The 144,179-nt window shown below is 47.8% G+C and overlaps 3 protein-coding genes across 3 annotated transcripts in view; 1 reads left to right on the top strand and 2 right to left on the bottom strand.

Annotated features, from left to right (window-relative positions):
• Positions 1-6,055, bottom strand: part of SAMD4A (sterile alpha motif domain containing 4A) — a 74,767-nt gene extending 68,712 nt beyond the window's left edge. The window contains exons 1-2 of the mRNA XM_077466814.1: positions 5,927-6,055; positions 2,632-3,133 (exon numbers count right to left, since the gene is read on the bottom strand). Coding sequence (XP_077322940.1) covers positions 2,632-2,827 — 196 coding nt within the window. The 5' untranslated portion in view covers positions 2,828-3,133; positions 5,927-6,055. The remainder of the gene's footprint in view (positions 1-2,631; positions 3,134-5,926) is intronic.
• Positions 6,056-62,927: 56,872 nt separating this feature from the next.
• CGRRF1 (cell growth regulator with ring finger domain 1) lies at positions 62,928-89,725 on the bottom strand. The gene is made up of 6 exons (XM_077466659.1): positions 89,562-89,725; positions 84,865-85,004; positions 81,781-81,958; positions 76,369-76,516; positions 68,921-69,028; positions 62,928-65,201 (listed from the first exon to the last, which is right to left on the bottom strand). Exons 1-6 carry the CDS (start codon positions 89,663-89,665, stop codon positions 64,896-64,898), a joined length of 984 nt encoding a protein of 327 aa, XP_077322785.1. The 5' UTR covers positions 89,666-89,725; the 3' UTR covers positions 62,928-64,895.
• A 306-nt stretch (positions 89,726-90,031) lies between these two features.
• GMFB (glia maturation factor beta) lies at positions 90,032-137,999 on the top strand. The gene is made up of 7 exons (XM_077466660.1): positions 90,032-90,126; positions 121,954-122,050; positions 122,628-122,677; positions 129,198-129,249; positions 131,374-131,454; positions 133,595-133,668; positions 136,571-137,999. The coding sequence occupies exons 1-7, from the start codon at positions 90,124-90,126 to the stop codon at positions 136,640-136,642; spliced, it is 429 nt and encodes a 142-aa protein (XP_077322786.1). The 5' UTR covers positions 90,032-90,123; the 3' UTR covers positions 136,643-137,999.
• Positions 138,000-144,179: the final 6,180 nt, after the last annotated feature.

The raw sequence follows: 144,179 nt of genomic DNA, 5'->3' as shown, positions 1-144,179 counted from the left end.
GAATGATGAGCCAAGTCTACTCATTCAATATCAGTACCACTACCTGACCTCACAAATGGGCACATAGTCCCACAGACAGTCTCCAAAATCTTGTAGAAAGTCTTCCCAGAAGAGTGGAGTATGTTCTAGACCAGCGATTCTCAAGCAGGGTACTGTGGAACCCTAGGGTTCCTCCAGGAGGTTGCTAGGGGTTCCTTCAGCATTGGGCCATTTCTGCCTCTCGGATAAGTTCCCACTCACACCATTGTTCTTTTTAGCTCTCTGTAAGGAGGTAATTCTTCCCAAGGACCACTCTTCCCACTGACCACAAGTGCAAGGACCAGTCTTCCCACTGACCCCAAGTGTAAGGACCATTCTTCCCACTGACCCCAAGTGTAAGGACCATTCTTCCCACTGACCCCAAGTGTAAGGACCATTCTTCCCAATGGCCACAAGTGTGAGGACCATTCTTCCCAATGGCCACAAGTGTGAGGACCATTCTTCCCAATGGCCACAAGTGTGAGGACCATTCTTCCCAATGACCACAAGTGTGAGGACCATTCTTCCCAATGACCACAAGTGCAAGGACCATTCTTCCCACTGACCACAAGTGTAAGGACCATTCTTCCCACTGACCACAAGTGTAAGGACCATTCTTCCCAATGGCCACAAGTGTGAGGACCATTCTTCCCAATGGCCACAAGTGTGAGGACCATTCTTCCCAATGGCCACAAGTGTGAGGACCATTCTTCCCAATGACCACAAGTGTGAGGACCATTCTTCCCAATGACCACAAGTGTGAGGACCATTCTTCCCAATGACCTTCACGCTAATATATCATGAGTTGAAGACTTCTACATTTTTAGAAGGGGTTCCCTGAGACCGGAGAACTATTTCAAGGGTTCCCCTGTGTTGAAATTGTTGAGAAGGGCTGGCCTAGACACAAGAGGAGGTCTGATCCATACCATCCTCCATGGGTTTAGAATGGGATTGTTCAATCAGCTCAACTTGATGAAAGTTCAGTCAGGGTGTTCACAGCTACCTTTGGGGCAACTAGCAATGAGACCCAGGATAAAAATCATGAAGTACGATGGTGATAAAAAAAAAAAAAAAAAAAAATTATTACTGGAAACCAGCTGAATAAGATGTCATCACTGGGCAGAATACAGAAGAGCAGAGTCCCTGAAGGCCACACGTGGCCCCCAGGCAGGTCACCAGGGATCTAAACGATCCATCCGAGGACTAATAAATCCTCTGCGCTCTCCAATTATAAAAACACTTCACAAAAAAAGGAAACAAACATTCTCGGACTTCGATTTTAGCGCTGCCAAGAGCCGCCTCCCCCGGGGGGGGGCGCGCACGCACACAAGCTCCGCCTCCCCCGGGGGGCGCAACAAGCTCTGGCCCAAGAGCCGCCTCCCCCGGGGGGGGGGTGCAACAAGCTCCGGCCCAAAAGCCGCCTCCCGTGGGGGGGGGGGGGGGGGCGCGCGCGCAACAACAAGCTCCGGCCCTAAATACACCACCCCTGGGTGGGGCCCTCAAACCGCCACTCCCGGAGGGGGGGGGGGGGGGGACAAGCTGCGGCCCCCAAGCCGCCACTCCCGGGAGGGCGACAAGCTGCGGCCCCCAAGCCGCCACTCCCCGGAGGGCGACAAGCTGCGGCCCCCAAGCCGCCACTCCCCGGAGGGCGACAAGCTGCGGCCCCCAAGCCGCCACTCCCCGGAGGGCGACAAGCTGCGGCCCCCAAGCCGCCACTCCCCGGAGGGCGACAAGCTGCGGCCCCCAAGCCGCCACTCCCGGGAGGGCGACAAGCTGCGGCCCCCAAGCCGCCACTCCCGGGAGGGCGACAAGCTGCGGCCCCCAAGCCGCCACTCCCGGGAGGGCGACAAGCTGCGGCCCCCAAGCCGCCACTCCCGGGAGGGCGACAAGCTGCGGCCCCCAAGCCGCCACTCCCGGGAGGGCGACAAGCTGCGGCCCCCAAGCCGCCACTCCCGGGAGGGCGACAAGCTGCGGCCCCCAAGCCGCCACTCCCGGGAGGGCGACAAGCTGCGGCCCCCAAGCCGCCACTCCCGGGAGGGCGACAAGCTGCGGCCCCCAAGCCGCCACTCCCGGGAGGGCGACAAGCTGCGGCCCCCAAGCCGCCACTCCCGGGAGGGCGACAAGCTGCGGCCCCCAAGCCGCCACTCCCGGGAGGGCGACAAGCTGCGGCCCCCAAGCCGCCACTCCCGGGAGGGCGACAAGCTGCGGCCCCCAAGCCGCCACTCCCGGGAGGGCGACAAGCTGCGGCCCCCAAGCCGCCACTCCCGGGAGGGCGACAAGCTGCGGCCCCCAAGCCGCCACTCCCGGGAGGGCGACAAGCTGCGGCCCCAAGCCGCCACTCCCGGGAGGGCGACAAGCTGCGGCCCCCAAGCCGCCACTCCGGGAGGGCGACAAGCTGCGGCCCCCAAGCCGCCACTCCCGGGAGGGCGACAAGCTGCGGCCCCCAAGCCGCCACCCCCTGTTTGAGGCGCAGCACGCTGTGGCCCAAAGCCGCCTCTCCGGGCAACACGCTGCGGCCCGGTTGTCGAAGGTTCGCTCCGCATCTCTTTACCACCATTTATCACTTTTACAAAATCCAAAATGATATAAAGAAAAAAAAAAAGGTCGACTCACCGGGATTGTTGGCCTCCCCTTCAAGTATGTGAAGTTCCGTACAATCGATGAGCGAGTGCTCCAGGCAGATCTGCAGGAACCTGGCCTGCGTCCGGCTGACCCTCTTCAGGAGGGAGAGGAGAGCCACGGTCTGTTCACATTCGTTCCAGCCTTTGAACCACCCCGAGAGCATTCCCACCTGATCCCGAAACATCATGATTCTACCGGACGATCCGCCGATTCCACCGGGAAAAAAAAAAAAACTTTGCCGATTCAGGAAAGCCGAGACGAAGTTTTTCTTGTTCCCCGGAATTTTTTTTCTCTCTCTCTCTCCGCGGCTCTTCCTCCCCCTCCCCCGGGGCGGCTGAATTAAATCTGCAGTGGTGAGGATTTATATATAGATGGCCGTCGTTCGGCCCCGGAGCATAGTCTTCCTCACTGGCTCTCCTCCCGTCCAGATCCGCCGTCCCCGCGGGTTCCTCCTCGGACCCTCCACACCCGCATTCCAAGGCGATGCTCACAACTGTAAAAATAAAAAAAGAGAAGAACGGAGGTGACACCATGGACGATCGCTCAGCCCGTGACTCAACGCAGCGGGGGTGGGGGGGGGGGATGGGGGGGTTATGGTCACAATTTAGAACTGCCACTCAGGACAAAAACGGGGGACCGCGACAGCAAAGACCCCCCAAAAAAAAAATAAACAATGTGGTGCAGACATTTCTAACAGTTTATGCGCAAAAAATAGAATTGGACGCATTGTATAAAGTCGATGACACGATCGCCGCGCTCCCTCCCCTCCCCCCGCGCGTCCAGAAAACCGGAAATTGTGGAAAATAAAAAATAAAATAAAAATTTACAAATCGCAGTCCCCTCCCACAAAGGGTTAACAGGTGGATGGTCCCGGACACGGGCGAGCGTTTAATGAATGGAGCGGTGAGAATGAGCCCCCCCATGAGGGCCGGCGCTGGATTTCCTGGCCTGGGATTGGCTGCCCGGGAAAGATGACATGCAGCTGACAATCTGCGGGGGGGGGGGGGGGGTCTCTGCAGCAGCTGAGTGCTAGAGCCCCCCCCGGAGGAGAATATTAATGATGATTGGCTGGGGGAGAAACACAGTAGACTATAGACGCTGCACATTATAGATGGGGGGGGGGGGCAGTATAGAGGACTGCAGAGGCCCCCCCCAAAAAGAAGTCCCCCCCCCCAACAACTGTACAGAGGACTACAGGGGGCCCCCCAAAAATAAGTCCCACCACTGTCTGTACAGAAGACTATAGGCCCCCCCCAAAAAAATAAGTTGTCCCCCCACCAACTGTACAGAGGACTGCAGCGCCACACACGACACTGTGCAGGAGGAAGGTACACAGGACTGCAACCTCCCCCACTCTGTGCATGACAGGGGACCTACCTACTGCACCCAGTACATAGGAACCGACCCCCCCCACCTACCTGACTGCAGTCACAACATTTATTGCTGGGGTGCCTCTCCCTTCCCCTGTGTAAAAGCATTACAGTTTCCCCCCCCCCCCACCTACCTGTGCCTTCATCACACTGAACCCCCCCCCCCCCCCCATCACTGATCACCTACCTGTGGCTTTACAACAGTGACCCCCCCCCCTCACTGATCACCTACCTGCGGCTTCATCACAGTAACCCCCCCTCACTGATCACCTACCTGCGGCTTCATCACAGTAACCCCCCCTCACTGATCACCTACCTGCGGCTTCATCACAGTAACCCCCCCCTCACTGATCACCTACCTGCGGCTTCATCACAGTAACCCCCCCCCCCTCACTGATCACCTACCTGCGGCTTCATCACAGTAACCCCCCCCCCCTCACTGATCACCTACCTGCGGCTTCATCACAGTAACCCCTCCCTCACTGATCACCTACCTGCGGCTTCATCACAGTAACCCCCCCCCTCACTGATCACCTACCTGCGGCTTCATCACAGTAACCCCCCCCCTCACTGATCACCTACCTGCGGCTTCATCACAGTAACCCCCCCCTCACTGATCACCTACCTGCGGCTTCATCACAGTAACCCCCCCCTCACTGATCACCTACCTGCGGCTTCATCACAGTAACCCCCCCATCACTGATCACCTACCTGCGGCTTCATCACATTAACCCCCCCCCCCCCCCTCACTGATCACCTACCTGCGGCTTCATCACAGTAACCCCCCCCCCCCTCACTGATCACCTACCTGCGGCTTCATCACAGTAACCCCCCCCCCTCACTGATCACCTACCTGCGGCTTCATCACAGTAACCCCCCCCCCCTCACTGATCACCTACCTGCGGCTTCATCACAGTAACCCCTCCCTCACTGATCACCTACCTGCGGCTTCATCACAGTAACCCCCCCCCCCTCACTGATCACCTACCTGCGGCTTCATCACAGTAACCCCCCCCCCCTCACTGATCACCTACCTGCGGCTTCATCACAGTAACCCCTCCCTCACTGATCACCTACCTGCGGCTTCATCACAGTAACCCCCTCCCTCACTGATCACCTACCTGCGGCTTCATCACAGTAACCCCTCCCTCACTGATCACCTACCTGCGGCTTCATCACAGTAACCCCCCCCCCCTCACTGATCACCTACCTGCGGCTTCATCACAGTAACCCCCCCCCCCTCACTGATCACCTACCTGCGGCTTCATCACAGTAACCCCCCCCTCACTGATCACCTACCTGCGGCTTCATCACAGTAACCCCCCCCCTCACTGATCACCTACCTTCGGCTTCATCACAGTACCCCCCCCTCACTGATCACCTACCTGCGGCTTCATCACAGTAACCCCCCCCCCTCACTGATCACCTACCTGCGGCTTCCTCACAGTAACCCCCCCCCCTCACTGATCACCTACCTTCGGCTTCATCACAGTAACCCCCCCCTCACTGATCACCTACCTGCGGCTTCATCACAGTAACCCCCCCCCCCCCTCACTGATCACCTACCTGCGGCTTCATCACAGTAACCCCTCCCCACTGATCACCTACCTGCGGCTTCATCACAGTAACCCCCCCCCCTCACTGATCACCTACCTGCGGCTTCATCACAGTAACCCCCCCCCCCCCTCACTGATCACCTGATTAGTATATCATCTCCTCCCGAGAATCACCCGATACATTATATATATATACACACTATATAATATATACAATATTCCATCTATTCACACACAGAACTTCTATCTCTGTGTGATCACCTACCTCTACCCCCCCACCCTCTATAAATAGCTCTCCCCCCCCCATGACAGCCACTTACCTGCAGCGGTATGTCCCCCTCCCCCTGGTGTAGCACCCACCTGCAGTAGCGCAGTACAGATCACGCCATGCCGGCAATCTTCTGATCTCTCCGGCCGCCCGGAATCCTCCATATACCGCCCGACCTCCGTCCTCCTCTACCGACCGCCGCCCGACCGACTACAGAGCACAGACTAGAGCCCCCCGCCCCCCGATCTCCGCACATGCTAATCATTACCATCCAGCATTACGTCATAGGGGCGGGGCGGGGGCGGGGACATGGGCGGGGCGCATTCCTCCGACTACTGCAAACCGCAACACGGCACCGGGGGGAGGGGAGGACACCGATCAGCTTCACTCCCCCTCCCCCACCACCGATCAGCTTCACTCCCCCCTCCCCCCACCACCGATCAGCTTCACTCCCCCTCCCCCACCACCGATCAGCTTCACTCCCCCACCACCGATCAGCTTCACTCCCCCACCACCGATCAGCTTCACTCCCCCTCCCCCACCACCGATCAGCTTCACCTCCCCCACCACCGATCAGCTTCACTCCCCCTCCCCCACCACCGATCAGCTTCACTCCCCCTCCCCCACCACCGATCAGCTTCACTCCCCCCTCCCCCACCACCGATCAGCTTCACTCCCCCTCCCCCACCACCGATCAGCTTCACTCCCCCTCCCCCACCACCGATCAGCTTCACTCCCCCTCCCCCACCACCGATCAGCTTCACTCCCCCACCACCGATCAGCTTCACTCCCCCTCCCCCACCAGCTTCACTCCCCCTCCCCCACCACCGATCAGCTTCACTCCCCCACCACCGATCAGCTTCACTCCCCCTCCCCCCACCACCGATCAGCTTCACTCCCCCCTCCCCCACCACCGATCAGCTTCCACTCCCCCCTCCCCCACCACCGATCAGCTTCACTCCCCCCTCCCCCACCACCGATCAGCTTCACTCCCCCTCCCCCACCACCGATCAGCTTCACTCCCCCTCCCCCACCACCGATCAGCTTCACTCCCCCTCCCCACCACCGATCAGCTTCACTCCCCCTCCCCCACCAGCTTCACTCCCCCTCCCCCACCACCGATCAGCTTCACTCCCCCACCACCGATCAGCTTCACTCCCCCTCCCCCACCACCGATCAGCTTCACTCCCCCTCCCCCACCACCGATCAGCTTCACTCCCCCTCCCCCACCACCGATCAGCTTCACTCCCCCACCCACCGATCAGCTTCACTCCCCCTCCCCCACCACCGATCAGCTTCACTCCCCCTCCCCCACCACCGATCAGCTTCACTCCCCCACCACCGATCAGCTTCACTCCCCCCTCCCCCACCACCGATCAGCTTCACTCCCCCTCCCCCACCACCGATCAGCTTCACTCCCCCTCCCCCACCACCGATCAGCTTCACTCCCCCTCCCCCACCACCGATCAGCTTCACTCCCCCCTCCCCCACCACCGATCAGCTTCACTCCCCCTCCCCCACCACCGATCAGCTTCACTCCCCCTCCCCCACCACCGATCAGCTTCACTCCCCCTCCCCCACCACCGATCAGCTTCACTCCCCCTCCCCCACCAGCTTCACTCCCCCTCCCCCACCACCGATCAGCTTCACTCCCCCACCACCGATCAGCTTCACTCCCCCTCCCCCACCACCGATCAGCTTCACTCCCCCTCCCCCACCACCGATCAGCTTCACTCCCCCTCCCCCACCACCGATCAGCTTCACTCCCCCCTCCCCCACCACCGATCAGCTTCACTCCCCCTCCCCCACCACCGATCAGCTTCACTCCCCCACCACCGATCAGCTTCACTCCCCCCTCCCCCACCACCGATCAGCTTCACTCCCCCTCCCCCACCACCGATCAGCTTCACTCCCCCCTCCCCCACCACCGATCAGCTTCACTCCCCCTCCCCCACCACCGATCAGCTTCACTCCCCCTCCCCCACCACCGATCAGCTTCACTCCCCCTCCCCCACCACCGATCAGCTTCACTCCCCCTCCCCCCACCACCGATCAGCTTCACTCCCCCACCACCGATCAGCTTCACTCCCCCTCCCCCCACCACCGATCAGCTTCACTCCCCCTCCCCCACCACCGATCAGCTTCACTCCCCCTCCCCCACCACCGATCAGCTTCACTCCCCCACCACCGATCAGCTTCACTCCCCCTCCCCCACCACCGATCAGCTTCACTCCCCCTCCCCCACCACCGATCAGCTTCACTCCCCTCCCCCACCACCGATCAGCTTCACTCCCCACCACCGATCAGCTTCACTCCCCCTCCCCCACCACCGATCAGCTTCACTCCCCCTCCCCCACCACCGATCAGCTTCACTCCCCCTCCCCCACCACCGATCAGCTTCACTCCCCCTCCCCCACCACCGATCAGCTTCACTCCCCCACCACCGATCAGCTTCACTCCCCCTCCCCCACCACCGATCAGCTTCACTCCCCCCTCCCCCACCACCGATCAGCTTCACTCCCCCACCACCGATCAGCTTCACTCCCCCTCCCCCACCACCGATCAGCTTCACTCCCCCACCACCGATCAGCTTCACTCCCCCTCCCCCACCACCGATCAGCTTCACTCCCCCTCCCCCACCACCGATCAGCTTCACTCCCCCTCCCCCACCACCGATCAGCTTCACTCCCCCACCACCGATCAGCTTCACTCCCCCTCCCCCACCACCGATCAGCTTCACTCCCCCACCACCGATCAGCTTCACTCCCCCTCCCCCCACCACCGATCAGCTTCACTCCCCCCTCCCCCACCACCGATCAGCTTCACTCCCCCTCCCCCACCACCGATCAGCTTCACTCCCCCCTCCCCCACCACCGATCAGCTTCACTCCCCCCTCCCCCACCACCGATCAGCTTCACTCCCCCACCACCGATCAGCTTCACTCCCCCTCCCCCACCACCGATCAGCTTCACTCCCCCCTCCCCCCCACCGATCAGCTTCACTCCCCCTCCCCCACCACCGATCAGCTTCACTCCACCTCCCCCCCACCGATCAGCTTCACTCCCCCTCCCCCACCACCGATCAGCTTCACTCCACCTCCCCCCCACCGATCAGCTTCACTCCCCCCTCCCCCCACCACCGATCAGCTTCACTCCCCCTCCCCCACCACCGATCAGCTTCACTCCCCCACCACCGATCAGCTTCACTCCCCCACCACCGATCAGCTTCACTCCCCCCTCCCCCACCACCGATCAGCTTCACTCCCCCCTCCCCCACCACCGATCAGCTTCACTCCACCTCCCCCCCACCGATCAGCTTCACTCCACCTCCCCCACCAACCGATCAGCTTCACTCCCCCTCCCCCACCACCGATCAGCTTCACTCCCCCACCACCGATCAGCTTCACTCCCCCTCCCCCGATCAGCTTCACTCCCCCTCCCCCACCACCGATCAGCTTCACTCCCCCCACCACCGATCAGCTTCACTCCCCCTCCCCCACCACCGATCAGCTTCACTCCCCCACCACCGATCAGCTTCACTCCCCCTCCCCCACCACCGATCAGCTTCACTCCCCCCGCCACCGATCAGCTTCACTCCCCCCGCCACCGATCAGCTTCACTCCCCCTCCCCCGATCAGCTTCACTCCCCCTCCCCCACCACCGATCAGCTTCACTCCCCCTCCCCCGATCAGCTTCACTCCCCCTCCCCCACCACCGTTCAGCTTCACTCCCCCGACACCGATCAGCTTCACTCCCCCGATCAGCTTCACCCCCCCACCACCGATCAGCTTCACTCCACCCCGCCACTGATCAGCTTCACTCCCCCCTCCCCCACCACCGATCAGCTTCACTCCCCCTCCCCCACCACCGATCAGCTTCACTCCCCCCTCCCCCACCCCGATCAGCTTCACTCCCCCCCTCCCCCACCACCGATCAGCTTCACTCCCCCTCCCCCACCACCGATCAGCTTCACTCCCCCCCTACCCCACCACCGATCAGCTTCACTCCCCCCTCCCCCACCACTGATCAGCTTCACTCCCCCACCACGATCAGCTTCACTCCCTCCGCCACCGATCAGCTTCACTCCCCCCGTCACCAATCAGCTTCACTCCCCCTCCCCCGCCACCAATCAGCTTTACTCAACCCCCCCCCCATCACCTTCACTCTACTCCCCCCACTCAGCTTTACCCCACCCCCCCCCCACACACACTGAGCTTCACTCTACTCCCCCCCACACACTTGGCTTCACTCTGCCCGCCCCCCACACTCAGCTTCACACCAATCATCCATCAATCAGCTTCACTCCAATCACCCCCCCCCCCCCCCCACACTCAGCTTCACTCTGCCCACCCCCACACTAAGCTTCACACCAATCATCCATCAATCAGCTTCACTCCAATCACCCCCCCCCCACACTCAGCTTCTACCTGTATATGTCATAGATATGTGGGTTTGGCTACAGCAGGGGGTGCCCAACCTTTTGAAGAGTGAGGCCCACTTAAGCGCCTTGGTAACCAGTCGCGGGCCACAATGAGTGGAGCGGGCGGATGACAGGTTCGTGTCCACTCCGAATATGCAGAGCGGACACGGGCACAGCCCGCTCTACTCTATGGGCCCTCTTATCCGATCTGCCCAGGTGGAAGGGCGCGGTTGCCCTTCTGTTTTTTTTTTTTTTTTTTTTTTTAGGGGATCTGATTGGAGGTAGGTCGGTGTAAACAGACACAAGTCCATTTACCTCTGCCGCTCCATAGAGGTGAACGGAGGGTCTGATTGGATCGGACTGAGGCTTTCACAATGATGCACTAAGGTTCACCCACACTGCAGGACCAGCGCAGGGCACCTGACTTTCCTGCAGATAAGCTGCACTTTGCCATAGACTTCCATTATATCCGGCAGGTGTGATGCACTTTGCCATAGACTTCTATTACATCCGGCAGGTGTGATGCACTTTGCCATATAGACTTCTATTACATCCGGCAGGTGTGATGCACTTTAGCATAGACTTCTATTACATCCGGCAGGTGTGATGCACTTTGCCATATAGACTTCTATTACATCCGGCAGGTGTGATGCACTTTGCCATAGACTTCTATTACATCCGGCAGGTGTGATGCACTTCACCATAGACTTCTATTACATCCGGCAGGTGTGATGCACTTTGCCATAGACTTCTATTACATCCGGCAGGTGTGATGCACTTCACCATAGACTTCTATTACATCCGGCAGGTGTGATGCACTTTGCCATAGACTTCTATTACATCCGGCAGGTGTGATGCACTTTGCCATAGACTTCTATTACATCCGGCAGGTGTGATGCACTTTGCCATAGACTTCTATTACATCCGGCAGGTGTGATGCACTTTAGCATAGACTTCTATTACATCCGGCAGGTGTGATGCACTTTGCCATATAGACTTCTATTACATCCGGCAGGTGTGATGCACTTTGCCATAGACTTCTATTACATCCGGCAGGTGTGATGCACTTTGCCATATAGACTTCTATTACATCCGGCAGGTGTGATGCACTTTAGCATAGACTTCTATTACATCCGGCAGGTGTGATGCACTTTGCCATATAGACTTCTATTACATCCGGCAGGTGTGATGCACTTCGCCATAGACTTCCATTATATCCGGCAGGTGTGATGCACTTTGCCATAGACTTCTATTACATCCGGCAGGTGTGATGCACTTTGCCATAGACTTCTATTACATCCGGCAGGTGTGATGCACTTTGCCATATAGACTTCTATTACATCCGGCAGGTGTGATGCACTTTAGCATAGACTTCTATTACATCCGGCAGGTGTGATGCACTTTGCCATATAGACTTCTATTACATCCGGCAGGTGTGATGCACTTCGCCATAGACTTCTATTACATCCGGCAGGTGTGATGCACTTCGCCATAGACTTCTATACATCCTGCAGGTGTGATGCACTTTGCCATAGACTTCTATTACATCCTGCAGGTGTGATGCACTTCGCCATAGACTTCTATTATATCCGGCAGGTGTGATGCACTTCGCCATAGACTTCTATTACATCCTGCAGGTGTGATGCACTTCGCCATAGACTTCTATTACATCCTGCAGGTGTGATGCACTTCGCCATAGACTTCTATTACATCCGGCAGGTGTGATGCACTTCGCCATAGACTTCTATTACATCCTGCAGGTGTGATGCACATCGCCATAGACTTCTATTACATCCGGCAGGTGTGATGCACTTTGCCATAGACTTCTATTACATCCGGCAGGTGTGATGCACTTTAGCATAGACTTCTATTTACATCCGGCAGGTGTGATGCACTTTGCCATATAGACTTCTATTACATCCGGCAGGTGTGATGCACTTTGCCATAGACTTCTATTACATCCTGCAGGTGTGATGCACTTCGCCATAGACTTCTATTATATCCGGCAGGTGTGATGCACTTCGCCATAGACTTCTATTACATCCTGCAGGTGTGATGCACTTCGCCATAGACTTCTATTACATCCGGCAGGTGTGATGCACTTCGCCATAGACTTCTATTACATCCTGCAGGTGTGATGCACTTTGCCATAGACTTCTATTACATCCGGCAGGTGTGATGCACTTTGCCATAGACTTCTATTACATCCGGCAGGTGTGATGCACTTTGCCATAGACTTCTATTATATCCGGCAGGTGTGATGCACTTTGCCATAGACTTCTATTACATCCGGCAGGTGTGATGCACTTTACCATAGACTTCTATTACATCCGGCAGGTGTGATGCACTTTGCCATAGACTTCTATTACATCCGGCAGGTGTGATGCACTTTGCCATAGACTTCTATTACATCCGGCAGGTGTGATGCACTTTGCCATAGACTTCTATTATATCCGGCAGGTGTGATGCACTTTACCATAGACTTCTATTACATCCGGCAGGTGTGATGCACTTTGCCATAGACTTCTATTACATCCGGCAGGTGTGATGCACTTCGCCATAGACTTCTATTACATCCGGCAGGTGTGATGCACTTTTGCCATAGACTTCTATTATATCCGGCAGGTGTGATGCACTTTACCATAGACTTCTATTACATCCGGCAGGTGTGATGCACTTCGCCATATAGACTTCTATTACATCCGGCAGGTGTGATGCACTTCGCCATATAGACTTCTATTATATCCGGCAGGTGTGATGCACTTCGCCATATAGACTTCTATTACATCCGGCAGGTGTGATGCACTTCGCCATATAGACTTCTATTATATCCGGCAGGTGTGATGCACTTTGCCATAGACTTCTATTACATCCGGCAGGTGTGATGCACTTTGCCATAGACTTCTATTACATCCGGCAGGTGTGATGCACTTTGCCATAGACTTCTATTACATCCGGCAGGTGTGATGCACTTTGCCATAGACTTCTATTACATCCGGCAGGTGTGATGCACTTTGCCATAGACTTCTATTATATCCGGCAGGTGTGATGCACTTTACCATAGACTTCTATTATATCCGGCAGGTGTGATGCACTTTGCCATAGACTTCTATTACATCCGGCAGGTGTGATGCACTTTGCCATAGACTTCTATTACATCCGGCCAGGTGTGATGCACTTCGCCATATAGACTTCTATTACATCCGGCAGGTGTGATGCACTTCGCCATATAGACTTCTATTATATCCGGCAGGTGTGATGCACTTTGCCATAGACTTCTATTACATCCGGCAGGTGTGATGCACTTTGCCATAGACTTCTATTACATCCGGCAGGTGTGATGCACTTTGCCATAGACTTCTATTACATCCGGCAGGTGTGATGCACTTTGCCATAGACTTCTATTACATCCGGCAGGTGTGATGCACTTTCTGAAAGCGCACCAAACTCGCAGGTAATAACAGAAGTCTGCGACTGCGCTGGTAACAGAGCTGGATCAGGTTGAAAGCAGCCCAGTAACCATTGCAGAACAGATATTCCCATATACACAATGTGATTTGAGTAATGTACCTTCAATAACCGTCTTCCATTCAGGTATTGCCGGCTGTTGCTGTTCCAGGCAGAGCGCATTTGGTATCACTTTGCCTGTGACAAGAGGCGGCGCAATACAGGAAGCATCGGCTTATGCGACTCCGCTCTCTCCACAGCCGTGCTTCCTCTACTGCCCGGATTAATTCACATCACTGATGCGCTAGGATGGCGGGTTGGCGCGATCTAGGCTTGCCAACCCGCCATCCCAGAACAGGAGGCTTCCGCGGGCCACATCAGAGGGCTCCGCAGGCCACATGTGGCCCCCTGGCCACCGGTTAGGCACCCCTGGGCTACAGTAACAAAACAAAATGGTGAAAATTCTTCATACACAACACAGGCGCCCGATCCTAATACATAAAAAAACACAATATCAATAATCTGAAATCAATTATCAATATTGTGAGGTGAATGACGGATAATGAGGAATGCGAGATGTCAGAGCGATCGGAATTCACCAATCACAAATTATCAATATCATCAGATACAAGTGTCAAATCACCAATCACAAAGTATCAATATCATCGGATACAAGTGTCAATTCACCAATCACAGTATCAATATCATCAGATACAAGTGTCAAATCACCAATCACAGTATCAATATCATCAGATACAAGTGTCAAATCACCAATCACAAAGTATCAATATTATCAGATACAAGTGTCAATTCACCAATCAGAAAGTATCAATATTATCAGATACAAGTTTCAATTCACCAATCAGAAAGTATCAATATTATCAGATACAAGCGTCAAATCACCAATCACAGTATCAATATCATCAGATACAAGTGTCAATTCACCAATCAGAAAGTATCAATATTATCAGATACAAGTGTCAATTCACCAATCACAGAGTATCAATATTATCAGATACAAGTGTCAAATCACCAATCAGAAAGTATCAATATTATCAGATACAAGTGTCAAATCACCAATCACAGTATCAATATCATCAGATACAAGTGTCAAATCACCAATCACAAAGTATCAATATCATCAGATACAAGTGTCAAATCACCAATCACAAAGTATCAATATCATCAGATACAAGTGTCAATTCATTAATCACAAAGTATCAATATCATCGGATACAAGTGTCAAATCACCAATCACAGTATCAATATCATCAGATACAAGTGTCAAATCACCAATCACAAAGTATCAATATCATCAGATACAAGTGTCAAATCACCAATCACAAAGTATCAATATCATCAGATACAAGTGTCAAATCACCAATCACAAAGTATCAATATCATCAGATACAAGTGTCAAATCACCAATCACAAAGTATCAATATTATCAGATACAAGTGTCAAATCACCAATCACAGTATCAATATCATCAGATACAAGTGTCAAATCACCAATCACAAAGTATCAATATCATCGGATACAAGTGTCATTGTTCCATGTAGGATGTGGGCGGGGCTTCAATGTTTGTTGTCTTTGTTTCTCTTGTGTTTCCTGGTGGGAAGATTTCTAGAATTAGAAAGACCAGGCCTGGCTTATACATCTAATATCATGTGATTTCATCACCCTAATCCGGGCGATCCCCCCTCCCCCCCCTCTATATGTCCTGGAGACCACTGAGAGAAAATCTTAAGGAGGAAGAAGTGAGGGGAAATCTTCCAATGGGGACACCGGGAGGGGGACACTGCTGCATTTGGGGAGGTTTCCCTTCATTCCTGTTGTGTCTCCAAGACAGGAAGTGACAGGAAATCTCTCCATCGGGGACACAAATCACCAAATATCATTTCCAAACTTTCCCTCGCTGTATCCAAAAACTAACAGTTCCATGGTTATACATTTCATAGATTTCTTCATGATTTCACCACTTGGGGACCCCCCAACGTGCATTTATGGCGTTTACCGGAGCCATGGCTGCAGTGGTTAGAAATCTCAGCCATTCACATTACCCTAAAAGCGATCCGAGCCACTGATTAGCCCCTGGATCACTTTTAGAAGGGGGGGGGTTTAAAACGTAATCTGAATGCTTACCCCCCTAAGAATAAAATTCCCCTCCTCCCAGGACAAATCCACCCCTCTGCTGCAATTGCCCCTCCCAGCACAAATCTTTACACCCTCCCATCCCATCCCCCCAGCTCAAATCCTCTCTCTCCTCGAATCCCCCCCCCCAAAAAAAATACTCCTCCCAGCACAAATCTTTACCCCCCCCCCATCCCATCCCCCCAGCTCAAATCCTCTCTCTCCTCGACCCCCCCCCCCCCCAAAAAAAAATACTCCTAGCACAAATCGTTTACCCCTCAGATTTCCCCTCCAAGTACATATGCACCTCACCCTAAATCCCCTCTCCCAGCACAAATCCCCCTCCCAGCATGAATCCCATCACCCCCCTCCTTAACACAACCCCCCCCATAAAAATGTACCCTCATCGTACAAATCCCCTCTACCATATTACCTCTTCTAGCACAAATCTTCATCCCCCCCCGCCCAACACAAATCCCCCCTAATCACCTATCCTAGCACCCCTCCCCCAAATTTTCCCCATCTAGAACAATTCTTACTCACTGCTGCCCCCAAATTCCCCCCCTCCCTTGTCCCAACCCTGTATACAGGATTTATATATAGCGCTAACAGTTTGCGCTGCACTTTACAACATGAGAGCACACAGTACAGTTATCATACAACTCAATTCAGGAGATATATACAGTGTCTGACAAAAGTAAAGTACACCCCTTCTCTTTTCATGTGACAACACTGAAGAAATGACACTTGTCTACAATGTAAAGTAGTGAGTGTTACAGCTTGTATAACAGTGTAAATTTCCTGTCCCCTCAAAATAACTCAACACACAGCCATTAATGTCTAAACCGCTGGCAACAAAAGTCAGTACACCCCCTAAGGGGAAATCTCCAAATTGGGCCCAAAGTGTCAATATTTTGTGTGGCCGCCATTATTTTCCAGCACTGCCTTCACCCTCTTGGGCATGGAGGTCACCAGAGCTTCACAGGTTGTCACAGGTTGTCCTCTTCCCCCTCCCCCATGATGACATCACAGAGCTGGTGGATGTTGGAGACCTTCCCCTCCTCCACCTTCCCTCTGAGGATCCCCCACAGATGACCAATAGGGTTTAGGTCTGGAGACATGCTTGGCCAGTCCATCACCTTCACCCTCAGCTTCTTTAGCAAGGCAGTGGTGGTGTTGGAGGTGTGTTTGGGGTGGTTATCATGTTGGAATACTGCCCTGCGGTCCAGTCTCTGAAGGGAGGGGATCATGCTCTGCTTCAGTATGTCACAGTACATGTTGGCATTCATGGTCCCCTCAATGATCTGTAGCCCCCCAGTGCCGGCAGCACTCATGCAGCCCCAGACCATGACACTCCCACCACCATGCCTGACTGTAGACAAGACACACTTGTCTTTGTCCTCCTCCCCTGGTTGCCCCCACACACGCCTGACACCATCTGACACCAAATACCTTTATCTTGGTCTCATCAGACCACAGGACATGGTTCCAGTAATCCATCTCCTTAGTCTGCTTGTCTTCAGCAAACTGTTTGTGGTCTTTCTTGTGCATCATCTTTAGAAGAGGCTTCCTTCTGGGATGACAGCCATGCAGACCAATTTGATGCAGTGTGCGGCGTATGGTCTGAGCACTGACAGGCTGACCCCCCCACCCTACAACCTCTGCAGCAATGCTGGCAGCACTCATACGTCTATTTCCCAAAGACAACCTCTGGATATGACGCTGAGCACGTGACCTCAACTTCTTTAGTAGACCATGGCGAGGCCTGTTCTGAGGGGAGCCTGTCCTGTTATACCGCTGTATGGTCTTGGCCACCGTGCTGCAGATCAGTTTCAGGGTCTTGGCAATCTTCTTATAGCCTAGGCCATCTTTATGTAGAGCAACAATTCTTATCTTCAGATCCTCAGAGAGTTCTTTGCCATGAGGTGCCATGTTGTACTTCCAGTGACCAGTATGAGAGAGTGAGAGCGATAACGCCAAATTTAACACACCTGCTCCCCATTCACACCTGAGACCTTGTAACACTCACGAGTCCCATGACACCGGGGGAAGGGAAAATGGCTAATTGGGCCCAATGTGGAGATTTTCACTTAGGGGTGTCCTGACTTTTGTTGCCAGCGGTTTTAGACATTAATGGCTGTGTGTTGAGTTATTTTGAGGGGACAGGAAATTTACACTGTTATACAAGCTGTACACTCACTACTTTACATTGTCTCTACTAAAAATATATAATGTTTGGGGGTTCTAAGTCATTTTCTAGCAAAACATACTAATTTAAACTTGTACGCAACAAGTGTCAGAAGAAGGACGGGTCTTAAAGTGGCAGTACGTCAAGGCAGTTTTTAGATTTGGTTGGAGTGGAGAGGCACAAGACCCCCTGTCATGTTTTTATTGCCGTCTGCGTCCCCGTTATGGAGATTCACCCCCTCTATTTGTCCTGATTATCTTTGTCATCGAAAAGTGAAAGAAAAATCCCACATGTTGAGTTGTCACCGGAACAGGAATAGAGGGGAAAGCGTCCCACGGGGACACTAGTTCTGGTGCCACCCCATTTGGAGGGATTTCCTCTCACTTCCTGTTGTGTCTGTGGGGACAGATGTAAAAAAAAAAAAAAAAAACTGACAGGGTTTATAACCCTCCCTTATGCCTTGTACACTCGGTCAGACATTCCGACAACAAAATCCGTCTGATTTTTTCCGACGGATTTTGTCCTAAACTGGTGTTGCATACACACGTTCGGACAAAGCTGTCGGAAAATCCGATCGTTCAGAACGTGATGACGTTCGTTCGTTATGACGGGACTAACGTTGAGGCCAGTAGCTTCGGTCTCGTAATTTGATCTGAGCATGCGCGGCACTTTGTCCGATCGGAATTCTCTACAAACGATCGGAAAAAGTCCGATCGGATTTTTTTTTGGTCGCAAAATTTGAGATCCTGCTCTCAAATTTTTTTCCGAGGGGAAAAAGTCTGATAGAGCCCACACACAATCGGATTTTCCACAACAATATAATCCGATCGGACCTTTTGCGTCGGAATTTCCGACCGTGTGTACAGGGCATTACGAAAAAAAAAAGGGGGGGGGGGGAAACGATCTCTGTGTTTCTCATCCCTGCCTTGCAAACTTAGAGATCTATTAGTAAAAGCAACACACATAGTGAGGCACAAATTTAACCCTTTGCTCACCGCTAGATGTTAACCCCTTCCCAGCCAGTGTCATTAGAACAGTGACAGTGTATAGTATTAGCACTGATCAATGTATTAGTGTCACTGGTGATGTCAGTTAGTTAGTTCCTCCCAGTGTCAGTTAGTATCAAACTGCCCACCACACTATTGCAGTCCCATTATAAGTCGCTAATTGCTGCCATCTTGACACGACGCACAAGGGCTCAATGTACAAATGATATCATTTTATATGATTTTTATATTGTTTTGAACACTGTTATGATATTGTATTTTTCAACAAAATGAATATTTTTTCTACTTTCCTATTTGCTTCCATGCCCTAAAATTCTGACCTGTTGATATCTATTTGGTATCTTTTCCCTTAATTGCTGCCATTAGTAGCATTAAAAAATAAAAATAACCAAAAATCTAAGTATATATCCCATAGTTTGTATACCTTATACCAGTGATGGTGAACCTTGGCACTCCAGATGTTTTGGAACTACATTTCCCATGATGCTCATGCACTCTGCGGTGTAGTGGAGCATCATGGGAAATGTAGTTCCAAAACATCTGGGGTGCCAAGGTTCACCATCACTGCCTTATAACTTTCATACAAGCCAACCAATATACACTTATTGGGATTTTTTTTTTTTTTCATGCCTACGCCTTTTTTAAGACGTTTCTTGCTTACAACTTAAAATACACATAAAATAAATTTTATTGCTAGAAAATTACTTAGAACACCCAAACATTTTATATATATATATATATATATATATATATATTTTTTTTTTTTTAGCAGAGACCCCGGGGGGAAAAAATGGCGATCATCGCAATATTTTAGGTCACACGGTATTAGCGGTCTTTCAAATGCAATTTTTTTCCCCTGAAAATACATTTTTATGAATAAAAAAAACAAAACTAAAAAAAACAAACAGTTAAATTAGCCCAATTTTTTCTGTAATATGTGAAAGATGACATTACGCCGAGTAAATAGATACCTAACATGCCACGCTTTCAAATTGTGCACGCTCGTGGAACGGAGACGAGCTGCAGTACTTAAAAAAATCTCCATGGACGGCGCTTTAAAAATGGTTACCAGTTTAGAGTCGCAGAGGAGGTCTAGCGCTAGAATTATTGCTCCCGCTCTAACGATAGCTCACACGTGTGGTACGAACGCGGTTTACGTTTGCGGCCACGACTTACGTATGAGCGCAAAGCAATGGGGATATTTCATTTTATTTTATTTATTTTTATTTTATTTTTTTATACTGTCCCTTTAATTATTAATATATGCGGATTGAACAAGTCTATGACTGTAATAATCACCAAAATAATGTATGTATAACAGGAAGTATTAATAATTTTGTTAAGATATTAAAAAAAAAAAATGTAATAAAGGATTAGAAAGCGGGGACAGTAATGGGGCGCAATGGGGGGGGGGGACTGAGGACAGTAATGGGGTCACTGAGGACATTATTGGGGGTCCTGGGGACAGTAACTGAGGGTCTGAGCACAGGAATTGGGGACAATATTGGGGTGGCATGAGGACAGTAATTGGGTCACTGAGAATATTGGGTCACTGAGAATATCAATTGGGGGGGGGGGGAGGTGAAGACATTAAAGTGATTGTAAAGGCTTGTTTTTTTTTTCCCTATAAAGATATCAAACATGTTATATTTACCTGCTCTGTTGTAATGGATTTTCACAGAGCGGCCTCGATCCTCCTCTTCTCAGGTCCCTCCTTCTGTGCTCTTTCAAAATCTGCACAAACCACTCGTTTGGGATTTTTTAAGGCAATGAAAACGAATTAAATTGAATAAAAAATTTTTTTTTTTAAATTTGGATATAAATATTATATTTATATTATATAAATATTATATTATAAATATTACATTTATAATATTTATAAATGAAGCTTCATCGTGTCACAAACATAACACATAACATATTAAAAAGCGTAATGCATATTGGAAAGAATGAAAGAAAGCGATACATCTTACTACAAGATACAATCACCGCCAATACAAAGAGGTGGCGATAAGTAGCAGAATTCCAACGCGTTTCAACATACATTATTCAAGAGAGTCTTCCTCAGGGAAATTGTATCACAATCTAAGGAAAATAAAAGTAACAATGTTATAGGCTACAAACAAATATCACATTTATTGTAAATGGACAGAGTGTCTGCCAAACCACTTACATTTTTCATGTGCAGTAAATAAGCAACACCTAGTGCATGCCTAGTGTCAGTGTGAGGAGGTTCCAGTCCCCCATTAGCCCAAGCTGCCGTACATCCTCTACAAGGCGGCTGGATATAGTGAAAGATCCCAATAATGGCATCCCAAACAAAGATTCTCGATGGCTGTATAAAGCATAGATGAAAAGAGAGGGGGATAGTGAGAAAGCCCCCCCCCCCTGAAAAGTCTGGTTATTCCTAAGCCAGAGACTTAGAAGGGTGCAGAGGTTGGTCCAAGCCCGGATCAGACCTTCGGATAGAGAGTCTTCCCTCTTTGGCTGTACACCGAGGGTAGGAATGTTGCCATTTGCCATCCCTGGCGTCCTTTTAAATGCTGTGGGCGTGGAGAGAGGGGAGGCGACGCGGCACGTCCCACCATCTTGGCGAGCCAGACATGTGACGCTGATGGAGCACAGCGCAAGCACGGAGCAGAGCGATCGCGTGTCTTTCGGACGTGCGCATCCAAGGTAAGAGGGTTGCCGCCATGTTGGAAAAGGGCAGCACCCACCAGTGGAGCAGGTAGATACCCCTGACACACTGGAGGCATAATGGCGCCGCATCAAGCCACCATAGCAAAGCCGGGTCGCGACGCAGTGTCATCTCCTGTGGACTGGATGCCAACATCCGTGTAAGATGGAGCATAAGGCGGCGTGATCATATGGATGAGAACATGAGAACATCTGAGCAAACTAGGGTTTGCCACATCATCCCTTTAATCCAGAACACATATGAATTACACGGGATTCTGAGGTCGATTTAATGCAGATAAGGCACCAAGTGAGTTTAATTACCACCTTAATCAATCACAGAACCTGAGTAATCAATATGTGTCCTGGACTAAAGGGATGAAGTGGCAACCGTAGAGCAAACAGACCGACCACAATGCTGGTGTGGCGAGGCAATGCACCACATAGGGCACCAAAGTGCAGCACACACCAATTGGTCATCACCTCCATCAACTCCAGAAATTTGGAGGGAGGATCAAAAGGAGCCGATAACCACCGACACATTGAGTCCCCCGTGTGGGGTAGAGGTGAATGGGCAGAGAGGGCAAAGTTCCTACACAGAAGAAAACCAGAGGAGGAAAACAACCAACATTTCCTGACTCTAAACCAACCTTTCTCAACACAGAGGAACCCTTGAAATTGTTCTCCGGTCTCGGGAAACCCCCTGCTAAAAATGAAAAATCTACAATTCATGATACATTAGTGTGATGGTCATTGGGAAGAACGGTCCTCACACTTGTGGTCATTGGGAAGAATGGTCCTTACACTTGTGGTCATTGGGAAGAATGGTCCTTACACTTGTGGTCATTGGGAAGAATGGTCCTCACACTTGTGGTCAGTGGGAAGAATGGTCCTTACACTTGTGGTCATTGGGAAGAATGGTCCTCACACTTGTGGTCATTGGGAAGAATGGTCCTCACACTTGTGGTCATTGGGAAGAATGTTCCTTACACTTGTGGTCAGTGGGAAGAATAGTCCTTACACTTGTGGTCATTGGGAAGAATGGTCCTCACACTTGTGGTCATTGGGAAGAATGGTCCTTACACTTGTGGTCAGTGGGAAGAATGGTCCTTACACTTGTGGTCATTGGGAAGAATGGTCCTTACACTTGTGGTCAGTGGGAAGAATGGTCCTTACACTTGTGGTCATTGGGAAGAATGGTCCTTACACTTGTAGTCAGTGGGAAGAATGGTCCTTACACTTGTGGTCAGTGGGAAGAATGGTCCTTACACTTGTGGCCATTGGGAAGAATGGTCCTTACACTTGTGGTCATTGGGAAGAATGGTCCTTACACTTGTGGTCATTGGGAAGAATGGTCCTTACACTTGTGGTCATTGGGAAGAATGGTCCTTACACTTGTGGTCATTGGGAAGAATGGTCCTTACACTTGTGGTCATTGGGAAGAATGGTCCTTACACTTGTGGTCATTGGGAAGAATGGTCCTTACACTTGTGGTCAGTGGGAAGAATGGTCCTTACACTTGTGGTCAGTGGGAAGAATGGTCCTTACACTTGTGGTCATTGGGAAGAACGGTCCTCACACTTGTGGTCATTGGGAAGAACGGTCCTTACACTTGTGGTCATTGGGAAGAATGGTCCTTACACTTGTGGTCATTGGGAAGAATGGTCCTCACACTTGTGGTCATTGGGAAGAATGGTCCTTACACTTGTAGTCAGTGGGAAGAATGGTCCTTACACTTGTGGTCAGTGGGAAGAATGGTCCTTACACTTGTGGTCATTGGGAAGAATGGTCCTTACACTTGTGGTCATTGGGAAGAATGGTCCTTACACTTGTGGTCATTGGGAAGAATGGTCCTTACACTTGTAGTCAGTGGGAAGAATGGTCCTTACACTTGTGGTCAGTGGGAAGAATGGTCCTTACACTTGTGGTCATTGGGAAGAATGGTCCTTACACTTGTGGTCAGTGGGAAGAATGGTCCTTACACTTGTGGTCATTGGGAAGAATGGTCCTTACACTTGTGGTCAGTGGGAAGAATGGTCCTTACACTTGTGGTCATTGGGAAGAATGGTCCTTACACTTGTAGTCAGTGGGAAGAATGGTCCTTACACTTGTGGTCAGTGGGAAGAATGGTCCTTACACTTGTGGTCATTGGGAAGAATGGTCCTTACACTTGTGGTCATTGGGAAGAATGGTCCTTACACTTGTGGTCAGTGGGAAGAATGGTCCTTACACTTGTGGTCAGTGGGAAGAATGGTCCTTACACTTGTGGTCATTGGGAAGAACGGTCCTCACACTTGTGGTCATTGGGAAGAACGGTCCTTACACTTGTGGTCATTGGGAAGAATGGTCCTTACACTTGTGGTCAGTGGGAAGAATGGTCCTTACACTTGTGGTCAGTGGGAAGAACGGTCCTTACACTTGTGGTCATTGGGAAGAATGGTCCTTACACTTGTGGTTATTGGGAAGAACGGTCCTTACACTTGTGGTCATTGGGAAGAATGGTCCTTACACTTGTGGTCATTGGGAAGAACGGTCCTTACACTTGTGGTCATTGGGAAGAATGGTCCTTACACTTGTGGTCATTTGGAAGAATAGTCCTTACACTTGTGGTCAGTGGGAAGAATGGTCCTCACACTTGTGGTCAGTGGGAAGAATGGTCCTTACACTTGTGGTCATTGGGAAGAATGGTCCTTACACTTGTGGTCATTGGGAAGAATGGTCCTTACACTTGTGGTCAGTGGGAAGAATGGTCCTTACACTTGTGGTCATTGGGAAGAATGTTCCTCACACTTGTGGTCAGTGGGAAGAATAGTCCTTACACTTGTGGTCATTGGGAAGAATGGTCCTCACACTTGTGGTCAGTGGGAAGAATGGTCCTCACACTTGTGGTCATTGGGAAGAATGTTCCTTACACTTGTGGTCAGTGGGAAGAATAGTCCTTACACTTGTGGTCATTGGGAAGAATGGTCCTCACACTTGTGGTCATTGGGAAGAATGGTCCTTACACTTGTGGTCAGTGGGAAGAATGGTCCTTACACTTGTGGTCATTGGGAAGAATGGTCCTTACACTTGTGGTCAGTGGGAAGAATGGTCCTTACACTTGTGGTCATTGGGAAGAATGGTCCTTACACTTGTAGTCAGTGGGAAGAATGGTCCTTACACTTGTGGTCAGTGGGAAGAATGGTCCTTACACTTGTGGCCATTGGGAAGAATGGTCCTTACACTTGTGGTCATTGGGAAGAATGGTCCTTACACTTGTGGTCATTGGGAAGAATGGTCCTTACACTTGTGGTCATTGGGAAGAATGGTCCTTACACTTGTGGTCATTGGGAAGAATGGTCCTTACACTTGTGGTCATTGGGAAGAATGGTCCTTACACTTGTGGTCATTGGGAAGAATGGTCCTTACACTTGTGGTCAGTGGGAAGAATGGTCCTTACACTTGTGGTCAGTGGGAAGAATGGTCCTTACACTTGTGGTCATTGGGAAGAACGGTCCTCACACTTGTGGTCATTGGGAAGAACGGTCCTTACACTTGTGGTCATTGGGAAGAATGGTCCTTACACTTGTGGTCATTGGGAAGAATGGTCCTCACACTTGTGGTCATTGGGAAGAATGGTCCTTACACTTGTAGTCAGTGGGAAGAATGGTCCTTACACTTGTGGTCAGTGGGAAGAATGGTCCTTACACTTGTGGTCATTGGGAAGAATGGTCCTTACACTTGTGGTCATTGGGAAGAATGGTCCTTACACTTGTGGTCATTGGGAAGAATGGTCCTTACACTTGTAGTCAGTGGGAAGAATGGTCCTTACACTTGTGGTCAGTGGGAAGAATGGTCCTTACACTTGTGGTCATTGGGAAGAATGGTCCTTACACTTGTGGTCAGTGGGAAGAATGGTCCTTACACTTGTGGTCATTGGGAAGAATGGTCCTTACACTTGTGGTCAGTGGGAAGAATGGTCCTTACACTTGTGGTCATTGGGAAGAATGGTCCTTACACTTGTAGTCAGTGGGAAGAATGGTCCTTACACTTGTGGTCAGTGGGAAGAATGGTCCTTACACTTGTGGTCATTGGGAAGAATGGTCCTTACACTTGTGGTCATTGGGAAGAATGGTCCTTACACTTGTGGTCAGTGGGAAGAATGGTCCTTACACTTGTGGTCAGTGGGAAGAATGGTCCTTACACTTGTGGTCATTGGGAAGAACGGTCCTCACACTTGTGGTCATTGGGAAGAACGGTCCTTACACTTGTGGTCATTGGGAAGAATGGTCCTTACACTTGTGGTCAGTGGGAAGAATGGTCCTTACACTTGTGGTCAGTGGGAAGAACGGTCCTTACACTTGTGGTCATTGGGAAGAATGGTCCTTACACTTGTGGTTATTGGGAAGAACGGTCCTTACACTTGTGGTCATTGGGAAGAATGGTCCTTACACTTGTGGTCATTGGGAAGAACGGTCCTTACACTTGTGGTCATTGGGAAGAATGGTCCTTACACTTGTGGTCATTTGGAAGAATAGTCCTTACACTTGTGGTCAGTGGGAAGAATGGTCCTCACACTTGTGGTCAGTGGGAAGAATGGTCCTTACACTTGTGGTCATTGGGAAGAATGGTCCTCACACTTGTGGTCAGTGGGAAGAATGGTCCTTACACTTGTGGTCATTGAGAAGAATGGTCCTTACACTTGTGGTCATTGGGAAGAATGGTCCTTACACTTGTGGTCATTGGGAAGAATGGTCCTTACACTTGTGGCCATTGGGAAGAACGGTCCTCACACTTGTGGTCAATGGGAAGAATGGTCCTTACACTTGTGGCCATTGGGAAGAATGGTCCTTACACTTGTGGTCATTGGGAAGAATGGTCCTTACACTTGTGGTCATTGGGAAGAATGGTCCTCACACTTGTGGTCAATGGGAAGAATAGTCCTTACACTTGTGGTCAATGGGAAGAATGGTCCTTACACTTGTGGTCAATGGGAAGAATGGTCCTTACACTTGTGGTCAATGGGAAGAATGGTCCTTACACTTGTGGTCATTTGGAAGAATAGTCCTTACACTTGTGGTCAGTGGGAAGAATGGTCCTCACACTTGTGATCAGTGGGAAGAATGGTCCTTACACTTGTGGTCATTGGGAAGAATGGTCCTCACACTTGTGGTCAGTGGGAAGAATGGTCCTTACACTTGTGGTCATTGGGAAGAATGGTCCTTACACTTGTGGTCATTGGGAAGAATGGTCCTTACACTTGTGGTCATTGGGAAGAATTACCTCCTTACAGATAGCTAAACAGGTCAATGGTGTCAGTGGAAACTTATCTGAGAGGCAGAATTGGCTCAATGCTGAGGGAACCCCTAGCAACCTCTGGAGGAACCCTGGTTGAGAATCACTGCACTAGACACTGGAAACCCCCCAGGTTGCATATATAGTAAAAACCTAGATAAGAAGAAAAAAATGCCACAAATAATAGTAAATTATACATAATGGTGAAGGTCATTAGGCCCCACATATCCCTGGCCTAGAGTACCTAGCTACGCCCAGGGAAGGAGAATCAGAAAAAACCCACACCAACACCATAAAAGTAACCTACATATATAAATAAATAAATACATAAATATATATATATATATATATATATATATATATATATATATATATATATATATATAAACCATCCAAGAAATGCATCTCATGTTCAGTGGATCTAGGGTTGCCACCTGTCCAGGATTCACCCGGGCAGTTTGGGTTTGGAATCTTGTGTCCGGGTTTCAGTCTGCTTGAAACCCGGACTCATTATTTAGACTGGGCTGTGGCTCCCCAAGTAACTGAGATACAGTGGAACCTTGGATTACGAGCATAATCCGCTCCAGGAGAATGCTTGTATTTCAAAGCACTCCCCATAGAAGTCAATGGAAACGAAGATAATTCGTTCTACATTGACTTCTATTGCATGCAATACCGCATTGGTCAGAGGTGGGGGGGGGGGTGCTGAAAATACTTGGGGACAGCTCGACTAAACTCGGAAAGGCTCGGAAACACTCGGGAACTCAGTATTTCCCAGTGGTTCCGAGTATTTCCAAGCGGCTCCGAGCGGTTCCGAACTGTTCCAAGTGTCACTGGTGCCCCCCGCACCTCTGGCGAAATGCGGTACTGCACACCCCATTAGCTTGAATTCTCCTCGTTTTTCTGACAACGCTCGCAAACCGAGTCAGAATTAAAAAAAAAAGTAAAAAAGTTGCTCGTCTTTCAAAATGCTCGTCAACCACGTTACTCGTTAACCAAGGTTCTACTGCAGTCACCCGAAAATATGTTTCCTATTTGGGAGCTGCAGGCCGATGTCTGGGGGGGCAGGTTTGGCATCACTGGGGGGGCGGGCATGATGTCACAAAGGGCATTTTGGCCACACCCACTGTTTGCCGCAGCGTGCTGCATTACCACCACTCTCCAAAGGTGTCCGGGGTCTTTTATAATCCTATAGTGTACACTACGAAAAACGGATGTACCCTGTGCCGCTAAAGTGTTCGGGTTTGACTTGAAGAAAAGGTGGCAACCTTAGGGGTCACGGAAGACATTATTGGGGGGGGGGGCTAAGGACAGTAATAGGGGCCTGAGGACAGAAGTTTGGGGTACTGAGGACAGTAATGGGGGGCCTAAGAACAGTAATTGGGTCACTGATGACAATAATGGGGGTAGAGTCTCGCCCATGCGCTAGTCTGCTCGGTGCCCTTCTGGGGCGGGGGAGGGGGGGGGTGAGACCATGCTTTACCGCAAGGGGTGGCACCAACCCCAGTGACGCCATTGAGGATGCGGCGCCCATGGTTGCCAAAAAGAATGTCAACATTCGATTTGTCTGACCACAGAATAGTTTTCCACTTTGCAACAGACCATTTATAATGAGCTTCGGCCCAGAGAAGGTGGCGGCGGTTCTGGCTCGTGTTCGGTTATTGCTTCTTCTTTCCATGATGGAGCTTTACCTTGTATTTGTGGATGGAACGGTGAGCTGTGATCACAGACAGTAATTCCACAACTCCCAACATTCTGAGATGGGAATGAGGGACACCTACTAGCAAACGTATGTAGGCATAGGACACGCCCCCCTGCCACACCCCCTTAAAGGAGAATTAACCCCCAAAAAAGGTTAATTAAATCCACAAGTGCTTTTATTTTACCCCTACTATTCCTTTATATTGGCTTTTAAAATGTACAAATGCAGCCATTTAGAATTTGGATGAAAGATTTAGCTCCGGGAAAGACTTTTTGAAAGGTAAAAAGTGCATTTTATATACAACTTATATGGATCAGACCAAAAAGAGGGACAAATGAGGGGGAAAGAGGGACATTGTTCCAAATCCGGGACAGTCGCTCCAAATCTGGGACATTGCTCCAAATCCGGGACAGTCGCTCCAAATCTGGGACAGTCCCTCCAAATCCGGGACAGTCCCTCAAAATCTTGCGGGGTATGTAATTGATGGAATTATTTCTGAGCCCATGCTGTGGTGACATCACACAATCACGCCAGTTTATAAGACGGTGCCGCCTGAGGGCCCGAAGGTCTTGGCCATCCAATAATGGGCTTCGGTCCCTTCACACAGAGAATTCTCCAGATTCTCCGAATCTTTTGATGATATTATAGACGGCAGATGATGAGAGATTTAAAGTTTTTTGCAATTTTTACGGTGAGGAAAATTCTTGGACAATTTTCAGATGCAGATTGGTGAACCTCGGCCCATTGTTACTTCTGAGACACTCTGACTCTCTAAGATGCTCTTTTTATAGCCAATCATGTGACTGAACTGTCTCCAGTGAACCTCATTAGCTGCAGAACGTTCTTCCCCCTCTTCCTTTTTAGTACCACAAACTCTGCCAGCGTTTTGTTGCCCCCCCCCCCCCCGAATTGTAGCCGCCGTCCATTTCACAATCACCGGATTTATATCTTCAAACGGTCCATTTCTGGATATTATTATTTTTTTTTTGTATTGTGAATAAAATTTGGATTTATGAGATTTGCGAATCACTGCATTCTGTTTTTGTTCAGATTTTATGCCACGCCAAACATTTTGGGAATTTCGGGCTACATTGGAGACACAGAAAGCAAACTTTACAAGGGTTTGATCCAGCGGCGGATCCAGGGGGGGGCAACGGGGCAATTGCCCCCTCCGAGAATATGCCCAGCGGGTGCCAGCGCGGCCGGTTCCGCGGGTACAATCGCGGCCGGTTCCGCGGGTACCATCGCGGCCGGTTCAGTGGGTACCAGCACGGCCGATTCCGCGGGTACCCGCGGCCGGTTCAGTGGGTACCAGCGTGGCCGATTCCACGGGTACCCGCGGCCGGTTCCGCGGGTACCAGCGCGGCTGGTTCCGCGGGTGACTGTGCAGAGTGGACGGGTGACGGGGGGCAGCTGGGCGGCTTAGGAGGGCTGCTGGCCAATCAGGATCCAGCGGGCAGGGGAGCAGAGAGATGATATCATCTCTCACTGCCCTGCATGATCCCTCCAGTTCCGCCCTCACTGTGCAGGAAGCTGTGTGCAGCATAGAGATTACATCATCTCTCTGCTGCCTATCTTCACTCTAAACTCAACAAAAGAACACCTTAGCAGAAAAGTGACACAGTAGGTGACAATCCGCAATGTGTGGCAGGCTACGTGGCAAGTGGCAATCCACAATGTGTGGCAGGCTACGTGGCAATCCGCAATGTGTGGCAGGTGACGTGGCAAGTAGCAATGTGTGGCAGGTGACGTGGCAAGTGGCAATCCGCAATGTGTGGCAGGTTACGTGGCAATCCGCAATGTGTGGCAGGTGACATGGCAAGTGACAATCAGCAATGTGTGGCAGGCTACGTGGCAATCCGCAATGTGTGGCAGGTGACGTGGCAAGTGACAATCAGCAATGTGTGGCAGGCTACGTGACAATCCGCAATGTGTGGCAGGTGACGTGGCAAGTGGCAATCCGCAATGTGTGGCAGGCTACGTGGCAATCCGCAATGTGTGGCAGGTGACGTGGCAAGTGGCAATCCGCAATGTGTGGCAGGCGACATGGCAAGTGGCAATCCGCAATGTGTGGCAGGCTACGTGGCAATCCGCAATGTGTGGCAGGTGACGTGGCAAGTGACAATCCGCAATGTGTGGCAGACTACGTGGCAATCCGCAATGTGTGGCAGGCGATGTGGCAAGTGACAATCCGCAATGTGTGGCAGGCTATGTGGCAAGTGACAATCCGCAATGTGTGGCAGATGACGTGGCAAGTGTCAATCCGCAATGTGTGGCAGGCTATGTGGCAAGTGTCAATCCGCAATGTGTGGCAGGCTACGTGTCAATCCGCAATGTGTGGTAGGTGACGTGGCAAGTGACAATCCGCAATGTGTGGCAGGCTACGTGGCAAGTGGCAATCCGCAATGTGTGGCAGGCGACGTGGCAAGTGACAATCCGCAATGTGTGGCAGGCTACGTGGCAAGTGACAATCAGCAATGTGTGGCAGGTGACGTGGCAAGTGACAATCCGCAATGTGTGGCAGGCTACATGTCAATCCGCAATGTGTGGCAGGTGACGTGGCAAGTGACAATCCGCAATGTGTGGCAGGCTACATGTCAATCCGCAATGTGTGGTAGGTGACGTGGCAAGTGACAATCCGCAATGTGTGGCAGGCTACGTGGCAAGTGGCAATCAGCAATGTGTGGCAGGTGACATGGCAAGTGGCAATCCGCAATGTGTGGCAGGCGACGTGGCAAGTGACAATCCGCAATGTGTGGCAGGCTACGTGGCAAGTGGCAATCAGCAATGTGTGGCAGGTGACGTGGCAAGTGGCAATCCGCAATGTGTGGCAGGCGACGTGGCAAGTGACAATCCGCAATGTGTGGCAGGCTACGTGGCAAGTGACAATCAGCAATGTGTGGCAGGTGACATGGCAAGTGACAATCCGCAATGTGTGGCAGGCTACGTGTCAATCCGCAATGTGTGGCAGGTGACGTGGCAAGTGGCAATCCGCAATGTGTGGCAGGCGACGTGGCAAGTGACAATCCGCAATGTGTGGCAGGTGACGTGGCAAGTGACAATCCGCAATGTGTGGCAGGCTATGTGGCAAGTGACCATCCAGAATGTGTGGCAGGCTACGTGGCAAGTGGCAATCAGCAATGTGTGGCAGGTGACATGGCAAGTGGCAATCCGCAATGTGTGGCAGGCGACGTGGCAAGTGACAATCCGCAATGTGTGGCAGGCTACGTGGCAAGTGGCAATCAGCAATGTGTGGCAGGTGACGTGGCAAGTGGCAATCCGCAATGTGTGGCAGGCGACGTGGCAAGTGACAATCCGCAATGTGTGGCAGGCTACGTGGCAAGTGACAATCAGCAATGTGTGGCAGGTGACATGGCAAGTGACAATCCGCAATGTGTGGCAGGCTACGTGTCAATCCGCAATGTGTGGCAGGTGACGTGGCAAGTGGCAATCCGCAATGTGTGGCAGGCGACGTGGCAAGTGACAATCCGCAATGTGTGGCAGGTGACGTGGCAAGTGACAATCCGCAATGTGTGGCAGGCTATGTGGCAAGTGACCATCCAGAATGTGTGGCAGGTGACGTGGCAAGTGAAAATCCGCAATGCGTGGCAGGCGACATGGCGAAAGACACCCTCAGGGCTCCCATTGATTCTGCATTATGGTGAGTTGAACCATTTAATTTTATATTACAATGTATTAATAGAAATAATGCGCTTCAATCATCCTGACACCATAACAACCATGGTGCCGTAATGATTGAAGTGCCAATACCAGCCATTTCCCATATAAATTGCCCCCAAAAAACATATTTTATAGAAGTGCCCCTCCCGAGACTGGACTCTGGATCCTGGTTTGATCACCTCCATATTCTACCCCAGAGTTAAAAAAAATCTAAAGTGGACCTTCACCCCCCCCCCCCCAAAAAAAACAAATTATTTCTATCTAGCCCCATTCTACTCCCTTACCCACAATTAGATTTTTTCATTACTTTTTGCTATCTCCCCATCATTGGTATCAGTGGGAGGAATAGTGCCCCATCATTGGTGTCAGTGGGAGGAATGGTGCCCCATCATTGGTGTCAGTGGGAGGAATAGTGCCCCATCATTGGTATCAGTGGGTGGAATAGTGCCCCATCATTGGTGTCAGTGGGAGGAATAGTGCCCCGTCATTGGTGTCAGTGGGAGGAATAGTGCCCCATCATTGGTATCAGTGGGTGGAATAGTGCCCCATCATTGGTGTCAGTGGGGGGAATAGTGCCCCATCATTGGTGTCAGTGGGAGGAATAGTGCCCCATCATTGGTGTCAGTGGGAGGAATAGTGCCCCATCATTGGTGTCAGTGGGGGGAATAGTGCCCCATCATTGGTGTCAGTGGGAGGAATAGTGCCCCATCATTGGTGTCAGTGGGAGGAATAGTGCCCCATCATTGGTGTCAGTGGGGGGAATAGTGCCCCATCATTGGTGTCAGTGGGAGGAATAGTGCCCCATCATTGGTGTCAGTGGGGGGAATAGTGTCCCATCATTGGTATCAGTTGGGGGAATAGTGCCCCATCATTGGTGTCAGTGGGGGGAATAGTGCCCCATCATTGGTGTCAGTGGGGGGAATAGTGTCCCATCATTGGTATCAGTTGGGGGAATAGTGCCCCATCATTGGTATCAGTAGGAGGAATAGTGCCCCATCATTGGTATCAGTGGGAAAAATAGTGCCCCATTATTGGTGTCACTGGGAAGAATAGTGCCCCTATAGTGCGTGGTACGGTGTGGTATGGTGCATGGTGTGGTACGGTGCGTGGTACGGTGCGTGGTACGGTGCGTGGTGCGGTGCGTGGTACGGTGCGTGGTGCGGTACGGTGCGTGGTACGTTGTGGTACGGTGTGGTACGGCGTGGTACGGCGTGGTACGGTGCGTGGTGCGGTGCGTGGTACGGTGCATGGTGTAGTACGGTGCATGGTACGGTGTGGTACGGTGTGGTACGGTGTGGTACGGTGTGGTACGGTGCGTGGTACGGTGCGTGGTACGGTGTGGTACGGTGTGGTACGGCGTGGTACGGTGTGGTACGGTGCGCGGTACGTTGCGCAGTGTTGTGAATGGGCCCATAATGACACTTTATAGTGCTGTTTGTTGGATGGGTCACCCAAAGACCGGAAGTGTGTTACTGGCGGGATCACCGGGGAAAATAATGAAAAGCAAAACCCGGAAAAGAAGAAAAGGAATGCAGCCGATACATCTGAGGATCGAGACGTTACAATGTGTTACATTTTGGTTCTCAGGTGTAGATACACTTTAGGCCACGCCCACGCGGTATTGTATGGCATGTATTGGCAGAGTCGCCCAATGATCTCCTCCCGGGTCATTATAGAGCGAGCTCCGTACACTCCATGGAGATTGGGGGGGAGGGGGAGGGGGAGGAAGGATTTGGAGGGACCCTCTCGGCTCCAGATTTGTATTTTTTCTGTAAACATTCACATTGCTGGGCAGAAATCCGATATCGGGACGTACAGCTGAAATTCATTTGACTCTTTGTGAGTCTTTCCAAGTGGAGAGAATGGAGGGAACGCCCTGAACGCCGAGTGACCTCAGTTCAGGGCGGCGATGGGCACCCCCTCCCCTCCCCCCCCCAGGCTCCCCAGCTGCCGTGCACTAGAAGTCCCAGCTGGCCTTAAAGTGAGTCTGTCATTGTATTAACCCTTTAACGTTCTGCTCCACCGTTTGGTAGCGCACATTTTGAGTCACGCCAAAGGCAGGCTCTCTATGGTGCCTCCATATACCGGAGCCACGTCCACCAAGGAGAAGGTCTTCACCTTCCTGTGAATTCTGAGCCCCCCACCCCCATTCCCCCAATGTCCTCAAAATACACGACACTTTCCCTTTAAATAGGTCTACTATTTATAGTAACTACTATTTAAAGCCCAACTACACCCCAAACACCTGGACCATACCATAGAAACATAGAAAGGGGGGGGGGGGTAAAAAAAAGAGTGAATAGTCCACCAAGTCTGCCACCAATTTTTGTTATTATTATTTATTGATTTTTTGTTTTGTTTTTTATCGTCTGTCTATGGATTTATGTTTATCCCAAGCATGTTTGACTGTCTCACTACCTCTGCTGGAAGTCTATTCCAATCATCTACTGCCCTTTCAGTAAAATAATACTTTTTAAAATTAATTTTGAACTTTCCTCCAGGCCACACCTTTTAACTAGGGTTGCACCAATACCATTTTTCTTACTGGTGAGCAGTGGTGGCTAGTGTTGTTTTTGTTTGGGGGGTAAGATAAACCTCCCCTCCTCGAGGCACCTCCAACCCCCCATTCACCCCCCCCCCGTCTGTTGGTTGGTCCACCGGCACTTACCCCATCTAAGTGGCGGGCATTGGTGGGCATCCGAGGAGCGGCAGGGATTGGGGCACCAAGCAGCAGCAGGGTTCAGGAATACGCGGATCAGCAGGGATCGGGGCACCAAGCAGCAGGGATCAGGCATCCGAGGAGTGGCAGGGATTGGGGCACCAATCAGCGGCAGGGATCAGGCATCCGAGGAGCAGTGGGGATTGGGGCACCAAGCAGCGGCAGGGATCAGGCATCTGAGGAGCGGCGGGGATCGGGCACCAAGCAGCGGCAGGGATCAGGCATCCGAGGAGTGGCAGGGATTGGGGCACCAATCAGCGGCAGGGATCAGGCATCTGAGGAGCAGTGGGGATCGGGGCACCAAGCAGCGGCAGGGATCAGGCATCTGAGGAGCGGTGGGGATCAGGTACCAAGCAGCGGCAGGGATCAGGCATCTGAGGAGCGGCGGGGATCAGGCACCAAGCAGCGGCAGGGATCAGGCATCCGAGGAGCAGTGGGGATCGGGGCTCCAAGCAGCGGCAGGGATCAGGCATCCGAGGAGCGTCGGGGATTAGGGCATCAAGCAGCGGCAGGGATCAGGCATCCGAGGAGTGGCAGGGATCGGGGCACCAAGCAGCGGCAGGGATCAGGCATCTGAAGAGTGGCGGGGATCGAGCACCAAGCAGCGGCAGGGATCAGGCATCCGAGGAGCAGTGGGGATCGGGGCTCCAAGCAGCGGCAGGGATCACGCATCCGAGGAGCGTCGGGGATTAGGGCATCAAGCAGCGGCAGGGATCAGGCATACGAGGAGTGGCAGGGATTGGGGCACCAAGCAGAGGCAGGGATCAGGCATCTGAGGAGCGGTGGGGATCAGGTACCAAGCAGCGGCAGGGATCAGGCATCTGAGGAGCGGCGGGGATCAGGCACCAAGCAGCGGCAGGGATCAGGCATCCGAGGAGCAGTGGGGATCGGGGCTCCAAGCAGCGGCAGGGATCAGGCATCTGAGGAGCGGCGGGGATCAGGCACCAAGCAGCGGCAGGGATCAGGCATCCGAGGAGCGGCGGGGATCAGGCACCAAGCAGCGGCAGGGATCAGGCATCCGAGGAGCAGTGGGGATCGGGGCTCCAAGCAGCGGCAGGGATCAGGCATCCGAGGAGCGTCGGGGATTAGGGCATCAAGCAGCGGCAGGGATCAGGCATCCGAGGAGTGGCAGGGATCGGGGCACCAAGCAGCGGCAGGGATCAGGCATCTGAGGAGTGGCGGGGATCGAGCACCAAGCAGCGGCAGGGATCAGGCATCTGAGGAGCAGTGGGGATCGGGGCACCAAGCAGCGGCAGGGATCAGGCATCTGAGGAGCGGTGGGGATCAGGTACCAAGCAGCGGCAGGGATCAGGCATCTGAGGAGCGGCGGGGATCGGGCACCAAGCAGCGGCAGGGATCAGGCATCTGAGGAGCGGCGGGGATCAGGCACCAAGCAGCGGCAGGGATCAGGCATCCGAGGAGCAGTGGGGATCGGGGCTCCAAGCAGCGGCAGGGATCAGGCATCCGAGGAGCGTCGGGGATTAGGGCATCAAGCAGCGGCAGTGATCAGGCATCCAAGGAGTGGCAGGGATCGGGGCACCAAGCAGCGGCAGGGATCAGGCATCTGAGGAGTGGCGGGGATCGAGCACCAAGCAGCGGCAGGGATCAGGCATCTGAGGAGCAGTGGGGATCGGGGCACCAAGCAGCGGCAGGGATCAGGCATCTGAGGAGCGGTGGGGATCAGGTACCAAGCAGCGGCAGGGATCAGGCATCTGAGGAGCGGCGGGGATCGGGCACCAAGCAGCGGCAGGGATCAGGCATCTGAGGAGCGGCGGGGATCAGGCACCAAGCAGCGGCAGGGATCAGGCATCCGAGGAGCAGTGGGGATCGGGGCTACAAGCAGCGGCAGGGATCAGGCATTACAGCGAATGCAGCCTCCATTTCCTTTCAAGTTTGGCTGTTGGTGAAGGTAACAAATACGAATTTATCCGAAGTTATGAATTATCTGAAATATGGAATTCCGCATCTAAACGAATGGAACTAAACAAATTAATAATAATAAAAAACAATACTAATAATAAAAACGTTTTATTATTATCATTATTATTTATTATTAATTCATTATGTTCCATTCATTTAGATGCGGCATTCGTTATTTCAGATAATTCGTAACTTCGGATAAATTCGTATTTGTTACCTTCACCAACAGCCAAATTTAAAAGGAAATTCCGATACTTATAATTTAATAGTTATTATTATTAGTTTGTTCGTTATTCTTTTGAATTTTTGGATTTTCTTTCTTACTTTCATATTTTCAAATTTACAAATTTACGATTATACGGATTTACGAATTTCCGAATTTCCAAACTTTCAAATTGCGATCATAACGAATGACAGGAAAAAAAAAAAAAAAAAATTAAAAATAACAAAAAACAAATGAAACTAAAACTAATACATCGGGGCACCAAGGGATCGGGGCACCAAGCAGCGGCAGTGCCTCCATCCCTCCGTGCTCAGGCGCAGAAGCGAACGTGCACGTAAGCCGCACCCGCATGCGTAAACAGCAAACACACCACACATGTGAGGTATCGCCACGATCGTTAGAGCGAGACCAATCATTCTAGCCCTAGAACTCCTCTGCTACTCTAAACTGGTAATGTAGAACATTTTTTAAAGCGTCACCTATGGAGATTTTTAAGCACCGTAGTTTGTCGCCATTCCACATGCTCGTGTAATTTTAAAGCGTTGGGTATCTCTTTGCTCCGGGTAACATCATCTTTTATACTTTACCAAAAATTGGTAACTAATGGTAACTATTGAGGTTTTTTTTTTGCATTAAAATTTTTTTGCATTAAAACTCCCTAAAAAAATGTGTTTGAAAAAACGCTGCGCAAATACAGAGCGGCCAGGAAAGCAGCTGATCAGTCTGACCTTTGTGTGTGTTGGGCTGCATTGGAGCCAAGGGGAGAGATGTGGGGTCTAATAGACCCCCCAGATCTCTCCATAAAGAGGAGCTGTCACAGCCCATGCTGTCACAACAATCTTGTTCATCCCTTGTGATAGCAATAAAGTTAAAATGGAAGTAAACTCAAAGGTATAATTTCGTTTGTACCTATAGGTGAGCCTATAATAAAGGCAAATGTAATATATAGGTACTGTAAATATCTCCTAAACGTGCGCCGTTCGGGAGATATTTACATTACATGCAGCTGTTGACGTCATCGTGCATGCGCTCTGAAGGAACGGCCGACCACTCCTGCGTGCGTGCGCGGGAGTGACATCATCGTGGCTCCGGCTTGTCACACAGCCGGAGTCTGCGGACTCTGGAAGGAAGACGGGTGAACGTGGATGCTGAATTACATTGCATCGCTTTCAGGTAAGTTTTACATAAATGTGCTAGAATGCAATGCATACTAGCACATTATGCCTTTACCTTGCAGGTCCAGCAAAAAAAAAAAAAAAAAACACCCAGCGGTTTCCAACTGCTTTAAAACAAAACAAAAAAAAAATTTGAATAAAAAAAAAAAAATAAACTGTGTTTTTTTGCATTACAATTCATTTTTATTTTTATTTTTTATTTTCTTTCTGTGTTTAAACTCTTTTTTTTTTTACACATTTCTGATTATTATTTTTAACAATTTTATTTTTCTAATTATTGTTTAACATTTTTTATTATTATTATTTTTAACAATTTTATTTTTCCAATTAATTTTTCTTATTATTATTTTTAACAATTTTTTTCTAATTATTTTTTAACATTTTTATTATTATTATTTTTAACAATTTTATGTTTCTAATAATTTTTTAAAACATTTTTATGATTATTATTTTTAACAATTTTATTTTTCCAATTATTTTTTAACATTTTTATGATTACTATTTTTAACAATTTTATTTTTCCAATTATTTTTTAACATTTTTATGATTATTATTTTTAACAATTTTATTTTTCCAATTATTTTCTAACATTTTTATGATTACTATTTTTAACAATTTTATTTTTCCAATTATTTTTTAACATTTTTATGATTATTATTTTTAACAATTTTATTTTTCCAATTATTTTCTAACATTTTTATGATTATTATTTTTAACAATTTTATTTTTCTAATTATTTTTTTTTTTTTTAATTATTATTCTTTTTAACAATTTTTTTTTTTTATTCGCTTTTTTCCCCAAAAATTTTTGGAGCCCCAATAATGGGGGGCTTTGGTAAAACATCACGGGTATCCACAGCACACAAGGTGATTAGGGTGTGCCCAGGCACACCTGACACACCCTGTGCGCATGCCTATGGCAACACACATCATCATGTGTCGCAACGCACATTAACACGCTACAAACATGTCAATTTGCACCATAAATAGTACAGAGAACTAAACGGCGCACATCAACCTTAAATCCTTTTTTTTTAAAATCTGACCCAAAAGAAAATATCTATCTTTAGCCGTGTGGGCGCCTCCGTGTCACACGCGACGTCCGTATTATTGTCACGTGAGGGGGCGACATAAGTGGCTGAATCTGCGCGGTTGTAGGAGAGGATTGAAGGAACGATATGGAGCTGAGGGCCGGGATCCCGGGACTGGAGGGGGAAGAATCCAGAGACAGCTGTCCAACGGGGTGACGTCAGTGGAACAAGCTGCTGGAACACAAGCGCATTCCACATCTGACCTGCCCCACACTTCTCCCGTCATCACACGTTTCCACTGCAGGAAAAACCGGATCCATCCCATTCCAGAGGACTCCGGCCGTCCACACCTATAAAAGGACACGCCGCCCCCCAAAGGGAAACTAAATGCCCCAGGAACCGGGGTGTATCTAAAGCCAACAACAACGATCCCCAGCTACACTGGGTTTGGGTTTAGCTACATTATAACTGTGTATGGCTACATTCATTAACTTCTTTTTTTCTTTTTTCTTTTTTGTGTGGCGAGCTTTATTTTAATTTATTTTAAACTGAACTCTGTTCACAAAAACTTTTGTTGAAAGTGTAAGTTTACCCCTTTTAATAAAAAATGAAAAAGGCTCCACCCTCCACAGATAACTACAGGAAGGGGCGGAGACAAGACCAGTCCCCCTGCACAAGAAGAGAGAGCAGAGGCATGGGTGGGGACCCAGCAGGCTCCACCCACTACAGAAAACTACAGGAAGGGGGCGGAGACAAGACCAGTCCCCCTGCACAAGAAGAGAGAGCAGAGGTGTGGGAGGGGACCCAGCACGCTCCACCCACTACAGGCTTCCTGCACAAACATACAAGAGGGGGTGGAGACAAGACCAGTCCCCCCCAGACCCCACCCACTCTAGGCTTCATGCAAAAAAAATACAAGAGGGGCTGGAGAGTCGGAGACAAGACCAGTCCCCCTGCACAAGGAGAGAGAGCAGAGCTGTGGGAGGGGCCCCAGCAGGCTCCACCCACTACAGGCTGCCTGAATAAAACTACAGGAGGGGGTGGAGACAAGACCAGTCCTCCTGCATGAGGAGAGAGCAGAGCTGTGGGAGAGGCCCAGCAGACTCCACCCACTACAGGAGGGGGTGGCGGAGACCAGACCAGCCACCCTGCACAAGGAGAGAGAGCAGAGCTGTGGGAGGTGACCCAGAAGACTCCACCCACTACAGAAAACTACAGGAGGGGGAGGCGGAGAAAAGACCGGTCCCCTTGCACAAGAACAGAGAGCAGAGATGTGGGAGGAGACCCAGCAGGCTCCACCCACTACAGGCTTCCTGCACAAACATACAAGAGGGGGCAGAGACAAAACCAGTCCCACCCATTCTAGGGTTCCTGCAGAAAAATACAAGAGGGGCGGAGAATCTGAGACAAGACCAGTCCCCCTGCACAAGAAGAGAGAGCAGAGCTGTGGGAGGTGACCCAGCAGGCTCCACCCACAACAGATAACTACAGGAGGGGGCGGAGACAAGACCAGTGCCCCTGCACAAGGAGAGAGAACAGAGCTGTGGGAGGTGACCCAGAAGGCTCCACCCACTACAGAAAACTACAGGAAGGGGGGCAGAGACAAGACTATTCCCCCTGCACAAGGAGAGAGAGCAGGGCTGTGGGAGGGGCCCCAGCAGGCTGCACCAACTACAGGCTGCCTGAATTAAAAGTACAGGAGGGGGCGGAGACGAGACCAGTCCCCCGCACAAGGAGAGAGAGCAGGGCTGTGGGAGGGGCCCAAAAGACCCCACCCACTCTAGGTTTCCTGCAGAGAAAATACAAGAGGGGGTGGGATGTCGGAGACAAGACCAGTCCCCCTGCACAAGGAGAGAGAGAGAGCGGAGATGTGGGAGGGAGCCAGCAGACTCCACCCACTACATTGAACTATAGGAGGGGGCGGAGACAAGACCAGTCCCCTTGCACAAGGAGAGAACAGAGCTGTGGGAGGTGAAAAACGAATGTCATGGGCCGTTCGCCCCAGATTCGTGTGGCGCTCTCGGCCCACAATGCACTGCGCCATCGCAGTGCATTGCTGGCTCATGATTGACCAAGCATGCACTGTGACCCTGCATGCTTGGCCAATCACAGCGCCGGCAGCGAGGAGAGCCATGATTGGCCACAGGCAGGATGCCTGTGGCCAATCATAGCTCAGGCTGTGTAGTACACGCCCAACACTATTTAAGGCCGCCAGCACAGCGGCCTTGTGTAGTGTGTTGGCGTCTGTAGGAGTTAGTGGGTGTTCTCTGTGTACCTTCAACGCAGTATACACCGATCATTATCGGCCGATTTAGCGTCCTTGCTCTTCTGTAATTGAGCTTTCAGCCAGCTGCAGGAGTTTGTGGGTGTTGTCTGCGTGCCCTGACCGCAGTATACACCATTATCCACCTATATAGCTCTTCTCTAATTGAGCCATCTGCCATCTGCAGGAGTTAGTTGGTGCTGTGTGCCTCCAGCACAGCACAGTATACACCGGTATCTACCCTTTATTGCTGGTGTTCTATAATAAAGGAATCTGCAGGAGTTAGTGGGTGTTGTGTGTGCCTCCAGCACAATATACACTACCCAATTGCTGGTTTTCCCGTCTCCCTTCAGGCCATTACCATGTCTGGAAGGCCAACAAGGAGAGGCAGACAGGCGCGAGCCGATAAAAGAGGGCAAGCAGGCTCTGTGTCTAGAGACAACAGTGCTGGTCGTGGACGCGGTGCATTGTCATCAGCACGTGGCCATGGGACATGCTTGTCCTTTTTTTCGGCAGCTGGACGTGTTGAGCCGCATCATGCCGAAGACTTGGTAGAGTGGATGACCAAGCCCTCTTCATCCTCCTCATCCTCATCACCCAGGCTCAGGGTACTAGCAAAGCTGCTGCCAACGCATCGTCTTCCCTCGTCTGATTGTCATCATCAGTGACTCCTTCCCTAGACCCACCACGTCCTCCTGAGGAGTCTCCTGAACTCTTTGAGCACAGTGTTGGGTACATGCTCCAGGAGGATGCCCAGTGTTTCGTAGGCTCTGATGATGACACTCAGCTAGAGGAAGGCAGTAGTGTGAGCGCAGAGAGAGGGGATGCTCAAGAAGGACAGCAATCTGGCAGTCATGTTCCACAAGCTGCAGCATACTGCCAGGTTTGCTCCAGCGATGAATAGGGAGGGGATGATGAGGGCACTGACACCACGTGGGTGCCTGGTAGGAGAGAGGAGGAGGAGGAGGAGAAGGCACATCTCCAACGAGGCAGGATGCCCTCCGGGGGCCAAGTTAGGGGCAGCACACTGACTGAATCACACCGCAGAGCTCCGCCTGTGCAGGGCGCTGCCTCTGCGCGTTATTCTAAAAGTTCTTTGGTGTGGGCCTTTTTTGAGACGAGTGCATCAGATCGCACCGCTGCTATTTGCAACATATGTCTCAAGCGTATCTCGCGTGGCCAAAACATCAGCCGCTTGGGCACCACATGCTTGACCAGACATATGTTGACCTGCCATGCAGCTCGTTGGCAAGCGTACCTCAAAGACCCACACCAAAGAACAAAGCGGACCTCTCCGTGCTCCTCATCAGCTGGGATCTCCAACCCCACTAGACCTTCAGTCCTCTCTGAAACCTGCTCTGAGAGGAATGAAGGTGTAGAATTAGGTGTGTCACAGCCAAGTGCTTCTGGGAACTCTGCTAGCGGTACACCCACGTCCGATTATAGCAGGCAAATGTCCCTGCCCCAGCTGCTGGACCGGCGAAAGAAGTTCACTCCCAGCCATCCACATGCCCAGCAGTTGAATGCTAGCTTGGCTAAATTGCTAGCACTTCAACTGCTACCTTTTCAGTTGGTAGACTCGGCCCCCTTCTGTGAGTTTGTGCGGTTCCTCAGTGGCAGGTCCCCAAACGCCACTTTTTCTCACGGAAGGCAATTCCGGCTCTCTACCGGCATGTGGAAGGCAATGTCCTTGCCTCGCTGGACAGGGCGGTCAGCGGTAAGGTGCATATTACCGCTGACTCATGGTCCAGCAGGCATGGACAGGGACGTTACCTGTCTTTCACGGCCCATTGGGTCACTCTTCTGGCAGCTGGGAAGGATGCAGGACAAGGTACAGTAGTGTTGGAGGTTGTTCCGCCACCACGCCTCCAAAATGCTACCGTGTTTCCCCGATAGTAAGACACCCCCGATTGTAAGACGTATCGGGAGTTTCAGAGGGGTCGGCTAATATAAGCCGTACCCCGAAAGTAAGACGTATGTCTTACTTTCGGGGAAACACGGGGGTATTGCCGCCTCCAGTGACGTACGGTACTAAGAGTGGGGCGGGGGGTGCGGGCCGCACCCTGGGGGGGGGTGCCAGGCCAGCGCCCTCCCCCTCCGACTGAAGAGACAGCGCCGTTTTGATCAGTCTCGGCCGAGCAGAGTGAAGCCGCCTCCCCCTCCTCTTGTATGGCTACACAGTGCTGTGTATGGAGGAGGAGGAGGGGGAGGCGGCTTCAGTGAAGCCGCCTCCCCCTCCTTCTCCTTCATGGACAGCACTGTGTAGCCATACAAGAGGAGGGGGAGGCGGCTTCACTCTGCTCGGCTGTGAGTGACAGCCGCTGCCCGAGACTGATCAGAACGGCGCGACGCAACCACAGAGAAGCGGATTATTGTGCCAAGTCCCGGATCACTGCTGACAGGTGTCACTGGCTCTGTGCCCTCCCGGAAAAAGGTCAGTGCATACAGAGAGAGACCAAGGAGGGGGAGGGGGAGGGGGGGTGTGAAGAGATTCTCTGCAGCTCTTGTAACCGCAAGATGCAGCTGAGGAGGACTACAAGTCCCAACATACCGGGCTGTGTGTGCTTACAGTTCTCCTCTGCTGAGCATAGCAGCTTTGTATGCTTGGACTTGTAGTCCTCCATAGTGCAGCCTTGCATGCTGGGACTTGTAGGCCTCCTCTGTAATGCAGTGCAGCCTTGCTTGCTGGGACTTGTAGTCCTCTTCTGTAGTGCATAAAATGCATATACACTAAAAAACACATTTTACACAGTTTTTTTTAGCTGTCAGTGCCCCTTTAACTGTGGGATGCGGACGGTTAGAGCGGGATGAGCGGAGGGATGTGGAGGCCGCGGGAGCAGCAGTAATGTTTTCCGTGGTCCATCAGGTCCAATTCGACAATTTTTATTCCAATATAAGACATACCCCGAAAGTAAGACATAGTGGGGCTTTTGGGGATAAAAAGAAAGTAAGACACTGTCTTACTTTCGGGGAAACACGGTACTACTGGTTGTGACACACCTCTCTCCTCCACCCCCTCCTCTTCTTCTTCCTCCATGGCCTCTTCCAGTGCTCTGTCCTCAGAACCAGCGGTGCTCCGTAGGCGTTCAAGGGGCTACGCAAGTACGCAGGCAAAACGTTGCCATGCAGTGCTTGCGCTGGTTTGTTTGGGGGACAGGAGCCACACTGGGGCAGATATTTTGTCAGCTCTGCAGGGGCAGGCCGAGAGGTGGTTGACGCCACACCAGCTTAAGCCAGGATTGGTGGTTTGCGACAATGGCACCAACCTCCTCTCCGCCCTCCGACAGGGACAACTGACCCATGTGTCCTGTGGGGCTCACGTCCTTCACCTGGTGGTGGAGCGATTCTTGGGCAGGTAAACGGGCTTACAGGATGTCCTGAAGCAGGCCAGGAAAGTCTGTGTGCATTTCCGCCGATCATTTAATGCCTGTGCTCGGCTGGCTGAGCTCCAAAAGGAGTTGAACCTGCCCAAGAACCGCGCCTTATATGTGACATGCCCACCAGGTGGAACTCAACGTTGGCCATGCTGCAGCGGCTGCACACGCAGCAGAGGGCCATCAATGAGTACCTGTGCGACTACGGCACCAGGACAGGGTCAGGTTTTTTCTCACCACGCCAGTGGGGCATGATCAGGGATGCATGCACTGTCCTGTCACCGTTTGAGGAGGCCACAAGGATGGTGAGCAGTGACAGTGCATGCATCAGTGACACTGTACTTCTTGTCCACCTCTTGGAGCATACGCTGCGTGGAATAATGGACAGGGCACTACGAGGATCCTTCCGCAGGCTTTTCAGGATCAGGGAGGCCATGCAGCGTAGGTTAGGTGAGGCAGAACAGAGGCAGGAAGAGGAGGACTTCCTTGCCTCTTAAGGCCCCCTTTATCCAGACAGCGTTCCTGCTGTCTCACCCATCACACAGGACGAGGACAAGGAGGAGGATTAGGATGATTGTGTCAGCATGGAGGTGGAGGCTGGCACTTAGCATCAGCAGCCTTGTAGGGATGATTTACAGTCCCAAGAAACCCGTGGACTTGTACGTGGCTGGGAGGAGGTAGCTGTCGGATCATATTGTCCTTAGTGACCCAGAGGACTCCGGACCGAATGCCTCACCTAACCTACGCTGCATGGCCTCCCTGATCCTGAAAAGCCTGCGGAAGGATCCTCGTATTCTTCGGATAAAGGAGAGGGACCAGTACTGGCTGGCAAACCTCCTTGATCCACGGTACAAGGGTAAGGTTGCCGACCTTATCTTGTCTTCGCAGAGGGAGCAGAGGATGAGACATCTCCGGGAGGCCTTGCAGAAAGAAGAGACTGGGAGGTTACAAACTCCTGGTCCTGGACAACGTGTTGCTGAGGCATCGGTCAGAAGGAGCGGTGGCGAAGGTGGCCGCCTGACCGATGCGTTCAGACAATTTTTTAGTCCGCAGCCCCAAGGTATTATAGGTTCCAGCAGCCATCGCCAGCGTCTGATTTACATGGTGTAGGAATACCTAGGGGCAAGGTCAGACTTGGACACCTTTCCCACCAAAAATCCTCTAGCTTACAGGGTCTTGAGGATGGATCACCGGCCAGAGCTTGCACAGTATGCAATTGAGCTACTGCCCTGTCCTGCATCCAGCGTTCTTTCGGAACGCACCTTCAGTGCTGCTGGTGGCTTTGTTACCGATCACAGGGTGCACCTGTCCACCGAATCAGTTGATCGACTGACCTTCATCAAGAAGAATCAGTCTTGGAGCACCCACAGCTACCAAGCACCTGAAGTTGATGTAACCGAACAATTTTTTTTCAAGACTGCCTATGCTGATGCTGAGTGACTGACTGTCCTGTTATGTTGATTGTCTATCCTCTTCCTCTTCCGCTGATATCTTGGAAGAACATTGTTGGTTCTGGGTGATGCCACCAGCCCAATTTTTCTGCCCTTGATTAACAGGGGCGTTTAATTACAATTTTTGATGCAATGCTTTGCAGCAGGGCTCATTCCTGCACTACAACTAGAGTATATGGGAGAGGTTGCAGTGTCGTGGCACCAGCACAAGTGCCTAAGGCCCAATTTTTCAGCCCCTGTTTAACAGGGGCATGTAATTACAATTCTTGATCTAATATTTCACAGGAGGGCCCGTTCCTCTGCCCACCCAGAGTAACTGTGAGGACTTATAGTGTTGTGACACCAGCACCACAACCACCAAAGGTCAATTTTTCTACCACTGTTCAACAATGGCATGTAATTACAATTCTTGATATAATCGTTCACAGCAGGGCGCTCCAGCGCCCACCAAGAGTCACTTTGAGGGCTTACAATGTTGTGGCAACACCAACACCTTGTTCCGCCATTTCTGCAGAGCACGTCTCCTACTTGCAAAAGGAAGGAGACAACAGCAAGTGAGATGAAAAAAGATGGACGACTAAACAAATTATACAGGGGTGATAACCCTTCCCTATGTTTTCCAAAAAGCTTAAAAATAGTTTTTTTGACTGGAGCTACACTTTAAAAATGTACCAGTTGAAAATTACAAACAGATTCTACTTAACACAACAAACCTACACAGTCCCTGTCTTGTTTGCACCGCCTGTATACTGCTGTTCTGAGTATATAGGGCCTGGGGGCCACACGCATTTCCTTTTTTTAATATGGGTACGGGGTTCCTCTTAATATCCGTACAAGACCCAAAGGGGCTGGTAATGGGCAGGGGGGACTACCTATGCCATTTTTCTCAATGATTTTCATCCATATTGCAGGAACCAGATATAACATTAAAACCGCAAGCAGTTTATGCCTCCCAGCCAATAAGGAAACATTTTAGGCATTGACCCATGTCCCCTGGGGCAGGAGCCAGGTCCCCAAACCCTTTTTAGGACAGTATCTTGCATATTAGCCATTAAAATTAGCACTTTTTATTTAGAACGTTCGAGTCCCATAGACTTCAATGGGGTTCTAAAGTTCGCACAAATTTGCGGCCCGTTCGAAAGTTCTGGTGCGAACCGAACCGGGGGGTGTTCGGGTCATCCCTACCCAGTAGGCTCCACCCACTGCACTGAACTATAGGAGGGGGCAGAGACAAGACCAGCCACTCTGCACAAGAAGAGAGAACAGAGCTGTGGGAGGTGAACCAGCAGGCTCCACCCACTGCAGAAAACAACAGGAGGGGGCGGAGACAAGACCAGTCCCCCTGCACAAGGAGAGAGGGCAGCAGTGGGCGGTCTTTATTACAGGAAGCCTCACACTGGATGACGGCACAGATCTGGAAGAAATACACAAATCACACACAGGGATTATAGGAGGCGGAGCTTTTTATTTTTGGTAAAGTCCAATAGAGTCTAAATGGAAATGTTCAATGTATTTGGCTGTGCAACGCCATTTTTGTCAACAAACGCACATTGCACGCGCTTGCAGACGTTTGCGGCTCTTCCCCAGTCGCTTGAATCTGTAACATGCTGGGTAAACTGTAACGCTGGCGTTGGGCGAGCGGCAAAAACCTGGCTCCACCCCACATTTTTGCCATTCCAACCGCACGTGTAAAAGAAGCCTAATGCCGCGGACACACGAGCAGACTTTCTTTCAGAATAAACTCCGACGGTTTTTCAGATGGAGTTCCACTGAGACGGACTTGCCCACACAGGATCGCACCAAAGTCCGTTCGTTTAGAACGCGATGACGTACGACGGTACTAGAAAAGGAAGTTCAAACGCCCGTAGCCAATAGCTGCCCTTGCGTCATTTTTTTGTCCATCGGAATAGCACACAGATGAGCGGTTTTCCCGATAGGAATTGATTCCGTCGCACATTTTTCTAGGTCCGTCAGAATTTTTGAAAAAAAAAAAAAAAAGTCAGCTGAAGCCCCCCCCCACACACGATCGGAATATCGGATGAAAAGATTCCGTCTGACCTTTTCTGACGGAAAGTCCAGTCGTGTGTACGTGTCATAAGACTGCCCCCTAGGATGGGGGGGGGGTATGTCATTCTCACCTAGGCGAGAAAGAAGGAAGTGTCGCACTGCAGAACAGAAAAATAAATGAACATGGCAGCATAAGACCCCTTTCACACTGGGGCGTTTTTCAGGCGCTTTAGTGTTAAAAAAAGCGCATGTAAAACGCCTGAAAGAAGCCTCATCTGCAATCCTAATGTGAAAGACGAGTGCTTTCACACTGAGATCCCTTTCACACTGGGGCGTTTTTCAGGCGCTTTAGCGTTAAAATAAGAGCCTGAAAGAAGCTTCAACTGCAATCCTAATGTGAAAGGCGTTGCGCTGGCAGGGCGCCAAAAAAAAAGTCCTGTAAACAGCTTCTTCGCAGCTCCTAACGCGCCCCTTCCCAATGAAATTAATGGGAAGTGCCTGCAAAGCGCCTGAAAAGTTCCCGCAAATCGCAAAGCACTTTTGGCAGTGGCGCTTTTTGGGAGCACTTTTAACGCTTTATTTGGCCACTAACGGGGGTTAAAAGCACCCCACTAGCACTCGAAAAATTCTGGTAAAACGCTGCTAGTTTAAGCGGCGCTTTACGAAAGTTTTTCGGGCACTGACATTGTGTCACAATGGGGCGTTTTTCAGGCTCTTTAGCATTAAAAAAGCGCCTGTAAAGCGCTTGAAAGAAGCTACAACTGCAATCCCAATGTGAAAGTGCTTTAAGAGCCCTTACACAATGTCAGTGCCCGAAAAGACGCTCGTAAAGTGCTGCTTAAGCTAGCAGCGCTTTACCAGCGTTTTTCGAATGCTATTGGGGCGCTTTTAACCCCCGCTAGTGGCCAAATAAAGGGTTAAAATCGCCCACAAAACGCCGCTGCCAAAATCGCTTTGCAGGCGCTTCCCATTGATTTCAATGCAGGCGCTTTCCATTGATTTCAATGCAGGCGCTTTCCATTGATTTCAATGGGAAGGGGCGCATTAGGAGCCGTGTATTCACCGCTCCAAAAGCGTTGCAAAGAAGCTGCTTGCAGGACTTTTTTTGGCGCCCTGCCAGCGCAGCGCCTCAGTGTGAAAGCACTCGGGCTTTCACATTAGGATTGCAGTTGCGGCTTCTTTCAGGCGCTTTTTTTAAAGCTAAAGCGCCTGAAAAACGCCCCAGTGTGAAAAGGGATTCTCAGTGTGAAAGCACTCGGGGCTTTCACATTGGGATTGCAGATGAGGCTTCTTTCAAGTGCTTTACATGCGCTTTTTTTTAACGCTAAAGCGCCTGAAAAACGCCCCAGTGTGAAAGGGGTCTAAATGTGGCAATATCCTTCTATTGTTTGGCACCAGGAAAGGAAATTTATGGTATTTGATCCTATTTTCCGGTTGTGGGGGAGGAGGGGGGGGGGCCAGGGAAAAGGAAAGTCGTCTGATTGGGTGACTGCCCGCTTTAAGTTGCAGATTTGTATTTTGTTTCTGTGATGATTGGATAGAAATGCGTTTCCTAGAGTGAAGAATATTTGAGGTCGGAGCAGAAAGCACAAATCGCATTATTCTTCAAGCAGAGAGAAATATTTGAGGAATTTGTTACATTTGTAGCTCTTGAACTTCCTGCGCTGCAGACTGGGAATAGTTGTAAAATAAACCCTACTTGGGCATGAGGGAGATCCCGGCGCTGGCGATCGATCATGTGATGCGTTAATGACTCACCGCCAACTCATTCAAAAAAAAATAAAAAAATGCTGAATGGGTTTTGCTGTGTATGAGACAATGTAGTGCAGAGTGGGGGATGGGGGGGATTCCAGGCTGGGTCATTCTTCGTCGGATTATGGGATGTTTCAGACACTTTCTTATGTTGTGTTGCTTGGGAACAATTTCTGTATTGGAGATGTTTGGGTGCCCTTTAGGGTAGGTTCCTCCAAGTGCATTGTAGCAATGCATGCATGTTTATTGTGGGGTGCCGAATGTTTAGAATGCGATGCATCGGTGGCGGCCCGTCCATAAGGGGCGCACGGGCACCACCCCCCCCCCCCCCCCGTCCTCGTGTCTGGTCCCCTGATCTACATGCAGGGTGCCAGACGCATGGATTCCAATGGGGAGGGGGGGGGGGTTTAAGCACATGATTAGAGCCTGAGGCTCCAATAGGCTTCAAAAAAGGGTGGGCTCAAGGCACTCCAAGCCCACCCCGTTATGTGACAATAGCGAATAAATATTCCCTATTGTAACACTGATTATGCCTCCCAGCCAATAAGGAAACAGCCCCCGAGACCCATTTCCCGATTGGCCAGAGGAAGAAGCTACCCTATTGGCTAACAGAGGAGATGCATGGCGAGGACACCGGCGTGGTGCCGAGGAGGAAGCACAGGGGAAGCCGGCCGGCCGGCCACCCGTTGCCTGGAAGGAAGCGCTGCCCAGCGTAAGTGTTGTGAGTGACTGACTGACCCCAACCAGGGGGTGATGCAGGTCACCTGACAGAAGGGAGTTGCTGGCTGTGCACTGTTTGCCGCCCCGCCAAGAAAATATACCACCGGCCGCCACTGCGATGCATTAAAACAATTCTGTTGCTAAAATAAAACTGTCCTGATTGCACCGAGATCAATCCTCCCCTGCCCTCTGCACTCACCTGGGGTTCCTCCAGGGGGTGTTATTCAGGATGAGCCAACCACATCCGTTCAGCTCATCAAGTGCAAATGCTGAATCCGAACCCCATTGAAGACCAACCATCAAATCTGTTTTCACCATTTTTAGGGCTAAAAACAAAGGGACTGGTAAAAAAGTAAAAAAAAATATGGTAAGTGTTGTCGGCTATGGTGGGCAATCTTGGTGGTGAGCGTGAACCACAATTTTGGACCACCTTAGTGTTAAGCGTGGTACGCAACAGTAGATCATCTTAGTGTTAAGCATGGTCCACAATGGTGGATCATTTTGATGGCAAGCATGGTCCGCAATGGTAGATCATCCTGCTGGCAAGCGTGGTCCGCAATGGTAGATCATCCTGCTGGCAAGCGTGGTCCGCAATGGTAGATCATCCTGCTGGCAAGTGTGGTCCGCAATGGTAGATCATCCTGCTGGCAAGTGTGGTCCGCAATGGTAGATCATCCTGCTGGCAAGCGTGGTCCGCAATGGTAGATCATCCTGCTGGCAAGCGTGGTCCGCAATGGTAGATCATCCTGCTGGCAAGCGTGGTCCGCAATGGTAGATCATCCTGCTGGCAAGTGTGGTCCGCAATGGTCGATCATCCTGCTGGCAAGCGTGGTCCACAATGGTAGATCATCCTGCTGGCAAGAGTGGTCCGCAATGGTAGATCATCCTGCTGGCAAGTGTGGTCCGCAATGGTAGATAATCTTGGTGGTGAGTGGAAACTACAATGATGGATCATCTTGGTGGCAAGTGTGGTCTTCTATGATGGATCTTCTTGGTGGTGAGCAGAAATTACAGTGATGGATCATCTTGGTGGTAAGTGTGGTCCTCAATGGTGGATCATCTTGGTGGTAAATGTGGTCTGCTATGGTTAGTCAGGATTAGCCGAGCACACCTGAGTTTGGTTTACAGAGATTCAGCAGAATATATATCAAATGTTTGAAAGCTGAATCCTAACCCCATCCAAATCCGTCAAATCAGTTTTCACCGTTTTTAGGGCTAAAAACCAAGGGATTGGTAAGAAAAAAAAAAAGGTGCAGAGTTGCTCTCCTCTCCCAAGTCATGCCAGGTAACATGCCCTCAAAATGGGGGATATGTTGATGAGAAGGGCCTCTTTCCCCCAACCCTGGCTCTGTGGTTGAGGGGGGGGGAAGAGTTGAAATCTGGAAGCACCCTTTAAGATAAGGTGGACTCCAGATATACCCCCCCCCCCATATGTAAGAAGTATCCAGCATCATAAATCCAGCATCAATCTTGATGAATGTCACCCACCAATCATCGAAATCACAATGCACATGACTGCACTCCTCAGCTGTCATAGAGTTTATATACAAGAGGGTGAGGATGTGGTGACATCAATGACCAATTATGGATTTGGCCATGGCTATGTTTGGTTAATGATGTCACCAACACACGCCCGTTTGCTTACATAACTGGAGATGTGGGGTCCTCATCCAAACCTGAAGACTCAAATGAAAATTTGATGATGTTCCAAGTGGCAGCAACAGGACGTCGGTGGTGAGTGTGGAGAGCAATAGTGGATCATCTTGGTCTGTAATGATGGATTATCTTGTTGGTGAGTGTAAACTGCAATGGTAGATCATCTTGGTGGTAAACATGGTCCACAGTGGTGGAGCATCTTAGTTTTAAGTCTGGTCTACAATGATGGATCATCTTGGTGGTAAGCGTGATCCGCAATGGTGAACCATCTTCGTGGTAAGCGTGGTCCGCAATGGTGAACCATCTTGGTGGTAAGCGTGGTCCGCAATGGTGAACCATCTTGGTGGTAAGCGTGGTCCGCAATGGTGAACCATCTTGGTGGTAAGCGTGATCCGCAATGGTGGATCATCTTGGTGGTAAGCGTGATCCGCAATGGTGGATCATCTTGGTGGTAAGCGTGATCCGCAATGGTGGATCATCTTGGTGGTAAGTGTGGTCCATCTTGGAGGGGAGCGTAAACCGAAATGATTGATCATCTTATTGGTAAACATGGTCCACAATAGTGGACTATCTTAGTGTTTAGTCTGGTCCGCAATGGTGGATCATCTTGGTGGTAAGCGTGGTCCGCAATGGTGAACCATCTTGGTGGTAAGCGTGGTCCGCAATGGTGAACCATCTTGGTGGTAAGCGTGGTCCGCAATGGTGAACCATCTTGGTGGTAAGCGTGATCCGCAATGGTGGATCATCTTGGTGGTAAGCGTGATCCGCAATGGTGGATCATCTTGGTGGTAAGCGTGATCCGCAATGGTGGATCATCTTGGTGGTAAGCGTGATCCGCAATGGTGGATCATCTTGGTGGTAAGTGTGGTCCATCTTGGAGGGGAGCGTAAACCGAAATGATTGATCATCTTATTGGTAAACATGGTCCACAATAGTGGACTATCTTAGTGTTTAGTCTGGTCCGCAATGGTGGATCATCTTGGTGGTGAGCGGGAACCACAATAATAGATCACCTTGGTGGTAAGTGCAGTCTGCAATGGTGGATCAGCTTGGTGGTGAACGGGAACCACAATGATGGATCACCTTGGTGGCAAGTGTGGTCTGCAATGGTGGGTCATCTTGGTGGTGAGCGTGAACCGCAATGGTGGACCATCTTGGTGGTAAGCATGGTCCGCAATGGTGGATCATCTTGGTGGTAAGCGTGATCCGCAATGGTGGATCATCTTGGTGGTAAGTGTGGTCCATCTTGGAGGGGAGCGTAAACCGCAATGATTGATCATCTTATTGGTAAACATGGTCCACAATAGTGGACTATCTTAGTGTTTAGTCTGGTCCGCAATGGTGGATCATCTTGGTGGTTAGCGGGAACCACAATAATAGATCACCTTGGTGGTAAGTGCAGTCTGCAATGGTGGATCAGCTTGGTGGTGAACGGGAACCACAATGATGGATCACCTTGGTGGTAAGTGTGGTCTGCAATGGTGGGCCATCTTGGTGGGGAGCGTGAACCGCAATGGTGAGCAATCTTGGTGGTTAGCGTGAACCTCAATGGTGGGCCATCTTGGTGGTGAACGTAGTCTGTAATGGTGAATCATCGGCCTCCATTAGTAGATGTGCAATGGACAGCCAATGCGACAGTGGACCAAGCAGTGAATTGGTGGGGGTGGGGTAGGGTAAACCTGCCCAGAACTTGACTGCTTGCCAATGTTATTAATAGGAAAGAGATAAAGCCGGTATTTTTTTCCCAGCGATGATGCCCACCCTGGAGCTGGGTGGGAGGACTTGCGGGAGGAAATGCATTTATTATTGGAGATCATTTGGAAGTTGGGGCCACTTCAGGGCGATTTAGGTCTTTCAGTTCTCAGCCCCAAAGTCTACCAGTGCTGACATTTTGGTCCCGAGAACTGACATGCAGGCAGTGTATGGTCTACCCACATGGCAGCTGAACAAGTTGTACATACACACAGAGACCAAAGCCCCTCCAGTGTGCAGAGGCCTCGGCGGAAGGCAAAGAGTTACTGAAGGCTGAAGGAATGCTGTGTGTAATCTGAAGCTGGCTTCAGCTGGGAACTCTTCATTGTTACCTTCCCTTTCTCTGCCTGTGTGCCGGTCCATGAATAAACGCTTTATGTACTATTTACTGATTCTTCCCAACGCCCCAATCACACATTTCTACAACCGCACACAGGCGCCGCATTCGCCTCCGTCTGATCCAAACATTTTATTACTTATATGCTTCAAATCAGATCCGATGGAAGATAGAAAAGACCATCGTTTAATCTGGTTAGGTCTTCTTTAAAGGGAAAAAAAAAAAAAAAAATCCATAAATGTAGGTTTAAAATACAGCTAGTATAAGTACCCAATCCTTTATATTAGTGATCTGTAATTCCAAGAAAAGTGGGGCATCGGGCAGTGCTGTTACTGTAACGCAGCGTGATGACCTCATTGGTGTGGTGAGGCTTTTGCACTGTCCAATTAAAAGATTTACGGAAGGCCAGTGACCAAAATGTGCTGCTTTACTGCAATGGAAGAAAGTGTGGTCACTGACTGGCTGTGCTGTCTGGCAGGGGTGCCTGAAGAATAGGAGAGCATTTACAAGACTCTTGGCAAGTAAGGCAATTTATATATGTATAATTCAACACATTTCCACACTGACCATCAAGATGATCCTCCATTGCAGTCCACATTCACCACCAAAATTATCCTCCATTGCAGTCTATGCTCACCACCAAGATGATCCTCCATTGCAGTCCACGCTCACCACCAAGATGATCCTCCATTGCAATCCACGCTCACCACCAAGATGATCCTCCATTGCAATCCACGCTCACCACCAAGATGATCCTCCATTGCAATCCAGATTTACCATCAAGATAAACGTTTGTTGCAGTCCACACTCACTACCAAGATAATCCAGCAGTGCAGTCCACACTTACTACCAAGATGATCCTCCATCTCAGTCCACGGTCACCACAAAGATTTCCCTATTGCAGCCCACATTCACCACCAAGATGATCCTCTATAGCCATCCACCATCACTACCAATATGATCCTCCATCGTAGTCCACGGTCACCAAGATGATCCTCCATGGCAGTCCACAGTCACTACCAAGATTATCCTCCATCGCAGTCCACACTCACTACCAAGATAATCCAGCAGTGCACCACACTTACTACCAAGATGATCCTCCATCTCAGTCCACGGTCACCACAAAGATTTCTCTATTGCAGTCCACGTTCACCCCCAAGATGATCCTCTATCGCCGTCCACCATCACTACCAAGATGATCCTCCATCGCAGTCCACGGTCACCAAGATGATCCTCCATTGGAGTCCACGGTCACCACAAAGATTTCTCTATTGCAGCCCACATTCACCCCCAAGATGATTCTCCATTGAAGTCCACACTCACCACCAAGATGATCCTTCATTGGAGTCCACACTCACCACCAAGACGATCCTTCATTGGAGTCCACACTCACCACCAAGATGATCCTCCATGGCAGTCCACACTCACCACCAAGATGATCCTCCATCGCAGTCCATGATCACCACAAAGATTTCTCTATTGCAGTCCACGTTCACCACCAAGATGATCCTCCATTGAAGTCCACACTCACCACCAAGATGATCCTCCATTGAAGTCCACACTCACCACCAAGATGATCCTCCATGGCAGTCCACACTCACTACCAAGATGATCCTCCATTGCAGTCCACGGTCACCACAAAGATTTCTCTATTGCAGTCCACGTTCACCCCCAAGATGATCCTCCATCACCGTCCACCATCACTACCAAGATGATCCTCCATCACCGTCCACCATCACTACCAAGATGATCCTCCATGGCAGTCCACCATCACTACTAAGACAACCCTCCATTGTAGTCCACACTCACTAGCAAGGTGATCCTCCATTGCAGTCTGCGATCACCACCAAGATTCCTCAATTGCTGTCCATGCTCACCACCAAGATGATTCATCATGGCAGTCCATGCTCAACAACAAGAACGAGCACCACAGTCCACACTCACCACCAAGGTGATCATCCATTGCAATCCACACTCACCATCAAGATGATCCTCCATTGCAGTCCATACTCACCACTAACCAGTCTTGTTGTGGCCACTTGCATTATCATTGAACCCAGATCTCCAGCCATGTAATCAAAGGGGAAGGGTGGTGGTGAAATCACTGACCAAATATGCCCATGGCTATAGACCATATATGGCCACATCCACATTTAGCCAGTGATGTCACCACATCCCCTCCCCCTATAAACCTATACAAACCATGTAATTTTGTAGGAGTGCAGTTCAGCACAACTCTAGGAGGTGGGTCCATGTCAGTCTGGGCTCACAGGACCATGGTAGAATGAAGCTGGTGGTCATTTAACACAGGAGACTGCTGACACCTAGTGGCCAAATGTACTTACTGCAGAGGACAGCTCCAGAATTAAGGTATTATTTCTCTTAAAGGGTATTGGTTATCAAAATAGAAAAAAAAAATCGATATTAATTCATTGTTTTTCCAATGATTTTCAGCCCCCTCCTATGACTCGGGAAGTTTGTGAGGACCCCACACATTTCCTCCGTGGAATTCTATGACCCAGAGTCACTATGCCCTGTGAGTAGGCACTGCTGTGTCACACATTTCACAGAGCCCACCTTTTGAGGGGAGGGGTTTCAGGAAGGGGCGTCAGTACAGGAAGCAAGGTACCATGGGATATGTAGTCCTTAGAAAATGAGCATGTTGGGAATGCAGGAAGTTGTGGGGAGGGAAGGCCAGCAGACAGGCAGCGCTCACAGCATGAAAAGAGATTTTTCCAATCATCTTATATTGGATTGTCAGTAATAACCATTCTTTGTATTGTTATTACAATGCCGATATTATATGATGTGATCCTTTAAATTTTACTGATATAATAATTTTTCTTTTTCTATTTTTTTTTTTTTTATTATAATTTTTATTTTCCCGGAGCTCTGCTGGGTGACCATACTCCCGGTATCTCGCTCTCCCATCGGAGTATCTGCTGGGAGTGGGCAGTAATGGGATGAAGACAGTCTTTTGTTTTCCTATCATACAGATGTCCCATGAGTTGGGCTGGTGGTGTTTCGCTGTGCAATGACTTCCATAATTAGCATAGCAATGAATGAATACATTGAAGGTTCATCCCTCCCGGCTGCCCCCTCAGTGACAATACAGCATTTTTCACACTCCCCCTAGTGGACAAGTAGGAAACTGCAACACTGACGTAATGCAACAGCTTATAGTACTGTAGATGTCTAGCATCTCCTTTGCTAAAGCACCGCCTATCATCATATACATTTCACCAATAAAATCCTTGTTCTTACATGTGACATCTCAGGTGTTTGCTGATCTCCTGTAGCTTTTTTTTTTGCAGCCACTTCCCGTCTACATGCACTCCACCGACGACTGTATGGCATTTTTTCAGGGCGGGTCATCCGATCATCAAAACATTGGAAAGTGTCTGTAAAGGATCTTCCGATATGGGCGCTTTGGGGTATGCACCGAAAGCCCACGTGATGGGGTGACCCTACCACAGGAAGTGGTGGAACGAGGACCTTCATGGCGGGATCACCAGGGGATTATTTTATTAAAACCTGCAGATTTTCCCATCCTTTGGAACTCCCTACCCCAATCTGTCCGACTGTCCCCTAATCTATCCATCTTTCGGTGATCCCTGATTCACCCTTCTCTTCAAAAGGAGCCTACCCTGCTTCTTCTAACACAGTTTTACTTCCTCCATCAGCTCTTGTATCAATTGGCCCTTACTTTTTAGATTGTAAGCTCTAACGAGCCGGGCCCTCTGATTCCTCTTGTACCAAATTGTAATGTAGCTGTAATGTCTGCCCTCATGTTGTAAAGCGCTGAGCAAACTGTTGGCGCTATATAAAACCTGTATAATAATAATAATAATTTTAAAATGTTGCAAATGGCTTTTGAAATTACATTAAAGCGGGATTCCACCCTAAAGTGGAACCTCCGCTGATCGGAACCCTCCCCCCCCTCCGGTGTCACAATTGGCACCTTTCAGGGGGGAGGGGGGTGGAGATACCTGTCAAAGACAGGTATTTTCACCCACTTCCGGGCATAGACTCCCGTGGGAGTCTACGCCATTTCCTGTCCTGCCGCGCTGTCTGCTGGGTCACACACACGGGTCCCAGTGACAGCGCGGAGATTTCCTATTGCGCGGCGCGGCTCGCGCATGCGCAGTAGGGAACCGGGAAGTGAAGCCAATTCGCTTCACTTCCTGATTCCCTCACCTAGAATGGTGACTACAGCAGCCGAGAGCCGAGCGATCGATCGGCCTCGGCTGCCGGCATCGCTGGATCCCGGGACAGGTGAGTGTCCATTTATTAAAAGTCAGCAGCTGTAGTATTTATAGCTGCTGGCTTTTAATATTTCTTTTTTTGGTGGAATCCCTCTTTAACATGTTCAGTCAGTAAATGACAGAATTCTTTTAAAATAAAACTATAATATTTTTGGAACATGTTCTCCAGGTGCAGCTTTTTTTTTTAGACTCTACATTCTTGCTGTCCCATATTTTCAGGACTGTAGTTTTTTTCCAAAGACTGTCTCTACAGGTGCCTCTCATAAAATTAGAATATCATCAAAAAGTTAATTTATTTCAGTAATTCAATTCAAAAAGTGACACTTGTGTATTTTATATAAAATGCATTACCGTATTTTTCGGACTATAAGGCGCACGTAAAAGCCTAAATTTTCTCCCAAAAACGACCGTGCGCCTTATAGTCCGGTGCGCCTTATATATGACCTGTTGACATCGCTGGAGTTCTTTGTTAACAGTATCTGTCATCTTGACGTAAACCTTCGGACTATAAGGCGCACGTAAAAGCCTAAATTTTCTCCCAAAATCGACCGTGCGCCTTATAGTCCGATGCGCTTTATATATATGGAAATATCCATTTTATCAGCCGGTCGTTGCTAGTGCGCCTTATAATCCGGTGCGCCTTATAGTCCGAAAAATACGGTACACACAAAGTGATACATTTCAAACATTTCTTTCTTTTAATTTTGATGATTGATTTTGGCTGACAGCGAGCGACACCCCAAAATTCAGTATCTCAGAAAATTAGATTATTACATACGACCAATAAAAAATAAAATTAAAAAAAAATTAAAAAAAGATTTTTAAAGTGGATTTTCGCTTAAAAATTTTTTTTTTTAAAGTCAGCAGCTACGGATACAGCAGCTGCTGACTTTGCATAATGGGACACTTACCTGTCTCAGGGTCCAGCGAAGCGGGGGGGAACGAAGCTCCGCTCGTCTCTCCCTCCTCTCTGCAGCGCTGGCATTGTCACTGTGGGCACCCGGCTGTGACTTCACAGTCGGGCACGCACTGCGCATGCTCGAGCCGTGCTGTGACTGGCCGGGCAATCATCTGGGACCTGTGACATGTTCCAGATGATTGCTGGGGGGGGAGAGGTGAACTGACTTCCGGAACTGCGGAGCCCCGGGAGGAAGTGGGAGCTGGAAGTTTTGGGGTGTCACTTGCTGTAAGCCATAATCAAATCTAAAAGAAAGACTTGCTTAAAATATATCACTCTGTGTGTAACCCATCTATATAAAATATACGAGCTTCACTCTTTGAATTGAATTACTAAAATAAATTAAGTTTTTGATATTTTAATTTTATGAGATGCACCTGTACATGACAAGACCCTTATATAATAAATGCCTGAAGAGGATCCCCCCCCCCCATCACCCATCCTTCACCTAATGGAAAAAAAAAAGCTTTGCTAAATGCCCAGCATACTGCCTGTAGTCTGTAGAAACATGAGGTTGCCGATCTGGAGGAGTGGACGTTCCTAAACAGCCTGTATTTGAATGCAGACCGCCTATATGTGGTGCTGAGCCTCCATGATTGGAAGAACTGAAATCCAATGAATGAAATGTGCTGAGAATGGAGGAGAGGAGCCGTACAACTGTGCAAGACTCAGAAGATTTTATAGATTTTTTATTTTGCTAAAAAAAAAAAAAAGGGTCTGTAGAACGGGGTGCCGGAGGTTGCCGATCTGGAGGAGTGGACGTTCCTAAACAGCCTGTATTTGTATGCAGACCGCCTATATGTGGTGCTGAGCCTCCATGATTGGAAGAACTGAAATCCAATGAATGAAATGTGCTGAGAATGGAGGAGAGGAGCCGTACAACTGTGCAAGACTCAGAAGATTTTATAGATTTTTTATTTTGCTAAAAAAAAAAAAAAGGGTCTGTAGAACGGGGTGCCGGAGGTTGCCGATCTGGAGGAGTGGACGTTCCTAAACAGCCTGTATTTGTATGCAGACCGCCTATATGTGGTGCTGAGCCTCCATGATTGAAGAACTGAAATCCAATGAATGAAATGTGCTGAGAATGGAGGAGAGGAGCCGTACAACTGTGCAAGACTCAAAATATTTTATAGATTTTTTATTTTGCTAAAAAAAAAAAAAAAAAGGGTCTGTAGAACGGGGTGCCGGAGGGATGGGGAAAGGGGGGGGGGGTATAGTAACAGGATAACCTCTCTGTCTTGTACTGACAGGAAGGAACAGCGAAGAATAGTATATAGGAAGAGGTGCAGCGCTAAAAAAATAAAAACAGATAAAAAAGTTTGTCATAAAAAATTGGTTGAAGACGATCAAAGCCCTCTAGCTGATCGAACCTGATGAGGACAAATAGGAAAGCCACCACCAGCACCCAATACTACTGACTCTTAGCGTCAGTGTGTAGGGTACACACATTAAATGTATAGGTTAAGAAGCCAGCAATCCTCCTCCACAGAACGATCAACTCCACAGCAGATCAGAACATCTCATTCATAAGGAAAAGGAAGACCTCCAAAACCTTCTCCATAGAATGGAATTCCACTGATAAACTCCAGTATCCACATACACATAGAAAACAAGACCGCTCATTGTGCAGGCATCCAAGAAGTACAATTTAAAAGATAAATCTTTTACACTCACATGATTGAGAAACCTGTCGGGCAAGGGGAAACAACCTGTGTTTCCAACCAACAAAATGGCCGCCGGGTCCCGGTCAGCATCCTACGTCCCACGTCCTTAGCTCCTCCCAACGTTTCGTCATAAACATGCATCATCATCAGGGGCATCCTTTTTTTTTTTTTTAGTAAAGAGTAGTCATTGCGCAGCAGTCCCAGGCAGGAAGCAGAGGCTGCACATTCAAGAATCAGAAAAATCAGAGGCTGCAGGCTCAGGAAGCAGAGGCTACGCGCTCAGAAAGCAGAGGCTGCACACTCAGAAAGGGGGAAGCTGCATATTCAGGAAGCAGAGGCTGCGCGCTCAGAAAGCAGAGGCTGCGTGCTCAGAAAGGGGGAAGCTGCATATTCAGGAAGCAGAAGCTGCGCACTCAGAAAGGGGGAAGCTGCATATTCAGGAAGCAGAGGCTGCACGCTCAGAAAGCAGAGGCTGCGCGCTCAGAAAGCAGAGGCTGCGCACTCAGAAAGGGGGAAGCTGCATATTCAGGAAGCAGAAGCTGCGCACTCAGAAAGGGGGAAGCTGCATATTCAGGAAGCAGAGGCTGCGCGCTCAGAAAGCAGAGGCTGCGCACTCAGAAAGCAGAGGCTGCGCACTCAGAAAGCAGAGGCTGCGCACTCAGAAAGGGGGAAGCTGCATATTCAGGAAGCAGAGGCTGCACGCTCAGGAAGCAGAGGCTGCACACTCAGAAAGGGGGAAGCTGCATATTCAGGAAGCAGAGGCTGCACGCTCAGAAAGCAGAGGCTGCGCGCTCAGAAAGCAGAGGCTGCGCACTCAGAAAGGGGGAAGCTGCATATTCAGGAAGCAGAGGCTGCGCACTCAGAAAGGGGGAAGCTGCATATTCAGGAAGCAGAGGCTGAACGCTCAGGAAGCAGAGGCTGCGTGCTCAGAAAGCAGAGGTTGCGCGCTCAGAAAGCAGAGGCTGCGCACTCAGAAAGCAGAGGCTGCGCGCTCAGAAAGCAGAGGCTGCGCGCTCAGAAAGCAGAGGCTGCACGCTCAGGAAGCAGAGGCTGCACGCTCAGGAAGCAGAGGTTGCGTGCTCAGAAAGCAGAGGCTGCGCACTCAGAAAGCAGAGGCTGCGCGCTCAGAAAGCAGAGGCTGCGCGCTCAGAAATCAGAGGCTGCACGCTCAGGAAGCAGAGGCTGCACGCTCAGGAAGCAGAGGCTGCACGCTCAGGAAGCAGAGGCTGCACGCTCAGGAAGCAGAGGCTGCACGCTACTTATATTCCTAAATATAAAAAATAAACACACAGACAGAAGATTTTGTTCATATGTAACTTGTTGATAAAATGAATTCCATTGGACCGGATTCTATTCACATTCAAATCTTAAAACAAACAAAAAACTTGAAATAGAGAGAAGACCTTTATAAAGAATATTTTTTGATTTACTGTGATGTATAACATTGTCAGGTGGAGGTGGAGGGGGGGGGGGCATTTATAAAACGGACCCCCTAATGTCACAAACTTATATTTTTATGGCTACAAAAGACAAAACCTTCATGTTTAAAATTAAATAAAATCAAACTAAAATTTGTAGCCAAAACGGACCAATTATCACCAAGGCGACCGATCATTTCCACACCATAATGCTCCAGGCACCTTCCACGTGACCCTGCGGGGGGCCGGGTCTGGGATGGGGTGAGTGCAGCGCAAACCAGGGTTGGTCGGGGGGGAGGGGGCTTTGGTCAGGGGGGGGGGGGGTTGGGCGGGTCTTGTGAGTTTATTCACCTTTTCGGATTTTGTGAAGAAGTGAACTAACCCTTTAGGCTCCATTCACACTTATGCGGCTTTGAACACTAAAGTCGCATGACAAGTCGCCACCCCCTGTTTTTCAATGACAAACGCTCAAATATGTGCGACTTGAAGTCGCAGCGACTTTAAAAAGGTTCCTGCACTACTTTGGTCCAACTTTCATGCCACCTGAGTGCCGCAGACTGCAATGTAAGCCTTCAAAAATCCCATAAATGTCGCACCTGAATGTTATACGTCTGACAGTTGTCCATCATCATTGGTCAAAGCCAAAGTCGCATCCAGGTCGCACCTATCCAAAGTTGCGCTCCAAAGTCACACGAGATTGGGAGTTGTACAAGTGTGAATGGAGCCTTAGTGAACACTTCATTCCAAATATCAGCTTTTAAAATACCAGCCTGGTCATCAGGCTCCTTTCACAGTGAACCGGTGCGCTCCTCCTGCGACACGGGTGCAGCGCAATGTACCCGCGGTTTTTTCGTGATTGTTAGCTGCGTTTTGCCGAAGACTTCATCAATGTCCCAAGGTGCGCTTTCTGGAAGCACACCAAAACCAGGGGACATAATAGAAGACTATGGCACCGGCCCTGTGGGAGAAGGGCACCGGATTGGTGTGAAAGGGGCCTTAAGGAGGCTCGGCGGTCAGCAGTCTGCTGTGTCAGCGCCGGCATCCTGGGCTCAGTTCCCACAAGAGACAATTATGGAGCCTTTTATACTCTCATCATGTGTGTGCGGCTCCTGCAACTTCACCGTCTTCTCACATTCTTATAACATACCGGTGAATAACTACCCCCCTTTACCCTACTGGTGAATAACTACCCCCTCTTACCATACCGGTGGGAAACTGACCCCCTTACCATACCAGTGGGCAACTGACCCGACTCTTTCTATACCGGTGGGTAATTGACCCCCCCTTACCATACCAATGGGCAACTGACCCCCCCTTACTATACTGGTAGGTAACTGACCCCCCATGCCATAACGGTGGGTAACTGACCCCCCTTACCATACCGGTAGGTAACTGACCCCCTCCTTACTATACCGGTGGGTAACTGACCCTTCCTTACTATACAGGTAGGTAACTGACAACCCCCCTTACCATACCGGTAGGTAACTGACCCCCCTTGCCATAACAGTGGGTAACTGACCCCCCTTTACCATACCGGTGGGTAACTGACCCCCCTTTACCATACTGGTGGGTAATTGACCCCTTCACCATACCGGTGGGTAACTGACCCCCTTACCATACCGGTGGGAAACTAACCCCCCTTACCATACCGGTGTGTAACTGACCCCCTTACCATAACGGTGGGAAACTAACCCCCTTACCATACCGGTGTGTAATTGACACCCTTACCATATTGGTGGGTAACTGACCTCCATACCAAACCGCGGCAGTCTGATTATGAGGGTGGGCATGGTTTTAGGGACAGGTGTGATGGGACTGGGTACGGCTGGATGTTCCATGCTCGGTGGTCCTCACCCGGTTGGCGGTGTTCTGCTGCGCAGCGGGAAGGATTCTTGTACAAACTGCCGGCATATGGGGCAGTGCTGGAAGCGGGTCAGGCATCCGTCACACAGGCAGACGTGGCGGCAGGGCAGGAGCACCCAGTTCACCGTGTCATTCTGACAGACCACGCAGTCCTTGCCCCTGCCGTCCTGCGCCCCCTCCCCCTCCTCCTCCTCGGTCAGCCCCAACCTCTGCAGGAGCTCCATATCCGTGGCACAGTCCCGGCTCTCCTCGGCACACTCCGGCGTCGGCTCGCTCGTAGACATATAAAGTTGCTGGAATCGACAACAAACAGAACTTTTTATCACACAGAACGCCAACACAGTGCGAGACAACAACACGCAGAGCGCCACAAATGAATAAAATCTCCTTTACTCGACCAAAAGGATTTCTAATTCAGTTGGGCCAGCCTTGTGATCCAGGCACGCCTAATGGACAGCGCAGCCAGATCCTATACCTATCTGCTCGCTGCGCTGCACTTGGTCCAGGACCCGCCTCCGCCTCTAAATGGACAGCAGCAGACTAGTGAGGTCATCACTCTGACATCACATGTGCAATGCAGCAGCCCGATTGGCTCCTAGTGCTGACCCTCCCCCTCAGAGTGCATGCGGTTTTATAGATAATTATGTCCGAATCCTGTACGACATTTGGCGAGTTTGGGGGGGGGGGGGTTGATTTCAATAGACGTCTGTGCATGAACCTGCACAAATGTGTCTCAAATTCGCCCCCCCCCCCAAAGAAAGAACCCGAATGGTTGCCAGTCTAAGGCCCCTTTCACACTTGTGCGACTTTGTCCCGCAAATTGGGACTGCAAAGTCGCACGGCAAGTCTATACCCCCCCATGATTCCCAACTATCAGGGAAATAGGCTTCGCCAGTTGCGTGCAAGTGTTTCTCTGCGCATGCGCACAGGAATGGCGCTCTGGCGCACACATTTGCGCAATAGAACTGCGCTACGGCGCACGCGCATGCCCGGCTCCACTGTGCGGCGCACAAGCGCACGCATAACGTGACTTTTTGCCCGGCCTATAAAAAGGAGCTCCAGCATTCAGACAAAATTGCTGGTTTGTTTTCAGCTCTCCCGAGATCCTCGCTTCCTCTTCCTGTGTATTGCCTACCCGTTGTGACCCGGATTGTTTTCAAGACCACGCCGACCCTCTCCGGGACCCGACCTTTGGCTCGTTTCTCTGACTTCCTGCTCTCTCTGGTGTTTGACCCTCCTCTCCTGTGATCGACCCTCGGCCTGCCCTTGGATTGCCTTTGTCTCAGCGCTTCGGATTCTTACCTGTTCCTGGACTCCTCGACTGTGTTTGACCCCCGGCCTGCCTCTGGACTTTGCTTATCTCCTTATGGACGTGTTGCTGTTACTTCTGGACCTCTCCTGGGTCGCTACCTACCCACCCTGCACAGCTATCTCCTTGACCTTCACGCAAGTCAGGTGTCCTGCTGGTAGCTTGTGCCTCTCGGTGCCAACCACTCTCTGTGCCATCTTCAGGGGTGGTGTGCGCCGAGCCGCAAAAACAGCGAGCGCTCTCTGCATCTTGGCCTCGGTGAGTAAACCTTTTGCTGATATTAAACGAGTACCGTTCATATTTGTGCGACTTCAAAGTATTCCCTGCACTAAATTTGGTCCGACTTTGATGCGATTTGAGGTCCGCAGACCTCATGCTTACAGGCTTAACCACTTCCCGACCAGCGCACGACGATGTACGTCGACAGAATGGCACGGGCAGGCATATTGGCGTACAGGTACGTCCAATATTCAATGCCGCCCTGCCATCGGGAGCCTGCCGCTGGCGGCGTGCTCCCGCGCTGGTCGGGACCCCCGTGAGTCCGGTCGCGGGACCCGCGGACTCGATCGCTGCGGGCATCCCCGCGATCGTCTCACGGAGCGGCCGAATGGAGGAAATGCAGAGTAAACAGCATTTCTCCATTCTGCCTAGCAACTAGTGACGCTAATCTCTGCTCCATGTGATTGGAGCAGAGATCAGTGTTCACTAAATGAAAGCCCAACCCCCCCACAGTTAGTAACACACCCCTAGGAACACTTAACCCCTACACTGCCATCCACTGGTTAACCCCTTCACTGCCAGTGTCATTTACACAGGAATCACTGCATTTATATAGCACTGATTGCTGTATAAATGACAATGGTCCCAAAAATGTGTCAAAAATGTCCGATGTGTCCCCCACAATGTCGCAGTCACAATAAAAATCGCTGATCGCCGCCATTACTAGTAAAAAAAAAAAAAGAATAAAAAATTATTAATAAAAATGCTATAAAACTATCCCTATTTTGTAAACACTATAAGTTTTGCGCAAACCAATCAATAATCGCTTATTGCGATTTTTTTTTTACCAAAAATATGTAGAAGAATACGTATCGGCCTAAACTGAGGGAAAAAAACGTTTTTTTATATATTTTTGGGGGATATTTATTATAACAAAAAGTAAAAAATAATGCGTTTTTTTCAAAATTGTCGCTCTATTTTTGTTTATAGCGCAAAAAATAAAAATCGCAGAGGTGATCAAATACCACCAAAAGAAAGCTCTATTTGTGGGGGAAAAAGGACGTCAATTTTGTTTGGGAGCCACATCACACGACCGCGCAATTGTCAGTTAAAGCGACGCAGTGCCAAATCGCAAAAAGTGGTCTGGTCTTTGACCAGCAAATTGGTCCGGTCTGTAAGTGGTTAAAGTCGCATTAAATAAATGCGCCAAATCATGCGATTGTGAAAGGGTTCTTAGCAAAGTTTTCCTTACAAAACAGCCACAGATACATAAAAACAAAAAAAAGTTCAGGTAAGCCCAACACTCCATGTTGCCACAGTTGGAGTAGAAAGCCTACCCCCTGCCAGCATGAAGCAGTGGTCTCTCTCCAGAGGTCCAATATGTCCCCTTGCTGTATCCCAGCCAGAGCTCCCCCAATCATCAGGGAGGGGGCACTTTACTTATTGCAATGGGGCATCATGTCAGACCTCTGCTGAGATATCACTGCTTCCACACAGAGGACTCTTGCTCTCTGTGGGGGAAGCAGTGGTCTCCATGCAGAGGCTCTAATGTGCCCCCTTGCTGAATCCCAGTCATAGCTCCCCAAACAGCAGGGAGCATGCACTTTAAGTTATTAGAAAAGGAAATGTTAGACCTCTGCTGAGAGAAAACCGACAACTGCTTCCACACAGAATAGGACTCTTGCTCTTTGTGAGGAAGCAGTGGTTTCTCTGCAGAGGTCTGACACGTCCCCTTGCTGAGTCCCAGCCAGAGCTCCCCAATCAGTAGGGAGCATGAACTTTGCTTACTTGAGGCATAGCAGATCTCTGCTGAGAGACCACTGCTTCCACACAGAAAAGGACTCTTGCTCTCTGTGGGGAAGCAGTGGTCTTTCTGCAGAGGTCCAACATGCCTCCTTGAAGAGTCCCAAGACAGCAGGGAATGTGCACTCTGATTATTGGAAAGGGGGGATGTCAGATCTCTGCTGGGAGACCCCTGCTTCCACAAAGAAAAGGACTCTTGCTCTCTGTGGGGAAGCAGTGGTCTCTGCAGAGGTCCAACCTGCCTCCTTGATGAGTCCCAAGACAGCAGGGAATGTGCACTCTGATTATTGGAAAGGGGGGATGTCAGATCTCTGCTGGGAGACCCCTGCTTCCACAAAGAAAAGGACTCTTGCTCTCTGTGGGGAAGCAGTGGTCTCTGCAGAGGTCCAACATGCCTCCTTGATGAGTCCCAACCAGAGCTCCCCAAGACAGCAGGGAATGTGCACTTTGATTATTGGAAAGGGGGATGTCAGATCTCTGCTGAGAGACCACTGCTTCCACACAGAGTGCAAGTGTCTATTCTATTCAGGCTTGCGGCTGCTTCTAAAGAACATGACCTGGAAGACCTGGCAGTCCTTTTGGTTTTGATGCACCCGGCTCCGGCGCGGTCGGCTCGCCGTGGTACAAGTTGGAACACGGCGACACAAAAAGGATGCGGCTTTTCCCGGAAAGCATTTTTACCTTGAGGTCATAGAACTGTCCCTGCGCGGTGAGCAGATACTGGTTGAGGATCCTGCAGGGGAGGCTGTAACTTCTGTCCGGAACATGGAGGACACTCAGCATGGAGACCTGGAAGAGCAGACAGCGGGTCACATGGGGGGGAGGGGCACACAACGCATGGCTGGCTGTTTACCCACTTCCAGAATAAATAAAAAAAAAAAAAAAAAAAAAAAAAAAAAAGAAGGACTTTTAACCCTTTCACTGCCAGAGGCATTTTTGTGTTTTTTGCACAATAAAAAAAAAAAATAAAATAAAAAAAAAAAAAGGCCTGAAGATTCATGAAAACCCCCAAAACCTGACATACTTTCTGGAAGAAGAGACCCCGGAGAATAAAATAGCGGTAGATCAAATTTTTTTAAAAGGTACACGTAATAGTGCGAAAGGTTTAAAAAATTTAAAATTTCACAAAAAAAAAAAAAAAAAAAAAGAAGAAAGAAAGAAAAATACCACAAAGTTAATTTTAGGGCACACAAAACGCAACAGATTATCCATTCTATTGTATATGTGACTTCGGTATGTATTTATACGTTTGTTTTAATAAACTTTTTTCTGGATAAAAATTTTTTTGTAAAATATAAAAAGATGAGGATGTGCCGAGTAAGTAGATACCAAACATGTCAAGGATTATAATTTTGTGAGCCCACAAAAAACAGCGATAAACGTCTACACCCTATATTTTCCATAGGTGACATGCGTTTATCCTACTACATGCATTTACATGGAGTCGAGGGGGGGGGGGGCCCAAAAAAAAATGTTGGGGGGGTTAAGCGCTTGAGTAAAACTATTTTTTTTTTCACTAAAACTTTCTTTTTTTATCACATAGGGCCCCCTTTGTGATGATTTTTTGGGGTGGTAGATTCTCTTTCTTTGGAGACACATCATAACGTCTCACCTGTCCTCCAAAGCGGCTAATGGAGCACAGACCGAGCTTCATTATCTTCTTACACCCACCCTCCCCCCCCCCCCCCCCCATTCTGGCTGCCGAATGGGACACCAGGACCAAGAAGTGACGTTTTGCAGGTCATTACCATAAAAGAGATCATCACCGAGCTACGGGGTGTGCTGGACCTCTGCAGAGAGACCACTGCTTCCACACAGAGACCCGGATTCCGGTTCTCGGATTCGATTTGGATACTCGGCTTGGTGTCTGCCTCCCAGAACTGAATCTACCTCGAGGGGCTTGGGACAGCGCCCGTCACGTGACCACTTCAGGAGGAGAAGAATTTTGGCTCATCCTTTACGTTGGCAGAGATCACGTGACCCGCTGTCTAGGCTGCGGATTACACGATCGGTACTGAAGGGAGACCGGAGCAGCTGTTTCTCCAGGAAAGGTATTGCAGCCCTCCCATTGGCTCCTTTACTGTCCCAGCAATGCAGCTTTCTGTTCAGATCCATGAAATGGTTAATAATAATAATAATAATGTTGTGGGGGAGGGGAGCTCCACGGAGTTCCTGATATGTGATCCTCAGAAGATCAGTGTGGAATTTGGCGTTCTGCTGACACAAACCCTTTTTTCTGATCAGCGACAGGAAGTTAGGTAGCTCCTCAGTAAATATCACATGGAGGTCATTCCCAGTCTGCCATGTTCTGCCGACCAGAATAATCCACGTTTTCCAGTTACAAGAGAGAGACTGCGAGCCGCTGACCGTACGACTCCCACCCCTCACCCGACAGCAAATTTCCTGCCCGTCTGCTGTGGTCATGAGTAACATGTGTGAGCCAATGCAGGCGACTCACCCCGGGGCAGTTATGTCTGCTCACCTCTACAAAGCAAAAGCATCACTGAGAATACAGCCTATCCAATCACTAGAGAGCGGTGACATCACTGAGAATACAGCCTATCCAATCACTAGAGAGCGGTGACATCACTGAGAACACAGCCTATCCAATCACTAGAGAGCGATGACATCACTGAGAATGCAGCCTATCCAATCACTAGAGAGCGGTGACATCACTGAGAATACAGCCTATCCAATCACTAGAGAGCGGTGACATCACTGAGAATGCAGCCTATCCAATCACTAGAGAGCGGTGACATCACTGAGAATGCAGCCTATCCAATCACTAGAGAGCGGTGACATCATTGAGAATGCAGCCTATCCAATCACTAGAGAGTGGTGACTTTACTGAGAATGCAGCCTATCCAATCACTAGAGAGAGGTGACATCACTGAGAATGCAGCCTATCCAATCACTAGAGAGCGGTGACATCACTGAGAATGCAGCCTATCCAATCACTAGAGAGCGGTGACATCACTGAGAGTGCAGCCTATCCATTCACTAGAGAGCGGTGACATCACTGAGAATGCAGCCTATCTAATCACTAGAGAGAGGTGACATCACTGAGAATGCAGCCTATCCAATCACTAGAGAGCGGTGACATCACTGAGAGTGCAGCCTATCCAATCACTAGAGAGAGGTGACATCACTGAGAATGCAGCCTATCCAATCACTAGAGAGCGGTGACATCACTGAGAATGCAGCCTATCCAATCACTAGAGAGCGGTGACATCATTGAGAATGCAGCCTATCCAATCACTAGAGAGCGGTGACATCACTGAGAATGCAGCCTATCCAATCACTAGAGAGCGGTGACATCACTGAGAATGCAGCCTATCTAATCACTAGAGAGCGATGACATCACTGAGAATGCAGCCTATCCATTCACTAGAGAGCGGTGACATCACTGAGAATGCAGCCTATCCATTCACTAGAGAGCGGTGACATCACTGAGAATGCAGCCTATCTAATCACTAGAGAGCGATGACATCACTGAGAATGCGGCCTATCCATTCACTAGAGAGCGGTGACATCACTGAGAATGCAGCCTATCTAATCACTAGAGAGCGATGACATCACTGAGAATGCGGCCTATCCAATCACTAGAGAGCGATGACATCACTGAGAATGCAGCCTATCCAATCACTAGAGAGCGGTGACATCACTGAGAATGCAGCCTATCCAATCACTAGAGAGCGGTGACATCACTGAGAATGCAGCCTATCCAATCACTAGAGAGCGGTGACATCACTGAGAGTGCAGCCTATCCATTCACTAGAGAGCGGTGACATCACTGAGAATGCAGCCTATCCAATCACTAGAGAGCGGTGACATCACTGAGAATGCAGCCTATCCAATCACTAGAGAGCGGTGACATCACTGAGAATGCAGCCTATCCAATCACTAGAGAGCGATGACATCACTGAGAATGCAGCCTATCCAATCACTAGAGAGCGGTGACATCACTGAGAATGCAGCCTATCCAATCACTAGAGAGCGGTGACATCACTGGGAATGCAGCCTATCCAATCACTAGAGAGCGATGACATCACTGAGAATGCAGCCTATCCAATCACTAGAGAGTGGTGACTTTACTGAGAATGCAGCCTATCCAATCACTAGAGAGAGGTGACATCACTGAGAATGCAGCCTATCCAATCACTAGAGAGCGGTGACATCACTGAGAATGCAGCCTATCCAATCACTAGAGAGCGGTGACATCACTGAGAGTGCAGCCTATCCATTCACTAGAGAGCGGTGACATCACTGAGAATGCAGCCTATCTAATCACTAGAGAGAGGTGACATCACTGAGAATGCAGCCTATCCAATCACTAGAGAGCGGTGACATCACTGAGAGTGCAGCCTATCCAATCACTAGAGAGATGTGACATCACTGAGAATGCAGCCTATCCAATCACTAGAGAGCGGTGACATCACTGAGAGTGCAGCCTATCCAATCACTAGAGAGATGTGACATCACTGAGAATGCAGCCTATCCAATCACTAGAGAGCGGTGACATCACTGAGAATGCAGCCTATCCAATCACTAGAGAGCGGTGACATCATTGAGAATGCAGCCTATCTAATCACTAGAGAGTGGTGACTTTACTGAGAATGCAGCCTATCCAATCACTAGAGAGCGGTGACATCACTGAGAATGCAGCCTATCCAATCACTAGAGAGCGGTGACATCACTGAGAATGCAGCCTATCCAATCACTAGAGAGCGGTGACATCACTGAGAGTGCAGCCTATCCATTCACTAGAGAGCGGTGACATCACTGAGAATGCAGCCTATCCAATCACTAGAGAGTGGTGACATCACTGAGAATGCAGCCTATCCAATCACTAGAGAGCGATGACATCACTGAGAATGCAGCCTATCCAATCACTAGAGAGCGATGACATCACTGAGAATGCAGCCTATCCAATCACTAGAGAGCGGTGACATCACTGAGAATGCAGCCTATCCAATCACTAGAGAGCGGTGACATCACTGAGAATGCAGCCTATCCAATCACTAGAGAGCGGTGACATCACTGAGAATGCAGCCTATCCAATCACTAGAGAGCGGTGACATCACTGAGAATGCAGCCTATCCAATCACTAGAGAGCGATGACATCACTGAGAATGCAGGCTATCCAATCGCTAGAGAGCGGTGACATCACTGAGAATGCAGCCTATCCAATCACTAGAGAGCGATGACATCACTGAGAATGCAGCCTATCCAATCGCTAGAGAGCGGTGACATCACTGAGAATGCAGCCTATCCAATCACTAAAGAGCGATGACATCACTGAGAATGCAGCCTATCCAATCACTAAAGAGCGATGACATCACTGAGAATGCAGCCTATCCAATCACTAAAGAGCGGGGTATCCATGTGGTTTCTGGCTCTGTGTTCAGTGGTGTTCTATATTATACACATATATATGTGTATATATAGTTGGCCCGGCTCGCCCTCCCTTCTTGGTCGCGGTGACAGGTGCGCTCTAAAAACAAAGCTGTCGGAATGCGTAGGAAAGGCCGGGACTTTCTAGAAGTGAAGAAATATGTGGAGTCCGGGGCTTCCCTTCATATCTGATCGGGAGAATCAAACCGCAGCCCACAGATCTCCATCCAGATAACGAGGAGGAGACAACAAAGTGTCCGGGGGAGGGGAAGGTCCAACCTCCCCTCCCCCCCCCCCCACAATGCAACAGCGGCACGACGAACAATATTCTCCTGACTGTGGGGGAGGGGGGGCTTCCTTGATTTCAGGCATTTAGGTCATCAGCCCTCAATTCGGAGATGGAGGTGGGGGGGGGGAGGGGTCACTTTTATATGAAGTCTTTGGACAGAAATGAGAGGTTGGTGGAGACGCCGTGACACCGCACAGCAAAGAGTTAAAGGTTAAAGCAGAACTCCGGAATAATAAATCCATCGGTCATGTGACTTCTTCTAGAATCTTCCTCCAGATCTGTGCCGTCATCCAGTCTGAGACTTTCCGTAATAAAGACCACCTACTGCTGTCCTCTCTCCTTGTGCAGGGAGACTGGTCTTGTCTCCGCCCCCTCCTGTAGTTTTCTGTAGTGGGTGGAGTCTGCTGGGCCCCTCCCACAGCTCTGTTCTCTCTCCTTGTGCAGGGAGGCTGGTTGGGTCTCATCTCCGCCCCCTCCTGTAGTGGGTGGAGTCCGCTGGGCCCCTCCCACACCAAGTCAGTGGTCTCCAAACTGCGGCCCAGGGGCCAGATCTGGCCCTTGGGGCACCATTTCATTCACTGTTACCAACAAGGTGGTCCAATTCCTCTTCCCACTGAGACCAGTGAAGGGGCACTATTCCTTCAACGGACACCAAAGATGGGGCAATGTTCTTTCCCGCTGGGGGGGGGGGGATTGGTCCGGACTTTTCTACTGCCATCGTTCCACAGTCTGGCCCCCAGTTTAGAAAGTTTGGAGACCCCTGATCTAAGTGGTCAGCAGTCACAAAAGTTAAATCCTTCCTCCCCCCTCTCCATGGCCGTTATTGAGGCAGGGCAAAAGGGGGCAGCTGCCCCAGACCCAGTCATTGTTGTGGGGCCCAAAGCAGCTGCCCCTTGAGCCCACACTGCCTGAAAATAGTTTACAAGTGGATTTGGGAGTCAAAAGTTTTGACATTCCCAAACTACCCCCCCATCCCCCCTGACCCAGAAGCAATGTGCAAAACCAGCAGGCCTTCTGTAGGGGACCGGGAAAGCAGGGGATCAGTGCAGCAGGACGGGAGGACAATTAGAGAACCATGCACTATGTCTGTGTCTCTCCCCCCAGCAGCTGAAAGCCGGCGGCAGGGAGAGGGGGAGAAACCGGCTTTCAGCTGCTAGAGGTGGGGAAACAGACATGGTACTTTGTTCTCTAATGGTGCAGCAGGACGGGAGGACAATTAGAGAATGATGAACTATGTCTGTGTCTCTCCCCCCAGCAGTTGAAAGCCGGCGGGGAGGAGAGGGGGAGAAACCGTCTTTCAGCTGCTAAAGGGGGAGAAACAGACACGGTACTTTGTTCTCTAATGGTGCAGCAGGACGGGAGGACGATTAGAGAATGATGAACTATGTCTGTGTCTCTCCCCCCAGCAGTTGAAAGCCGGTGGCGAGGAGAGGGGGAGAAACCCGCTTTCAGCTGCTAGAGGTGGGGAAACAGACACGGTACTTTGTTCTCTAATGGTGCAGCAGGACGGGAGGACAATTAGAGAATGATGAACTATGTCTGTGTCTCTCCCACCAGCAGTTGAAAGCTGGCGGCGAGGAGAGGGGGAGAAACCGTCTTTCAGCTGCTAAAGGGGGAGAAACAGACACGGTACTTTGTTCTCTAATGGTGCAGCAGGACGGGAGGACGATTAGAGAATGATGAACTATGTCTGTGTCTCTCCCACCAGCAGCTGAAAGCCGGCGGCAGGGAGAGGGGGAGAAACCGGCTTTCAGCTGCTAGAGGGGGAGCCACAGACACGGTACATTGTTCTCTAATGGTGCAGCAGGACAGGGGACTATTAGAGAACAATGTACTGTGTCCGTTTCTCTCCCCTCTAGCAGCTGAAAGCCGGTTTCTCCCTCTCTCCTTGCCGCCAGGTTTCAGCTGCTGGAGGGAGAGACACAGACACGGTACATTGTTCTCTAATGGTGCAGCAGGACAGGGGACTATTAGAGAACAATGTACTGTGTCCGTTTCTCTCCCCTCTAGCAGCTGAAAGCCGGTTTCTCCCTCTCTCCTTGCCGCCAGGTTTCAGCTGCTGGAGGGAGAGACACAGACACGGTACATTGTTCTCTAATGGTGCAGCAGGACAGGGGACTATTAGAGAACAATGTACTGTGTCCGTTTCTCTCCCCTCTAGCAGCTGAAAGCCGGTTTCTCCCTCTCTCCTTGCCGCCAGGTTTCAGCTGCTGGAGGGAGAGACACAGACACGGTACATTGTTTTCTAATTGTCCTCCCGTCCTGCTGCACCGATCCCCTGCTGCACCGATCCCCATGTGTGGTCTACAGGAGGTCTGGCGGTACCTTCATATCGGCGGTCTTGCAAAAAAATAAAAAAATAATGGCCCTGGCAGTGAAAGGGTGAATAATGGCGGGCATGCCGTTCTCTCGTACACAGAATAAAGTGCGTGGCACTCAGACGTACAATGGGGTACAGCTCCCGGTCATCCGCATGAGACAATGTCAGCAGAGCTATAAGTGGATAACGAGTGCGGGGAACGGCGCCAAAATCCTCAATCTCGCTGTCCTCTGGCAGCCGGACCAGAATTTCTTCTTTGCTTTCTTTCTGGACGCTAAATAGACGAGCTAAGGAAAGCACGACACTGGGGGGGAGAAAATGGGGGGGGGGGGGGGCATCATACAGCAGATCCTGGGGGGGGCTCCATCTGCACCCAGGTATTCCTTGAGAGACACAAGAACCACAACGGGTGAAAAGACAAAAGATGCCAAGAACCTGAATTACACCTGGTATCAACTTTTGCATCCCTGTACAGCAGAACTCAGACAGAGAGGGAGAAGCAGCACAAGAAGCCAATCGATTCATGTGCCAACAAGGAACAAGCTGATAGAAGGGGAGAGCAGAGTGACAGATATATGAGCTCACTGTGCTGCTTCTCCTTTCACTGTCCAGTCAAATTATGGGGGCTCATCCAGGACTACCTGGACTCAGAGGAAGGACTCAGGTTAAATGATGCCAAATTTGTCTTGGTAGCCGCACAGGGAGCCAATCAGTTCATGTACTGATAAGAGGCATCCTGAGAGGAGGAGAGAGCAGAGTAACAGAGAGATGAGCCAATCTTTGTACTGCTTCTCCTTGCACTGTCCAGTCAAAGTATAGAGGCTCATCCCGCAAGGTAAATATGGCAGCAAAATATCCAGTTTGACCCTCTCCCAGTCTGAGTGTTTTCTACAGGTACTTGAAATTCTAGAAACAACCCAAAAACCTTATTTAGCAGCTAACTGACTGTCACCAAAACCAGATTTGCTGGGGCAGTCTTGGCCCTCTGTCCCATCAACGCCGTGTCCCGGGATCACAGCATCAACTATAACCGAGTTCCTGTACATGTGCAACAACTCAGAAAGGCTGCATGTCTGCAGTCTCTGATCGTCTCCTGTAATGTGTCTGCAGTCTCTGATCGTCTCCTGTACCGTGTCTGCAGTCTCTGATCGTCTCCTGTACCGTGTCTGCAGTCTCTGATCGTCTCCTGTACCATGTCTGCAGTCTCTGATCGTCTCCTGTACCGTGTCTGCAGTCTCTGATCGAGCCTGTACCGTGTCTGCAGTCTCGGATCGTCTCCTGTACCATGTCTGCAGTCTCTGATCGTCTCCTGTACAGTGTCTGCATTCTCTGATCGTCTCCTGTACCATGTCTGCAGTCTCTGATCGTCTCCTGTACCGTGTCTGCAGTCTCTGATCGTCTCCTGTACCGTGTCTGCATTCTCTGATCGTCTCCTGTACCGAGTCTTCAGTCTCTGATCGTCTCCTGTACCATGTCTGCAGTCTCTGATCGTCTCCTGTACTATGTACTATGTCTGCAGTCTCTGATCGTCTCCTGTACTATGTCTTCAGTCTCTGATCGTCTCCTGTACCGTGTCTGCAGTCTCTGATCGTCTCCTGTACCATGTCTGCAGTCTCTGATCGTCTCCTGTACCATGTCTGCAGTCTCTGATCGTCTCCTGTACCATGTCTGCAGTCTCTGATCGTCTCCTGTACCATGTCTGCAGTCTCTGATCGTCTCCTGTACCGTGTCTGCAGTCTCTGATCATCTCCTGTACCGTGTCTGCAGTCTCTGATCATCTCCTGTACCGTGTCTGCAGTCTCTGATCGTCTCCTGTACCATGTCTGCAGTCTCTGATCGTCTCCTGTACCATGTCTGCAGTCTCTGATCGTCTCCTGTACCATGTCTGCAGTCTCTGATCGTCTCCTGTACCATGTCTGCAGTCTCTGATCGTCTCCTGTACCGTGTCTGCAGTCTCTGATCGTCTCCTGTACCGTGTCTGCAGTCTCTGATCATCTCCTGTACCGTGTCTGCAGTCTCTGATCGTCTCCTGTACCGTGTCTGCAGCCTCTGATCGTCTCCTGTACCGTGTCTGCAGCCTCTGATCGTCTCCTGTACCGTGTCTGCAGTCTCTGATCGTCTCCTGTACCGTGTCTGCAGTCTCTGATCGTCTCCTGTACCATGTCTTCAGTCTCTGATCGTCTCCTGTACCGTGTCTGCAGTCTCTGATCGTCTCCTGTACCATGTCTTCAGTCTCTGATCGTCTCCTGTACCATGTCTGCAGTCTCTGATCGTCTCCTGTACCGTGTCTTCAGTCTCTGATCGTCCCCTGTACCATGTCTGCAGTCTCTGATCGTCTCCTGTACCATGTCTGCAGTCTCTGATCATCTCCTGTACCATGTCTGCAGTCTCTGATCATCTCCTGTACCATGTCTGCAGTCTCTGATCATCTCCTGTACCATGTCTGCAGTCTCTGATCATCTCCTGTACCATGTCTGCAGTCTCTGATCATCTCCTGTACCATGTCTGCAGTCTCTGACCATCTCCTGTACCATGTCTTCAGTCTCTGATCGTCTCTTGTAATGTGTCTGCAGTCTCTGATCGTCTCCTGTACTATGTCTTCAGTCTCTGATCGTCTCCTGTACCATGTCTGCAGTCTCTGATCGTCTCCTGTACCGTGTCTTCAGTCTCTGATCGTCTCCTGTACCATGTCTGCAGTCTCTGATCGTCTCCTGTACCATGTCTGCAGTCTCTGACCATCTCCTGTACCATGTCTGCAGTCTCTGACCGTCTCCTGTACCATGTCTGCAGTCTCTGATCGTCTCTTGTAATGTGTCTGCAGTCTCTGATCGTCTCCTGTACTATGTCTGCAGTCTCTGACCATCTCCTGTACCATGTCTGCAGTCTCTGATCATCTCCTGTACCATGTCTGCAGTCTCTGACCATCTCCTGTACTATGTCACTATTATGTGTGGCTCTTTAGTGATTTTTTTTTTGGGGGGGGGGGGTCACATTAGAGACCCCCTATACCTAGGAAGTGGCCCCCGTAGCTCTATGTATGGACTCTGTGTTGTAAAATCCATCTTCACCATGAAAATAAACAAAATGTTTTATAGGCTAGCATACAATTACTGAACATATACTGCCCCCTGGTGGTGAGATGGTGGAATTGGTGGCAAAGTACAGGTGTTTTACTTATGGAAAGGAACCCCTTTAGATGGGGGAAAAAAATCTGAGACTGATTCTAACCATTCACAACAAGAAAATGTTTCGGGTAATGTGAGAAGTACGGGGACCCGGGGCCGTTTCGGGTAATGTGAGAAGTACGGGGACCTGGGGCAGTTTCGGGTAATGTGAGAAGTACGGGGACCTGAGGCAGTTTCGGGTAATGTGAGGAGTACGGGTACCAGGGGCAGTTTCGGGTAATTTGAGGAGTACGGACACCCGGGGAGTTTCGAGGATGTGAGGAGTACAGGGACCCGGGGCGGTTTTTATGAGGAGTACGGAGATTCTGGGCCGTTCTGGGTAGTGTAAGGAGTACTGGGAGTCGAGGCAGTTTTGGGTAATGTGAGGAGTACGGGGACCCGGGGCTGTTCTGGGTAATGTGAGGAGTACGGGGACCCGGGGCAGTCTCTGGTAATGTGAGGAGTACGGGGACCCGGGGCAGTTTTGGGTAATGTGAGGAGTACGGGGACCCGGGGCAGTTCTGGGTAATGTGAGGAGTACGGGGACCCGGGGCAGTCTCTGGTAATGTGAGGAGTACGGGGACCCGGGGCAGTCTCTGGTAATGTGAGGAGTACGGGGACCCGGGGCAGTTTTGGGTAATGTGAGGAGTACGGGGACCCGGGGCAGTTCTGGGTAATGTGAGGAGTACGGGGACCCGGGGCAGTCTCTGGTAATGTGAGGAGTACGGGGACCCGGGGCAGTCTCTGGTAATGTGAGGAGTACGGGGACCCGGGGCAGTCTCAAGTAATGTGAGGAGTACGGGGACCCGGGGCAGTTTTGGGTAATGTGAGGAGTACGGGGACCCGGGGCAGTTTTTATGAGGAGTACGGGGATTCTGGGCCGTTCTGGGTAGTGTAAGGAGTACGGGGAGCCGAGGCAGTTTCGGGTAATGTGAGGAGTACGGGACCCGGGGCAGTTTTTATGAGGAGTACGGGGATTCTGGGCCGTTCTGGGTAGTGTCAGGAGTACAGGGAGCCAAGGCAGTTTCGGGTAATGTGAGGAGTACGGGGAGCCGGGGCTGTTCTGGGTAATGTGAGGAGTACGGGGACCCGGGGCAGTTTTGGGTAATGTGAGGAGTACGGGGACCCGGGGCCGTTCTGGGTAATGTGAGGAGTACGGGGACCCGGGGCCGTTCTGGGTAATGTGAGGAGTGCGGGGAGCCGGGGCCGTTCTGGGTAATGTGAGGAGTGCGGGGAGCCGGGGCCGTTCTGGGTAATGTGAGGAGTGCGGGGAGCCGGGGCCGTTCTGGGTAATGTGAGGAGTGCGGGGAGCCGGGGCCGTTCTGGGTAATGTGAGGAGTGCGGGGAGCCGGGGCCGTTCTGGGTAATGTGAGGAGTGCGGGGAGCCGGGGCCGTTCTGGGTAATGTGAGGAGTACGGGGAGCCGGGGCCGTTCTGGGTAATGTGAGGAGTACGGGGAGCCGGGGCCGTTCTGGGTAATATGAGGAGTACGGGGAGTCGGGGCCGTTCTGGGTAATGTGAGGAGTACGGGGACCCGGGGCCGTTCTGGGTAATGTGAGGAGTTTGGGGACCTGGGGCAGTTTTGGGTAATGTGAGAAGTACGGGGAGCCGGGGCCGTTCTGGGTAAATGTGAGGAGTACGGGGACCCGGGTCAGTTTCGGGTAAATGTGAGGAGTACGGGGACCCGGGGCAGTTTCGGGTAAATGTGAGGAGTACGGGGACCCGGGGCCGTTCTGGGTAATGTGAGGAGTACAGGGAGCAGGGGCCGTTCTGGGCAATGTGAGAAGTACGGGGACCCGGGGCCGTTCTGGGTAATGTGAGGAGTACGGGGACCCGGGGCAGTTTTGGGTAATGTGAGGAGTACGGGGAGCCGGGGCCGTTCTGGGCAATGTGAGAAGTACGGGGACCCGGGGCCGTTCTGGGTAATGTGAGGAGTACGGGGACCCGGGGCAGTTTTGGGTAATGTGAGGAGTACGGGGAGCCGGGGCCGTTCTGGGTAAATGTGAGGAGTACGGGGACCCGGGGCAGTCTTGGGTAATGTGAGGAGTACGGGGAGCCGGGGCAGTTTCGGGTAAATGTGAGGAGTACGGGGACCCGGGGCCGTTCTGGGTAATGTGAGGAGTACGGGGACCCGGGGCAGTCTTGGATAATGTGAGGAGTATGGGGACCCGGGGCAGTGTTGGGTAATGTGAGGAGTACGGGGAGCCGGGGCAGTCTTGGATAATGTGAGGAGTATGGGGACCCGGGGCAGTGTTGGGTAATGTGAGGAGTGCGGGGAGCCGGGGCAGTGTTGGGTAATGTGAGGAGTACGGGGAGCCGGGGCCATTCTGGGTAATGTGAGGAGTACGGGGACCCGGGGCACAGAGGAAGGATACACATGCTGCTCCCTGTGCCGGTATTGGTTGTTGAGCGTCTCCTCCAGCGCTCCGGGGGTCATTATCAGGAAGCGGTAGGCATGTCTCTGTAGGACCTCCTGCACCTTCTGTACGCTGCAGCCCCAGTAACAGGTCAGGGTGCTCTTCTCCAGGCAATGAGGCCGCAATGTTATTCCCGCTGCAGACAAAACAAACAAATCTTTATCAGTAAGCTGCAGTGTACACCGCCATGGCCGCCCGCTCCTGCAAGCTAAGATTTTGTAGGATTATTTTTGTTTCTAAAGCTGAACTCCAGGCAATGCCGGCAGCGCGAGTACCTGAATGTGACCTGGTATTAGCCTCCTGTACAGCAGGGCTCGAGTGTGACAGGAAGAAGCAGCACAAGGAGCCAATCAGGTCATGTGCTGACAAGAAGCAGGCTGATAGGAGAAGAGAGTGGAGTGATAGAGAGAAGAGCTCTTCAACGTTCTGCTTCTCCTTTCACTGTTCACTCACAGGCTGGGGGCGGGTCCAGGATGACCTGGGCTCAGAGGAAGTGGGCGGAATAATGCTGGTAATTATTCTAATGGCAGTTATTTCCTGTTGAAGAGATTGGTCACTTCAGCTGGCTATGCATGTGTGTGTGCTGGGTAATCGTTTCTTCCCCAGGATTGCTAATCAGGATACACTACTGCAGGGAATGGCAGAGGAGGGGTGGAGGGCACTAAATAGAGACCAATAGAGGAATTGGCAGGGAGGGATGGAGGGCAGTAGAGGGATTTTGTAAAGAGCGGTGGAGGACACTGAAGAGATTGGAAGAGAGGGGTGGAGGACACCGCGCAGAGGTCAGTGGAGGACGCCGCGCAGAGGTCAGTGGAGGACGCCGAGCAGAGGTCAGTGGAGGACACCGAGCAGAGGTCAGTGGAGGACACCGCGCAGAGGTCAGTGGAGGACACCGCGCAGAGGTCAGTGGAGGACGCCGCGCAGAGGTCAGTGGAGGACGCCGCGCAGAGGTCAGTGGAGGACACCGCGCAGAGGTCAGTGGAGGACGCCGAGCAGAGGTCAGTGGAGGACACCGAGCGGAGGTCAGTGGAGGACACCGCGCAGAGGTCAGTGGAGGACACCGCGCAGAGGTCAGTGGAGGACACCGCGCAGAGGTCAGTGGAGGACACCGCGCGGAGGTCAGTGGAGGACACCGCGCGGAGGTCAGTGGAGGACACCGCGCGGAGGTCAGTGGAGGACACCGAGCGGAGGTCAGTGGAGGACACCGAGCGGAGGTCAGTGGAGGACACCGAGCGGAGGTCAGTGGAGGACACCGAGCGGAGGTCAGTGGAGGACACCGAGCGGAGGTCAGTGGAGGACACCGAGCGGAGGTCAGTGGAGGACACCGAGCGGAGGTCAGTGGAGGACACCGAGCGGAGGTCAGTGGAGGACACCGAGCGGAGGTCAGTGGAGGACACCGAGCAGAGGTCAGTGGAGGACACCGCGCAGAGGTGGTGGAGGTTGGTGGAGGTCGGAGGGCACCGAGCAGAGGTCAGTGGAGGACACCGAGCGGAGGTCAGTGGAGGACACCGAGCGGAGGTCAGTGGAGGACACCGAGCGGAGGTCAGTGGAGGACACCGAGCGGAGGTCAGTGGAGGACACCGAGCGGAGGTCAGTGGAGGACACCGAGCGGAGGTCAGTGGAGGACACCGAGCGGAGGTCAGTGGAGGACACCGAGCGGAGGTCAGTGGAGGACACCGAGCGGAGGTCAGTGGAGGACACCGAGCGGAGGTCAGTGGAGGACACCGAGCGGAGGTCAGTGGAGGACACCGAGCGGAGGTCAGTGGAGGACACCGAGCGGAGGTCAGTGGAGGACACCGAGCGGAGGTCAGTGGAGGACACCGAGCGGAGGTCAGTGGAGGACACCGAGCGGAGGTCAGTGGAGGACACCGAGCGGAGGTCAGTGGAGGACACCGAGCGGAGGTCAGTGGAGGACACCGCGCAGAGGTCAGTGGAGGACACCGCGCAGAGGTCAGTGGAGGACACCGCGCAGAGGTCAGTGGAGGACACCGCGCAGAGGTCAGTGGAGGACACCGCGCAGAGGTCAGTGGAGGACACCGCGCAGAGGTCAGTGGAGGACACCGCGCAGAGGTCAGTGGAGGACACCGCGCAGAGGTCAGTGGAGGACACCGCGCAGAGGTCAGTGGAGGACACCGCGCAGAGGTCAGTGGAGGACACCGCGCAGAGGTGGTGGAGGTTGGTGGAGGTCGGAGGGCACCGAGCAGAGGTCGGTGAAGGGATTGGAAGAGAGGGGTGGAGGGCACAGAGCAGAGGACGGTGAAGAGATTGGAAGAGAGGGGTGGAGGGCACCGAGCAGAGGACGGTGGAGGGCACCGAGCAGAGGACGGTGGAGGGCACCGAGCAGAGGACGGTGGAGAGATTGGAAGAGAGGGGTGGAGGGCACCGAGCAGAGGTCGGTGAAGGGATTGGAAGAGAGGGGTGGAGGGCACAGAGCAGAGGTCGGTGGAGGGATTGGAAGAGAGGGATGGAGGGCACAGAGCAGAGGACGGTGGAGGGCACCGAGCAGAGGACGGTGGAGGGCACCGAGCAGAGGACGGTGGAGGGCACCGAGCAGAGGACGGTGGAGAGATTGGAAGAGAGGGGTGGAGGGCACAGAGCAGAGGACGGTGAAGAGATTGGAAGAGAGGGGTGGAGGGCACAGAGCAGAGGACGGTGAAGAGATTGGAAGAGAGGGGTGGAGGGCACAGAGCAGAGGACGGTGGAGGGCACCGAGCAGAGGTCAGTGAAGGGATTGGATGAGAGGGGTGGAGGGCACCGAGCAGAGGACGGTGGAGAGATTGGAAGAGAGGGGTGGAGGGCACAGAGCAGAGGACGGTGGAGAGATTGGAAGAGAGGGGTGGAGGGCACAGAGCAGAGGACGGTGGAGGGCACCGAGCAGAGGTGGTGGAGGTTGGTGGAGGTCGGAGGGCACCGAGCAGAGGTCGGTGAAGGGATTGGAAGAGAGGGGTGGAGGGCACAGAGCAGAGGACGGTGGAGGGCACCGAGCAGAGGACGGTGGAGGGCACCAAATGGAATAATTGGAGTCCAACATTAATCACTCACTTGTTATGTTGGCAGTATCGGGGTTCACAATCTCCAGTCCAAAGGGGTTCTTTACTTGTACCATCCGCTTCCTGGAGAGGAAAGTATTGGAGGCGGAGTCATCGGAATTCCTCAGGATGACGGGAACATCTACACCGAACCTGGGCATGGTAACAAGTAAAGAACACTCAGACATTCAGGCAAATGTTGCCGAAATGAAGGAAAAATTATTTTATCAAGTTTATTTTAATATAACGTCATGTGATCAGAATTGAAGAGGTCTATTTATAAAATCTTTGGCTCCGCTATCACCTACAATCCCTGTATCGTTTACTAATATATTTACTATGATCACCAGCTCCATCTAGTGGCTATAATGCTGTACTTTCCTGTTTGTGGTATTTCTGCATTACAGCCACTAGATGGAGCTGATTTACATAATGAGGTAAAATTCAAAACGATGAGCGACAGCTGAGCGAAGGCTGAGGACATTCCCACCGCGATTCTTTCCTCCGTGTATCTAAAACCAAAAGATCTATTTTTAGCTTGAGAGGAGTCGAAAAAAAAAAAACACAGAAATCCTTTGTCAGTTTTCTGGTGTCCCATTGGAGGGATTTGCACTCACTTCCTGTCCTGAGGTGAGATCTCTCCAATGTGAGGGAAATCCCCGGATGAAGGAGAAGACTCCACCAAGTGGTGTCGGTGACAATGCCGGGTGCTGGACTTTCCATGTCCCGGGGGTCACGTGTCCCTGGCACTCTGCACAGCCCCTCCCCCAATAACCAATCCGAGCACACAGAACCTTCTCACTGCAGGGCCCGAGCTACGGCAACCAGCAGGCTGTGATTTGCCCCCTAGGGGCTGTAGTTTTTGGGGGGGGGGGGGTGGTCTAACCCTACCCTGCTCCATCCAAAACCAGGGGAACAGAACAGCTCCACACAGAATGGACAGAAGTGTCGGGTCTCCTAATATTTATAAGATCACCCCACCAAATAGGGGCTATAGAGACTATGAAGCACCAATGGGCCCTACCTTATCACCCCTCCGTTTTGAGGGTACACACGAGGAATAACTCCACACCACCACCCCCCCCCCCTTTCCCTCCCTACCCCCTTCTCCCGCCATTCCTTACCAACAGCAAGGGAAGGAAGGAAAGAAAAAAGGAAGTAAGGAAGAAAAGAATGAAGAAAGTAATGAAGAAGGGAAGGAAGGAAAGGAAGAAGGGGGGGAAGGAGGGAGGAAGAGCAGGAAGGAAGGAAGGAAGGAAGGAATGAATAAGGGAAGGAAGGGGGGGGAATAATGGAAGGAAGAAGAGCAGGAAGAAAGGAAGAAGGGAAGGAAGGAAATGAAAGAATGAAAGGAAAGGATGTAGGGAAGGAATGAAGGAAGAAAGGAAGGAAGTAGGGACGGAATGAAAGGAAAGAATGTATGGAGGAAAGGGAAGAAGGGAAGGAAGGAAATGAAAGGAAAGAATGTAGGGAGGGAAGGAATGAAGGAAGAAAGGAAGGAAGTAGGGACGGAATGAAAGGAAAGAATGTATGGAGGAAAGGGAAGAAGGGAAAGGGGAAGTAAGGAATGTAGGGATTGAAGAGAGGGAAGAATTGAAGGAAGACCTCCGGGTTGGATGAATAGGACAGTTGTCGCTCACTCGCCCTCTATATAAGGTATGGGATGGTTGTCGGACACTAGCTCCATACATATTGGACATAATTGGCATTGGCAGAGGATGTTCTCAGGTCTCAGATGACACCAGGCTGACGCCGTGCGAGAAGAAGCAGATGGAAGCGGTACTCAAAGCCCGAAAGAAAGAAAGTTCACAAATGAATAAAAAAAAAAAAAAAAGGAAGAATGGAAAGAAGGGATGGAAGGAAGGAAGGAAGGAAGAAGGAAGGAATGTAGGGACTGAAGAAAGGGAAGAATGGAAGGAAGTCCTCCGGGTGGGACGGTTGTCGCTCACTAGCCCTCTATATACGGTATGGGACGGTAGAGAGATGCTAGCGCTATACACATTGTATATAATTGGCAGAGGAGGATGTTCTCAGGTCTCAGATGACACCAGGCTGACACTGTGAGAGAAGCAGCAGATGGAAGCAGCACTCACCAACCCAGCAGAAAGAAAGAAAGGGAATAAGAGAAGGAAGGAATGACGAAGAGTAGGAAGGAAGGATAGAAGGAATAAGGGAAGGAAGGAAGAAAGGTAAGGAAGGAAGAGGAGCAGGAAGAAGGGAAGGAAGGAATGAAGAAGGGAAGGAAGGAAGAAGGGAAGGAAGAAGGGAAGGAAAGAAAGTAAAGAATGGAAGGAAGGAAGAAAGAACGGAAAAGAAGGAAGGAAGAAAGGAATGTAGGGAAGGAAGGAAAGGAATGTAGGGAAGGAAGGAAAGAAAAAAAAGGAAGAAGAGCAGGAAGAAAGGAAGAAGAGCAGGAATGTAAAGAAGGAATAAGGGAAACAAGAAGGGAAAGATGGGAAGGAAGGAAGGAAGGAAGGAAGGAAGGAAGGAAGGAAGGAAGGAAGGAAGGAAGAAGGGAAAAAAGGGAAGGAAGGAAGGGAATAAGGGAACGAAGGAAGAAGGGAAGCAATGCACGAAAGGAAGGAATGTAGGGAAGGAAGTAATAATGGGAAAGAAGGGATGTAAGGAAATAAGGGAGGGAGTAAGGGAGGGAAGGAAGAAGAGCAGGAAGAAAAGAAGAATGGAAGGAATGTAGGAAAGAAAGGAAGGAATAAGCCAAGGAAAGAAGGGAGGGACTAAGGGAAGGAAGAAGAGCAGGAAGAAAGGAAGAAGGGAAGGAATAATGGAAGAAGGGAAAAAATTAAAGGAAAGAATGTAGGGAAGGAAGGGCAGGAAGGAAGTTAGGAAGAAGGGAAAGGGGAAGTAAGGAAAGTAGGGATTGAAGAAAGGGATAAGGGAAGGAAGAAGAGTAGGGAGAATGGAAGGAATGGAAGGAAGGGAAGAAGGGCAGAAAGGAAGGAAAGAACAAGGGAAGGAAAGAAGGAAGGAAAGAATGGAAGGAACACCTCCGGATGGGATGAAAGGGATGGTTGTCGCTCACTCGCCCTCTATATACAGTACGGGACGGTTGTCGCTCGCCCTCTATATACAGTACGGGACGGTTGTCGCTCGCCCTCTATATACAGTATGGGGTGGTTGTCGCTTGCACTCTATATACAGTATGGGACAGTTGTTGCTCACCCTCTATATGGCCCTCTATATATGGTATATATGGTATAGGGTGGTTGTCGCTCACTCGCCCTCTATATACAGTATGGGACGGTTGTCGCTCACTCGCCCTCTATATAGGGTATGGAATGATTGTCGCTTGCCCTCTATATATGGTATGGGGAGGTTGTCGCTCACTCTCTATATACGGTATGGGGCGGTTGTCGCTCGCTCTCTATATACGGTATGGGGCGGTTGTCGCTCGCCCTCTATATACGGTATGGGACGATTGTCGCTCACTCGCCCTCTATATAGGGTATGGGACGGTTGTCGCTCACTCGCCCTCTATATACAGTATGGGACGGTTGTCGCTCACTCGCCCTCTATATACGGTATGGGACGGTTGTCGCTCACTCGCCCTCTATATACAGTATGGGACGGTTGTCGCTCGCTCTCTATATATGATATGGGACGGTTGTTGCTCGCTCTCTATATATGATATGGGACGGTTGTTGCTCGCTCTCTAGATATGGTATGGTAAGGTTGTCGCTCGCTCTATATACGTATGGGACGGTTGTCACTCGCTCGCCCTCTATATACGGTATTGGACGGTTATCGCTCGCTCCCCCTCTATATACGGTATTGGACGGTTGTCGCTCGCTCTCTATGTATGGTATGGGGTGGTTGTCGCTCGCTCTCTATATATGCTATGGGGCGGTTGTCGCTCGCTCTCTATATACAGTAGGGAACGGTTGTCGCTTGCCCTCTATATACGGTATGGGACGGTTGTCGCTCGCTTGCCCTCTATATATGGTATGGGGTGGTTTTCGCTCGCTCGCCCTCTATATACGGTATGGGACGGTTGTCGCTCGCTCTCTATATACTGTATGGGACGGTTGTCGCTCGCCCTCTATATACGGTATGGGGTGGTTGTCGCTCACTCTCTATATACGGTATGGGACAGTTGTTGCTCACTCGCCCTCTATATACGGTATGGGACGGTTGTCGCTCGCCCTCTATATACGGTATGTGAACGGTTGTCGCTCGCTCTCTGTATACGGTATGGGACGGTTGACACTCGCCCTCTATATACGGTATGTGACGGTTGTCGCTCTCTATATACGGTATGGGACGGTTGTCGCTCGCCCTCCATATACGGTATGGGGAGGTTGTCGCTCGCCCTCTATATACGGTATGGGGCGGTTGTCGCTCGCTCTCTATATACGGTATGGGGCGGTTGTCGCTCGCTCTCTATATACGGTATGTGACGGTTGTCGCTCTCTATATACGGTATGGGGCGGTTGTCGCTCGCCCTCCATATACGGTATGGGGCGGTTGTCGCTCGCCCTCCATATACGGTATGGGGCGGTTGTCGCTCGCCCTCTATATACGGTATGGGGCGGTTGTCGCTCGCTCTCTATATACGGTATGGGGCGGTTGTCGCTCGCTCTCTATATACGGCATGGGGCAGTTGTCGCTCGCTCTGGCTCCATACATGTTGTATATAACTGTCAGACTCGGAGGATGTCCTCAGGTCTCAGATGACACCAGGCGGACACTCACCAGCCCAGCACCAGGCCGCAGGTAACCAGGAAGCAGATGAAGACCACCGCGATGTAGAAATGAGGGGAATATCCGTACAATGTACTGAGGACCGTGGCCGGCATCGCCGCTCCCCCTCACACCGGATCTCCCTCCCGTAGCTGTCACCTCCATGGCGGCGCTGATTGGTCAGCTCAGCGGTCACATGACTAAGTGTCACTGAGCACTCCGCCGCCATTTTTGTTCCTGGAAACAGAACCCGGACTGACTGTAATGAATAACGATAAACTCCAAATAAAATATTCCATTTCTTTATTAGAAGACACGTGACCCGAAATCAATCTTCACGTTTTGTAGCCGCAGCAGAGTCGGGAGTCGCCCTTTTCAAAGATGGCGTCAGCGATGCCAAAGAAGGAAGCTCCGCCTTCCTCTAATAAGAGCGGCGCGGCTCCGCCCACTGCTGCGGGCTCTGCTCTCTGATTGGCCGAGGTGTGAGTCACATGATACCCCCCTCTCCCTCCCTCCTCACCGGGTGTTGGCTGAGCAGTCAGGCGGCGGGCAGACCGGAGAATCGTCAGCGGAGATGGTGAGTGTGGGGGAGGGGTGACCGGAGAGGCGTCCCCGCCCCCCTGAGGGCTGAAAACTTCCCTGACATCATCCCCGCCCCCCCACCGGGGAGATTCTCCCCCATCTACCGGGTGTAATACCCCATCCCGGCCTGCAGGGGGCAGCACCGCCACTCCTCTCCACCCCATCAATGTCTACCCCTCCCCCATCATCAATAATTATCAGTACAACCCTCCCAGTTATATTATATATATTACACGCTGTGATGTCATCACCAGGCCTCTGTGCTTCTCTATGCAACACAGGCAGAGCATGGCTGGTGGGAGGAGCCAACAGAGACTGCAGACATAGTACAGGAGACGATCAGAGACTGCAGACATGGTACAGGAGACGATCAGAGACTGCAGACATGGTACAGGAGACGATCAGAGACTGCAGACATGGTACAGGAGACGATCAGAGACTGCAGACATGGTACAGGAGATGATCAGAGACTGCAGACATGGTACAGGAGATGATCAGAGACTGCAGACATAGTACAGGAGATGATCAGAGACTGCAGACATAGTACAGGAGATGATCAGAGACTGCAGACACAGTACAGGAGACGATCAGAGACTGCAGACACAGTACAGGAGATGATCAGAGACTGCAGACACAGTACAGGAGACGATCAGAGACTGCAGACACAGTACAGGAGACGATCAGAGACTGCAGACATAATACAGGAGATGATCAGAGACTGCAGACATAGTACAGGAGATGATCAGAGACTGCAGAAATAGTACAGGAGATGATCAGAGACTGCAGACATAGTACAGGAGACGATCAGAGACTGCAGACATAGTACAGGAGATGATCAGAGACTGCAGACATAGTACAGGAGACGATCAGAGACTGCAGACATGGTACAGGAGATGATCAGAGACTGCAGACATAGTACAGGAGACGATCAGAGACTGCAGACACAGTACAGGAGATGATCAGAGACTGCAGACATAATACAGGAGATGATCAGAGACTACAGACACAGTACAGGAGATGATCAGAGACTGCAGACATAATACAGGAGATGATCAGAGACTGCAGACATAGTACAGGAGATGATCAGAGACTGCAGACATGGTACAGGAGATGATCAGAGACTGCAGACATGGTACAGGAGATGATCAGAGACTGCAGACATGGTACAGGAGACGATCAGAGACTGCAGACATGGTACAGGAGACGATCAGAGACTGCAGACATGGTACAGGAGATGATCAGAGACTGCAGACATAGTACAGGAGATGATCAGAGACTGCAGACACAGTACAGGAGACGATCAGAGACTGCAGACATGGTACAGGAGATGATCAGAGACTGCAGACATAATACAGGAGACGATCAGAGACTGCAGACATAATACAGGAGATGATCAGAGACTACAGACATAGTACAGGAGATGATCAGAGACTGCAGACATAGTACAGGAGACGATCAGAGACTGCAGACACAGTACAGGAGATGATCAGAGACTGCAGACATAATACAGGAGATGATCAGAGACTACAGACACAGTACAGGAGATGATCAGAGACTGCAGACATAGTACAGGAGATGATCAGAGACTGCAGACATAATACAGGAGACGATCAGAGACTGCAGACACGGTACAGGAGATGATCAGAGACTGCAGACATAGTACAGGAGACGATCAGAGACTGCAGACATAGTACAGGAGATGATCAGAGACTGCAGACATAGTACAGGAGATGATCAGAGACTGCAGACATGGTACAGGAGATGATCAGAGACTGCAGATGGTACAGGAGACGATCAGAGACTGCAGACATGGTACAGGAGATGATCAGAGACTGCAGACATGGTACAGGAGATGATCAGAGACTGCAGACATGGTACAGGAGACGATCAGAGACTGCAGACATAATACAGGAGATGATCAGAGACTGCAGACATGGTACAGGAGATGATCAGAGACTGCAGACATAGTACAGGAGATGATCAGAGACTGCAGACATAGTACAGGAGATGATCAGAGACTGCAGACATAGTACAGGAGATGATCAGAGACTGCAGACATAATACAGGAGATGATCAGAGACTGCAGACATAGTACAGGAGACGATCAGAGACTGCAGACATAGTACAGGAGATGATCAGAGACTGCAGACATAGTACAGGAGATGATCAGAGACTGCAGACATAGTACAGGAGATGATCAGAGACTGCAGACATAGTACAGGAGATGATCAGAGACTGCAGACATGGTACAGGAGATGATCAGAGACTGCAGACATAGTACAGGAGATGATCAGAGACTGCAGACATGGTACAGGAGACGATCAGAGACTGCTTCAAAGCAAATACCCCTCCCCCCGTGTGTTGAAAGGCTCTGCCCAGCCCCTGGGGAACAACTGAGATCATTCTCCGTGGGGGGGGGGAGGGGTTTTGCTTTGAAGCACAGACAAAAAATTCTTATTAAAAAGAAAAAATATATAAATACATGTCACCCGGTGTAGGATGAAGGTGCGCTTTCAGTCTAGGGCTGCAACTAACGATCATTTTCATAATCGATTAGTTGGCTGATTATTGTTTAGATTAATCGGTTAATAACCTTAAAAAAAAAAAAAGCGTATTGTATAATTTTGTTAATATGTAAAGTTTTTTTTTTTTTTTTTTAAAAGGCAATTTATTCTTAAATATCTCTATGCAGGGGTAAATATAAACCAACTATATGGTTAGGGAGCAAAATATCGAATCCATTCTGAGAATAACAGACAGAAGATATATACTGTATATACTATTAGAGGAGATATATACTGTATATACTATTAGAGAGGATATACTGTATATACTATTAGAGGAGATATATACTGTATATACTATTAGAGGAGATATATACTATTAGAGGAGATATATACTGTATATACTATTAGAGGAGATATATACTGGATATACTATTAGAGGAGAGATACAATGTATATACTATTAGAGGAGATATACTGGATATACTATTAGAGGAGATATACTGGATATACTATTAGAGGAGATATACTGGATATACTATTAGAGGAGATATACTATTAGAGGAGATATACTGTATATACTATTAGAGGAGATATACTGGATATACTATTAGAGGAGATATACTGGATATACTATTAGAGGAGATAGTATATACAGTATATCTCCTCTAATAGTATATCCAGTATATCTCCTCTAATAATATATACAGTATATCTCCTCTAATAATATATACAGTATATCTCCTCTAATAGTATATCCAGTATATCTCCTCTAATAGTATATACAGTATATCTCTCCTCTAATAGTATATCCAGTATATCTCCTCTAATAGTATATACAGTATATCTCTCCTCTAATAGTATATACAGTATATCTCCTCTAATAGTATATACAGTATATTAGAGGAGATATACTGTATATACTATTAGAGGAGAGATATACTGTATATACTATTAGAGGAGATATACTGGATATACTATTAGAGGAGATATACTGTATATATTATTAGAGGAGATATACTGTATATATTATTAGAGGAGATATACTGGATATACTATTAGAGGAGATATACTGTATATACTATTAGAGGAGATATACTGTATATACTATTAGAGGAGATATACTGTATATACTATTAGAGGAGAGATATACTGTATATACTATTAGAGGAGAGATATACTGTATATACTATTAGAGGAGAGATATACTGTATATACTATTAGAGGAGATATACTATTAGAGGAGATATACTGGATATACTATTAGAGGAGATATATACTGTATATACTATTAGAGGAGATATACTGTATATACTATTAGAGGAGATATATACTGTATATACTATTAGAGGAGATATACTATTAGAGGAGATATACTGCATATACTATTAGAGGAGATATACTATTAGAGGAGATATACTGGATATACTATTAGAGGAGATATACTGTATATACTATTAGAGGAGATATACTGCATATACTATTAGAGGAGATATACTGGATATATTATTAGAGGAGATATACTGGATATATTATTAGAGGAGATATACTGGATATATTATTAGAGGAGATATACTGGATATACTATTAGAGGAGATATACTGCATATACTATTAGAGGAGATATACTGTATACACTATTAGAGGAGATATACTGGATATACTATTAGAGGAGATATACTGGATATATTATTAGAGGAGATATACTGTATATACTATTAGAGGAGAGATATACTGTATATACTATTAGAGGAGATATACTGGATATACTATTAGAGGAGATATACTGGATATACTATTAGAGGAGATATGCTGGATATACTATTAGAGGAGATATACTGGATATACTATTAGAGGAGATATACTGGATATACTATTAGAGGAGATATACTGGATATACTATTAGAGGAGAGATATACTGTATATACTATTAGAGGAGATATACTGTATATACTATTAGAGGAGAGATATACTGGATATATTATTAGAGGAGATATACTGGATATACTATTAGAGGAGATATACTGGATATACTATTAGAGGAGATATACTGCATATACTATTAGAGGAGATATACTGGATATACTATTAGAGGAGATATACTGGATATATTATTAGAGGAGAGATATACTGTATATACTATTAGAGGAGAGATATACTGTATATACTATTAGAGGAGATATACTGGATATACTATTAGAGGAGATATACTGGATATACTATTAGAGGAGATATGCTGGATATACTATTAGAGGAGATATACTATTAGAGGAGATATACTGGATATACTATTAGAGGAGATATACTGGATATATTATTAGAGGAGAGATATACCGGATATACTATTAGAGGAGATATATACTGTATATACTATTAGAGGAGATATACTGGATATACTATTAGAGGAGATATATACTGTATATACTATTAGAGGAGAGATATACTGGATATACTATTAGAGGAGATATACTGGATATATTATTAGAGGAGAGATATACTGGATATATTATTAGAGGAGAGATATACTGGATATATTATTAGAGGAGAGATATACTGGATATACTATTAGAGGAGATATACTGGATATACTATTAGAGGAGATATACTGGATATATTATTAGAGGAGAGATATACTGGATATATTATTAGAGGAGAGATATACTGGATATACTATTAGAGGAGATATACTGGATATACTATTAGAGGAGATATATACTGTATATACTATTAGAGGAGATATACTGGATATACTATTAGAGGAGATATATACTGGATATACTATTAGAGGAGATATATACTGTATATACTATTAGAGGAGATATATACTGGATATACTATTAGAGGAGATATATACTGGATATACTATTAGAGGAGATATATACTGGATATACTATTAGAGGAGAGATATACTGTATATACTATTAGAGGAGATATACTGTATATACTATTAGAGGAGATATATACTGGATATACTATCAGAGGAGATATATACTGGATATACTATTAGAGGAGATATACTGTATATACTATTAGAGGAGATGTACTGTATATACTATTAGAGGAGATATACTGTATATACTATTAGAGGAGATATATACTGTATATACTATTAGAGGAGATATACTGGATATACTATTAGAGGAGATATGCTGGATATACTATTAGAGGAGATATGCTGGATATACTATTAGAGGAGATATGCTGGATATACTATTAGAGGAGATATACTGGATATACTATTAGAGGAGATATACTGGATATACTATTAGAGGAGATATACTGGATATACTATTAGAGGAGATATACTGGATATATTATTAGAGGAGAGATATACTGGATATACTATTAGAGGAGATATATACTGGATATACTATTAGAGGAGATATATACTGTATATACTATTAGAGGAGATATATACTGTATATACTATTAGAGGAGATATATACTGGATATACTATTAGAGGAGATATATACTGGATATACTATTAGAGGAGATATATACTGGATATACTATTAGAGGAGATATACTGTATATACTATTAGAGGAGATATATACTGGATATACTATTAGAGGAGATATATACTGGATATACTATTAGAGGAGATATACTATTAGAGGAGATATACTGGATATACTATTAGAGGAGATATACTGGATATATTATTAGAGGAGAGATATACTGGATATACTATTAGAGGAGATATATATACTGGATATACTATTAGAGGAGATATATACTGTATATACTATTAGAGGAGATATATACTGTATATACTATTAGAGGAGATATACTGGATATACTATTAGAGGAGATATATACTGGATATACTATTAGAGGAGATATATACTGTATATACTATTAGAGGAGATATACTGGATATACTATTAGAGGAGATATATACTGGATATACTATTAGAGGAGATATATACTGGATATACTATTAGAGGAGATATACTATTAGAGGAGATATACTGGATATACTATTAGAGGAGATATATACTGTATATACTATTAGAGGAGATATATACTGGATATACTATTAGAGGAGATATATACTGTATATACTATTAGAGGAGATATACTGTATATACTATTAGAGGAGATATACTGGATATACTATTAGAGGAGATATATACTGTATATACTATTAGAGGAGATATATACTGGATATACTATTAGAGGAGATATATACTGTATATACTATTAGAGGAGATATATACTGGATATACTATTAGAGGAGAGATACAATGTATATACTATTAGAGGAGATATACTGTATATACTATTAGAGGAGATATACTGGATATACTATTAGAGGAGATATACTGGATATACTATTAGAGGAGATATACTATTAGAGGAGATATACTGTATATACTATTAGAGGAGATATACTGGATATACTATTAGAGGAGATATACTGGATATACTATTAGAGGAGATAGTATATACAGTATATCTCCTCTAATAGTATATCCAGTATATCTCCTCTAATAATATATACAGTATATCTCCTCTAATAATATATACAGTATATCTCCTCTAATAGTATATCCAGTATATCTCCTCTAATAGTATATACAGTATATCTCTCCTCTAATAGTATATACAGTATATCTCCTCTAATAGTATATACAGTATATTAGAGGAGATATACTGTATATACTATTAGAGGAGAGATATACTGTATATACTATTAGAGGAGATATACTGGATATACTATTAGAGGAGATATACTGTATATATTATTAGAGGAGATATACTGTATATATTATTAGAGGAGATATACTGGATATACTATTAGAGGAGATATACTGTATATACTATTAGAGGAGATATACTGTATATACTATTAGAGGAGAGATATACTGTATATACTATTAGAGGAGAGATATACTGTATATACTATTAGAGGAGAGATATACTGTATATACTATTAGAGGAGATATACTATTAGAGGAGATATACTGGATATACTATTAGAGGAGATATATACTGTATATACTATTAGAGGAGATATACTGTATATACTATTAGAGGAGATATATACTGTATATACTATTAGAGGAGATATACTATTAGAGGAGATATACTGCATATACTATTAGAGGAGATATACTATTAGAGGAGATATACTGGATATACTATTAGAGGAGATATACTGGATATACTATTAGAGGAGATATACTGGATATACTATTAGAGGAGATAGTATATACAGTATATCTCCTCTAATAGTATATCCAGTATATCTCCTCTAATAATATATACAGTATATCTCCTCTAATAATATATACAGTATATCTCCTCTAATAGTATATCCAGTATATCTCCTCTAATAGTATATACAGTATATCTCTCCTCTAATAGTATATACAGTATATCTCCTCTAATAGTATATACAGTATATTAGAGGAGATATACTGTATATACTATTAGAGGAGAGATATACTGTATATACTATTAGAGGAGATATACTGGATATACTATTAGAGGAGATATACTGTATATATTATTAGAGGAGATATACTGTATATATTATTAGAGGAGATATACTGGATATACTATTAGAGGAGATATACTGTATATACTATTAGAGGAGATATACTGTATATACTATTAGAGGAGATATACTGTATATACTATTAGAGGAGAGATATACTGTATATACTATTAGAGGAGAGATCTACTGTATATACTATTAGAGGAGAGATATACTGTATATACTATTAGAGGAGATATACTATTAGAGGAGATATACTGGATATACTATTAGAGGAGATATATACTGTATATACTATTAGAGGAGATATACTGTATATACTATTAGAGGAGATATATACTGTATATACTATTAGAGGAGATATACTATTAGAGGAGATATACTGCATATACTATTAGAGGAGATATACTATTAGAGGAGATATACTGGATATACTATTAGAGGAGATATACTGTATATACTATTAGAGGAGATATACTGCATATACTATTAGAGGAGATATACTGGATATATTATTAGAGGAGATATACTGGATATATTATTAGAGGAGATATACTGGATATACTATTAGAGGAGATATACTGGATATACTATTAGAGGAGATATGCTGGATATACTATTAGAGGAGATATACTGGATATACTATTAGAGGAGATATACTGGATATACTATTAGAGGAGATATACTGGATATACTATTAGAGGAGAGATATACTGTATATACTATTAGAGGAGATATACTGTATATACTATTAGAGGAGAGATATACTGTATATACTATTAGAGGAGATATACTGGATATACTATTAGAGGAGATATACTGGATATACTATTAGAGGAGATATACTGCATATACTATTAGAGGAGATATACTGGATATACTATTAGAGGAGATATACTGGATAGTGATGGCCGAACGGTTCGCCCGGCGGTCGTTTCGCGGCGAATTTCCGACTTTCGCCGTCCGCGGGTTCGAACGCCTTTTTCCGTCGTTCGCCCCGGCGGACTTACGTGTTTAATGTATACAAGAACTTTAACCTTTCGTGACACGTTTATCATGTGTTACAGGACAACCAATTGAGACATGACAGCTCATGGACACTTGGACATTCCCCCTAACCTATAAATACACCCGATCCGGTGGCCATTTTACATTCTTTCTTCTGTCACTGTAGGGAAAGGATCCTGTGTGGAGTAGGGACAGAGAAAACGCTAGCTATTTGGTACACAAAAGTTCTTTTCAGGACTGGTATAGGTGTTAGGTCAGCAGCCTGAGTTTCTTTTGTCAGTTTAGATAAAGGGACAGAGCGCTGTATGCTGCTATTTTAGGGACAGCTCAGCCAGATTAGTCTTTCTTCATCATCATCATCATCATCATCATTAGCTGTTACTATCAGGTCCACAAAAGAGCTGTTCCAGCTAATCGTTCCAGCCTACTCTTTTTTGCCAATTTGTATAGGGACAGGCAGGAAGCAGTGTGTCAGGCAGTGAGGATAATTTTAAAGACTTGCTGTTACTATTAGTTCCACAAAGGTTCTTTTCAGGACTGGTATCAGTGGTACGGTAATAGGCTTGTACACGTATAATATTCTTTCTTCCAAATATAGAAAGAATATTATACTTGACTGCTGCCCTTCTGCTGCAGTCTGCTAATCATTCACAACTCACTTGTTCCACAAAGCTCTTTATCAGGACTGGTAACTTGGTCTGTCTAGGGTGCTACGGTACATAGGCTTGGGTGCGGTACAGTCTGCTGTTCTGTAAGGACCGCTATCGGTCCACAATACATAGGGTTGCCGTGCACTACTGCTGACCGCTGCCCTATACTGCAGCAGTCCTTCATTGGTATAGGGACTGACGTACAGTCTGCTAATCACTAACACACAACCTGCTTGGTCCACAAAAGTTCTTATAAGGACTGGTAACTTGGTATAGGGTGCTACGGTACATAGGCCTGAGTGCGTTACAGTCTGCTGTTCTGTAAGGACCGCTATCGGTCCACAATACATAGGGTTGCCGTGCACTACTGCTGACCGCTGCCCTATACTGCAGCAGTCCTTCAGCGGTATAGGGACTGACGCACAGTCTGCTAAACACTAACACACAACCTGCTTGGTCCACAAAAGTTTTTATAAGGACTGGTAACTTGGTATAGGGTGCTACGGTACATAGGCCTGAGTGCAGTACAGTCTGCTGTTCTGTAAGGACCGCTATCGGTCCACAATACATAGGGTTGCCGTGCACTACTGCTGACCGCTGCCCTATACTGCAGCAGTCCTTCATTGGTATAGGGACTGACGTACAGTCTGCTAATCACTAACACACAACCTGCTTGGTCCACAAAAGTTCTTATAAGGACTGGTAACTTGGTATAGGGTGCTACGGTACATAGGCCTGAGTGCAGTACAGTCTGCTGTTCTGTAAGGACCGCTATCGGTCCACAATACATAGGGTTGCCGTGCACTACTGCTGACCGCTGCCCTATACTGCAGCAGTCCTTCATTGGTATAGGGACTGACGTACAGTCTGCTAATCACTAACACACAACCTGCTTGTTCCACAAAAGTTCTTATAAGGACTGGTAACTTGGTATAGGGTGCTACGGTACATAGGCTTGAGTGCGGTACAGTCTGCTGTTCTGTAAGGACCGCTATCGGTCCACAATAGATAGGGTTGACGTGCACCACTGCTGACCGCTGCCCTATACTGCAGCAGTCCTTCAGCGGTATAGGGACTGACGTACAGTCTGCTAAACACTAATACACAACCTGCTTGGTCCACAAAAGTTCTTATAAGGACTGGTAACTTGGTATAGGGTGCTACGGTACATAGGCTTGAGTGCGGTACAGTCTGCTGTTCTGTAAGGACCGCTATCGGTCCACAATAGATAGGGTTGACGTGCACCACTGCTGACCGCTGCCCTATACTGCAGCAGTCCTTCAGCGGTATAGGGACTGACGCACAGTCTGCTAAACACTAACACACAACCTGCTTGGTCCACAAAAGTTTTTATAAGGACTGGTAACTTGGTATAGGGTGCTACGGTACATAGGCCTGAGTGCGTTACAGTCTGCTGTTCTGTAAGGACCGCTATCGGTCCACAATACATAGGGTTGCCGTGCACTACTGCTGACCGCTGCCCTATACTGCAGCAGTCCTTCATTGGTATAGGGACTGACGTACAGTCTGCTAATCACTAACACACAACCTGCTTGGTCCACAAAAGTTCTTATAAGGACTGGTAACTTGGTATAGGGTGCTACGGTACATAGGCCTGAGTGCGTTACAGTCTGCTGTTCTGTAAGGACCGCTATCGGTCCACAATACATAGGGTTGCCGTGCACTACTGCTGACCGCTGCCCTATACTGCAGCAGTCCTTCAGCGGTATAGGGACTGACGCACAGTCTGCTAAACACTAACACACAACCTGCTTGGTCCACAAAAGTTCTTATAAGGACTGGTAACTTGGTATAGGGTGCTACGGTACATAGGCCTGAGTGCAGTACAGTCTGCTGTTCTGTAAGGACCGCTATCGGTCCACAATACATAGGGTTGCCGTGCACTACTGCTGACCGCTGCCCTATACTGCAGCAGTCCTTCATTGGTATAGGGACTGACGTACAGTCTGCTAATCACTAACACACAACCTGCTTGTTCCACAAAAGTTCTTATAAGGACTGGTAACTTGGTATAGGGTGCTACGGTACATAGGCTTGAGTGCGGTACAGTCTGCTGTTCTGTAAGGACCGCTATCGGTCCACAATAGATAGGGTTGACGTGCACCACTGCTGACCGCTGCCCTATACTGCAGCAGTCCTTCAGCGGTATAGGGACTGACGTACAGTCTGCTAAACACTAATACACAACCTGCTTGGTCCACAAAAGTTCTTATAAGGACTGGTAACTTGGTATAGGGTGCTACGGTACATAGGCTTGAGTGCGGTACAGTCTGCTGTTCTGTAAGGACCGCTATCGGTCCACAATAGATAGGGTTGACGTGCACCACTGCTGACCGCTGCCCTATACTGCAGCAGTCCTTCAGCGGTATAGGGACTGACGCACAGTCTGCTAAACACTAACACACAACCTGCTTGGTCCACAAAAGTTTTTATAAGGACTGGTAACTTGGTATAGGGTGCTACGGTACATAGGCCTGAGTGCGTTACAGTCTGCTGTTCTGTAAGGACCGCTATCGGTCCACAATACATAGGGTTGCCGTGCACTACTGCTGACCGCTGCCCTATACTGCAGCAGTCCTTCATTGGTATAGGGACTGACGTACAGTCTGCTAATCACTAACACACAACCTGCTTGGTCCACAAAAGTTCTTATAAGGACTGGTAACTTGGTATAGGGTGCTACGGTACATAGGCCTGAGTGCGTTACAGTCTGCTGTTCTGTAAGGACCGCTATCGGTCCACAATACATAGGGTTGCCGTGCACTACTGCTGACCGCTGCCCTATACTGCAGCAGTCCTTCAGCGGTATAGGGACTGACGCACAGTCTGCTAAACACTAACACACAACCTGCTTGGTCCACAAAAGTTCTTATAAGGACTGGTAACTTGGTATAGGGTGCTACGGTACATAGGCTTGAGTGCGGTACAGTCTGCTGTTCTGTAAGGACCGCTATCGGTCCACAATAGATAGGGTTGACGTGCACCACTGCTGACCGCTGCCCTATACTGCAGCAGTCCTTCAGCGGTATAGGGACTGACGTACAGTCTGCTAAACACTAATACACAACCTGCTTGGTCCACAAAAGTTCTTATAAGGACTGGTAACTTGGTATAGGGTGCTACGGTACATAGGCTTGAGTGCGGTACAGTCTGCTGTTCTGTAAGGACCGCTATCGGTCCACAATAGATAGGGTTGACGTGCACCACTGCTGACCGCTGCCCTATACTGCAGCAGTCCTTCAGCGGTATAGGGACTGACGCACAGTCTGCTAAACACTAACACACAACCTGCTTGGTCCACAAAAGTTTTTATAAGGACTGGTAACTTGGTATAGGGTGCTACGGTACATAGGCCTGAGTGCGTTACAGTCTGCTGTTCTGTAAGGACCGCTATCGGTCCACAATACATAGGGTTGCCGTGCACTACTGCTGACCGCTGCCCTATACTGCAGCAGTCCTTCATTGGTATAGGGACTGACGTACAGTCTGCTAATCACTAACACACAACCTGCTTGGTCCACAAAAGTTCTTATAAGGACTGGTAACTTGGTATAGGGTGCTACGGTACATAGGCCTGAGTGCGTTACAGTCTGCTGTTCTGTAAGGACCGCTATCGGTCCACAATACATAGGGTTGCCGTGCACTACTGCTGACCGCTGCCCTATACTGCAGCAGTCCTTCAGCGGTATAGGGACTGACGCACAGTCTGCTAAACACTAATACACAACCTGCTTGGTCCACAAAAGTTCTTATAAGGACTGGTAACTTGGTATAGGGTGCTACGGTACATAGGCTTGAGTGCGGTACAGTCTGCTGTTCTGTAAGGACCGCTATCGGTCCACAATAGATAGGGTTGACGTGCACCACTGCTGACCGCTGCCCTATACTGCAGCAGTCCTTCAGCGGTATAGGGACTGACGCACAGTCTGCTAAACACTAACACACAACCTGCTTGGTCCACAAAAGTTTTTATAAGGACTGGTAACTTGGTATAGGGTGCTACGGTACATAGGCCTGAGTGCGTTACAGTCTGCTGTTCTGTAAGGACCGCTATCGGTCCACAATACATAGGGTTGCCGTGCACTACTGCTGACCGCTGCCCTATACTGCAGCAGTCCTTCATTGGTATAGGGACTGACGTACAGTCTGCTAATCACTAACACACAACCTGCTTGGTCCACAAAAGTTCTTATAAGGACTGGTAACTTGGTATAGGGTGCTACGGTACATAGGCCTGAGTGCGTTACAGTCTGCTGTTCTGTAAGGACCGCTATCGGTCCACAATACATAGGGTTGCCGTGCACTACTGCTGACCGCTGCCCTATACTGCAGCAGTCCTTCAGCGGTATAGGGACTGACGCACAGTCTGCTAAACACTAACACACAACCTGCTTGGTCCACAAAAGTTCTTATAAGGACTGGTAACTTGGTATAGGGTGCTACGGTACATAGGCTTGAGTGCGGTACAGTCTGCTGTTCTGTAAGGACCGCTATCGGTCCACAATAGATAGGGTTGACGTGCACCACTGCTGACCGCTGCCCTATACTGCAGCAGTCCTTCAGCGGTATAGGGACTGACGTACAGTCTGCTAAACACTAATACACAACCTGCTTGGTCCACAAAAGTTCTTATAAGGACTGGTAACTTGGTATAGGGTGCTACGGTACATAGGCTTGAGTGCGGTACAGTCTGCTGTTCTGTAAGGACCGCTATAGGTCCACAATAGATAGGGTTGACGTGCACCACTGCTGACCGCTCACCTATACTGCAGCAGTCCTTCAGCGGTATAGGGACTAAGAGTTTTGTCACAGGGTCATTTAAAAAATGACATGCAGAGGAAGAGGCAGGCCCTTCCGCAGGGGTGGTAGGGGTAGGGCAGGAGCAACAGGCTTGAGCCAAAGTGGGAAGTTGCAGAAGGTGCGTTCAATTACTTTAAAGGATGCACCAGACTTGGTTGAGTGGCTCGCTCAGCCTTACTCTTCTGCACCCTCCTCATCCTCTCGATCTGCACCCTCTTCTTCACTCTCTGCTATGTGCACCCCCAAAGACACTACCACCAACAACACGACCACCACCACCACCACCACATACCTTCCGCTTGAGTCACTGGAATTATTTTCCGATCCATATCAAGAGGACATTTCTGATGCGCAGCCACTCTTGGTATTGGATCAGGAAGAGGAGGTAGCAACAAGCGCTACTCAGCAGTCTGACGCCAGTACCCAGATCAGCCCAAGGAGGAGGTTGGTCCCCGGTGTTGCTGCCTACTCTACTTATAGCGGTGGGGAAGGTGACGTTGATGATGACGTGTCTAGTGATGTCACGTGGGTGCCCACAAGAGAGGAAGAGGAGGGGAGTTCAGAGGGAGATATGGACCAGCAGATAGGGAGGAGAAGCAGCAATGACTTACATTGCACAGCAGGGACAAAGCAGACTGCAAATGTATCAGGAGCGAGTCATCGACCATGTACGGTCACATCTGGCGCTCCCAGGACACCGGCACATGGCTCCGCAGTGTGGGCTTTTTTTAACGTGTCCGCTGCTGACAATAGCGTTGCCATCTGCAATCTTTGCAGTCAACGCGTTAGTCGCGGTAAGCCCAATACTCACCTAGGGACGACCGCCTTAAGAAGGCACATGAGCAGCCATCACCGAGCCCAGTGGGAGCAACGGAACACACAAAGCCACACTGCAGGCTCTCACCGTCCAGCCTCGTCTTCTACTTCTCCTTCTCCTCTCTCCTCACAATTGTCCTCCACTCCACCTTCCATCACGCCAAGCTCACATTTTTCTGCAAAAAGGCAGGCTTCCGTGGGCCTAATGTTTGAGCGTAAAAAAATGATGACGCCGGATAACCCTCTTGCCCAACGGTTGGCGGCTGGCTTGTCAGAACTCATAGCCCGCCAACTACTGCCATATAAACTGGTGGACTCGGAGGCCTTTCGCAAATTTGTGGCCATTGGAACACCACAATGGAAGGTCCCAGGAAGGAAGTATTTCTCAGAGAAGGGCATCCCAGAGCTATATGGCCATGTTCAGCGGCAAGTGAATGTATCTCTGGCACACAGTGTCGGTGCCAAGATACATCTGACCACAGACACGTGGTCTAGCAAACACGGGCAGGGAAGGTATATCAGTTTTACTGCCCACTGGGTGAACCTTCTGACGGCCGTCAAGCATGTAACCCGTGGCACCCGTGTAGATTTGGTTTTACCGCCACGGATTGCATGCAGGCCTGACTCTTCTTCTCCTCCTCCTACTCCATCCTCCTCCCTCTCCTCCTCAGCTGCCTCCTCCTTTTCCGCTGCTAGCGTCTCTTCCACTGCACCGCCCAAGCTCCCCAGAACCTATTCCACATGCCAGGTGAGACGTTGCCATGCCGTGCTGCGTCTGTTGTGCCTGGAAGCAAAGAGCCACACTGGCCCGGCACTCCTTTCAGCTTTGCGTTCACAGGCAGATGAGTGGCTAACACCGCTCAATTTGACAGTTGGTAAAGTGGTGTGTGACAACGGTGCCAATCTGCTTAGCGCATTGAAACAGGGCAAAATCACGCACGTGCCGTGCATGGCACACGTCTTAAACTTGGTCGTGCAGCGATTCCTTGTCAAATACCCTGGGGTCCAGGACATCTTGCGGCAGGCAAGGAAAATCTCGGCCCATTTCAGAAGATCTTACACGGCCATGGCTCGCCTTGCTGACATTCAGCGGCGACACCATCTGCCGGTCAGACGTCTTATTTGCGATTGCCCGACGCGATGGAACTCAACCTTCTATATGCTTGATAGGCTGCTCCAGCAGAAACGTGCAGTTAACGTCTACCTGTATGAACTCTGCGAAAGAAACGGTTCTGGGGAGCTGGGGTTTTTTTTCACCGCGCCAGTGGCTGCTCATGCGCGACACATGCAGACTTCTGCGGCCATTTGAGGAGATCACCAAACTGGTCAGTCGCAGCCATGGCGCCATCAGTGACATGGTACCTTATGCCTTCTTTCTGGAGCGTGCATTGCGTCGTGTCATTGATCAGGCTGTGGAGGAGCAGGAGCGGGAAGATGAGGAAGTCGCAATGCTGGATGAATTCCCAGGGGGGGCTACTCTATCTGAGACAAGTCAACAACAGGAGTCTGATGAGGAGTCAGAGGAGGATGGTGCCGGGGCGGATGAGCAGGAGCAAGAAGAGCATGCTTTAAACCTTTCTGGGATCCCTGTTGTGCGAGGATGGGGAGAGGAGAATGAAGAGGACGACATTATCCTGGATGATGAGCAGGAGCCAGGCCACCACACCGCTTCCACTTTAGTGCAAATGGGGGCCTTCATGCTCCAGTGTTTTAATAGGGACCCCCGTATAAAAAGCATGAGGGTCAAGGACCAGTACTGGGTGGCAACGTACTTAGACCCCCGGTACAAACACAAAATGGCGGAAATGTTACCGCCGTCGCAGAGGGCTGTCAGAATGCAGCACTTCCAGGCCTTGCTTCGAGAAATGCTGCATTCTGCTTTTGCGTGCGCTGGCAGAGGAGCAATTCCCACTCCCAGAGAAGGATTTGCGGGTACCAATCCAACAGCGCCTGCAAGAAGAGGCCGGTTTGAAGATGTGTTGGTGACTTCGGATATGAGGTCATTCTTTCAGCCGACCCATCGACAGGTGTCATCCGGATCCAGCATCAGGGAACGCCTAGACCGTCAGGTGTCCGACTACATTGGGTTAACGGCCGATGTGGACGCTCTGAGGAGTGATGAACCCCTAGACTACTGGGTGGGCAGGCTTGACCTCTGGCCAGAGCTTGCCCAATTTGCAATCGAACTGTTGGCTTGCCCCTCATCCAGTGTCCTGTCCGAAAGGACGTTCAGCGCAGCAGGGGGGATTGTGACCGATAAGCGTACTCGCCTAGCTCACCACAGTGTTAACTACCTCACATTTCTAAAAATGAATGAGGCATGGATCTCGGAGGAATTCAACACATGTGATCAGTAGACCATGTATATGTCTATAAACAATTTTTGGAATCAAGCACACAGACCTTCTTAATTCATTTGGCTCACTTCCCTGACCCAAAAAAGCACACCGTACTATATGCCCCTACCCTCCTCTTTGAAGAGGTTGAGCGGTGTCATATTTCTACTGGGGCTGCTTATTATGAGGGGTTCCCACCATCCCTGTGCTGTGCTGACTTCCTCCTGGGTGTTCTTATTATGAGGGGCTCCCACCATCCCTGTGCTGTGCTGACTTCCTCCTGGGGGTTCTTATTATGAGGGGATCACACCATCCCTGTGCTGTGCTGACTTCCTCCTGGGGCTGCTTACGGTGCTGCTGTCAGCGCTGTATGTCACGGAGCTGCTGTCAGCGCTGTATGTCACGGAGCTGCTGTCAGCGCTGTATGTCACGGAGCTGCTGTCAGCGCTGTATGTCACGGAGCTGCTGTCAGCGCTGTATGTCACGGAGCTGCTGTCAGCGCTGTATGTCACGGAGCTGCTGTCAGCGCTGTATGTCACGGAGCTGCTGTCAGCGCTGTATGTCACGGAGCTGCTGTCAGCGCTGTATGTCACGGAGCTGCTGTCAGCGCTGTATGTCACGGAGCTGCTGTCAGCGCTGTATGTCACGGTGCTGCTGTCAGCGCTGTATGTCACGGAGCTGCTGTCAGCGCTGTATGTCACGGAGCTGCTGTCAGTGCTGTATGTCACGGAGCTGCTGTCAGCGCTGTATGTCACGGAGCTGCTGTCAGCGCTGTATGTCACGGAGCTGCTGTCAGCGTTGTATGTCACGGTGCTGCTGTCAGCGCTGTATGTCACGGAGCTGCTGTCAGCGCTGTATGTCACGGAGCTGCTGTCAGCGCTGTATGTCACGGAGCTGCTGTCAGCGCTGTATGTCACGGAGCTGCTGTCAGCGCTGTATGTCACGGAGCTGCTGTCAGCGCTGTATGTCACGGTGCTGATGTCAGTGCTCTGTATTACGGTGCTGCTGTCAGTGCTCTGTATCTCCTGCACCCTCTTGTTTGCCTACCCTGGTCCCTGACCTTCCCTCTCCTCCATTGCCTTCATTAGCTCCATAGTCCTGAATTGTCAGAACAATTTCCCAAATAAAAAAAAAATGCTTGTAGTTATCGATCCCAAATTCACCTCATACATGTATTATGCTATTGTCCAGGTGGTGGGACTACGTGCTACCCCCTAATAATTACCCCGTGGCCGCAAATTCGACCTAAAGGTTTGCGAAATTCGCCTCCCATTGAAGTCAATGGAGCCCGCGGCGAACGGTCGTTTTCGCGAACGTTTGTGTCCGTTCGCGTTTCGCGTTCGCGAAACGTCCCGTCGGAAGTTCGTCCATCACTAATACTGGATATATTATTAGAGGAGAGATATACTGTATATACTATTAGAGGAGAGATATACTGTATATACTATTAGAGGAGATATACTGGATATACTATTAGAGGAGATATACTGGATATACTATTAGAGGAGATATGCTGGATATACTATTAGAGGAGATATACTATTAGAGGAGATATACTGGATATACTATTAGAGGAGATATACTGGATATATTATTAGAGGAGAGATATACTGGATATATTATTAGAGGAGAGATATACTGGATATACTATTAGAGGAGATATACTGGATATACTATTAGAGGAGATATATACTGTATATACTATTAGAGGAGATATACTGGATATACTATTAGAGGAGATATATACTGGATATACTATTAGAGGAGATATATACTGTATATACTATTAGAGGAGATATATACTGGATATACTATTAGAGGAGATATATACTGGATATACTATTAGAGGAGATATATACTGGATATACTATTAGAGGAGAGATATACTGTATATACTATTAGAGGAGATATACTGGATATACTATTAGAGGAGATATACTGGATATACTATTAGAGGAGATATATACTGGATATACTATTAGAGGAGATATATACTGTATATACTATTAGAGGAGATATACTGGATATACTATTAGAGGAGATATATATACTGTATATACTATTAGAGGAGAGATATACTGGATATACTATTAGAGGAGATATACTGGATATACTATTAGAGGAGATATGCTGGATATACTATTAGAGGAGATATACTGGATATATTATTAGAGGAGAGATATACTGGATATATTATTAGAGGAGAGATATACTGGATATACTATTAGAGGAGATATACTGGATATACTATTAGAGGAGATATATACTGTATATACTATTAGAGGAGATATACTGGATATACTATTAGAGGAGATATATACTGGATATACTATTAGAGGAGATATATACTGTATATACTATTAGAGGAGATATATACTGGATATACTATTAGAGGAGATATATACTGGATATACTATTAGAGGAGATATATACTGGATATACTATTAGAGGAGAGATATACTGTATATACTATTAGAGGAGATATACTGTATATACTATTAGAGGAGATATATACTGGATATACTATCAGAGGAGATATATACTGGATATACTATTAGAGGAGATATACTGTATATACTATTAGAGGAGATGTACTGTATATACTATTAGAGGAGATATACTGGATATACTATTAGAGGAGATATATACTGTATATACTATTAGAGGAGATATACTGGATATACTATTAGAGGAGATATGCTGGATATACTATTAGAGGAGATATGCTGGATATACTATTAGAGGAGATATGCTGGATATACTATTAGAGGAGATATACTGGATATACTATTAGAGGAGATATACTGGATATACTATTAGAGGAGATATACTGGATATACTATTAGAGGAGATATACTGGATATATTATTAGAGGAGAGATATACTGGATATACTATTAGAGGAGATATATACTGGATATACTATTAGAGGAGATATATACTGTATATACTATTAGAGGAGATATATACTGGATATACTATTAGAGGAGATATACTGGATATACTATTAGAGGAGATATATACTGGATATACTATTAGAGGAGATATATACTGTATATACTATTAGAGGAGATATACTGTATATACTATTAGAGGAGATATATACTGGATATACTATTAGAGGAGATATATACTGGATATACTATTAGAGGAGATATACTATTAGAGGAGATATACTGGATATACTATTAGAGGAGATATACTGGATATATTATTAGAGGAGAGATATACTGGATATACTATTAGAGGAGATATATATACTGGATATACTATTAGAGGAGATATATACTGTATATACTATTAGAGGAGATATATACTGTATATACTATTAGAGGAGATATACTGGATATACTATTAGAGGAGATATATACTGGATATACTATTAGAGGAGATATATACTGTATATACTATTAGAGGAGATATACTGGATATACTATTAGAGGAGATATATACTGTATATACTATTAGAGGAGATATACTGGATATACTATTAGAGGAGATATATACTGGATATACTATTAGAGGAGATATACTATTAGAGGAGATATACTGGATATACTATTAGAGGAGATATATACTGTATATACTATTAGAGGAGATATATACTGGATATACTATTAGAGGAGATATATACTGTATATACTATTAGAGGAGATATACTGTATATACTATTAGAGGAGATATACTGGATATACTATTGGAGGAGATATATACTGTATATACTATTAGAGGAGATATATACTGGATATACTATTAGAGGAGATATATACTGTATATACTATTAGAGGAGATATACTGGATATACTATTAGAGGAGATATATACTGTATATACTATTAGAGGAGATATACTGGATATACTATTAGAGGAGAGATATACTGGATATACTATTAGAGGAGATATACTGGATATACTATTAGAGGAGATATACTGGATATACTATTAGAGGAGATATGCTGGATATACTATTAGAGGAGATATGCTGGATATACTATTAGAGGAGATATGCTGGATATACTATTAGAGGAGATATACTGGATATACTATTAGAGGAGATATACTGGATATATTATTAGAGGAGAGATATACTGGATATACTATTAGAGGAGATATACTGGATATACTATTAGAGGAGATATATACTGTATATACTATTAGAGGAGATATATACTGGATATACTATTAGAGGAGATATATACTGGATATACTATTAGAGGAGATATATACTGGATATACTATTAGAGGAGATATATACTGTATATACTATTAGAGGAGAGATATACTGGATATACTATTAGAGGAGATATATACTGGATATACTATTAGAGGAGATATATACTGTATATACTATTAGAGGAGATATACTGGATATACTATTAGAGGAGATATACTGGATATACTATTAGAGGAGATATGCTGGATATACTATTAGAGGAGATATACTGTATATACTATTAGAGGAGATATATACTGGATATACTATTAGAGGAGATATACTGGATATACTATTAGAGGAGATATATACTGTATATACTATTAGAGGAGATATATACTGGATATACTATTAGAGGAGATATACTGGATATACTATTAGAGGAGATATATACTGGATATACTATTAGAGGAGATATATACTGTATATACTATTAGAGGAGATATATACTGTATATACTATTAGAGGAGATATATACTGGATATACTATTAGAGGAGATATATACTGTATATACTATTAGAGGAGATATACTATTAGAGGAGATATACTGGATATACTATTAGAGGAGATATATACTGTATATACTATTAGAGGAGATATATACTGGATATACTATTAGAGGAGATATATACTGTATATACTATTAGAGGAGATATACTGGATATACTATTAGAGGAGATATATACTGTATATACTATTAGAGGAGATATACTGGATATACTATTAGAGGAGATATGCTGGATATACTATTAGAGGAGATATACTGGATATATTATTAGAGGAGATATACTGCATATACTATTAGAGGAGAGATATACTGTATATACTATTAGAGGAGATATACTGGATATACTATTAGAGGAGATATATACTGGATATACTATTAAAGGAGATATACTGGATATACTATTAAAGGAGATATACTGGATATACTATTAGAGGAGAGATATACTGTATATACTATTAGAGGAGATATACTGGATATACTATTAGAGGAGAGATATACTGTATATACTATTAGAGGAGAGATATACTGGATATACTATTAGAGGAGATATATACTGTATATACTATTAGAGGAGATATACTGGATATACTATTAGAGGAGATATATACTGTATATACTATTAGAGGAGATATACTGGATATACTATTAGAGGAGATATATACTGGATATACTATTAAAGGAGATATACTGGATATACTATTAGAGGAGATATACTGGATATACTATTAGAGGAGAGATATACTGTATATACTATTAGAGGAGAGATATACTATTAGAGGAGATATACTGGATATACTATTAGAGGAGATATATACTGTATATACTATTAGAGGAGATATACTATTAGAGGAGATATACTGGATATACTATTAGAGGAGATATACTATTAGAGGAGATATACTGGATATACTATTAGAGGAGAGATATACTGTATATATTATTAGAGGAGATATACTGGATATACTATTAGAGGAGATATACTGGATATACTATTAGAGGAGATATACTGGATATACTATTAGAGGAGATATACTATTAGAGGAGATATACTGGATATACTATTAGAGGAGAGATATACTGGATATACTATTAGAGGAGAGATATACTGGATATACTATTAGAGGAGATATATACTGTATATACTATTAGAGGAGATATATACTGTATATACTATTAGAGGAGATATACTGGATATACTATTAGAGGAGATATATACTGGATATACTATTAAAGGAGATATACTGGATATACTATTAGAGGAGATATACTGGATATACTATTAGAGGAGAGATGTACTGTATATACTATTAGAGGAGAGATATACTATTAGAGGAGATATACTGGATATACTATTAGAGGAGATATATACTGTATATACTATTAGAGGAGATATACTATTAGAGGAGATATACTGGATATACTATTAGAGGAGATATACTATTAGAGGAGATATACTGGATATAGTATTAGAGGAGATATACTGGATATACTATTAGAGGAGATATACTGGATATACTATTAGAGGAGATATACTGGATATACTATTAGAGGAGATATACTATTAGAGGAGATATACTGGATATAGTATTAGAGGAGATATACTGGATATACTATTAGAGGAGATATACTGGATATACTATTAGAGGAGATATACTGGATATACTATTAGAGGAGATATACTATTAGAGGAGATATACTGGATATACTATTAGAGGAGATATACTATTAGAGGAGATATACTATTAGAGGAGATATACTATTAGAGGAGATATACTATTAGAGGAGATATACTGGATATACTATTAGAGGAGATATACTATTAGAGGAGATATACTGGATATACTATTAGAGGAGATATACTGGATATACTATTAAAGGGTGAATCTGGTAAATATCAGACTCGGAGATCTTTTTTTTTTTTTTTTTCAAAACAAACGCCTTTTAAAAAAAAAAAATGTAATTTTAAGAACGTTCGTTTGATTTTCTAATCGTTCGTGGGGTCAAATCAACGTTCATTTTCAACCAGAGTGAGAGGAAAATTTGGAAATAAAAGAAAACTTCTCGGTCAGAAGGAATTTTCAGGCGGTGTTTGTGGTTTTCGTTCAGAAATCACATTCATTTTAAAACCAGAATGTTAAAAACAAGTGAAAATGTCAAACATTCTTTCAGCGAATGTACAAAGATTTTTCTCATGAATATTCTCGTCTGAAAATTGATCCATGTGGCCAGCATGTAAGGCTCGGTACCCACCTACGCAGTTTGCTTTCGATCTGTTTCTGCCGTGTTTTGCTGTGCGGTTTTTTGATTTTTGCACACGTGATTTTGCTGCGGTTTAAGTCTTTGCATTTTTTTTTTTTTTTGGGCCAATTTATTGGGCAGATTAAAAAACACAAAGACGCATTGCATGCCTTTCTGCAGCCTCTCCATTGAAGTATATTGAGCCCAAAAAAAGCACAGTTTTGCATTAAAAAAAAAGTCCCTGACCCTTTTCAAATACGCAGCGGCTGAAAATAAGCACAGGTGTGAACGTCTCCCATAGGAAACCATGGAAATGAACTGTAGTTTCTGCAAAAAGCACCAAAAAAAAAAAAAAACTAGAGGTCGAGCGATATGGGTTTTTCTCTGGCCGATGCCGATATTTACAAATCATGGCGGCCGATGGCCGATATATGATGCCGATTTTTTTTTTTTTTTTTTTTTTTTTTGTGGCCGATATGTTAGGCCGATTTTTTTTTTTTTTTTTTTTTTTTTTTTTTTAATTATTATTTATTTTTTAAATCTCCCTTCATCTCATAAAACCTAACAGACACCTTTCCCACTGGGGCATTTTTTTTAGGAGCTTTTGGGCTAAAAATACCGCCTGTAAAATGCCTGCATAACGGCTCCCCTGCAGTCTGTGTGGAAGCCCAGAGTGCTGTCACACGGAGGCGATGCGCTGGCAGGATGTTAAAAAAAAAAAAAAAAAAAAAAAAAGTCCTGCAAGCAGCACGTTTGGAGTGGTGTATACCCCGCTCCTTCACCACTCCTGCCCATTGATATTAATGGGCACCGCTGCCGAAGCGCATGCAATGCGATTTGGCAGCGGCGCTTCACGGGGCGCATTTAACCTCCTTCTTCAGCCGCTAGCTGGGTTATAGGCGCCCCACTAGCAGCCGAATAGCGCCGCTAAAATGATGGTAAAGAGCCGCTAAAACTTGCAGCATTTTACCATCAACGCCTCCCCGCTCCAGTGTGGAAGCAGCCTATAAAATAAAAACAGGTAGTCAAAACTTTTGGACGAAAAAAAAAATGGGCTAACTTTACTGTTTTAGGTTTATTTTTTTATTTTTTTTTTTAAATCATTTCGTGTATTTTTTTTCCCCCAAAAAATTGCATTTGAAAGACCTCGGCGCAAATGCCGTGTGACATAAAATATTGCAACAACCGCTATTTTATTCCCTAGGATCTCTGCTAAAAAAAATATATATCATTTTTTGGGGGTCTAAATGATTTCCTGGCAGAAAATACAGGACTTTTACTTGTAAGCAACAAGTGATTTAGTCTTTAAAGCGGGAGTCCGCCGGGAGTTCCGCCGTTTTTTTTGTTTTTTGTTTTAAAAGCCAGCACCTACAAATACTGCAGCTGCTGACTTTTAAAATAGTGACACTTACCTGTCCAGCGCGCCCGCGATGTCGGCACCCGAAGCCGATCTCTCGATCGTCTCTCGGGTGCTGCCGCCGCCATCTTGGGTATGGGAATCAGGAAGTGGAGCCTTTCGGCTTCATTTCCCGGTTCCCTACTGCGCATGCGCGAGTCGCGCTGCGCAATAAGGACGGACCCGCTGTCTCTGGGATCTGTGTGTTTCCCAGCAGGCAGCGGGGGACTTTCGGAAAGGGGCGTAGATGTACGCCCCTTTCCACAGAGAGCTATCCCAGAAGTGGGTGCAGATACCTGTACTGTACAGGTACCTGCACCCCCCTCCCCCCCTGAAAGGTGCCAATTGTGGCGCCGGAGGGGGGGAGGGTTCCAATGAGCGGAAGGTCCACTTTAGGGTGGAGCTCCGCTTTAAATGGTTAAACTGAGAACTTCTACACACAGAGATGAGTTCGTTCATTCAGAAGTGCAAACATTGTATCTCTTTGCTCTTTTCTTGGCAGAGCCCAGAGAGGAGAGAGGAGCCCAGAGAGTCTCTTCTATGAAGACTCAGCAACTTACATTGACTTCAATTACAGAAGTCATTTCCAAGTCGCGCTGTAGTTCTAAATCGGCCTTTTTATGGCCTCATGCACACGAGACGCAGTTAAACGCGCGTTCAGATGCAGTTGGACACTTTTTTCAACTGCCCCTGAACTCATTCAATGTTATCCTATGTGTCCATGCACACAGTCTCGTTTTTTGCCGTTTTTATGCAGTTGCGTTTAACCTCGTTGTTCCAGAAGCAAAAAAATGGGTTCAGACGCAAAAATTTCCACGTTTCAGACGCCAAACGTGGCTAAACGCGGCACCCACGTTTGCGTTTATATGCATTTTTAAAGGAACCCAATTTTTTGGACCTGAAAACTCAGAAATATGATCTGAGAATTACATTTTGTGACCCGATTTGGGGGCCCCTTATCTTGGGACCACTTAATGCCAGGAACCTCAAATTTGGCATGCAGACACTGTGAATCTAGCACTACAACATATGAAAATTTGGGGTTCCTATCACCAAGTGACCCCGAGATAGGGGGCCACAAAGTCGGGTCGCAAAATGTCATGCACTTTTCTGCATCAGAGAATGACATTTTGTGGCCCGAATTCGGGGGCCCATATCTTGGGGCCAATTATTGCCAGGAACCCCAAATTCGGTATGCAGACACAGTGGAACTAGCACTACAACATATCCTATCGCTAAGTGACCCCGAGATAGGGGGCCCCAAAGTTGGATCGCAAAATGTCATGCACTTTTCTGCATCAGAGATGCATGGCCTCAAAGTCAACTGTGACCATCTGCAGCAATGTAATTTGGTCATCAGGGTTGGGTGTTATGGTAAGTGGTTATCCCAGTCCTCATGGCCCACTAACAGGTCATGTTTTCAGGCTTTCCATTATTTTGCATAGGTGATTTGATCAGTTTCACTGCCTTAGTGATTACCCCAGCTGTTTCATCTGAGGGAAATCCTGAAAACATGACCTGTTAGTGGGCCATGAGGACTGGAATTGAGAAACACTGCATTAGGGTTATTGTTTAGGATTGAGGCTGGGTTCACACTGCTGCGGCTACGAGAACCGGATGTGATTCACACCGCACTGCAGTGCAAATCACATCCGATCTCTGTGCGATGCGAGTTCAGCCATACAGATAGTATACAGATAGTATGGCTGAATTCGCATCGCTCCCGCCACAAACTCGCACGGGACCCTTTTTTTGGTCCGCAGCAGAATCGGATCGCATGGGTGTTCACACCATGCGATCCGATTCCTGTGCGAGTCAGCAGATCGCACTGCGATATGCGGACGGATCTGGGGGTGTCATTAAGATTTCATTGACACTCCCAGCAGTCCGCATAGGGCAGTGTGAACTGCCGGTGGGAGGCATGCGATGCGGGAAAACGCCGCGGATTCGCGGCGTTCCCGCATCGCTATGGTGTGAACCTAGCCTAAGGGTTAGATTAGGGTTAGGGTTGTTTAGGGTTAGTGTATGGGATAGGGTTAGCTGTTAGGGGTTAGGGTTAGTGGTTATTGTTAATTCTGTATATTTTAATAAGGCATTAAAAAATATTATACTACCATATACAGCAGCAAAGAATTAAAATATATTAATCAGTACATATTTCACGATAAAAATATATTAAAAAATAAATTTAAAACAATTATAAAAAATCTAATTAACATAGATTTGCTTTTAAATAAAACAATTTGAAACTAGAAAAAATGAATAAAAACATATATATTAAGATTAAAGAAATAAATAAATAACTATTTTAATATTTGTTTTATATTAGAAATAATGAAAACATGTTAAAAATTGCCACAAGAAAATTTTAGATATTTTAAAAAATTGGATAATTTGCTATAAATAGACATTATTTTTTTTTTTTAAATAAAGGACAGAGAAAAAAAATTCATCTGTACATCTATAGATAAATATATTTTATAAATATATACACATACCTGATCGTTGCCAACAGACGTTGCTCTGGTGACACGCTGTTTCTCATATTGGTGTCCACGAATGTCAGACCAGGTCGTACTTTTTCTAAGAGCAGATCAAATGTGACAATGGACATCCGGTTAAAATTAAAAAACTTGTCGGGGTAGGTACGCAGGGTAGGTACTAGAGGTCGACCGATATGGGTTTTTCTCTGGACGATGCCGATGCCGATATTTAAAAATCATGGCGGCCGATATATGATGCCGATTTTTTTGGGCCGATAGGTTAGGCCGATTTTTATTTTATTTATTTATTTTTTTCCTTTTTTTATTATTTTTTTTTTTTTTTTAATCCCCCTTGATCTAACACACCTCTCCCACTGGGGCGTTTTTCAGGCGCTTTTGGGCTAAAAATAGCGCCTGTAAAGTGCCTGCAAATTGGCTCCCCTGCAGTCTGTGTGAAAGACAGAGCGCTTTCACACCGAGGCGATGCGCTGGCAGGATCTTAAAAAAAAAAAGTCCTGCAAGCAGCACGTTTGGAGTGGTGTATACCCCTCCCCCACCACTCCTGCCCATTGATATGAATGGGCACCACATGCAATGCGATTTGGCAGCAGTGCTTCATGGGCGCATTTAACCTCTTCCTCGGCCGCTAGCTGGGTTATATGTGCCTCACTAGCAGTCAAATAGCACCGCTAAAATGATGGTAAAGAGCCGCTAAAACTTGCGTTTTACCATCAACGCCTGCCCGCTCCAGTGTGAAAGCGGCCTTCATAAGTGATACAGAAAATTTCTTACATTTAAACATTTATTAAACAAAACAAACCTCCAATCAGTTTACTTGTATGTATGATTTAGATTAAAAAAAAAAAAAAAAAAAAACCTATATATTAAATAAAAACAGGTAGTCAAACTTTTGGACGAAAAAAAAAATGGGCTAACTTTACTGTTTTTATTTTATTTTTATTTTTTAAATAGTGTATTTTTTTCCCAAAAAAATGCATTTGAAAGACCTCTGTGCAAATGCCGTGTGACATAAAATATTGCAACCGTTACCCACCCCCATTGGTTTCCACCGTCCTACCAGAAGGGGATCTTCCTTGTCATAGGGAGTTGACTTATTGAGGTTTAGATGCCCGGAGGAAATTTGTCACCGTCGGCCATAACTCTGCGACTACAAGAAAAACAGAAATGGAAGGCGCACACCCAGGGCATTACCAGAGATAATTTCATAATAAAAATGTTTTATATAAAAGTGAGTACTCGAAAAATGCAACTGACAAAAGGCCATAAAAACAATACATGGACATGCACAGAACATGATGTACAGCTGACGCGTTTCAAGGGAGCACCCCCTACCTCAGAGCTAGGAACACGCACAGGCCAGCAATGCTAGTTCTCTGCTGCAACGTTAAAGGCACCTTTTGCAAATAAATAATACCTGCACCCGCAATAATGAAACCTAAAATGTATATTTATTACATTTTTGTAATTAAGCCTGCAGAGCGTTGCAACCACAGGCGGTGTATCACAGCACGGCTCCGCCCACACTACAGGACTTGTAGTATTGTTTCAAAACATTGCACGGCTCCGCCTACACTACAGGACTTGTAGTATTGTTTACAAACATTGCATTGCTCTGCCCACACTACAGGACTTGTATTGTTTACAAACATTGCATGGCTCCGCCTACACTACAGGACTTGTAGTATTGTTTACAAACATTGCATGGCTCCGCCTACACTACAGGACTTGTAGTATTGTTTACAAACATTGCATGGCTCCGCCTACACTACAGAACTTGTAGTATTGTTTCAAAACATTGCACGGCTCCGCCTACACTACAGGACTTGTAGTATTGTTTACAAACATTGCATTGCTCTGCCCACACTACAGGACTTGTATTGTTTACAAACATTGCATGGCTCCGCCTACACTACAGGACTTGTAGTATTGTTTACAAACATTGCATGGCTCCGCCTACACTACAGGACTTGCAGTATTGTTTACAAACATTGCATTGCTCTGCCCACACTACAGGGCTTGTATTGTTTACAAACATTGCACGGCTCCACCTACACTACAGGACTTGCAGTATTGTTTACAAACATTGCACGGCTCCGCCTACACTACAGGACTTGTATTGTTTACAAACATTGCATGGCTCCGCCTACACTACAGGACTTGTAGTATTGTTTACAAACATTGCACGGCTCCGCCTACACTACAGGACTTGTATTGTTTACAAACATTGCATGGCTCCGCCTACACTACAGGACTTGTAGTATTGTTTACAAACATTGCATTGCTCCGCCCACACTACAGGACTTGTATTGTTTACAAACATTGAATTGCTCTGCCTACACTACAGGACTTGTAGTATTGTTTACAAACATTGCATTGCTCTGCCCACACTACAGGACTTGTATTGTTTACAAACATTGCATTGCTCCGCTTACACTACAGGACTTGTATTGTTTACAAACATTGCATTGCTCCGCTTACACTACAGGACTTGTATTGTTTACAAACATTGCACGGCTCCTCCTACACTACAGGACTTGTATTGTTTACAAACATTGCACGGCTCCTCCTACACTACAGGACTTGTAGTATTGTTTACAAACATTGCATGGCTCTGCCTACACTACAGGACTTGCAGTATTGTTTACAAACATTGCATTGCTCTGCCCACACTACAGGGCTTGTATTGTTTACAAACATTGCACGGCTCCACCTACACTACAGGACTTGCAGTATTGTTTACAAACATTGCACGGCTCCGCCTACACTACAGGACTTGTATTGTTTACAAACATTGCATGGCTCCGCCTACACTACAGGACTTGTAGTATTGTTTACAAACATTGCACGGCTCCGCCTACACTACAGGACTTGTATTGTTTACAAACATTGCATGGCTCCGCCTACACTACAGGACTTGTAGTATTGTTTACAAACATTGCATTGCTCCGCCCACACTACAGGACTTGTATTGTTTACAAACATTGCATTGCTCTGCCCACACTACAGGACTTGTAGTATTGTTTACAAACATTGCATTGCTCCGCTTACACTACAGGACTTGTATTGTTTACAAACATTGCACGGCTCCTCCTACACTACAGGACTTGTATTGTTTACAAACATTGCACGGCTCCGCCTACACTACAGGACTTGTAGTATTGTTTACAAATGGTTGACTCCGCCCCCACGCGTTGCAGTAAAATCAAACCGCAACTCCTTGGGCTTTTTTTCGATCTTGTCCCAGCACAAATTCTAAGAACGACATGAATCATTTTTCTATAATATTTGTCAGTGCGAGTTCCTCATGTGTGTCCTCGTCCCGCAGAGCGAGTCCCTGGTTGTGTGTGAGGTGGACGAGCAACTGGTGGAGAAGCTGAAAAAGTTTCGTTTCCGCAAAGAGACCAACAATGCCGCCATTATCAGTGAGTGACCCCCGATGATATACCCCTGCATGTCCCTGTGTGTATATATACATATTATACTTCTTTCACTCATAGTTGGTGTTTGGCTGAAGACATTTATAATCAATCGAATGTTTTTACTATTTTTATATCATAATCACAACAGAAACTACCCAAATGCCCCCGATCAAAAGTTTACATACCCCGGTGATTTTGGCCTGATTAACATGCACGTCCTCTGAGTTCAGATTGTGCTGGATCCGCAAATCTCCCCCCAGACTGTGACTGAGCAGTGGAAGGAGAAGCAGCACATTGATGAGCTCATCTTTTTATCACTCTGATCTCTCCTCCTATCGGCATGCTTCTTTTCAGCGCATGACCTGATTGGCTCCTTGTGCTGCTTCTCTGTCTCCCGGTCTGTACAGGGGGTTGCAGGGGGCTGATCCCGGGTCACATTCAGCTACTTACCTCTTGTATTTAAAAAAAATAAATAATACATTTGATATATTAATCTGTGACTTTTATATCTCTCTGAAGTTCCGTGTGATGTGCTGTCCGGGGTCAACTGCTGATTCTGTGTCTTCTGATTGTTTTGCAGTGAAAATAGACAAAGACCGACGTCTTGTGGTGCTGGAAGAGGAGCATGAGGTCAGTGCTGTCATTGATCACTGCCAGTCCCTGGATTTTGGATTTGTTGGGGGTGGGGCGGTTACCTCCTGGGGGGGGTGGGGATGTAGGATGGAGAAGGACCTGGGGGGAGGGGAACCTCTGGGGGGTATCTAGGATGGAGAAGGACCTGGGGGGAGGGGAACCTCTGGGGGGATCTAGGATGGAGAAGGACCTGGGGGTCCTAGTAGATGATGGGCTCAGCAATGCCAAGCTGCTGCTAACAAAGCAAACAGAATATTGGCATTAAAAAGGATCAACTCCAGAGATAAAACGATAATTCTCCCCTCTACAAGACTCTGGTCCGGCCGCACCTGGAGTATACTGTCCAGTTCTGGGCACCAGTCCTCAGGAAGGATGTACTGAAAATGGAGCGACTACAAAGAAGGGCAACAAAGCTAATAAAGGGTCTGGAGGATATTAGTTATGAGGAAAGGTTGTGAGCTCTGAACTTATTCACTCTGGAGAAGAGACGCCTGAGAGGGGATATGATTTCATTATATAAATACCGGACTGGTGACCCCACAATATATAAATACCGGACTGGTGACCCCACAATATATAAATACCGGACTGGTGACCCCTCAATATATAAATACTGGACTGGTGACCCCTCAATATATAAATACCAGACTGGTGACCCCTCAATATATATATACCGGACTGGTGACCCCACAATATACAAATACCGGACTGGTGACCCCTCAATATATAAATACCGGACTGGTGACCCCACAATATATAAATACCGGACTGGTGACCCCACAATATATAAATACCGGACTGGTGACCCCACAATATATAAATCCCGGACTGGTGACCCCCTCAATATATAAATACCGGACTGGTGACCCCACAATATATAAATACCGGACTGGTGACCCCTCAATATATAAATCCCGGACTGGTGACCCCACAATATATAAATACCGGACTGGTGACCCCTCAATATATAAATACCGGACTGGTGACCCCACAATATATAAATACCGGACTGGTGACCCCACAATATATAAATACCGGACTGGTGACCCCACAATATATAAATCCCGGACTGGTGACCCCCTCAATATATAAATACCGGACTGGTGACCCCTCAATATATAAATACCGGACTGGAGACCCCACAATAGGGATAAAACTTTTCCGTGGAAGGAAGTTTAATAAGACTCGCGGCCACTCATTAAAATTAGAAGAAAAGAGGTTTAACCTTAAACTGTGTAGAGGTTTCTTTACTGTAAGAGCGGCAAGGATGTGGAATTCCCTTCCACAGGCGGTGGTCTCAGTGGGGGGCATCGATAGTTTCAAGAAACTATTAGCTAATCACCTGAATGACCACAACATACATGATATACAATGTAATACTGACATATAATCACACAACATACATGATATACAATGTAATACTGACATATAATCACACAACATACATGATATACAATGTAATACTGACATATAATCACACAACATACATGATATACAATGTAATACTGACATATAATCACACAACATACATGATATACAATGTAATACTGACATATAATCACACAACATACATGATATACAATGTAATACTGACATATAATCACACACATGGGTTGGACTTGTGTCTTTTTTTTTTTAACCTCACCTAATATGTAACGACGCGGTATTGGCAGACCTTCAGAGCGCCGGTGACGTCACCAGCAGTATCCCGGGTCAATCTCTCCTAAGCAGGGCACATTTAGGAGATGTTCATTTTACCTACAACCTCATTATAGGCTTACCTCATAGCGAGAAATCACAAAGCGGGTTTTTCTACTGCTTTAAGACGTGGAAAATTCGGGGATCTCCTGATACCAAGCCATGGTCAGGTAGACCAATAAAGATCGCAGCCACAACTGCCAGAAGAATTGTTCGGGATATACAGAAAAAACCCCACAGGTAACCTCAGGTTGTTAGTTCTCACATGGATGCAATTAGATACTGAGCAATGGGGAGCAGGAAAGAACTGTCAAAAGACCTGCGTAAGAAGGAAATGGAACTTTACAAAGATTGAAAAGGATATAAAAAGATATCCAAAGCCCTGAATATGACAGTCAGTTCTGTTTAATCACTTATTAAGAATTGGAAAATTCAGGGATCTCTGGATACCAGGCCACATTCAGGTAGACCAAGAAAGATTGCAGCCACAACTAGCAGAAGAATTATTCAGGATAGAAAGAGCCCACAGGTGACCTCGGAAGAAATGCAGCCTGTTCTGGAAAAAGACGACGTGGTTGCCTCAAGGAGCACAATACGACAATATTTGGGGAAAAAAAGGAGCTGTATAGTCGAGCTGCCAGAAAGAAGCCTTTACTGCGTCGCTGCCACAAAAAAGCCCGGTTGCAATATGGCCGACAACACCTTGACACGCCTCGCAGCTTCTGCCGCACTGCAATTCGGAGTGAAGGCTTCTTTGTGGCAATTTAACTATGCAGCTCTTTTTTTTTTGTTCAGATATCTTTGTGTTGTGCTCCTTGCAACAACCAACAGTCTGTATGTCTCCTGAGGTTACCTGTGGGGGGTTTTCTTTGTATCCTTAACAGTTCTGGCAGTTGTGGCTGCAATCTCTCTTGGTCTCCTTGAACTTGGCTTGCTATCAAAAGATCCCTGAATTTTCCAATTCTTAATAAGTGATTGAACAGTACTAACTGGCATATTAAAGGCTTTGGATATCTTTTTTTTTTTTTTTTTTTATCCTTTTCCATCTTTATAAAGTTCCATTACCTTGTTATGCAGGTCTTTGGACAGTTCTTTTTAGGGTTGTACGGATACTAGTACATCACTACCAACTATCAATACCGAGCATTTGCCCGAGTACTTGTACAGCGAATACTCCGATGCTTAATTTGATACCTGGACATTCAGGGGTGATCAGTGTGGTGCTGGGGGAGGAGTTACAAACTCCCTGTATAGATCTCAATAAAGCAGCTGAAAGCTGCTTCTCCTCCTCTCCCTCCCGCAGCTTTCAGCTGCTGTATTGAAATCTATACAGGGAGATCGGTGATTGTAACTCCTCCCCAGCGCCGCACCCTTAACTGTCCCTCTCCATAGCCTTCTCCAGTCCCCCTCCGTGCTCCTCCACCCACTCCTGTACTCTGTCAGGATGGAGAGCGGAGGAAGGAGCCAGTAAATAAGTAATTTACCGGCTCCTTCCTTTTCAGAAAGCAGAGTCAGTGATCACTGACGGTCCAATCATAACTGAGCATTGTATTCTGTGTTACGATGCTTCGGTTTATGAATGGACAGGAGCCGCTGTCTCCTGTCCATTCATCTTCAATGCTGAGGCTGAGGTGCTAAGGCACAGAAAGGGACTGGGGAATCTGTGTCCTCAGTCCCTTTCCATGTCTCAAAAGCCAGATGTCAGCAGTCTGTTGAGACCCCTGATATCTCTCCAAAGCCACCCCCGACATGACTAATAAAAAAAAAAAATTCTAAAAAAAAAAGTTATTAAAAAAAAATGAAATTTTATATAAAAAAAATTAAAAATTCTACAAAAACAATATTTAAAAAAATTACATTTTATAAAAAAAAAAAAGAATTGTAATAAATAAATATTGAAAAGGTTAAATTGTAAAAATAATAAAAAAATGTAAATAAAAAAAACCACTGACACTGTCCAGTAAAACAAAAACCGCCCCCTTCAAAAAAATAAAAAAAAATAAAAGCATTGTATAAAATAAATAAAATTGTAAATAAATATAAAATTAAAAACTACTGACACAGTCCACACGTCATCAGTGCTGCATATTAGTGCCACTGTCACATGACATTAAAAAAAAAAACGGTATTGGCGAGTACTTGAAAAAAGTATCGGTACTTGCACTCGGTCTTAAAAAAAAAAAAAAAAAAGTGGTATCGGGACAACCCTGGTTCTTTTTTTTTTTGCTCCCCGTGGTTCGGTATCCAGCCTGCTCAGTGCATCCACGTCACCAGAGAACGACTCTTCATCAGGGCCATTTTGGGGGATTTCTGTTGTCTTTAATATTTAAAAAGGAGCCAAACAACTATGTGATAATAAATGGCTTCATATCATCACGATTCGAAAATAAAAGGCAGATCATTGCCAAAATTTTACCATTTCTGCCAGGGGAGGCAAACTTTTGCGCACAACTTTGTGTGTGTGTTTGTGTGTATATAGCGTATCTGGAAAGTATTCACAGCACTTTGCTTTTTCCACATTTTGTTATGTTACAGCCTTATTCCAAAATGGATTAAATTCATTATTTTCCTCCAAATTCTACAAACATCCCCAATAATGACAACATGAAAGAAGTTGTTTTGAAATCTTTGCAAATTAAAAAAAAAAAAAATCCCATGCACATAAGTATCACAGGCTCCTCCCATGTCCAAGAGTATCACAGGCTCCTCCCATGTCCAAGAGTATCACAGGCTCCTCCCATGTCCAAGAGTATCACAGGCTCCTCCCATGTCCAAGAGTATCACAGGCTCCTCCCATGTCCAAGAGTATCACAGGCTCCTCCCATGTCCAAGAGTATCACTGGCTCCTCCCATGTTCAAGAGTATCACAGGCTCCTCCCATGACACTCAGAATTGTCCCCCCTGTTTCCACTGATCCTCCTGGAGATGTTTCTACAACGTGATTGGAGGTCACTTGTGGTAGAGTCAGGTGATTGGACATGATTTGGAAAGGCACACAACTGTCTATAGAAGGTCCCACAGGTAACAGTGCATGTCAGAGCACAATCCAAACCATGAAGTCCATAGAATTGTCTGTAGACCTCGGAGACAGGATTGTATGGAGGCACAGATCGGGGGAAGGGGACAGAAACATTTCTGCAGCATTGAAGGTCCCAATGAGCACAGTGACCTCCATCATCTGTAGATGGAAGAATTTTGGAACCACCGGGGGTCTTTCTAGAGCGGCCACTCTGCCAAACTGAGTGATCGGGGGGGGGGGAGGGCCTTAGGGAGGTGACCAAGAACCCGATGGTCATTGACAGAGCTCCAGCGTTTCTCTATAGAGAGAGGAGAACCTTCTAGAAGAACAACCATCTCTGCAGCTCTCCACCAATCAGGCCTGTATGGTAGAGTGGACAGACGGAAGCCACTCCTCAGTAGAAGTCACATGACAGCCGCCTGGAGTTTACCAAAAGACACCTGAAGGACTCTCAGATCATGAGAAACAAAATTCTCTGGTCTGATGAAACAAAGATTCAACTCTTTGGCCTAAATGACAAGTGTCATGTCTGGAGGAAACCAGGCACCGCCCATCACCTGACCAATACCATCCCTACTGTGAAGTATGGTGGTGGCAGCATCATGCTGTGGGGATGTTTTTCAGCGGCAGGAACTGGGAGACTAGTCAGGATGGAGGGAAAGATGAATGCACCAATGTACAGAGACATCCTTGATGAAAACCTTCTCCAGAGAGCTCTGGACCTCAGACTGGGGTGAAGGTTCATCTTCCAACAGGACAACGACCCTAAGCACACAGCTAAGATAAGATAACAAAGCTAAGCTAAGATAACAAAGGAGTGGCTACGGGACAATTCTGTGAATGTCCTTGAGTGGCTCAGCCACAGCCCAGACTTGAACCCGATTGGACATTTCTGGAGAGATATGAAGATGGCTGTGCACCGACCCTCCCCCATCCAACCTGATGGAGGAGACTGTGATACTTGTGTACGTGGGAGGAGACTGTGATACTTGTGTACGTGGGAGGAGACTGTAATACTTGTGTACGTGGGAGGAGCCTGTGATACTTGTGTACGTGGGAGGAGCCTGTGATACTTGTGTACGTGGGAGGAGCCTGTGATACTTGTGTACGTGGGAGGAGCCTGTGATACTTGTGTATGTGGGAGGAGCCTGTGATACTTGTGTACGTGGGAGGAGCCTGTGAAACTTGTGTACGTGGGAGGAGCCTGTGATACTTATGTACGTGGGGTTTGTTTCCTTTTTTTATTTTTAATAAATTTGCAAAGATTTCAAACAAACTTCTGTCACGTTGTCATTATGGGGGGGATTGTTTGTAGAATTTGGAGGAAAATAATGAATTTAATTAATTTTGGAATAAGGCTGTAACATAACAAAATGTGGAACCGTTTACGGTTTGGCACTGACTGTTCTTACACAAAATACTTTATTGATCCCAAAGAGAAATTGGGAAATTTGTTATGAAACCTGTTTTGGGTGTTTGGCGGCAGACTGGGCTGTAACTGTAATAGGTGAAGATCAGGAACACCCCCCATGGGGTCTACAAGCCATATCTCGGTTCCTGGGTGTGCTGAGCCATGCCCGGGGAATATTTCCATCACTGTTGGCGACGGGTGGCAGCTGCATGCTATGGGTAGGACAATGTGCGTGTTTTTGTGCAACTGAGACATGAAGAGCTGTGATTAAATTATCCGAACCTTTCACCAAATCCCCGGGGCCAATCCAACTCTGCAATTACTGCACCCAGGGACCTGCCCTGCTAATTGCTGCTGTTTTCTCTCTTCTCTCTCTTTTCTATGAGCAGGGGATTTCTCCAGATGAGCTGAAAGATGAACTACCAGAAAGGCAGCCCAGATATCCTTTTTACCCCCATGATCGGCGGGGATCGTTTAAATCCAGACGTGCTTGAAGTGTGTATAGGTCTGTGGTTGCTGCCCCTGGCTCATCTTCTCCCAAGCCTCTATCCCTTATTAGTTGATGACCCATGCATCATAACGATGGGCCAGTGTTGGAGGAGGGTTGTGGGCCACAGCTAGTGACCTTTAGGAGTTACTATCAGCCGTGGGAAGTGGCTCCAGTGACCACATAAATTGGCATCGGCCATTTGAAGTGGCTCCAGTGACCTCAAGAATTGGTTTTCGACCATGGGAAGTGGCTGCAGTGACCTCAAGCGTTGAGTTCAGGCAGGAGAAGTGTCTCCGGTGACCACAGAAGTTGGTTCCAGCCATGGGAAGTGTCTCAAGTGAACTGGAGAGTTAGTTTCAGCCACAGGGAACCACCCCAGTGACCACAAGAGTTGGTTTCCGGCCACATAAAATGACTCCAGTGACCACAGGAGCTGGTTTCAGCCACAGGCAATGGCTCCAGGGACCACCGGAGTTGGCTTTGGCCACAGGCAATGGCTCCAGTGAACATAGATATTGGTTTTGGCTACAGACAAGGGTTCAAATTAACACAGGAATTGGTTTTGGCCACAGACAGTGGCTCCAGTGACCACAGGAGTTGGCTTTGGCCACAGACAATGGCTCCAGTGACCACAGGAGTTGGCTTTGGCCACAGACAATGGCTCCAGTGACCACAGGAGTTGGCTTTGGCCACAGACAATGGCTCCAGTGACCACAGGAGTTGGCTTTGGCCACAGACAATGGCTCCAGTGACCACAGGAGTTGGCTTTGGCCACAGACAGTGGCTCCAGTGACCACAGGAGTTGGCTTTGGCCACAGACAGTGGCTCCAGTGACCACAGGAGTTGGCTTTGGCCACAGACAGTGGCTCCAGTGAACACAGGAGTTGGCTTTGGCCACAGACAGTGGCTCCAGTGACCACAGGAGTTGGCTTTGGCCACAGACAGTGGCTCCAGTGAACACAGGAGTTGGCTTTGGCCACAGACAATGGCTCCAGTGAACCTAGATATTGGTTTTGGCTACAGACAATGGCTCAAATTAACACAGGAATTGGTTTTGGCCACAGACACTGCCTCCAGTGACCACAGGAGCTGGTTTCAGCCACAGGTAATGACTCCAGTGGCCACAAGTTGGTCACTATATCCTGATAGCAGTGCTATGTATTTTTGGGGTCCAGGTGTATACCACAGCACAACTTAAATTGAATGCAGGTATCTGATGGTGCCTCCTGCATACATATGCTTGGACTGCAAGGTAGAAATACATTTCAAAGTCCAACTCCATGAAGATAACAAAACACCCTGACAGTGCCGTGCATCCCCACCCGCTCCCTGCATTGCAAGAGTTAATTGCTTGTGCTGCCTAGGAGATCCCAGAACAGGCGCTATAAAATACCTTCCATCCTGCTCTGGCTGTCTCCATTGCTCTCCTCCTCCTCCCGAAGCTCCAGTTTGTGGTGGAAGCTCGGCATCATCACACACAATACAATGACACCGACTCCGAATCTCACATTTTTGGAGGCTGGAAGGACCCTGACGGAGCAAGAAATAGGGTGGTAAGTATTTTCTCCTCAATCCCCTGCCCTGGATATAACGAGTAGTTAACCCATGGATGGAGTTGTGCTTTTTAAAGTGAACCTTCGCCATCGCAGAATATTAATGTTTGTAGAAGTGACGACTTTTCAGAATTCCCATCGCAGGGGATTTTGATTTGGCTATGCAGTAAATGTGGAGTGATGGCTTGCCGGGTCTATGGGGGGTGGAGGGGGTTGCATTCTGTGGAAAACAGGCAGAACGTTGGACCCCATACACACTTATTAGATTTTCTGCAGATTTTTGTCTTCAGATTTAACAAAACCATATAATATGAGGTCAAACCTGAAGAGTTTTTCTATTTGTATGCAATCAGGCCGGCCCTTGTGCTACATGGTTTTGGTGAATCTGAAGACAAAAATCTGCAGAAAGTCTAATGGTGTGTATGGGGGTCTAACTTTAGACTCCACAGCAGTGGGTATATTTTTGTTCTTGCTCGCCGTATATCAACCTTTGTTTTTATTTCCCTTAATCTTGGCTTACATTCGTAGTGTACAGTTATAAATACCAGCATGAAGATGGAAGGGTCTCGTACCCCTTGTGTTTCATCTTTTCCAGCCCTGTAGGTAAGTCCAGCCCGGGGTACATAGTGGAGGGGGGACGCGGGGGGGGGGGGGCATTTTACCTGCATGTGAGGAAGCAGATGGGAGGCAGAGGAGCCGCCCGAATTCTTCCACCTGACAAGTGAGCCCTGCAGAGCTAACTGTAGAAAAACGACCTACCCGGGGCCCAGAACTGCATGTCCCGGGCGTCAGGCGATACAAATTGTGTGTCCCTGCAACAGTGAACTGGCTGACAAAAGCCCAGGTGCCAGGACGCAATTTCTACTTGCCTTGGCGTGTGGGATTTGTCGAGCCCATCGATGCCCAATGTGACCCAAGGTTTGTGAACACCTGACCATCACCCCCCTATATGAACTTATTGAACATCCCATTCCAAAACCATGACCATTAGTAGAGAGTAGTGCCCCTTTTGTGACTCTAGCATCCTCCACTCTTCTGGGAAGATTTTGGAGGGTGTCTGTGGGAATTTGTACCCATTTGTGACGTCAGGTACTGATGTTGGATGAGAAGACCTGGCTCACCATTGGCATTCCAGTTCATCCCAATGGGTGTTCAGTAGGGTTAAGGTCGGGTCTCTGTGAAGGACACTCCAGTTTCTCCACCCATCGCACCTAATATGAGCTTGTTGGACATCCATTCCAAAACCATGGCCATTAATATAGCATTACCCTCCTTTTGGTACTATACCATCTTCCACTCTTTTAGGGAAGCTTTCAGCAAGATTTTTGGGGGTGTCTATGCCCATTTGTGAGGTTGGTTACTAGAGGTGCAACAAATCGTCACCGATCCGTGATCCGAACAGGTCATCCCGCTTGGATCGGCACACGCCGCGCTCCGCGGAGTGCTCCGAGGTCACAGCCTTAGGAAAGGCCGCGGCTTCGGCCTAGCTCCGAAGTGGCGGCCATCTTTCTACACCCAGGCCGTTTACAATGTGATCGCTCCATCAAATGATGGAGCGATCACTTGTAAACAAACCGGAATCATGTCATGACGCCGCTTGCTCTCTCCCCTCTCTGTACTGATCTGTACAGTAGAGAGGGAGAGATCAGATGGATGCAGCGCTGGGGGCTGCATCTGTAGTGCCCACAGCGCTGCTCTTTGACAGCCTACTCTGCAATACCCTGCCAATACTCTGCAATACTCTGCCAGTACGCTGCAATACCCTGCCAATACGCTGCAATACTCTGCCATACCCTGCCAATACTCTGCCATACCCTGCCAATAATCTGCCATACTCTGCCATACCCTGCCAATACTCTGCCATACCCTGCCAATACTCTGCCATACCCTGCCAATACTCTGCCATACCCTGCCAATACTCTGCCATACCCTGCCAATACTCTGCCATACCCTGCCAATAATCTGCCATACCCTGCCAATACTCTGCCATACCCTGCCAATAATCTGCCATACCCTGCCAATACTCTGCAATACCCTGCCAATAATCTGCCATACTCTGCCAATACTCTGCCATACTCTGCCATACTCTGCCATACTCTGCCAATACTCTGCCAATACTCTGCAATACTCTGCCAATACCATACCCAGCAATACTCTGTAATACTCTGCCCTACCCAGCCATGCTCTGCCCTACCCAGCCATGCTCTGCCCTACCCAGCCATGCTCTGCCCTACCCAGCCATGCTCTGCCCTACCCAGACATGCTCAGCTGTACCCAGCCAAGCTCAGCCAATATTACAGTGGGGGAGATTGTGGATATTACAGTGGGGACTATATGGCAGTGGAATTTTCACAGGTTTTTGCAAATTCAATTATTATTTGCTGATCCGAAAAATGATCCGATCCGTGACTCTGATCCGAAGAACGATCCGATTCGTGAGTTTTTTTTTTTTTGTTGATCCATTGCACCCCTATCGGCTACTGATGTTGGATGAGAAGATGGCACGTAATCATGATCCCAACTCACCCCTGAGGTGTTCAGTAGGGTTGAGTCTGTGGAGGTGGGTGAGGAGCACCATGCATGAATTATGAGGTTTTGGAAACTCCAGCTGGTTGGAGAACATTTATCACTTTATTAGCATATGACCTAAAACAGGGCCAGTGTGTTTCATGTTACAGTTCTATTGAGTCATTTTCTCCTTGCGTAATGACTGGAAAGTCATTTTTATTTTTATCTAACCTAGGCTGCAAGCCAGAACAGCAGATGATGTACGCCGGCAGCAAAAACAAACTTGTTCAGAAAGCCGAACTCACAAAGGTAATTGTCTGCATGTGATTTTCTTTCATTTTTTTATTTTATCATTAGATTTCAGATAATTCACCAGAAACGGTCAGTCCTGGGGTGTAGCGGTGTGTGTGCTAGAACCAACATTAAAGCCTCAATCCACTGCATGTACCCTATAGGCAGGGTCTGCACACACACACACCCCCCCCCTCCCAGACCCCCCAAATCTCCGGCCTACTGATACCCTGTTTCCCCCGAAAATAAAACCTAGCGTGATGGTCGCTGATGGCTGCAATATAAGCCCTACCCTGAAAATAAGACCTACAAGGACTAGGGCTTATTTGGGGGGGGGGGGTAGGGCTTATATTGCAGCCATCACCGACAATCACGCTAGGTCTTATTTTCGGGGGAAACAGGGTATGTAAATGTTGACCTTCTCTGAGTGAGTCGGTGGCTGGCCCCTCCCTTCTGCAGCCCTCTGCTGCTTCTTTGAAGTGATGAGAAGCGTCATAGGAGTGTGTATCATTTCATGGTATAGTCCTGTATTGTAGAATGGTAATACATTGGACATTGGTTTAGGTTTCAGGTCGGGAACCAGGGCTTGGTGTCCATTGTAACAAGAAAAAAATATTTAAAGCCGAAGTTTAGATGGGAGATTTCTTGCATAGTTACGTTGGTCCAGGTGGGACAATGGAAGTCTACATATACCATAGCTGGCGGGCCTAGGAGCTGGTCCCCCGCACTGAGTGTACAAGCTGTACGCTCACTACTTTACATTGTAGCCAAGTGTCATTTCTTCAGTGTTGTCACATGAAAAGATTAGGGCTGTTACTGATTAAACTTTTCGTGTTTTGATTTAATAGATTTTTTTTTTTAATCGACTAATTTCGATTAATTTTAAGGCACATACAGATCCAGCTACTTTTAGCTGAGCTCCTTGCATTGCCGGCATTAGTCAGTGGTAAATGTGGTATACACTATATACAATCGCACGACACTAGTTCGTTTCCACAATCCATGACTTAACCTCACAGTGCACACAAATACGTTTTAAATTCAAACTGTAGCACTGATGTCAGTCATTTTTTTTTTCCCCACAGTAGGGTGACAATCCCTCCACCTCGGGTCTAACTAATCACTCTCACCTCCTGGCATGGACCCCTGTGCAAACAGGTGGTCATGCAAGGGGGCATGAGAAGGGAAAACACGGACCATAAACTTCTCTCCGGTCTCCTTAGATCTCAGCAAGGACGCCGGGTCATGGGTAGAAAGAAAAGATCTCAGTGCTCACCGCTTAAGTATAAGATTTCATTTTTGTGTTCAAAACACAAACTACTCACATAAAGATGATAAAAACACAGCACGTAAAGCCGCCAATCGTGTTTAGTTCCATAGGGTAGCAGTAGGGTGACATCATGAGTAGCTCCTCCCCCGTATGCGTTATGTTCAATCAGAACTTCAACGTCAACCGGACTCCTCCCCCCCCCCTTCCCTTTCGTTAGCAGACGGAGGCACTGGGGGAAGAGGGGAGGAGTCCGGTGATGTCGATGTCCGTGACGTCAACGGATCTCAGATGGAACTCCCTGAAGACCCAGAAGCCGGCGGAGAGGTGAGTACCGGTCAAAAGAATTAATCAAGGAATTAATCTTTAACCACTAGAGATCCACGCTATAGCCGAATGACAGCTACCTGCTTTGCCGGGACGACGTCTATTGACGTCGTCCTGTGCACGAGCGGCCTGCACGCCCCCTGTGATTAGCGAGTCTATGAGACTCGCCTGATCACGGATCGGAGCAAGGGGTCGATCCCGACCCCTTACCACGTGATCAGCTGTCAGCCAATGACAGCTGATCATGTGACACAACAGAGCCGGTAATCGGCTATTTTTCCTCCTCGCACTGACAGCGCAAGGAGAAAAAAAAAAAGCCGATCACCGGCGGCCGTAACAGGGACTTCAGTCCCGATCACGGCCAGCTCATCAGTGCCCACCTGCCCCTTGCCAGTGCCACCTACATGTTAAAAAAGTGCCCTCCATCATTGCCACCCATCAATGCCCACAGTGCCACCTATCAGTGCCCACAATCTGCCTCAACAACAGTGCTGCACCCCAGTGCCACATATCCGTGCCCATCAGTGTCATTTACCAGTGCCCAGCAGTGCCACCTATCAGTGCCACCTATCAGTGCCCATCAGTCCCAGCTATCAGTGGTACCTATCAGTGCCCCTTAGTGCCACCCATCCGTGCCACCCATCAGTGCCGCCTAATCTGTGCCCATCAGTACTGCCTTATCTGTGCCTATCGGTGCCACCTTATCTGTGCCTATTAGTGCCGCCTTAACTGTGCCTATCAGTGCCCACCAGTGCAGCCCATCAGTGCCCACCAGTGCCGCCTCATCAGCGCATTTCAATGAAGGAGAAAAATTACCTGTTTGCAAAATCTTATAACAAACTATGAAACATGATTTTTTATTTATTTTTTATTTTGCATCTTTTTTTGTTTGTTTAGCAAAAAATAAAACTTCTAGCTGTAATTAAATACCACCAAAAGAAATCTCTATTTGTGGGAAAAAAAATGATAAAAATGTCATTTGGGTACAGTGTTGTATGACCGCGTAATTGTCATTCAAAGTGCATCAGCACTGAAAGCTGAAAATTGGTCTGGGCAGGAGCGGGGGTTTAAGTGCCCAGTAAGCAAGTGGTTCATTTCCACGGCGCTAGAAAAGATTTACAAAAAATGTGACTGATGGGGGTGTACTTACTTTTGTCAGATACTGTATATAAACACATACAGTTGAATGTGGGCTGGGTGTGGTGTGTTTTTTTTTTTTTTTTTTTTTTTTCATTCTTCGTGTAACGTTTTATTTTCTCTGTCAAAGTTGTAAACTCAATAGATCTTTTTGACGATTTTTATTTTATTTATTTTTTCTCTTTGTAGGTATTCGAGATCCGGAACACGGAAGATCTCACCGAGGAATGGCTGAACGAGAAGCTGGGTTTTTTCCACTAAACTCCTCTATTTTTCTATGTCGGAGCCCAAAGTATTCCCTTTGTACTTCTTAATTCTCATTTTAGACAAGATGTCCGCCCACTCGCTGAGCGCCTGCGCTGCAAACGTGCAGAATTCGTTAAAATAAACCCGGCGGCTTAACTTCTTCCCAGCCGCCCACCCCCCCCCCCCCTCCCCCGCCTGCAGAGCCGCTCAGAGGGAAGATATATGGGGGTGGGGGGATTGACCTAGGGAGGGGACCACAAGTGCCAGCAGGCCTTACCAGATGGTGGAGCCAGCTGTGACTTGTAGTTCCTCTAACACACGTTTCCCATCTAATCCTGGCCAGACTGGAGCTCCTTGTTTCTGCTCTGGATTTTCTACTACAATGACCTTTTGCTTCCATCCTGTATGGATACTTTTATTTTATTTTTTATTATTATTTATGGTGCAGCTGGCATACCTGTGCTGTGACTTGGTGACACATCAGTCCTGGTCCTCAAGGCCCCTCCCCCCCCCCCCCCCCCAGTGTTTGGGGTCCCCTCTAGTAAGGGCAAAGCTTTATTAAAGATGAAATCTGGTAGACTTACAAAAACAGCTCACAGATGGATGAGGTCAGAGCAGTGATGTCATGATCTGTACCTCGTCCAATCAGAGAACACTTTGCATTTATTTCTCTGAGTGACAGCCAACCTTCTGTATTCACAATTCAGCATGGCAGCCTCTCAGCATGGAGCCTGGAAGCTAGTGGAGATCACTGTAGTAGCAGTGTAGTAGCAGTGTCTACACAAGGGGATATGCAATTAGCGGACCTCCAGCTGTTGCAGAACTACAAGTCCCACGAGGCATAGCAAGACTGACAGCCACAAGCATGACACCCAGAGGCTGATGGGAATTGTAGTTCTGCAACAGCTGGAGGTTCCACTAATTGCACATCCCTGGTCTACACCATGGGTGCTCAACTTGTGGCCCTCCAGCTGTTGTGGAACTACAAGTCGCATCATGCCCATGTCCGTAACGGTCAAGCCTTGCAATGCCTCCTGGGACTTGTAGTTTTCTCAGCAGCTGGAGGGCCACAGGTTGAGCACCCATGGTCTACACCAGGGATATGGAATTATTGGAACCTCCAGCTGTTGCAAAACTACAAGTCCCATCATGCCTCTGCCTCTGGGTGTCATGCTGGTGGCTGTCAGAGTCTCGCTATGCCTCATGGGATGATGGAGAAGGGATCTCACCGCTCCAGGAGCACACATGCAGGCTGTAAACTGTTCTCTTCGGATGGGAAGCCACAGGTGCTGGCTTTTACCACTAGCAACAGACGAAAAACAAGCTCTGGACTGCAGCACTCTTCAGAAGACCACTTTCTTTTATTGGAAAATCACATCACAGCTTAACAAACGCAGCGAACGAGGGAAAAATTGCTGACGTTTCGCACTAACTGTAGTGCTTAGTCATGGCTATGAATAATCACTACAGCTAGTGCAAAACGTCAGCAATTTTTCCCTTGTTCGCTGTGTTTGTTGAGCTGTGATGTGATTTTCCAATAAAAGAAAGTGGTCTTCTGAAGAGTGCTGCAGTCCAGGGCTTGTTCTTTGTCTATGCCTCATGGGACTGCAACAGTTCTGCAACAGCTGGAGGTCCGCTAATTGCATATCCCTTGGTCTACACAATGATTTCCTTTTTGGAGGGATCCGATATATACATAGTTGGTCCAAGCTGAAACTATGTAACATTCTCCATACCTGGAATTCTTATTTAATCTCTGGGGAGCCTCTGAGCGGAGAAGTTGGGCGCCATCGCTGTATCTGTTACCCAACATGTGATACAATGTGATCTGCACATGGAATATCCTGCTAGTGAACATGATGGGAGTGTTATCGGACATCCTAGGAAAAGGGACCAATTCCATTATCGTTGCGTGCAAAATACTCGCTTGTGATAGCGGATCATTGCAGAGACTTTGTCCTGATTGCCAGCTTGTAGGTTTTCCCTGTAGACGTCGTATTCTATTCTACAATGTATTTTGATACCACTTTATATTCCAGGCATGGATTTGTATACTAGGGGGAGCTGGAACTCCAGCTGTAGTGAAACTACAAATCCCATCATCCCTCTCCCTCTCTGGGAGTCATGCCTGTGGCTCTCAGTCCTGCAATGCCTCATGGGATTTGTAGTTTCATCACATCACAGGTGACGTGCTGAGGTCACCTACCCCTGCTGTATACAAGGTCTATATTTAATATGTAGAGTACAGAGAAGCTCTATGGAAGTGGGGGGGGGGCTCATTCACACTGGCAAATGCGTATTTTCTGTATGGATCGCAGAGCTAGCAGAAGGCCAGGCCTAAAAAAATAAAAAATAAATACATTCCTACCGGACTCGTGTTTAGACGCAAGGGGGGAGATTTACTAAAGCTGGTGCACACAGAATCTGGTGCAGCTCTGCATAGTAACCAATCGGCTTCCAGGTTTTAGTCCTTGTTCACACTAAATGCGGGTTTGAAATTTTGTGCGAGTTTGGGGGGCAATTAGAAAGACATCTGTGCGGGGTTCATGCATAGATGTCTATTTAAAATCTGCGTCGCACCGATTACCACAGCGCTGTTTGCCGGTGTTCTGCCGGAAACTACAACTCGCCAAAAAAATCTCCAATTGCGTCACTTTCCGGTAACTCTACGGCACCAATAATTCGAGATTTGAACGAGTTTAGACAGAACGGCCAGCAGCATATACAGTATGGTACACCCATATAATGAGCGGATATTATTAGTCTGCGTGCGCACAAGGTGTGCCGGATGTGCCCGGGCACAACATAATCACCCGACGTGCATTAGCATTATCCAGGGGCAGCACCAGGTGGGTGGTTGGGGGTGCCAGTGGCCAGTGTAAATGCTCCCATTATATTAAAGGGTAGGTTCAACATTAGGAACACCCATATTTATAATATGCCCCCACATTGACTGTCTTCCACCACCTGTGACAGCAGGTGACATTCATGTGTGTTTGAGCTTTGGGGCGCATACCCTAATGCAATAGGCTGCCCACACCTATGAGTACGCCCCTATACTAACCAATAACATGACCGTCTCCCAGGCAGCGGCAGCTTTTTTTTTTTTTTTTTTTTGTCCCTCCTTACCCGGCGTTGTGCGAAAACAGCCAACACGTCATGTACCGTAATGTATATGCTGCCGCCGTTCTGTGAAAACGGCCAACACGTCATGTACCGTAATGTATATGCTGCCGCCGTTCTGTGAAAACGGCCAACACGTCATGTACCGTAATGTGTATGCTGCCGCCGTTCTGTGAAAACGGCCAACACGTCATGTACCGTAATGTGTATGCTGCCGCCGTTCTGTGAAAACGGCCAACACGTCATGTACCGTAATGTATATGCTGCCGCCATTCTGTGAAAATGGCCAGCTCATCATGTACCGTACTGTATATGCTGCCACCGTTTTGTGAAAACAGCCAACTCGTCCAAATCTCCAATTATTGGTGCTGGAGAGTCACCGGACGTAACGTAGTTGGAGATTTTGGCGAGTTGGCGTTTTTGGGCAGAACCCCCGCAATAGGCTGCGATTTTGGCATGTGATCTGACATGTCAAATCACGCCAATGTGATGGGGGGGGGGGGGGGGCGGGCTTATTGTTAAAGCTTAATTGATTGGTCACTATGCGCAGCTGCACCGCATTCTGTGTGCTCCAGTTTTAGTAAATCTCTCCCATAAAGTTCTTTTGTTTTTATTGCAATACACATGTACATGCATGTGCGTTTATTCACGTACGATTTACAGATCTGTGTGGCCATGGATGCGACTGTTTCTTACTTTTTTTTTTTGTTTTTTTGCGCATGACTAAACACAGCACCAATTTTTGCATGTAGATGCAGCAGTGTGTGCTTGGGCTCCTTGATTATTATAGGTAATGCTAAGGCCGGGTTCACACTGGTGTGACAAACACTCCGACATTGGGAGCTCGTGTCACATGACGTGTGAAAATGAATGTTTCCCTATGGGAGCCGTCTTAGCTGGTCCGACACAAGTTGGTCCGACTTTGAAAATGCTCCCAGTACTACTTTGGTCCGACTTTGATCCTACTTCTTCAGCCCATTGACTATCATTGAAGTCAGATCGCCGTCTTGCCTGATCCGACTTTGGCATGTGACTTGTGCTCTGATGATCTTGAGGAGGAACCCGGCACGGCTTCCCGCACCAAGAGCATACCGGGCCCTTTGGTCCGATATGGATTTTAAGGGGAACCCCCTACGCCGGAAAAAAACGGTCTGGAGGTACCCCCCTTAATCCATACCAGACCAAAGGACCTGGTATGCTCTTGGAGGGGGAACCCATGCTGTTTTTTTTTATTTAAAATTTGGCATGGAGTTCCCCCCACAAGATTCATACCAAACACAGTGTCTGCCATTGGCGGGGATCCAAGTTGGATCCCTGTTCATTGAAGTCGGACGCGTCTCAAAAGTTGGATCCAAAGTAGGACGAGTGTCGCGTTGCACAAGTGTGAACCCGGCCTAAAACGGAAAGACGCCGCACTCTAATCAGCCCAAGTATCAGATGGGGGGGGGTGAGAACATCCTCCCGGACTTGATTCATCCCACCCACAGGGCTTGGTGATGGGGGGTGAAACGCACCATGGGCGTGGCCTGGGAGGCCATTTTCAATCGCTCCCCTTATGATATTTGGGCTGATTGAAGGGAAAGATGGCGTACTCCAAGCGTTATCTATTGGCCTTCAATAGGCTCTGTGGATGCCGGCACCCGCAGCACAGGGGATCACCGGTGCTTTGCCAGCAGCGTATCTAAGCTTCTTTTTAGATGCACCATGTTTTGTTTTGTTTTTCTGCCCGTGTGAATGAGCCTCTTAGAGGACTCCTTCATCAAGGTATCTGAAAATGGAGCCACAATGTCCATTCGATCGTATGAGGTTCGTCAGGACAGTCTGTGTCACTATGAGGGGCAGGGACAATCCTCCATTTAGACACCTAAAGGGACCATCCCGATCATCTCTCATTCCTTCAGGTTGGAAGTTTTGCTCCCTGCAGGTTCTGGTGACCCCATTGAGTCTTATTTTAGGATCTTGGGAGAGCTGAAGATGACGAATCTTACAAGAAGACGCTCCAGAAGTGAGCAGTCATCCGTTCTTATTGATTTTTTGTATCCTTGGCTTTCCCAGGATCCAGCAAGAAGCCCATTGAGGTCACCCTTTGCCTAGAGGAGGAAGCCGGGGTCCAGGGTAAGTATATATATATTTTTTTTTACATTTTATAAATTCTTGGCTTATTTGGGTCCAGAATATAGAACCGGCCAGTATACCTTGAATTGAGTATTGAGCCTGAGGTCATATGCTTTCTAAAGCAGTGGTCATCAACCCCGTCCTCAGGGCCCACTTGATCATTTGCTGCTCAGTGATTGCAGTATTCTAGTCTGCATCTCCCCCAAGGTAATACATAAAACCTGGCCTGTTAGTGGGTCCTGAGGACAGGATTTGATGACCACTGTTCTAAAGAATCAGCATTCGCTAGTTTTATATACAGTTTTCATCTCCATGAACAGCACCTGCCATTCCATGACCTAAGGGCGGCCATTTTTTTTTTCTCTATTCACCTCTGTATACAGCCCATAATCAGAAGTTCCCTTGGATTGTCTTTCTGGGTGATCCCCCCCCCACCCCAATTCAAACTTCTCCTACAGGCCTTTTTAAGACCCCTTTCACAGTGGAGCGTTTTTCAGGCGCTACAGCGTTAAAAATAGCGCCTGAAAAACGCCCTAAAATAGCTGCTCCATTCACTCCTTTCACACTGGAGAGGTGCGCTGGCAGGGTGTCAGAAAAAGTCCCGCCAGCAGCTTCATAGGAGCGGTGAACTCGCCGCTCCTCCCCATTGAAATCAATGGGGCAGCGCTGCAATACCGCTGGCAAAACGGCGCTCTGGCTGCGTTTTGCAGGCGGATTTAAGCCTTTTCGGCAGCTAGCGGGGGGGGGGGGTTAAAACCACCCCGCCAGTGGCCAAATGGCGATGGTATAGCGGTGCTAAAAATAGCGCCGAGGCAGCTCAGTGCGAAAGGGGTCTTACAGTGAGGTAGAATCTCATTGGTTGCTGCAACCCAATGCCCTTGGCCTCACCCCCCCCCCCCCCAAACACGGATCTTTCTGGCTCAGATGGCAGAGCCAATCACATCCTCGCGAATTAAAGAAACTGGGCATTGATTGGGACCAAAATCGCAAAATTGAATAAAACTCAGATTTTTCTGATTGTTACCCCCCCGTTTAATGAAGATGAATTCCTAATTATTTCAATGCATTCCGTCTTGTATGAGATTCCACCAGCCTGTAGGCTGAGCGTATACGGGTGCAAAGGGGGCAGTAAAAAAAAAAAATAAAAGGACCGTTGATCTGCATTTTTAGCCACCCCTCCTTAATCGCCTATCTACAGAACAAAATGGCGGCCGCTCATGGTCCACACACATTGCTGCTTCTTTTTGTGGTGCGTCCAAATTTAACTTGACGGGTCATGTTTGGCTTGCCATTAGTGTCAATGAGACCACACTGTAATCCGCATGCCAACCACTTAGCACAGGGTTGCTGCGCACTACTGCAATGCAAACTCCCCTATAGGATCAGAAAAACAAAATCCACCACAAGTCGCTTTTCAGGAGTGGTAAACTCCATTACCTTAAAGGCCAACTCCATTTTTTCCACCATGTTATATGTTACACCCATATTTGGGGCGTAACATGGCTCCAAACTTAATAGTATACTATATAATGACTGTAGCTGTTTGCATGGAGTTCTTTAACGTGGAGTTCCGCCCAATTAAAAGTCAGCAGCTACAAAAAGTGTAGCTGCTGACTTTTAATAATCAGACACTCGCCTGTCCCATGGTCCAGCGATGCGGGGGAGCGATGCTCTCTGAGGCGCCGACATCACGGCCGCACTGTGCACTGCGAATGATCGGGCTATCTTCTGGGACCTGTGACCTGTTCCAGAAGATGGGAGGGGGAAGAGGTGATCTTCCTTCTGGCACCGCGGAGCCCGGGGGCTAGTGGGAGCTGGGTGCCCATAAGAACTGGGTATCAGCTCCACCCTCAAAAAAAAAAAATGAAATTCCAAATGTGGCTTGTCAGGGGGTCACCATCACTTAAAGCAGAAGTTCCATTTTTGGGTGGTACTCCGCTTTAAAGCTCAATTACAGAAATTCTGCTCCTTTATAAAAAGTAAAAGCACACTATGAGTTAAGTCCAAGGTGGTGCATGGCACCTGCTGGGCTTCTCTATTATTTATATCTATCGGGTTATATAATAGAGGGCCATCACTTTACGTCCGAGAGACTGACGTTGATGCTTCAGGTCTATGCATCTTCAAAATTTAAGCCAGTGCAGCTGCTATGCATCCACTCTCCCCTCCTCCTGCCCATTCACAGAAGCCTTTGTATCATGTGAACTCATTCACAAAATACAAAGGCTTCTCTGAATGGGCAGCAGAGGGGAAGGGCGGGCATAGCTGCTCTGTGTGACTCTCGTCTCTCACAGACAGTGTCAGTGTATGCTCT

This window comes from Lithobates pipiens, unplaced genomic scaffold (assembly GCF_037356315.1).
Source record: "Lithobates pipiens isolate NorthernLeopardFrog02 unplaced genomic scaffold, aLitPip1_a1.2 Scaffold_37, whole genome shotgun sequence".
NCBI lineage: Eukaryota > Metazoa > Chordata > Amphibia > Anura > Ranidae > Lithobates > Lithobates pipiens.
The sequence above is the reverse complement of the archived record's forward strand: the minus strand, read 5'-3'. Positions and strand labels throughout refer to the sequence as shown.

Excerpts from the sequence above, each read along its gene's own strand:
- CGRRF1 (XM_077466659.1), bottom strand. The coding sequence starts at position 89,665 with ATGCCGGCCACGGTCCTCAGTACATTGTACGGATATTCCCCTCATTTC. Across the intron at positions 85,005-89,561 it reads TGCGGCCTGGTGCTGGGCTG|GTTCGGTGTAGATGTTCCCG; the intron begins GTGAGTGTCCGC and ends TACCATGCCCAG. Across the intron at positions 65,202-68,920 it reads GACAGTTCTATGACCTCAAG|CAACTTTATATGTCTACGAG; the intron begins GTAAAAATGCTT and ends TGTCGATTCCAG.
- GMFB (XM_077466660.1), top strand. Across the intron at positions 122,678-129,197 it reads TGCTGGAAGAGGAGCATGAG|GGGATTTCTCCAGATGAGCT; the intron begins GTCAGTGCTGTC and ends TTCTATGAGCAG. Across the intron at positions 131,455-133,594 it reads CATCTTTTCCAGCCCTGTAG|GCTGCAAGCCAGAACAGCAG; the intron begins GTAAGTCCAGCC and ends TATCTAACCTAG.